This window comes from Rosa rugosa, chromosome 1 (genome assembly GCF_958449725.1).
Source record: "Rosa rugosa chromosome 1, drRosRugo1.1, whole genome shotgun sequence".
Classification (NCBI taxonomy): Eukaryota; Viridiplantae; Streptophyta; class Magnoliopsida; order Rosales; family Rosaceae; genus Rosa; species Rosa rugosa.
In genome coordinates this window covers 44,126,488-44,251,395 of record NC_084820.1, presented here as the reverse complement: position 1 = coordinate 44,251,395, position 124,908 = coordinate 44,126,488, and the positions used below count along the sequence as shown (strand labels likewise).

Genomic DNA, 124,908 nt, shown 5'->3' with positions numbered 1-124,908 from the left:
AAGTTTTCTCTCTGTGCGCAAAGAGGTTGGTTATCTATCATCTCTCTTTCTCTTATCTTTTCTATAATCTTTCATGATATCAATATTTTTTTTATACCCAACATGTTCATTGTAGAATGTGATTTTGTTTTTTTTGTTCAATTGTGATACTTGGAACCCTAATAGCAATAAAAAATGATTTATGAAACCCTAAGACCCAAATATTGTGGTCTACCCCTAAAACCTTGAATAGTGTTGCTATGAAATACTGGCTGGGTTTTATCTTATTAATTATTCTCATCGATTTGAATTTATATCATGGTTCAAGGAAAGCTTGAACAATTGAATTTCGATTGATTGATTATAGATCAAGACATTGATCAATATTTTTATGATATATATTAATAGGTGAAAACAAAATTGATGAGAATAATTAACTATAAACATCAAGCGATCTATATTGTATCTTTAAGTTGATTGGAAGATTAGAAATGAGAACAAACTAGCTAGACAAAGTAATAATCATTCATTTGAGTCAAGTTCTACTAGAAGATACTTGACCATTGAAGAGGCAACAAGTTATTATCTTACTTTGCATTTGGACTGCATTGGTTGTGTTTTTTATTTTTTAATTTATTAGAAAATCTATAGAAGTCATTCATAATAAAGTATATAAATTTTCAAGAATCAATAAAAAGTCTGTTGCTAAAATCAATGGTTTTAAAAAATCAATAGTCGTCTATCAACTTTTTAAAGAGTCTGTGGATTTTTCAGAAAGTCTATCATTTAAAAAAAAGTCTGCACAAATTCAAATACAATACACCCCCCTTAAAGCCTTTTTTGTTCGCGGAAAGGAAATTTGTTTCTTAGTCTCTCCCATGAGTATGGAAAAGTAAATTTTCCACTAGTTTCTCTATCTGTAAGACCTCGGAAATTTGTTATTAATTCCTAACTGTTTCCTGGGATTAATAAGGTGTTCGTTTGTAAGATTTCGTGGTTCGAGGGTGGAGTGGAATTATTTTCGGACGAATAATTATTCGAAATGCACGTTTAGGGGGGTTACGAAGTTTGACTTTTTATACGTTAGGATTCTGTGGAAACTTCCTTCACGGAAATCGTAGAGCGCGTCGATACGAGTTCGTGGACATGTGAAACGCAGAAATCGGAGTTCGTATGAAGAAGTTATCATTTTCAGAAAAAGTTTCCATTTTGGTATATATGGGATTTTTCCGAAAAATATCAGAAAATCTGAAGTTTCCAAAACGGGAAACTTTTTCTCTCTCTTCAGCCCGAGCCCAGTTTCGCCCAGCCACCTTCGCCGGCTTCGTTCTCCGTCGTCCGGCCACCATAGGCCGCGATTCTTCTCATGATCTCTTCGCCTCAATCCCCTCTTGAGGACTGTGGAAGAATTGGAGCATGAAACGAGCTTTGGAGGGCGGTGAAAGGCCGGGAAGTTTGGCGGCGGCGATGCTTCGAACCCAGATCAGAGATCACGTTTCCGGCCACCATAGCCGGTGATTCTTGGGGGCTTTTGAATCCCAGAGGACGTAGATGCTTCCCTCCAAGCGGCTTGCAACGATTCAAAGTGTGGAGGTCAAATTTTGAAGATTGTGATTCTAGAGTTCTTCGAATTTCTGAACTTGCGAGGTAAATTCCGGCCAAATGGCTTTGATTCTGACTTTGTGCTAGTTATGAATGTTTCAATTGGAGTTGAGATGAAGAACTTTGATGTTGGAAGTTTTGTCAAATTTTGACTTTGGTTTGGTGGCGGTGCAGCCACTGTGGTGGTGGTTTCCAGCGGCTTCCAGCCACCTCTGGGGCAATTTCTGCTCCTCAATGCGATCTACTCGTCGATACGAGCATTTCGATATATAGTTTGTAATTTTTGGAAATCGTATGAGCATGTTATGAATTTTCCAAGTTTTAGGGTTTTCGGTTCGATCGGTTTTCTATCCGTGAGGATTCGGCTGTCCGATTGACTTGTAGTTTTGTTATATTGATCGTATAAGTATTCCGGAGGCCTCGGGTGGTCTCGGATGAAGTTTCGCCTCGATTGGCATTACTTTTGGGGATTTTAGTTCAACGGGGGTTTGAACTTTAATCGTTTTCGATCCGTATACTAAGTTGTGATGCATTTTACGTAGGTGATTGATGGAGTGTGTTCTGTACTTTATCTCGGTTGTAAGAGAAGATGCAGCAGGATTTAGAGGTGAGTAAATCTCACGGTGTTCGGTTGATAAATTAGTTATGTTTAATTTAGTAGATTTAATTGTTAGTACGCAAAATCATATTTATCAAAATAAATTATTTGTTTTAAAATATATGAACTTGTTCGACAACGGTTCATGGGTAAGTTAAAACAAGGTTTTGATATAAAATGATTTTCGAGAGGAATAATTTATAAAACTATAGTTGGTATTAGTGGTCATTCCTGCATGAATGACTACGTATATATATATTTACGTGGAATATATATATTAGATGGTGTGACATTGGTGAAGTTGTGTTTGAGAGTGTCATTAAATATATTGTAGTACCAAAGTGGTGACCAAAGTGGCGATAATTGATGTGTTGATTTTTATGAAGAGGATAGGAATTAATGTTGAGTGATTGAGGTTTGAGATTGTTGATGGGTGATCATTGACTTTAGTGTCAGTTACAGCAATCATGAGTACGTAGTCTGTTGTATGCGTGTGGTCATGGTGGTAACTGGGTTACGGCAATCATGAGTACGTAGCCTGTTGTATGCGTGCGGTCATGGTGGTAACTGGGTTACGGCAATCATGAGTACGTAGTCTGTTGTATGCGTGCAGTCATGGTGGTAACTGGATTACGGCAATCATGAGTACGTAGTCTGTGGTATGTGTGCGGTCATGGTGGTAACTGTGTTACGGCAATCATGAGTACGTAGTTTTCGAGGAATATTGTTGATGTTCTTTCTTTAGTGTTTACGTGAGATTTGGATTTCTATGAATTCTATTGTTTGTTTTTAATGTAATCTCCTGAACTAAGTTATATGCAGGAATTACCGCTTTTTGAATTGTTTGTTTTAATGTAAATTCCTGAACTAAACTCTATGTAGGGATTTATATGATTTCTATTGTTTGTTTTCAATGTGATCTCCTGAACTAAGTTTCTATGCAGAGATTACTGATTTTAATTAATTCAATTGTAAGTGTGGTTGTGGTTTGAGACTTGTAGTGAGTTGTGAATGAGTTGTGAGGTCATCGTTTTGACAAATGCTTTATGTTGAGGGGAAGTGAATGTGATTTGTCGTTGAGATGATATGATATGATATGAACTTGATGTTTGGTTGTGTTTTGTGAAATTAAATATTGTTGCTTTAATTCATCTCACGAGTTGAGAAATTATAAGCATGTGTGACGTGAGTCACTTTAATTGAGTTTACTCATACGGGCTGAAAAGCTTACAGGGTTTGTTTTATTCAATCCCGGTGCACTATTCTATGGTGTAGGGGTTTTTGTGTTAGTTAGAATATTGATTTATCATTATCGAAACTGAGGTGGACTTTCCGTCACGTGGGTGTAGAAGGGCGCTCATACTTGTAGTCTTCCGCTGTGTAGTGAGTTGGTGAGAGTGGTTACAGGTTGAATTGATATTCAGTTTAATTTATAAACTTTCTGTAATGTAATATGTGACTCTAAAGAACGAGTCGGTATTGACATTGTGAGCTCAGTTTGTTTTGTTGCTTAATTTAAATGAAAAATTTTCTTTGTTTTTTTTTTTAGCATTTGGTTAAGTTTTCGCGTTTCGGATTTGAATTTCTTTATTCAAAATTCGGGGCGTGACACTATCAATGTTTGGGAACGCCAAAAAAGTAATCAGAAAAGGTATTTTACTTTTTTTTTTATGATGTTTGGTTTGTACATGAATAGAAAAGTATGTAACATCAATTTTTCAATAGTATCCTTATTATCAAAACACAAACAATTCAAGATTCAAAGTTTTTTTTTTTTTTGGATAAAATTGGCTATAATAACCTTTAAAATGTTCTATAGAGTAATAAATGCAATAGCTCATAGGCTAGCTAGTATAGCTTTTGAAGATAACTATACATCAGTTTGGATTGAAAAGGCTCCATAATGCATTCTGGACATTCTACAATCAAATTGTAATTAGTTTGTTTAAGGCCTCATTCAATAAAGATAATTATTCGATTAAAAAAAAATGTAGGGAAAGTATGTGGGAAAATGAATTCCATGGAGTGTGGGAGGAACCACTTTTCCCTATATTTTCCCTTCATGCAGGAACTTGTTCATTTCCTTGGACGTGCCAAACATAGAAAGAATAAATTTCTCTTTCCAAACTTTCTATTCCGCAAACCAAACGAGGCCTAATTGTAAAAAGAATATTGTAATACTACAAAATTCAAGATACAAACAAATACTGAAGAACACAAAAAAAAAAAGGAGCGGTTAATTGCCACCCTACCATTTTTTTAATTCATCATATATATGAACATTTGATTGGTGAAAAACTATATTATCCAAGTGCAAAATGACTAGTAAGTACACTAATTTTCTAAACTCCAAATTTGTAAGGAAAACCTAAATACATAACCAATTAACAAAATTCATTTAGTAATTGATATAAGAAATGAAAATACCTAGAGGGCTAGCTATGCTAGTAATTAACAAAATAGCCGTCCTCTGCCTCTCCATATCTTTCTCCATTCTCAATGGAGAAGTATTCCGGTATCGTCTTCGGGGTCGGCTATTTTGCGTACGACTTCTATCGTGCCCTGTATCAAGTCGGGGTTTGCATCTTGCCCTGTGATAAATTCTTCTTCTCCAATCCACTCTGACCCTACCTCTATTCAATGGGGACACGCAAAGGCTACGTTGCTTTCCCGAATCGGGTTGGCACCAAGAGTCCGGCGTCTTCGGCTAATCTGGGCGCGTCTGAAATCGGCGTTGTGCGGTTTTAGTTTGGTGGCGGGGTGGATGAGTGAGTTCTATTTCAACCCAGTTCCCCGATGCGCTGGAGCGGCAGCTGTCACTTGTTTTTGCTGCATCCTAGGTCAAGGCGGTGATCCGACAACAGACGGTGAACGAAGTAGTGCCAGGGGTCTAGGCGGGCTCCTCGTTCTAGCTAGTGACATTGGCGATGGTGGGTGGCGTCGTCTTGGGGGGACCGAGATGATCTTTCTTCAACCAAGGGAGGCGGAGCAGCAGATGGGATCGATGTCAGAAATGGTCGGGGTGCCTAAAGAGATTTTGGGTGCCCAAAGGAGAATTATGTGGGTATGGGCCTCTCCTTTGTTGGATTGCTCAAGTAGGGTTTTTGGTTGGGCCTTCCTTCTTGGGGATTCGCAATTGATGTATGAGCCCGATGCTATTAGGGTTTGCATCTGGGATCCCGGAGATTGTTTATGGGTCCAATATTTTTTGGCATTTTGGAATGGGTTTTTTGGCTACTCAGGTAGAAGATTGCTCTCTATTCGACGTATTATTTTGTGTGGAGTAGGCAAGGTAGGTCACACTACCGCCGGTTACCTTGATAGAAGGTTACCCTCTATTCGACGCATATCTTTGCGTGGAAGTATGGTCGACCATACTATTGGTAGCATTATACATAGTCCGGATTCTATCTGGTGCTTCATCAAATGATTAAATGCATCACTTAATCTTCTTACTAGGTTTTATTTCCGATGCTTTGTTGCATCTAATATTGTTATTGTTATTTCATATTTCGATGTAGTTTCTACATCTATAAGTTGTAATATTTCTTATTATTATTTTCAATAAAGTGGTTGACTATTACTCTAAAAAAAAAATACATAACTAATTAATTAAATACAATGGCTACTTAAATTCTAATTGGATGACATTAATATTCATCTTCTCCACCCAAATCTGAATTTATTTATTTTATTTTTTTGTACCCTACTCATTGTTAATTCGTTATTAACTTCTTGCAGTGTTTGAAAAAGAAATATCATTTTTTAAGAGCTAGAAAACCTAGCGCTCTGCTAGGGTAGAGAGCGGCTGCCAAGGCAGTCTGCTCTGAACTATTTCTCCATGATCATGGAGAATCTGGGTAACTCGTACGGTGAGGAGGGGTACAAGCACAGCGGCGGATCGGGTTTTTTCTTGATCCGGTTCTCTTCTTTGCGGCGGGGTTACTTCTTTGAAGATCAGCGCCATAGGATTTTCGGGTGGTGGATTTCTCATCCGAGTCAGGTGGTGGAAAGGTGTGGTACGGTGGACGCGGGGGTGTGGTGTGGCAGCAGGTTGGACGGGGTTCCGGTACACGCTGCAGGTACGCCAGGCGGCCGCGAGCTACAATTGAAGATCTCAAGTCCTAGTTGTCGTTGGGTGCGATGGAAGTGGACGGGGGAGATAGGAGGGAGGACGCGGTGGGGCGTCTGGAGGTGGGTTCCGGCTTCGATCCAGGTTTGTTGCTGGGTTTGGATCCTTAGCTGGGCTGGGGAATGGCAGCCTCGATCTGGGAGCAGGGGTCGGATCCGGATTTGGGATTCGGGACGGAACCGGGTTTGGATCCGGGTTCGTGGTTGGGATCCGAGCCTGGCTTGTTTTTGGGCTAGGGTTTCTACGTTGGGTTGGGCCTACAGTTTGCTTTGGGCTCTAGAGTTGTGCATAGGTGGAAGATTGACCTCTGTTTGGCGTATTTTTTACGTTAAAGATGCATGGCTGGTCATATCATCAGTTACATTGCTAGAAGATTGCCTTCTCTTGGTCGGTCATACTAGTGGTAACATAGGTGGAAGATTAGTCTATTTTTGGCATATGAGGTACGAGGAATATGCTTGGTCGATCATATCACCGGTTACTTTGATGGAAGATTGCCCTTTTATGGTCGGTCATACCATTAGTAATTGTTTATGTAGCCCGGTTTATCTCCGGTGCGTCTTCAGATGCATTACTGCATCCAGTTATAGTTCTACTAAGTTTTATTTCCAATGTTTTATTGTCGTATTTTTTATTTATGATGGAGTTTCTACATCTTTCTTTTGTAATCTTTCTTATTATTAATGGAGTTGACTTTTTCTCTCAAAAAAAAAAAATTGTTAATTCGTTATTCAGTTCACAAAACCATAGTGTTAACTTCATCTAAATCTTTGCAATACCCTTTGTGAACACCAAAATTAAATATTTAAAGCACAAAAAAAAAAATCATTCTCTTCTTCATTGCTCACAGTTATTAACTTACTAATCTTTTGACATGTATTGAAATAGACGAACAATGAAACTAAAAGAGAAAATTAAAAAACAAAGTAAATCAGATTATGATTTTGTTAGGAAAATATAATATATTTTAGTCTTTTTATTGGTATAAATTAAATAGAGATTTTCGTTAATTTTTTTTGTAAATTAGATATGTCACATAAGAATATTTCTAGAAAAAGAAAATGGCTTAGATGAGTAAATTTAATATTGACATCAAAATGTATGGTGTAATAAATAAGTAGGGTAAATAAAGAAAATGATAGAGTGACAATAGCCGCACCCAAAAGAAAATTTTTATTGTTTTATTTTTGAAGCCACACATACGAAAGTTTTGCATGATACTATCACAACAAATAGATTGTGTGACAGCCCAATAGAAAACTTCCACGTGAATATTATTAACAACTAAGCCAACATTTTTTATTTTATTTTATTTATTTTTTTATCCCCACCCCACACTGCTAATTCTTGGTACCAATGAGATTTGAACTCGCGATCTTCACTTTATTAGTCAGGTCAACTAACCAACAACTATAATTCACCGATAAAACCAAGCCAATACATAAATCCATTAACTACATTTCCGGAAAACTCAAAATCATAAAAAGTGACTACTACTATCCTGAGCAGGAAATGCATATGGATAGTTTACAACCCAAACAAAATAACATTGAACTCACTAGTTCATTATGTATTTAGATAGGGAAACTCTTATCGAATTCCTACAATCATAGTGATAATATTGAAAAATGGGAATGAAAACAATTAGAAATAGAGATAATAAATTAGAATTACTAGGGATATTGCATCGCTGCTATATATAGCATGACCTTTCACTCATGTTGGTTGGGCTATTCGCATGGAGGCGGAGGCTTGACGAATAGGTTTTCACCTTGATATTCATCAAAGATGGCCTGATGAGATTGTGAATAATTGTGCTTTAATTTATTAAATTCTGCCCAAGCTAGGGATGATGCTGATTAATCTAAGATTACTCGCATCATGGAAGTTTGCAAGAGGTACATGCATGGTTTGAGCCAAGCATGACACATCTATTATCAAGCAACAAGTATGACACATCTATTATCAAGGAAATGGTGTTGTCAATAATAAGCTGGCTTAGCTTGTTAGATTTTCTTAAGATTCCAACTTTTTTTCTTGGGTTAATTTGAGATTTCTTTTGACACCAAAATCTAATTGGGTCCCACAAACTAGATCACGACTTAGGTCCCTCAACTTTTGTAGTAAAAGCTAAGAGTCAATATATTGGAGTACTAGTGAGCGGTCAGTTAATGTTGTAACTGTTAATTAACATTTATTGTGTAGTGATGCCTAGGGTTTGGATATGTTACTTTCTGTTTTCTAGGTATCATTTGGTCTAGTGGCATTAGTATCAGTTTCACTCACAAAATAGATATTTTCAGTTGTAATATATTATACTGTTAAAGGAAAAGCATATTATGTGTCTTTGTCAAAATGACTGACGAAGAGAGAATTAAGGAATTAGCGATTACCAACAATCAGCATCGATTACAAATTAATCAGCATTTAATGTCATCATTGTAATTGATATTTCCGTTGTAATTCCCTCTCTATATAAAGGGACTATGAAATGAAATGAGTAAACCAATTCTGATTCCATTTTACTTTTACACGTTATTAGCACACTCAGAGCCAATAACCAAAAGAAAAAAAACCCTCTCATGAGATTGTCTTTTATTATAGTTATGTCCATGAATCAATACTGGAGGACGCTCCGATGTTTGAAATAATTCCAGAGAACAAAGAAATCTCAATGGATAATGAGAGTACGTATGAGTTGATGGAGAGATCTTCCATACACATTGATGATGTATTTGCATACACTGTTGCTCAAGAAATCATAGAGCACGATAATATTGAACAACGCTCTATTGCAAAATGTCAACAAAGAGCATATTGGCCTAAATGGAAAGAAGCAATCCAGGCAGAACTAGATTTTCTCTGGCAAAGAGACAGGTATTTGTTCATGTAGTGTTAACCTCACCAAGTGTAAAGCCTGTAGGACATAAATGGGTCTTTGTCAGAAAGCGTTATGAGAAGAATGAAGTCCTGAGGTACAAGGCTTGCCTTGTGGCCCAAGGTTTCTCACAACGCCTTGGGATTGACTACGAGGAGACATACTCTCCCGTAATTGACGTTATAATGTTCCGCTACTTAGTTAGCTTGGTAGTTTTTGAAGGACTGGAAATGCAGCTCATGGATGTGGTTACTGCATATCTCTATGGGGATCTTGATTCAGAGATATGTATGAAAGTGCCTGATGGCCTTACATTACCCAAGTCAAGTGACTCTAAACCATGGAGTGCGTTTGCAATTAGGTTGAAATACTCACTTTACGGATTGAAACAATCTGGGCGGATGTGGTATACCCGTCTAAGTGACTACTTGATTGGGAAGGGATATAAGAACGATGAATTGTGCCCCTACGTATTCATAAAGAGAACAAGTTCCGGATTTGCAATTGTAGCTGCATATGTTGATGATATGAACATAATAGGTACTCTTATTGAAATAAGAGAAACCGCGAGCTACTTGAAATCCGAGTTTGAGATGAATGATCTTGAGAAAACTCGATTCTGTCTAGGCCTTGAACTAGAACACCGAGTTTGTGAAATACTAATCCACCAGTCTGCATATGTCCAAAAGATGCTCAGGAGATTTAACATGGACAAAGCGCATCCTGCTATCACTCCCATGATCGGTTGAAGTTTAGATGCAAAGAAAGATCCATTTCGTCCAAAGGAAGATGATGAAGAGGTGTTGGGAGCTGAAATTCCCTAGCTAAGTGCAATAGGCGTATTATTGTACTTAGCCCAATGTTCTCGACCATACATTGCATTCTCAGTGAACTTGTTAGTTAGATTTAGCTGAGCACCAACGCATCGTCACTGGAATAGTATCAAGAACATTTTTCGATACCTAAAAGGAACCATTGACTTGGGACTGTTCTTTCCCTATAGAGAGACAAGAGGGACCGCAAATGGAACTGCAATCCCTAAAAGAAATGTTGATGGCGAAAGCATCACTCACTACACCGAAATGCCAAATGACGTTTTGGTTGGTTTTGCTGATGTTGGGTACCTCTCTGACCCACATAAAAGTCGTTCCCAAACTGGTTATGTATTTACAATTGGAAACACGGTGATATCTTGGAGATCAACCAAGCAAACTCTTGTGACTACCTCCTCGAACCACTCAGAGATCATTGCTCTACATGAGGCGGTTCATGAGTGTGTATGGTTAAGAGCTATCATTACACATATTCGAGGGACTAGTGGTTTGAGTTCTACCACTGAAGAGTCTACTTGCATTTATGAAGATAATGCAGCTTGCATCGAACAGATGAAGTTAGGATATATCAAGGGTGATAATTCAAAACACATATCGCCAAAGTTTTTCTACAATCAGCAACAACAGGCCCTCCTTAAGATTCAAGTGAATCAAGTAAGGTCTGAGGAGAATGTGGCAGATTTGTTCACCAAATCATTGCCTAAGGCCATATTTGAGAAACATGTGAAAAACATAGGAATGCAAAGACTTTCCAAGCTCCCTTGATTAATGTAAGTATCAGGGGGAGGTGTAGACGTCAGGGGGAGTCTAACACACACATGTCATTCTCAAGGTTCTAAAAATCGGCGCCTAGCATTTTTTAGAACCTTGGTCATTCTCAAATGTAATGGGTGCGTTGTGCTCTTTTCCTTCGACCAAGGTATATTTTTTGTCCTACAGGGTTTTTATTGTTACTTGGCAAGGTTTTTAGTGAGGCAACAACTCATGCACCATTTCGTCTTTGACTTAGCACAAGGGGGAGTGTTAAAGGAAAAACATATTATGTGCCTTCGTCAAAGTGACTGATGAAGAGGGAATCAAGGAATTAGCGATTACCAATCAATCAGCCTTGATTACAGATTAATCAGCATTTAATGTCATCATTATAATTGATATTTCCGTTGTAATTCCCTCCCTATATAAAGGGATTATGAAATGAAATGAGTAGACCAATTCTGATTCCATTTTACTTTTACAAATAATAGTCTTCTTCATACATGATTCCATTTTACTTTTACAAATAATAGTCTTCTTCATACATGCTCTGCATGTGTAATAGTTTTTTTTTTTTTTTTTTTTAAGAAAATAAAAAAAATGAAATGAAACAGTTATTGCAGAAAGAAAATAGTGGGAGAGAAAAATGAGGGTTGTGGAATCATTTCTTTTTAATTTTCTTAATATAAATATATTTTTTAATTATCGTATATACTCTTGTGATTTAATTTATTCACAAAGTCTTTTAATTTTTCAGGTTAAATTTGTCAAAATTTTTAGTTTTGGCTAATAAAACCTCTTCTCTTATTAATAGTATACATTAGTTCTTAATTTATTGACATTTTTACTAAAAAAATATTATTTACTCACTACGCAAACTTTTCGTGTAAGTAGGGTTAGGTTGGGTTAAGATGCATACAATGATTGGTTTCCTAGAGAAGAAGAAATGATGGATTTGGATTTGAATCTACAGGAGTTCAGTTGTTCATTTTTGAAGGAGAAGTGTTGCGGAAATATATGCATTTTGACTCTATTTTTTATCTGAAAAATAAATAGAGAACAAATTATAACTAAAAATCTCTTGCACATTCTAAGTTAAAGCGATCAAAATTAAAGGACGAACGCGCACTAAAGCCCCGTTTGGTTGGTAAGAATGTCAAAATAGGAAAATGATTTATTTTCCTTTTTAGATCGATATGGAATGGAATAGGTTTTGGTATTTCCATGTAGGTGTTTGGAACATTACTGGAAATTAAATTCTTGAATTAATTTTCCATTCCTATTATACGTAGTGTTTGGTAAGTCATAAGAATAAAATATAAAATTATAATTTTCATTAATGCCCTTTTACTAATTAAAGTACAAATATGACATCAACTTATAAGAAATATTGGTGGGGGAATATAAATTTTTTAGAGGAATAATTTATGTAATTTTGCCTTTGATAGTGGAAAATGGAATTAAAATGTCACCTCTGACTATGTAATTCTATTCAGGCTTTAAGTGGGAGTCAATTTCCAGTCAAATCTTATTTTTTATTTCCTTTCCAATATCTAATTACAACCAAACACCACATCTAAATGGAAAATGGAATTAATTCCAATTTCATACCATGATTTCCTGCTATCTAAACAAGGCCTAAGTGGAAGACCTCATTTTTTAGTTCTAAGATCTACTTTCTATTATGGTACTACAAACAGTTCCTTTTTTCATTTATTTTTTATTTTTTATTTTATTATTTTTATTTTTTTTTTATGTTTCCTTATCTAATGGTTTTGTATGTGAAAGCACGACTAAGGCAATGACTTTGGTGGTCTAAAGGTTTTGTTTGTGTAACCTTGTTTTAATTAATAATTAAAACTCAACTTTCCGTCATTGGTATAATATGCAAAACGATTTTGGATTCATCGAAAACGGGCAATTTCAGTTGTGTCATTGATAACCACTGCAAGTGGCCTTGTGGTTCTTGCCTAGTTGGGTGTGCTCCCCAAGCTAGGTTCGAACCCCGAAGCTGTCAAAGTGGTCAGACACTGTGCTGCAATGCACAGTTGGAGCATTTCACATGCACCGGGTTTATCTTGGGTCTAGGAAGCATTTGGGTTCCCCTTGACAAAGTCAAAAAAAAAGTTGTGTCATTGATCACTTTTTATACCCAATTACATATACCCTTGCCCATCAAGACAGTAACAAATGCTTTTCAAACTTGACCAATTCAAAAACCTCCACTTGACAGAGAAAGTGACATTTATTAATATTGAAAATTAATATTCTCAAGCTACTTGCTTCCCAAGATAATATTTCCAAGTTATGTACCAAAAACACATATACAGGTTGATAATTGTTTTTCTTGAGTGGAATTGATAAAGTATCATTGAAACATTTCTAAACGTCCTTAGGATTAGGACGTGAAGAAATAAAGGCTGATGAATTTGGTCCGTTGGCCTTGAGTTTTGGAGAAAAGCTAAACATACAAACTTACAAAGGTCTAGAGTTCAAACTTTCAAATAATATTACTATCAAAATCATGTTACATTTTTAAGATATAGTTTACTCGGTTTCCCACTCATATTTAGCGAAATTGCTAATTCTCAATTTGTATTTGTTCGATCAAGAATAAAATGCAAATAACCTATGAACCAATCTCATCCTATCACCTCCACTGATTAGTTTTACATTGGATACCCGCATGATTTCGATGGCCATAGTTAGTACCTCTTTTCATGCCGTTTAATATGTGTATTGCAAGACCTATATTGATTGGCTTTGTGAGAATTTGTTGGAGAAGTGAATCTCAATTTCAATTTCATAAAATCTAAGCCTTTAACAATATAATTCTTCCTTTCAAAAAAAAAAAAAACAATATAATTCTAAACTTCTCCATCGCCCTATTACTAATTGGATTGGTATTGAAAGCCTAGATAATCACCTTATAAATAATTTCTTGTTTTTTATAACCGGTAAACTGTGACCTGTTGGTAAGTTATAATTCCAATATTGTAAAGGTCACGATTCATGTGTTCGATTCTCACTAACATATATAAGGGTGGGATGGGTTAAAAGTTAAAAAAAAAAAAAATTCTTATTTTTTGTAAGTTTCTTTATCTAAAGGTTTTGTATGTGAAAGCACGACCAAGGCAATGGCTTTCGTGGTCTAAAGGTTTTGTTTGTGTAACTTTGTTAGTTAATTATTATTCAACTCAACTTTCCGTCATTGTATACCAAAACGATTTTGGATTCATCGAAAACGGGCAATTTCAGTTGCGTCTTTCAAGGCTAATTACTTTTAATACCCAACCCTTGCCCATCAAGACAGTACTTTAACCTTTATTCAAAAAAAAAAGACACTTTAACAAATTCTTTTGAAACTTGACCAATTCAAAAACTCCACTTGACAGAGAAAGTGACATTTATTAATATTGAAAATATTGTACCAGCTACTTACTTCCCAAGATAATATTTCACGAGTTCCGTGTTGATAATTGTTTTTCTTGAAAGTATCATTGAAACATTTCTAAACGTCCTTAGGATTAGAATTAGGATTAAGATTAGGACGTATAGAAATATATGCTGATGACTTTGGTCCGTTGGCTTTTGAGAAAATCTAAAAATGCAGAGGTCTACAGTTCAAACTTTCAAATAATATTACTATAAAATCATATTACATTTTTAAGATTTAGTTTACTCGGTTTCACATTCATATTTTGCAAAATTACTAATTCTCAATTTTTATTTGTTCAATCAAGAATAAAATGCAAATAACCTATAAACCAATTGGCTCATCCTATTACCTCTACTGATTAGTTTTACGTTGGATACCTAGCTACATGATTTCAACGCCTATAATTAGTAACTCTTTTCATGCCGTTTAACATGTGTATTGCTTGCCTTTGTGAGAATCTCAATTTCAATTTCATAAAATTTAAGCCTTAACAGAATCCTCCATTTCACCCCATGTTGATAATCGTCCTATTACTAATTGGATTGGTATTGAAGGTCTGGATTTCTTCAATAATTAATTTCAAACAATGGAGAGTTCTGGGATACGCAGGCTGTAACCTACAGCCGGTCAAACCAGTGTACGTGGAGCAAAGATATCCACATCTTTTTCAAACCTTGGGGCATGGTGTAATTTCACAGTAACGGAACGTTAATTGTAAAATTTTGAGCCGTTACGGTAAAAGAGGGGGAGCTCCAGGCAGGTTACACCTGATCTGTTCTTTGACTAGTCAAACCGTTAAATCAACAGTAATTTCTCAAGGTCAAAATCAGCTTTACCTAGCTTACACACAGCTGATTTTTTTTTTCCCCTACATTCAAATGCTTATCTAACTGTAACAGATCATCTCCCCCTTCTCCAGTTCTCCTCAATCTCTGTAAAGAAATCACCTGCCACTTCACCAGAAAATAGACTACTGACATTAAAGAAATCTAAAACTAGTTGTTTAATTTCCAGTGAATCTGGGTAAATTATATTTTGGGTTGCCTAATTTATTAATCATGGTGGCTATAATTATGCATTTATCTCATTCCTCTCTTTGTGGGCTTTGCAGAAAATCACTACCTTTTCTAATTGGATTTTGCAAATATAAGAACAAATATTTGATTTGTGTTCAACGAGTATGTTCCCTTGATGGTTTACCCATATCATTTAAGGTACTCAGATCTTGTTCTTTAACAGAACAGAAGAACGATCTGATATTGTGATTGTAGAACGACAATCAGTGAGACACCGACCAAGACCAAGTCGAACGAGACCCAGCAACGTCAGCTATTTGAACTTATCGCTGACAACCCAGAAGGCCAGACCCGACGCTCAAGAGCCATCTCCAACCAGAGCTCCCCGCTTGACTCATCGAGCATCGAACCAGATTTCAATTCCAGCGTTGAACACGTAGTCGACAGCGCCAGAGTACTTTTTGATTTCTCGTCGCAAATATTCAATCACTCATCGATCAATGATACAGCGAAAGAAAATGATCTTGAAGTTTTGGGCTTGCTTGGAACAGAAAGGTACAAGTGGGTTTGATGGAGGTGGTCGGTTCAGTTGAGTTTTTGGGTGATTAATTGACGCCGGCATTGAAGAGAATTTGGGGTGAGACGAGGGAGAGGAGAAAAGCAAAGGAAGATCTTTGACTTCCCGTATTGGCTGTTGTGTCTAGACTCAATAACGACAGTGATAGCAGCAAACTCAAATATGCCCTCATTTTTTTTACCATGACGGGTTACTTTTTTACTGTTAACGGCTGTTTCTGTGTTTCTTCGGTATATCACAACAAATGAGTGGACCAGAATGCACCGCCTCAACAAAGGGGTAAAAGCTTGGGACAATTCCGTTGTATACTTGTATTCCAGCCTCCTCCTCAATCAAGTATTTGGCAGACATATATGTGATATTCCCGACCAAAAAGATTGCAGACAATAACATATATTCTTGATCATATTACTGATCGACTACTGAGTATTGAGATTTTCATAATTCATTGTATGATTTTACTGCGGTGTAGGACTTAAAGCCTACAAGCTTTCGTTTTGCCATAAAATATGCGAATTAAACAACAAAACAAAAACAAAAACTGCTGCAAAGAGGTACTAGCTAGTTTTTCAACTTTGAGGTGCCGCCCACAGATGCCAGAAAACAAATATATCACAGTGGTTTTATTAGTTACAAAGAACTTTCGACAAACAAGGGGAAACTCAGACCAGTATTGGCCTCTGCGGAAATCGAAGTAATTGAGCAAAACTGCATTCAGAATTAAATTTACGACAGCTAAAGCACTTGACAATCCACAAGGTTAATACCGTGGTCGATTCGACGAGTATGGCAAGACTTTATAGAAATTGCCAATGAACCCTTGCAAAGGGGATCCATGACTTTTAGGGTATCCACCTCAAACTTCAAGCAATGAAGATGAGACTGTTGAGATTGAGCGGTGGCCCCAACACTGATTTCAGTATCAGCCCAGATCAAGCAAAATAGATTCGATTCGACATGTACCAAACCAGGTGTGAAGCGATATGTTCCCAGAATTTCACCATCCCAACTCCCGTCCACAATTCCTTGGTACCACATCTTCTTATTTAGATCGTAGGCCTTAAGATAGCCAAGCGTAGTGAACCAGTAAAGAGTCCGATCAACAACCACAGCTTGACCAGAACAAGAAGGATCTAGATCATGACCTCTCAATATACTCCATGAATTACCTGTATTTGGGCTATAGCTGTAGAGAACATTGTCTTTGGCTGAACCGACGAGGATCACCTTGTCAACCTCTAGAACTGCACATATAAAACCAGAACCATAACCTTCAGAAAGAGTGTTTGGAGGCTCCGGCAAGCCTTCCCAGGTCTGCCTCTGAAGGTTAAAGACCTCGGCCCACGGTCGTGCCTTTGTTACTACTCCTTCTCCGTTCATATAATTTTCGTCCAGATGAATCCTATTCTCCTTGATAATCATCCACGATTCTTGCAGTAGTCCATCATCGCCGATAGCAGACATAGCTGAAGCATCCCATGGAAGTGAATCTGTTACCTCCATTGGTCCTACGCCGGGAACCTTACCCCTTGCTTGCGGCTCATTATCGTCATCAACACAATGTTCATGGCTGGAAGAAAACGACGAAAGCGGCCCTGATGCTAGTATCGCCTTTTGTTGTTCATCATCATCATCAGCTCTAGCTTCCTCTAGATCTATTGATAAATGGAGCTTGGAAACCTCATGACTTGCTTCTAATGTCTGCCGCTCATCCTCATCAACAACGCCGTCATCAATAGCAATACTAGCTTCATCTCCATCATAATTGTCATTGTCATCATCAGCATGATAAACTCCGCCGACCACATATAGAAGTCCGCCAAGAACCAGCGTATGAGGTGCCTTCCTACAAGTCAACGTGTCCGGAAGAGCCTCCGAGCAAGGGAGACCACCCGGCGACGTGGCATTCAAGTTGAAGAAGAAAACTTTATTTTTAGCCTTGCCTGCATCGTCATCGATGTGCAATTCACGACCTTTATCGATAGAAGGACTAGAAGGACGCTCATAACAGCCCACACAGTACAAATGGAAATCCGGGAGCACCGCCCAGCTTGCGAATCTGGTCACTTGACAAGACACCTCAGGCATGAGCTTCACTTGATCATCGCTACTTCCGTGGTGGCAATACTGATCACCGTGTAAGCAACTACCACAATAATCTCCTCTTCCTCTACTTTTTCCTCCATCTTTTTTTTGTTTGCTGTAGATCCTGTCATATTTGGGGTCCTTTGCATCAAAGATGAACCACTCTGTGGCGTCTCCCTCATTGGTAAACACCCGAACGCATATGATCTTGGGATTAACCTTTATCTTCTTTATCGTTCTCAATGATTTGAATGAATAATCCATGGCTTGGATCATGTAAAACTCACAAGCAATCCAAGATTTGAAGTTACCTAGGATGGGTCAATGGTGTAAGTGAACAATCCATACATAATATATATGGAAATATATGAAAGAATGCTTAGATCGGAGATTACAATATGGAAATATATGAAAGAATGCTTGGATCGGAGATTGCAATATTACAAGGGGCCGGGAGCTATGACTTTAAAATGAAATTATAAATTGAAAAAAAAAATTGAAAAACATGGTGCAGTATACAACTGGCGACCATTTCAGGTCTAGAAGAAAATAAATAAATGCTGGAAATTTTTTTATCAAGCAATGGCAAAAGTAGTTTGGTGTGGGATTGCGACTCTGAAAACCAACGTCCAATTTTGAATTTGTGTTGTTTGGCTTCAAATCTTCTGTCCCCAAAATCTTGTCTCTCTCCCTGTCTCCCTATAAAAACGTGACATTTGGCAATTAAACTTAACACCTGGCCACTTCATTGACAGCACTTTGACATCGTTAGTTCCATTTCGTTTACTCTTCAAGTCTCTAACTCTCTATTGCTTTACAGCCTTTACTCTTGCAAGTTTCCAAACCAAATAAAATACTGATGCAATTTTGTTCTGTTTTAAACAGAATCAAAATATGGCGCTCAAGTGCTCAACGGCTAGGTTCGAAGATCCCTTGCTTGAAGATACCTTTTTTTTTTTTTTTTCTTGAGAAACATTCAATTAATTCTTCTGGTACTTGGGTTTCATTTGATTCATTTGGTTGTAAACTAAAAATAGATCATTGAATTATGTCCTTGGGTTCTTCCATTTTCCCTATCTGGGTATTGATTATAATTGGATTTTGAAGGGAATCTATTCTAGATTGTAAGTATTTTTACGTACTTCAAGGATTTGGAATCTGCAATTGGAAATCTGGAATCAGATAGAAATTTTCAAGAAAGCTAATCATGATTCCAGTCTCCACAAAATGAAAGCTCTGTTAAAGACCAAATTATGGACTAATTTCACGATTTTTCTTGTTAATGATGATGATTTGAAGAATCAAAATTAGAAAGGATGAATGGTGGGTTTTTGAACAGAAATGGATGAAGAGTGGGAGACGGCAGGAGATGTTCTTTTTATTTTTCAGGCTCGATAGGTGTATATACGGCGTTAATTGTTGCCAGGTTAGTATCCAGATGTCCAATTTCTATAGGAGGACAGAGAAGCAGACAGAGTTTTAGGGACAGAAGATTTGGACCCCTGTTGTTTAATAGCCATTGTAAATTAATCGTGTTTTGAATCCAGTACTTCCTAGGTGGGAGGCTGCTAGGTGAATTTTATTTTATTTCTATTTTTGCTCTGGTAAAGTGGTCAGCCAACAGCACACAACGTGCTTTTTCTTCTTTTCTACTTTCCTTTTCGTTTCTTCTAACGTGCTTTTTCTTCTTCTTCATTTGCTGACATCACTAGCACATGGGCTTTTCTTTCTCTCTCTTGCAAAACGACCAGCCGCCCATTGTAAACCTAGGGCTGGGCGTCTGGACCTGAGAACTCGAGAACCCGGCCCGAACCGATCAAAAAAGCCTGATTCGGTTCGGTTTTGTATTGGAAAATACCGGTTCGGTGCAAAGCCCGACCTGAATTATAATTTATCAGGTCGGTGTCGGGCTTGATATTTTTTGGGACTGAAAGACCGATACGGACCGAATCATCCTTCTGCTCTGCTCTTTCTTCACTCCCCTTCTTCCTCTGCTCTCTCTTCTGCTATCCTAGGTTGGATCACCTGCAAAAACTCCTTAAGCTTAGGATCATCAATCTCATCCTCATCCTCATCCTCAGCCTCACTCCTCTTCTCTCCCATGCCGCCCCGGCTTTTCCTGATGGCCTCCTGAGCTTGAGATTGAAGTAGATCGAAGTAGATTGATGCAAAATGAACTGGAAGAAAGAGGAGAGTATTCTGCAGTTGATGAAAGACGAGGAAGAGGAAGGAACTAAAGAAAGAATATGGGATTATGGGTTTTCGGTGAGGATGATCTAATGGTGTTGATTTGATCAATATATGGTAAATAGAAACTGCATAATGGGAATTGCTGCAGCTAAGAAAAGAAAGGACCGGGTGGAAGTGGAGGAGAAGAAAAGTTGTCTCCCACCACCAAGAAAAGCTGCCTCCCAAGTATTAAACAAAAGAAAAGTTGCTGCAGCTACCAAGGAGAAGAAGTAAAGAAAGGACAGGTGGAAGGGAGGAGAAGAAAAGAAAAGAAAGTTGTCTCCACTTTCTTTGTCTCTGCAAGACTGCAACCAAGAAAAGCTGCCTAGGAGGAAATAAATATAAACTTTGCAGGAAAAATGTCAAGAGAGTCTTGTGCTCCAGTGGTTGGGAGTAAGGCTTTCGTGTTAGAGGTCGGCGGTTCAAACCTCGCCTCTTACCGAATTTTGTGTGTATATTTTGCATATTATTGAACTTGCAGACAAAGCTGGGAATTTGGGCCCGAAAAGCCCGAAGACCGAACCGGCCCGTTTGGGATCGTTTCCATCGGGTTTTACTTTGAAAAAGCCCGATCAGACCTAGACTGATTGTTGCGGGCTCGGTCTCGGTTTTACCAAATTTCGGGACCGGCCCGACCCGAGCCCAGGCCTATGTAAACCCATCTCATCTTCTTTTTCGAACAACGCCGCATCACCCGCCGAGACACCACATTCATTTTCTACTTTTTTTTTTTTTTTTTTTTTTCTAACGTGCTTTTTTCTTCTTTCTTTTGCTGATGTCATTAGCACATGATCTTATCTGAACACCTATTTGAACTCTTATTTGAATTATTTAACCTCTGGTTTTTGTGTATAATATGGTCATGGTTTGGACTAAAACCAAGGTATAATATATTGATGTTTATTGAGAACCAATTCAACTAATCAGATCAACGAACCACACTCACTTCAGTTATTCTATATGAATAAAGTTATATAGTTATAAGCATGAATGAAGCTCTAGTCTGAAGTGTTAATTAAATACCTCAAGGTTGATAGTATTAGTTAATATAGAAAGGCTAGCTTGAATTTAGTAGTAATGACAGTTACTTTGGTTCTCTCTCTCTCTCTCTCTCCCCCAAATGTACTGTTTTACCTTTATTAAAAGTGCTTATGTTGTTTATGTGGACTCCACTTGTGCAGGTAGCCACAGATAGCGGATAATAAGTTGGATTGATGGCACATGACAGCTATCAACTACATTTGACTTCACAACCAAGGGAATTCTTCAGGTATCATCCATTTTCAATCGGACTGAGATGTTCAACTCCTAGCTGACTACTACACCCACATATGCACACATAAAATCTTTCTCTTGAGTGGACATCTGCATTTGTTCTTGTTTTGACCATTGGATATGAGTCCTGGCCATTATAACCATTAGTATCTAGTTAGTCAGGTTTGGCCTGCTGTTGGGGCCCAACATAGCCTAAATGTGTGCATTTGCTATGCATGAATGTGTCACATTTGTGATACTTGGTGCCTATCTTTTCAGATGTTGGGCTTTGGTCCCAGAATGAAAGTTAATCCACTCACTTCATAATCATTTTATCTGCAGGCTCACTGGCGATTCCCTTCAAATCGTATTACGGAGGTAAGAAAATGTTGTTTTGGTTGGCTTGTTGTAGTGATATTATTGTGTTATTGTCCTGGCTGCTTTTATAATCCACTGGTCTAGTTCGTCATAAAATTATGTTAAATAAGCCTTGCAATTTCAAGCAATGTGATAGTTATCTAGACGTAAATGTACTAAAAGCACTAGCAAATATAACTTCATTCTACGTGCATATTATCTGCAAGGTTATGCATATATACTCACGCACTCCGGAATACCTTCCATTTTCTATGACCACTTCTATGATTCAGGTGATTTCATTCATGATCAGATTTGAAACTAGTACAGCAGTGCAGCTAGCTAGTTCCTTTATTAACTTGTGTCTAGTAGAAATTCTTCCTTCATTAAGCATTTGGACTTGTCTGCAGATTCAGATTAGTAGATATGGGCCATTTTGAACTGATGCTCATGATTAGGTTTGTGTACATAAGACAATGGTAGATTAATGGAAATTGCAATGAATGATTTGGGATGTGAATTTCATACATTCATGAATGGGCAATTTTAATTTTCAGAATGCATGCATACCAATTGTAATAGAGGACTACTAATATGTGTTATCTCAAATTGCAAGCTACCACAAAAGCACACCAAAATGTGTGGTTGCAGCTACACAAAAACAACACAAAAACCAATTAGAAGTCTATTGTCCTTTTGGCGTTGATATAACAGAAAATTGTAGTCTAAATGGTAAAACAACAACAGAAGTTAGATGAAAATGTTGGCTAAAACGCATAACAACAACAAATAAGTGTGGTTGGACTTAACCAAAGATAATATAAAAGACCTACAATTTGTGGTCTCTTTTATATTCAGACCACAAATATTTGTCGTGTTAATAACCTCAAACGACAGAAATCTGTCTGGCAGATATGCTTCACATAATAGAATTTATATTAGAATGTAGTTGTTTTGTTTCTCATACAACACAAAACTGTAGTATTATTGTTTTTAAAGATACAGATCACATTGGTCTCGAAATGCAAAACTCATTAGACGACACAAGACTTTTATTTGTTTTTGTCGTCTGAAAAATCAGACGATAGAAGTGTTCTGCAGTCTGATACCCCCAAGACACGACACCGTACTAGATGACAGATTTCGGTTTCTTCAGACAACAAATTAGTTATGTCGTCTGATGAACTTTTTGGCATAGTGTAGGAAAGCAAAAGAAGATTCCAGAAGGTTCAAGAACATTTCACATGAAGATTCCAGTCTCTAGAAACCCAGAACCGGCGGCAGAACCACCTGAACCGGCCGAAATCCACCTGAACCGGCCATTGGAATTTCTGAACCAGCTTCTGCCCTGTTCCTGCCCTCCGCAGATCTACCGAGCATCTGCCGAGAAGCTGCTGAGAGCCCCTACCGCATCTGCAGAGACCTGTCGACAGCCCCGCACAGGCCCCTGCCGAGACCTGCGCTTGCCCCTGCCGACCCGTGCGTACACCTGCCGAGCATCTGTTGACACCTGCCGATAGATCCCCTGCACGCCCTTGATAGCTGCTGACAGCCCCGCCTAGCACCTGCAAGAGCCGCGCAATAGCCCTGCAACAGCTCCGCACAAGCCCGGCAAGGCCCTATCATCTCCGGTCACCGGCAACCACTGTCCGACGACCTCCGGCGAAGTTTTCCGACCATCTTCAACAACTTTTTCCGGTCAAGATTTCCGGCCACTTTTCAAGGTAAATTTTTCTAAAAGTTCCCGATTTTGAAGTTTTTATTCTTCTCTTCTTTTTCTCGGGGACTTGCAACCTCCCTTCTTCTACCCCCCTTTCTTCTTCATATGGGAGACCAAAAGCCAAATTGTGGGGGTTCGTGCTCGCTCCAAGTTTGGAGCTTGTAGAGTCCTCCAAACTTAGAGTTTGTTGAGAAGAAAACGATCGAGCATATACATCGCTGTTTCGATCTAATCCAAACCCCTCTTGGAATCAGATTTCTTGAAAGCGACTATGCTCAGAAATCCCTAATTTCTTGGAAGCGATTACGCTCAGAAATTTTATTGTTTTCGTGGTAGCCTTTTTCCGCTCCGAAACTAACCCTAATCTTTTGTTGTTTTTAGGATGAGTAACCTGAACAAGTTGAACTTTGTTCCACTGGAGACAACAGGCACAGGATACCACAGGTGGGTCCGTGATGTGCGTCAACATCTTAAGGCTGATGGACTTCTGGAAACCATCCAAGAGCCAAGTCAGAACATGCTCACTGTTGAGCAAGCTACCGCTTTTGAAGCGAACCAAGCTAAGGCCATAATTCTCATGATAAGGCACATGAATGACTCGCTCCATAGTGAATACCTCAATGAGGAAGACCCCAGAAAACTATGGGTGGAACTTGAGCAGCGATTTGGCAACGTTCGTGACTCCCTGCTTCCTGATTTAGAAGTGAGATGACATAGCCTCCGCTTCTGTGATTTTAAGTCTGTACTTGACTATAACTCGGAAGCTCTTCGTATCAAATCTCTAATGGAGTTCTGTGGAAAGACCATTACTGATACGATGTTGATCGAGAAGACTCTCTCTACCTTCCCCGTCTCTGTACTGATGATTTCTAAGAATTATCGGAATGATGTGAATGCAGGACGTATCACAAGGTTTCATGAGCTTATTGGTGCCATGAACGTAGCTGAGGAGCACGACAATATCCTTGTGAAAAACTATAATGCTAGACCCGTGGGAACCAAGTCTATTCCGAAGTCTAACTATAGTCACGCCCCCAAGGGAGGACGCAAGGAGCGAAACCCTAAAAGTAGGGACAATTCTGGACGTTCTGGTCCATATACTCTCCCTAAAGAGGAAGGAAACCGCTAAGAGAGGCGTGCACGGAACCGTGGAGGTCAACGTGTGAAGAGAGAGAGAGATGGAGCCTCTGGCCATGGTGGTGACGCCGCCAAGAGTAATGGTCGTCCAAATCGTGCCCAAAAGGCGCCTCGATCAAGGGAGCCTGACCATAATGATGTTTGTCTTCGATGTGGATCAACTGGACATTGGGCCAAAGCATGTAGAGTATCCCAGAATGTTGCAAATGCATACAAGACGTATCATGAAGCAAGGGAGGCACACTACATGGAGCAGGAGGATCAAGAGGACGATCTCGCTCTTAGGGTGGACGACTTCAAGGGCCAAGAAACTTGCGATTTTGATTATGTCCTTTTATTTTCCAAGAGATGTAGGCAATTGCCATATTATTTTTATAGTAGATGCCAATGGTTTAGTCTTTCTTCAAAGTAGGCGTACTCAATGTAAATGTGATGTCTAGGAAGGTCTTGAGATTAGTGGTACTTAGTGAGCCTCGCTCCACCGACATCTCTCTACTCACCTGGTCACATTTGCGTTGGAATTACCGAAAGAAGTTAGATGACTGCCATTGTTTTGCATTAGCTAGTTTATTGGATTAGATTTTCTTTGGTTAAAGAAACAATGATGTAATTCTGTTTGGCTTATTAATAAAAGTTGAGTTCTTTTCTTTATGACTCCTTTTTTTAATTACGAGCTTTTCTTTTAGGAATGGATTCTGGAGAACTACTATGTCTTGCGGATAGTGCGACTATGCACACCATTCTACGCCATAGGCAATTATTCTTAGAGATGTTGCCTACATATTCCTCCGTGACTACGATGGCTGGGCCATCAGGTTTAGTTCAAGGACATGGAATGACCCAATTCCTATTGCCAAATGGCACCTTGATTAAAGTCACAGAAGCTCTCTACGCTTCTAAGGCAAATCGAACCTTATTGAGTTTTAAAGATATAAGAGCCAACGGATTCCATGCGAAAACGCATACTGAGAACGGAAAAGAGTTTATTTGCATTACCTCTAATGATTGCGGACGGAAGAGCATCTTAGAAAAGCTTATGTGTCAACCTAGTGGACTTTATGTCACTACAATTCGACCAATTGAATCCAATAATGTGATAAGAGAAGATCTCTTGGATTCCGACACATACTGGCTTTGGCATGATCGACTAGGACATTTTGGTCATGATATGATGATCCGTATACTAAAGACTTCACACAGACATCCATTCTTTAGAGTGAGACGAAGCAAGAATCAAAAATTGATTCCCGGACTTAGTGTGACCGTCGCTGCCGCTGCATCTGGCGTTGCCGCAGTCCTTAGCCACTGTAAGGCCGCAAACGTCCCTTGTGACGCCGCCATAAATGGCGCCAACCATGGCCATGACGCTATGAATGTTCCTCCCCATGGCCATAACTCCATGGATGCCACTTTCCATGGCCCCAACGTCATGATGGGTGATGTAGTCACACATTTTGCTTCTAATAGCGCTACGAACGCTCAGGCCCAACCAAAATCCTTATTGGTTGCTTCTAAGGCGCCTCGCTCATTTTACAAAGTCTGTTTCTTAGGGAAATTAGGAACGAGACCGTCCTACACAAAGGATCCCAAAATACTCATTCCGTTCTTATAGAGAATCTAAGGGGATATCTGTGGACCGATTCAACCATCATGCGGACCTCTTAAATACTTTATGGTATTGGTTGATGCGTTGACACGCTGGTCACATGTCGCGCTGTTGTCCACTCGAAATGCTGCTGTTGCTAAACTCCTCGCCCAGATTATCCGTCTACGGGCTCACTACCCTGACCATCTAATTAAGTCAATTCGATTTGATAATGCTGGGGACTTTACATCGAAAACATTCGATGACTATTGCATGTCACTGGGGATTAATGTAAAGCATCCAGTTCCTCATGTTCATACCCAAAATAGTCTCGCAGAAGTTGCTATCAAACGACTACAGATGATAGCACGGACATTGGTTATACGCACCAGTCTCCCGGTTTCCGCTTGGGAATATGCAATACTGCATGCAGCGACGCTAATTCGCCAACGACCTACTGCCACGCAATCTTATTCTGTGTTATAGCTAGTGATTGGGTACGAGCCCGATATCTTGCACTTACGCATTTTTGGGTGTGCCATTTATGTGCCTATTACGCCGCCACAGCGTACTAAGATGGGTTCACAACGACGAATGGGCATCTATGTTGGATATGAATCTCCAACTATTGTCCACTATCTTGAACCCTTGACAGGCGATCTCTTTACCACTAGATTTGCGGATTGTCACTTTAATGAGACATTCTTCCCATCGTTAGGGGGAGATAAGAACACAAATGTTCAACAGGAACGACAGGAATTGCCGTGGTCTATCCCCACTATGTCTCATCTCGATCCCCGTACAGCACAGTCCGAACTTGAAGTGCGACGAATTATCGAGCTCTAGAACGTAGCAGACGCTCTACCTGATGCATTTTCTGATGTTGCCAAAGTGACGAGATCACACATACCTGCTGCAAACGTGCCTGCAAGGATTGACGTCCCAAATACTGGACGTAATGCCGCTCCTGAGGTACCAGGAAATGGCGTTACTGCCCATATTGGCAGTGATATGGCGTCTATGGCAGCGGGTCCTACAAGGAAGCACGGTAGACCAATTGGTTCGAAGGATACTCGCCCTAGAAAGAGGGCGAATGAGGCACAAACAAATCCTTTGATCATCGATACTCAAAATCCGTCCCATGAGAATGTTCCGGATTATGGTTATGTCCAAGAGACATCATTGGGGGACGCCTCAATGTCAGAACCTATCCCTGAGAACGTAGAGATCTCTGTAAATTACACTAGTGTACATGAGACATGGGAAAGAAGCTCCATCATCATTGATGATGTATTCACGTATTCTGTAGCGCGTGAGATTATTGAAACCGATGACATCGAACCACGCTCCGATGATGAATGCCAACGTAGAGCTGATTGGCCAAAATGGAAAGATGTGATCCAGGCAGTACTTGATTCTCTAGCGAAAAGAAAGGTATTTGGAAAGGTTGTGCCAATATCGCCCAACACTAAACCAGTTGGTCATAAATGGGTATTCGTTAGAAAGCGTAATGAGAGAAACGAGATTGTAAGGTACAAAGCTCGCCTTGTAGTGCAAGGCTTCTCACAACGCCCTGAAATCGACTACGAGGAGACCTATTCTCCCGTAATGGACGTCATCACGTTCCGCTACCTTGTCAGTTTGGTAGTTTCCGAAAAACTGAACATGCAGCTCATGGATGTGGTTACTGCGTATCTATATGGGGATCTAGATACTAAGATATACATGAAGGTTCCAAATGGACTTCAGTTACCCAAATCAAGTGGCTCTAAACCACAGAGCGCGTTTGCTATAGGGTTGAAATGCTCACTATATGGATTGAAACAATCTGGATGGATGTGGTATAACCGTCTAAGTGACTACTTGATTGGTAAGGGATATGTCAACAATGAACTATGCCCATGTGTGTTCATAAAAAGGACAAGTTTTGGATTTGCAATAGTAGCGGTTTATGTCAATGACATGAACATAATTGGCACCCTTAAAGAGTTAAGGGAAACCGCTGAACACTTGAAATCCGAGTTTGAGATGAAAGATCTTGGGAAAACACGGTTCTGCCTCGGTTTGGAACTTGAGCACCGTGAAGATGGTATCCTGATTCATCAATCAGCTTATACCCAAAAGATACTTAGCGCTTCAATACTGACAAAATTAAGCCTTCAAGCACCCAAATGGTCGTCCGTAGTCTTGATCCAAAGAAGGATCCATTCCGTCCAAAAGAAGACGACGAAGAAGTGCTAGAGGCAGAAGTGCCCTACCTAAGTGCAATAGGCGCATTATTGTACTTAGCAAAATGCACAAGACCGGACATCTCATTCGCTATGAACTTGTTAGCTAGATATAGTTCTGCGCCAACACGACGCCATTGGACTGGTGTTAAAGATATCTTTTGATACCTAATCGGTATGATTGATATGGGCTTGTTCTATCCCTACAGAGAGACGATGGATTCGGACCCATCAAATGCCAGGGACGCCATACATAGTGGTTCACGTCCCCTATCCCCCTTCCAAAATGATATAAGTGTTTTGGAAGGTTTTGCTAATGCTGGGTACCTCTCTGTCCCGCACAAAAGTCATTCTCAAACTGGTTATGTATTCACCATGGGAAAGACCGCGATATCTTGGAGGTCTACGAAGCAGACCTTAGTTGCTACCTCTTCGAATCATGCAGAGATTATTGCTCTTCACGAAGCAGTTCGTGAATGTATATGGCTTCTATCCATAGTTACGCATGTTCGAAGTAATTGTGGTCTAAAGTCTACCATAGATGAGCCCACGAGCATTTATGAGGATAATGCTGCTTGCATTGAACAAATGAAGCAAGGCTACATCAAAGGCGACAACACCAAGCACATATCGACCAAATTCTTCTACAATCAGCAACAACAGAAGCTCCTCAAGATCAAAGTGAACCAAGTTCGATCTAAGGACAATGTGGCAGACTTGTTCACTAAGTCATTGCCCAAATCCACGTTTGAGAAACATGTGGCAAGTATTGGCTTGCAAAAGTTATCTGAACTCCCAAGATCATAGTCATCAGGGGGAGACACAGACATCAAGGGGAGATGTCTACATGTTCATATCGAAACGTGAAGGGTGTGTTGTACTCTTTTTCTCCTTCAACCGAGGTTATTTTTGTCTCATAGGGTTTTTGTTATTCGGCAAGGTTTTTGACGAGGCAACGAGAGGAGCACCACGTTTGGGCGACACAAGGGGGAGTGTTCAAGTAAATCTCTATTTTGTGTCTGGCCCAAACTCTAGGTTATTTGACCTAGTGATAATAGGGTTTAAGTGGATAATCTCGGAGAATCTTAGATATTCCTATTCAATGTATGATTACCTTTCCTTGTATAATTCAGATTTTATGCCTTGTAATCCTCTATATAAAGAGGCCCCTATTATCAATGAGAATACACAATAATTTTCTCTCAATTCCCATTTCTATAAAACAAAAACTGATAATTTATTTTCACTTATTCAACCTTGGAGATATATGGGCCTGCAATGGATTCTTCATCACCTAGGTCGCCTCTTGCTTCTCAGTCACATCAACACCAACTTCATCGACAGCTTCCCACTCGTACTTCCAAATTAAATTTGCCACCGAATACTCCAAAAGAAGCATGGACAAACCCCACCCCGGACATATCCTCCTCCCCGCCCCAAAAGGTATCATCTTAATCTCTTTACTCCCTGTTATATCACACTGTACATTATCTCCATCACTCAGAAACCTCTCAGGCTTAAACTCCATGGGCTCGTCCCAAACACTCGGGTCCTGACCCATTTCGGCAACCATGAAATTCACAGTACAGTTCTTTGGCAGCATATAACGTCCACCTAGAACAATGTCCTCTATAAGCGAGTGTGGAACCACAAAGTGGCCTGGTGGGTGAAGCCTTAGAGCCTCCATCACCACTGCTTTCAAATAGTGCATCTTCTGAAGATCCTCCTGTTTCACCTCTTCGTTTCCAACCCCCACAACCTCTGTAAGCTCTTCAACAAGCCTCTTCTGAACACGTGGATATTTCACTACATTCCCCATCGTCCACTGCAATGTGACTGACATGGTGTCCGTGCCGGAGTTCACGACCTCCGAGCATTGATCCACTAGTTCTCCTTCATTGAATGCTCTGTTCTCGAGGGGATCTTCTAAATCCATTAATGTATCAACATATGCTATTATGAAGTCATCGTTGTTCTGATCTACTCTTTCTTGTTTAATCTGTTTAACAAGAATTGATAGTCGACTTAGTGAAATGGATGTCGTTGCTTTAGACCATAGTACTGTACCTATCATATACAAAATTTTCCAAGTACACAAAACTTGTAAACTTCGGTGAATAAAACTTGTAAACTTCGCCAGGCACACTATTATGCGTATAATCACTACGATATATGCACTTCAAATCATAATTTCTATTGATAGATGTTTTATAAACAATTGACACAAGTGATAGAGACAATCTGTAAAACAAAGGATATGTACTAGTTTTTTTTGTTTTTTGTTTTTTGGATATGTAGCAGCTTTGAAGTAGAGAGATTATGTGCAAAATTTAAAAAACTAATATTCACTGTTTTACAGTGTGAATCTTTCTTGCATAAATCACTTGTTAAATAACATTTCTACAAAAAAACTAATCAATTGAATACTGTAGCCATTAAATGAAAGTGAGCTAGAGTTATGGTCAATCTACAAATTCATAGTTAGGACTTAGAGTATGATAGGAGCATAAAATGCGACATTTATAATATTAAAACCCTATATTTTGCTAAGTTATTTCCTTTAACTTGATCAATTTAACTTATTAGGTGTTTAATAGGTACATTGTGTTCGTGATGATACTTTAAGAGCTAAATGGAGTCTCAAAGTTCAGAAATGACTAAGGAAATAATGGAGAAGAGAAAGTGAGCTGGACATTTTCCTACTCCGGCTAGGAGAAACCAAGCCAAGCAAGGAAGAAGGAGCGGCCGCTTGACCAAATGAACTCCAAATGAGCTGAAACTCTCTAGATCCATTCTAGACATCTTAAGAAACATTTCTTATGAAGAGTACAAGATCCAGATAGAAGTGGAAGGCCTTCAAAAGATCGGTCCAATTTTCTGCAGAAGCAAAACTGGAAAACTGGACCTGTAAGGAGTCTAGCAGCGTTTCCGGCCCAACCACTATACCAAAAGCTCTGAAAATTCTACCAGGATGATCTACACTCATAGAGGAACATTTGTTATGAAGAAGTCCTAGGCAAAATCTGAAGTCTTGGTGGAGAATTAATTGAAGGTTAAAGGGGAGAAATTGACGTAAAACCAGCTCAACACCACATGTTCATGTTTCTTACCCACATGAAGAAAGCTAGATGCTTTTCTCTTTTTCCTTGGATATATTTTTCTACTCCAATCTCTTTAATAGATCATCATCACTTCCATATTTCTGCACCTTTATGCTTTGCTTTCATTTCATAATTACTTCATCTTTTTCATATTTTACAAACCACTTTCATTATTTTTCTTCTTCTCATCATTTCTGTCACACCCCTGATTTTTACACAAATAAAAATCGATATATAATCCCATAATTATACATGCGTGATCGTTCAGTCATCAATACAAAATACCTGGAACATCTTTCCCTTAAATCAAGTACATACTGATACCCTGAAACCTCCAAGTTAATATACACTCGCTCCACAGAGTTATATATTACACAACTTACGAATTAAATTGCCATCACAAAATAAAACGTAAATGCTCCTCAGAGCTTACTACATAGCGGAAGTCATACACTGGCAAAGCCAACAAAATTTGCTTCCTACCCGTTCTGCTGTCAACAAGCTACCTCAGCTTCAGCCACGATTTGCCTGACCTGTAGGATTAACTCCTACACTGTTTGAATGGTGCACCGGGTTGCCACACAACAAACCCGGTAAGCTTTTGCAAGCCCGTATGAGTAACTTATGAACAAAAATCAACAACTCACACAAATCAGCTTAAGGAAAACATGCAACCATGATTCCTTCTAACATTGCACATCCTTTCCACCGAAAGGACAACATAAATCACCACTGTGACAATGTTCTATTTGCTAACTTAACCATCAAGAAGCAATTCAAGTCTCATCTAGACAATAAAAGAAGAATACTCTCGGAACTCTCCTTTAAACTACATACTTATGAGTCTCCAGCAACCTCGACTGTTACCCCCATAAGCCATAATGGCAGACAGCCTAGCGCTCTAGCTGATCGTACCACTTGCCTGGCCAACTGCGTGATTCCCTATTTCTTGCCTTGGTCACTATCTGCGACCTGTCACCATCTGTGACCTATGATCATTCAGACCCCGTCTGGTCTCGGAATCAATCGTTGGTCACCATCTGTGACCTGTCACCGTCTGTGACTCTTGATCTTCAGACCCCATCTGGTCTCACATCAACCATTGGTCACCATCTGCAACCTATCACCATCTGTGACTCTTGGTTTTCAGGCCCCGTCTGGTCTTAGAACCAACCGTTGGTCACCATCTGCGACCTATGCTTTTCAGACCCCATCTGGTCTCAAAATCAACCATCAATACTTTTCAAACAATAGAAGACATCTTTTTCCACAATATTGTTTCTATGAAAAGTCGCATTCAACAATATTATGAACACCATCATGCATATTATTCATCACACATCATCCACAAGAATATATATATTTCACGTAAATATATATATACGTAGTCATTCGCTCAGGAATGCCTACTAATACCAACTATAGTTTGCAGTTAATTAATTAATGCGAAAACAATAATGGTAATTCCTTTCATAATGAACCTTGTGAGATTACTCACTTCGAAACTCCCGCTGCGTCTTCAACAAAGAACAAAGCAGCCAATCCGCCAAATAACCGTCCAAAATACTTCGTCAAGTACCTAATCACATACGGTTTCCACTTAGTAACTATTCATATTTGATTTAAGTTTGAAACCCATGTTTTGAACTAAAATCCCCAAAGTGGCGCCAATCGAGGCAAAACCACATCCGAGACCTCCCAAAGTCTCCTGAATACATCCACGATCGATATGACCAAACCTCAAGTCGATCGGACGCTCGAATCCTCACGGATCGAATAAATCGATCGGTATGAAACGGTAAAAATCATAACAAATCCATTCGAACTCCAAAATCTGCATTTTATATATCGAAACGCTCGTATCAACGAGTAGAACATATATAATACCAAAAACAGTTCCTTACATGGCTGGAACACCGCCGGAACGCCGCCACAGGCGGTGGCGCACCGCCGCTGGCCAAAACTCAATATTTCACAAAACTCCCAACATCAAAGCTGATCATCTAAGCATGCTTGTGAATTTTCATAACTAGCTCGAAGTCAGAAAACAAGCATAAAGGGTCGAAAACTACCTCACAAGCTTTGGATTTTTGCTCAATCTGAGTTGAACCGATTTCCACGTAAATCGATCCAAACAAACACCATAGATCGACTCAGACGGCCCCCACGAAGCCAAGGAAGGAAACTTGAAGCCGTACCGTCGCCGGAGCTACGTTTTCCGGTCGGGTCCGAAAACGTCAAACTGCATCGCCTTGCTGCGCCGCACATGGTGGATATCGCCGCTAGAGAACACCACAGGGACGACCAGACGGAGGAGGCGAACCAGCTGACCAAGTTTCACGGCCAGAGACCTCCTGAAACTGCCGGAAAAGTTGGGTCGGGTCAGACGAAAAACTTAGATATCGAAGGTATCAGTCGAGAGAGAAGAGAGAGAGGGGAGATGGTTTCCGGAAAAGGAAATGGAAATTATGAAAAAAATATTTGATTTTCTCTATTTATACTAAAATGGAAACTTCTTCCAATAGCCATAACTTTCTCATACGAACTCCGATTGACGCGTTCCACATGTCCACGAACTCGTATGGACGTGCTCTACAACTTTAGTGAAGGAAGTTTTCCGATAATCCCAACGTATAAAAAGTCAAACTTCACACGACCCCCTAAACTGTGAAATTCGAATAATTACACGTACGAAAACCATTACACTTCACATACAACCTACGAATAAAGCACAATAACAATTATTCGTACAACTGGTCCATTAATAATTACCAAAATTAATTAACAGAAATCCAGGTCATCACAATTTCACTCTTCTTTTTCTTCCCTATATAAACACCTTCTCCTCTCACTCTCAATCAGAATTCCTTCATCCATCTCATCTTCTTTGTCTCTCCATCTCCTCTCCATTCTCTAGTTCTTAGTTTCATTCCTTTTCATTCTCTAGTCTTCTAGTTCTGCATTTTTAAGTAAAGAGAAAGAGAAGCCATGCAATACATCAATTTCCTAGCCGCCATCCACCCTTGTGTCGTCCCTAGAAGATTGTTTGCTTTCAAGGATCTTCAAGTTCTTCGTCTCAAGGCTTTATCATTCATCTTTCAAGGTGTATTATATCCTTTCTCTTGTTTTCTTTGTTTGATTTTGTAAGACTATGAATTCTAGTTAACAAATAATGTTAAAGGCAAAGTTTAAAGCCTGTTTATATGTTTTGAAATAAAGTTGTGATTTCTATATGTTGATTTATATGTTGCTTATGTGAGATTGCTTGATTGATTTTGGATTACAGAAAACTTTTGCATGTTTATGTTCTTTGGTAATCAACTTAGGATATATGCATGTAATTGGAGCTAGATTTAAGTGGTGAAGGCTTTGGACAAAAGTCGAAATCAATTAAGGAGGATTGCAAATAGATGAACTTTTTCATACTAGGTTGTGCACTTTGGTTGACATCCTTTCTTTGTTCTTCATGCGTTGAATGTGTTCTTGATTAGCTAGCTTTCTAGACTATGATTGCATGTTCAATAGGTTTAATTTAGGTGCTTTCACTTAGATTAAATATTGAAGGAAATTAAAATATGGGAAGTCGTTTGCTTATTAACGTTTCACATGGTCAACTTATTTCTCATGACATAAATAATCAACTATAGGAGTTGTAATTGGATTTCATTCATATGGTTGTGGTTTTAATCTTTGTTCCTTACGTTTCACCATTGTAAATGTGTTTTTACATTCTCTTTATTTTATTTAGTTTAATTTTCGAAACCATAATTCTTAAACCCCCCCTTTTGTTTCGTTATTTGTATATATTTCTATTCTTTATATTATTTTTTTAAATAATACTTTTTTTATTTTAATTCTTTATTTGTTTACACAATTACAGGTGTACCCTCAATTCCCGGTTTGAACGATCCCTATTTACCATATACTAACGATGACATTTTACAGGGTTAAATTGTAGGGCTGGGATCGGCTCGGTACGGCTCGGTAAACAAGGCATACCGAAGCCGAGACCGATTGTTTGAGTCGGTTCGGTACGGCTCGGTACTTCTCAAACTGCATATCAAAACCGAACCGTCCCGAAACCGATCGGTTTGGTACTAGTTCGGTATTGTTCGGCATACCAGTTCCGTTTTCAAAAATCTGTGTTGTTTGGAGGCAATCCAAGCCTTGCTGCTGATTTTTCCTGCATAACTAGTTCAAGCACAACTGACCAAAGCATAAAGTCATAAACTGAATCAAACAAGGGCTGCTAAACTCATCACAGAGCACACAAAGGCATAAAGACATAACCCATAAACTGAAAAGTGAAAACAAAGGTTGCTAAACGACTAAACTCATCACAAAGCACACAAAATTTCCTAAAGTCATAAACTGAAAACAAACCTGCTAAACTGACAAACATAAACTGATAAATTCATAAATATCGCAGCAAAGGCTTACTATTACAATGAAGGCAATCAACTAATCAAGGCATGACAGTAAGTAAGTATTGCAGCAAACTAGCAAAGGCTTACTATCATAATCATAATGCCAAAGAACTAAAGTAAAAAAATTAAAAAATGAAATGAACTGATAATCATATATTCATATTCAATCGAAATGTAAAATTGACAATCTGATAAACTGAATCAAAAGTCAAAACCCATTGATAGACAGTCAGACTTACTCCCAACTTTCCCATTGACAATCAAAATTCAAAACCTAGTGAAAACTGCAGAGTGCAGACCGCAGCAGACCGGAGCCAAGGAATGGAATCAACTTCTTACTTCTTCAGTTCATCGATTTGAATGGAATCAAATATGGATTCGTGTTGCTGTAAAGGAGATTTGACTCACTTGACTGATTTGAGAGCGAAGGAGGCCGCGTTTTTCATGTTGAAATGTCAAATGACTCCAGCTGCAGTTGCATCGATTTGGAGCAGATTAACGGGTCGGGTCGGTAACCCAACGGTATTAAAAAGGCCCAATCCGATCCTGACCCGAGCCCAATAACATCGGTACGGTTTCGGTTCGGTATTCCAAAAAACAGAAATGAAACCGAGCCGATCGGTACCGGTACCGGTTCGGTTGGTTTCGGCATCGGTTTATCGGTCACAGATTCCCAGCCCTATTAAATTGCGCGCTTACTTTGAGAGTGTCAGAGTAGACCCGTGAATGGACCGGTTTTGGAGCGAATCGATCTAAATCCGAATTCATTTAGTAACAACAAAATTTAACATGACCCAATCCGATAACTCGGCGAATCGTTAATACCTAAATCAAAATCCGTATCCAGGGATTAACGGAAATCTGGTCCTCTAGTCTGATCTGTTTATTATAATGAATATTCTTAAATTTCAAATAATAATATTAATTTCCTTTATCATGATAAAATTTCAATAAAACATCGAAACAAAATGAAGAGTATCACTGAATGTTGACTTAAACAACTAAAATACTTCTTAGAATAATACACAGAGCATCTTTAGCAATGCTAGCTATTTTTGAGTCAAATTTTAGTCAAAGTAGCTAAAAAGTCATTTTAGCTAGCCATTTTAGAAATATGTCTGCATCAATGCTCTCTATTTTAGCTAGTTTTGAATTTATATTATTTTTTAAATGAAGATTAAATAGTTTAAATGTATTTATAAATTACATAAAATAACTCAAAATGAATATTTTAAATAATAGAGAGGCTCATCTCGTTCTCTATATTTAGGAGCGAGATAGCTAAAAGTTATAATGGAGAGCCACTTAGGAGTCTGGTGCAGCTGCTAAAATAGATAAAAAGCTAAACATGCTCTCCAAAATAGTTAAGGAGCCAAAGTAGAGAGTTTGCTAAAGATGCTCTAAGTTAAGCAATTGCGTTTAAAAAATTAAAAAATAAAAAGGACCGGATCATTAACGGATCAGATTAATTTAAATCTGTTTTTAATCCGTTAAATAAAATGATTAATGGATCCAGACCATTCCAAGATCAACGGATCAAATTTTCAATCGAAACTCATCCAATAACTAGAGATCTAGACCGGATCCAAATTAAAATCCGATTCATTGACAAATCAACTCAGGGTCCTTACATACACACGGATAATTTCTGTCTTCTGGTTGATATATTACTTATTACAGACAATTGACTGATAATTTATTTTCACTTGTTCAACCTTGGAGATATATGGGCCTGCAATGGATTCTTCATCACCCAGGTGGCCTCTTGCTTCTCAGTCAAATCAACACCAACTTCATCCACAGCTTTCCACTCGTACTTCCAAATCAAATTTGCCACCAAATACTCCAGAAGAAGCATGGACAAACCCCACCCCGGACATATTCTCCTCCCAGCCCCAAAAGGTATCATCTTAATCTCTTTACTCCCTGTTATATCACACTGTACATTATCTCCATCACTCAGAAACCTCTCAGGCTTAAACTCTATGGGCTCGTCCCAAACACTCGGGTCCCGACCCATTTCGGCAACCATGAAATTCACAGTACAGTTCTTTGGCAGCGTATAACGTCCATCCAGAACAATGTCCTCTGTAAGCGAGTGTGGAACCACAAAGTGGCCTGGTGGGTGAAGCCTTAGAGCCTCCATCACCACTGCTTTCAAATAGTGCATCTTCTGAAGATCCTCCTGTTTCATTTCTTCGTTTCCAACCCCCACAACCTCTGTAATCTCTTCAACAAGCCTATTCTGAACACGTGGATATTTCACTACATTCGCCATCGTCCACTGCAATGTTACTGACATGGTGTCCGTGCCGGAGTTCAAGACCTCGGAGCATTGATCCACTAGTTCTCCTTCATTGAATGCTCTGTTCTCGAGAGGGTCTTCTAAATCCATTAATGTATCAACATAAGCTATCATGAAGTCATCGTTGTTCTCATCTACTCTTTCTTGTTTAACCTGTTTAAGAAGAATTGATAGTCGACTTAGTGAAATGGACGTCTTTAGACAAAATTTTCCAAGTACACAAAACTTGTAAACTTTGGTCAATAAAACTTGTAAACTTCGCCGGGTACCTAGTCAAATAGTTATTTTATGCACTCTATTATGCTTATTATCACTATAACATATGCACTTCAAATCATAATTTCTATTGATAAATGTTTTATAAACAATTGACACAAGTGAAAGAGACAATCTGTAAAACAAAGGATATGTACTAGCTTTGAAGTAGAGAGATTATGTGCAAAATTTTACAAATTCATATTCACTGTTTTAAAGTTTGAACCTTTCATGCATATATCACTCGTTAAATAACATTTCTACAAAAAAAAAATTCAATTGAATATTGTATCCATTAAATGAAAGTGAGTTAGAGTTATGGTTAATGTACGACTTCACAATTAGGTTTTAGAATAGACCTACAAATGTGGTTTTAAATCTGAATCCATTTAGTAACAACAAAATTTAACCTGATCTGATCCTATAATCCTGCAAATCATTAATACCTCAATCAGAATCTGTATCCGGGGATTAGCAGATATCCGGTCCACTAGCCTGATCCGTTTATTATAATGAATATTCTTAAAATTCAAATAATAATATTAATTTTTTTTAGGGTGATTCTAGTTGGACCTCCATCTTTTTCATTTATTAATAGATTTTGTCAAGTCATATGAAAAGACAAATAAGGACTAAGAGAGAAAACTGAAAAAAAAAAAAAAAAAAAAAAAAAAACTACTCTTCTTACCTCCCTTTTTTTTTTGAGACAAGGGTACTTCATTCAAAGGGATAAATCATCCCAAATGTTTACAATCATCAGTAAGTAGCTCCAGAATGAAATCGGGAGGTTGTGTGAGCCAAACCAAAGCATGATTCTCTTCATATGCTGAGTTTGCTAGACAGTGAGCAACTCGATTACAAACTCTAGGAGTGTGTTGTACTACAACATCAGTTCTTTGCTGGAGGACTTGTCGAATATCATCTAGAATGGCTTCATCAAGAACCTGAGTATATTGCTGTTCGCCAATACTCAAGACAGCTTCCAAACAATCTGTTTCCACCACAACATTACTGATCTGAAGTGTTGACATCCACTTCAGTCCTTCTTTTATCGCATAGAGTTCCACTTGTTTCGCAGCAGCCACATTTGGTATAGGGGTGGCAAAGGCAGCTTTAAAGTTTCCTGCCTCGTCTCGCAACACACCTCCCACACTCCCATGCAGACTGTTAGGAAGAAAACTACCATCCACGTTCAACTTCCATTGCCCTGCAGCAGCCGGTGTCCAAGTCTTCTTCTGCTTTGGGTGACTAAGCTTGTCAGTCTTGTGAGCCTTAGTAAAGTCTTCTAACCAAGCAAAAGAGCTGAGGACTAACGCATTTGCAGGTTTCTGAACATTGTTCCACAGCATAGTATTTCTGTTTTGCCATAAGGCCCACAGAATCATTAACAGTTTAGCAAAGCTCTCCTTTGTGAGATGCAGTGCTTGTTCAAGCATCCACTCCTTAAACTCAATATTAGGCAGCAGGCTTCTTCTCAAGTTGAAAGGAGGCGCATTTAGTATAGCAGAAGCAGTAGGGCAAAGGCAGAAAATATGGGAAGTATCTTCATAAACAGAGGAACATAACAGACAATGGAGGTCCCCATCATATCCCTTCGTGCAAAGTTTGGCTCTTGTAGGAAGGAGGTTTGAACAGGCTCTCCACCCACAGATTTGGACCTTACCTGGCACTTTGGCATTCCAAATTGTTTTCCATAATGCCTTATACGGATCACCATGAGAAGTAGAGGCGAGAACATGCTCTAGTACCTTGGCTCTAGCAATCCAATAAGCAGTTTTAACTGAGTAAAAGCCTTTTTTTTCTGGACACCAACATGGTTTATCACAAAGATTCCTACGACTCAGAGGAATGCAAAGTACCTTTTGAGCAACTTCAGGTGAGAAGGCCGTGTGAACTGCAGCAGGGATCTACTGCCTTGAAGTGGGATCAATCAAATCCGAGACAAGTTCAAAAATACAACCTGGAGGTTTCTGAATCAAAAACTGATGGTAGTTCGGAATCCACTTGTCCTTCCAAATATTAACGTTAGTTCCATTGCCAATGCACCATTGTACCCCAGCCTTTAGCACCGGTCTCCCACTGAGAATGCTTCGCCAAGAGAATGATGGAGAGTCTCCCAATTCAGCTTCCCAAAAAGAACATGTTGGATGATACCTGGCTTTATACAACTGTGCAATCAGAGAGTGAGGATTAGAAAACAATCGCCATCCTTGCTTACCAAGCATGGCAAGATTATAGGCATATATGTTTTTGAACCCCATGCCCCCCTCAAGCTTAGTGAGGCATAATTTCTCCCAACTTCTCCAATGGATTTTTTTCTTGTCATCCGTGTCCCCCCAAAAGAAGGAAGCACATAATTGATGAATTTCATCACAAAGAGTTTTCGGTAAAAGGTAGCAATTCATTGCGTACAGAGGCATTGTCTGAGCCACTGCTTTGATGAGAACCTCTTTTCCTGCAGCACTCAGGATCTTTGCTTTCCAATTCACCAACTTCTGTGTCAATTTTTCCTTAATGTAAGCAAAAATAGCAGATTTCGATCTTCCCACTTTCATAGGCAAACCCAGGTACTTGTCATGCTCTTTCACACATTGAACTCCAAGAATAGTAGCCAACTCTTGCTGCCTGTCTTCCTTGACATTATTGCTAAACACCACACTACTTTTCTGAAAATTAACTTTCTGTCCGGAGGCCTGTTCATAAGTATCCTCTTCTTACCTCCCTAAATATAACATTCAATTAAATTATTTTTTATTTCTTTAGAAATTTCCTTATATTACCATATAGGTTTATAATTTACCTAAAATAATTAAATAAAAATAATAATTTCTATATATGGCCCATCATTTAATACAAAAATAAATTCAAAACAATCTGATTTGGAATTTCCTTAAACTAAATTCATTGAATATTATGATATAATTATTACTTGATCTTCCAACCCAAAACCCTTGAAATCCTTCTTTTAGCAAATTCAAAAGGATTCCAGTAACATATCAAGATCGAGAATCTCTGATTAATTTTGGTGGAGGAGAGACCTACTCATTAGAGAGCAATATCATGTGATTTTGATTCATTCTTCTTCTCATGGTTGAAGATAGAGATAAAAAGTAGAGTAACAGATTGTTGTATCTCATGTTCAAGGGTATTTTGGTAAAAATAAGGAGGTCTACTTCGCTTTTCAAGTATTCTAAAAAATAAATTAGAGGTATACTAAGTATGGAAGGTCCAAATAGCAAATTTGGAGGTCAAACTAGAACCACCATTTTTTATTATCATGATAAACTTCAATAAAACATCGAAACAAAATGAAGAGTATCACCGAATGTTAAATTAAATAACTAAAATACTCCTTAGAATAATACACTAAAGTAAGTAAGATATTGTGCTTATAAAAAAAAATTTAATAATTATAAAAACGGACCGGATCATTAAATGATCAAATCAACCTAAATCTGTGTTTGATCTGTTAGATAGACGGATTAGCTGATCCTGACCATTCTCGGATCAATGGATTAAATTTTCAATCCAAACTCATCCAATAACTACATATCTAGATCGGGTCCAGATCAAAATCCAGTTTATTAATAGGTCTACTTAAGGTGCTAGAGAGAAGAGACCAAAGTGGTCAACTTCATGTATTGTAGCGCAGTAACTAAACAAGTAAAACAAAAGCAAAATGATCTATTTTGACCATCACCTTCTTCCGTGCCTGTATGAAAGGGAGCAGGACGTCCTTTTGTTGCTTTCGAATTTCGTAGAACTGATTCCAACCCTTACGGAACAAAATCTTGTTCAACCACCTGGGTCCCAAGTTTAGGGTCTGAAAGCCTCTTACCAAACCAAAGATAAAGCGACGCTGAACATCGATGATTTCTTTCATCTTCGCCTCATCCTCCACCTTCACACCAAAAGTCATATACACGAACAAAGAAGTTATGGAGATCCGGAAGTGTTCTAAAACTTCGACGACAGGTCCGTTTGATGATACGGACTGATCGAGCCGGTTGGTGAGGATATCTAAAGCCCATTTTCGGGAAGAAGCGTAGGACTTGAGCCGAGAAGGGTTTAGAACCTCGGACATGAGGTTTCGGCGGAGGAGACGCCATGTTGGGCCGTAGCGGCTGCTGAAGATGACACGGTTGTTGTTAGTGATGAGCTTGGTGATGGGCTGGGGAGGAGGGCGGTCCGCACACACGGCGCCGTTTTGAACCAAGGTTTGGTGGGCGAGTGAGTGGTCGTTGATGAAAATGGCGGGGTGAGGGCTGAAGGGAAGGGGGAGGGAGACGACAGGGCCATACTTGGCGTGGAGGTCAACAAGTATGGGTTCGATTCCGGAAGCTAGTTTGTAGAGCCATATGAAGTTTCCGATTATGGGAATTGAGGTGGGTCCCGGCGGTAGAATAGTGCCGTCGATTTTGGTGGAGGGTTTAGAGGAAAATAGAAGGGATTTGAACAGCAAAGTGAATAAGAGGGAGAGGATGAAGAGGAGGAACCACATCATTTCCATGTTTCTGTAAAAGAAGTGCTTGGGGTTGGTGTATATATAAAAAAGAAGAAACTATAATGAGAACAAAGGGACCAGATGCCATTTCCATTCGGCAAATCATGTAATATGTTATCATTAGCTAGCATTTTCTCTAGCTCAGACAGAAAAAAAAAATGGAATTAATGACGTCTGATACCAAGGTTGAAGTTTACAAGTACCCTTATATCATATATTTTCTGTTCAAAATAATTGAGCAATAATACCAAAAAGAAGTATTAACAAAAACAAACAGAAGTTGAAAAAAGCAAAAAGACATTGCAACTTACATCGATCACGACATTGATGCTGATGGATGCTATATCTATACTATTATTAAGAGAAGAGAGTTTGTTAGCCAAAATCAAAAATTTTGACGGAAATGACCCTAGAAGATTAAAAAACTTTGAGAATTAATTAAATCACGAGGACAATTATGACATTTACAAAATATATTTTTATTAAAAAATTAAACAAAAAAAAAACCACATCCACTTTTCTCTCCCATGATCTTATGTCTGCAATAACCGTTTTCTTTATTATTTTCTGCAAAAAAAAATAAAATAAAATAAAAAATACTTGCACATGCAGAGCATGTGTGGAGAAATGCTAGTCTTTTTAAGTTTCTTATAAAAACCTGATTTTATCTTAAAATTAATTACATTTTACCTCTGAGTTATAGGATGGTTTTCAATTTCATACTTTACATTTTTAAATTTAGCATTTCCTGGAGACATTTTTATACCCATAATTAAATTATCTGTTACAAAAAGGGGTCTTGACCCAAAGCACCAAAATTTGATAAAAGTAGCTCATTTACCCCAGCAACAGATTTTAATTCTCACTAACCCAATTTAAAATAAAATGTCAATTTTACCCTTAACCTAATTAATAAATTACACCCATACCTCTCTCCTCTCTCTCCCCAGCACGCGCATCTCTGTCTCTGTCTCTCTCTCTCTCCTCCCCACTCTCTCTCTCTGTGACTCTCTCGCAGACCATAAATCAAGTCCACCTCGATCAGTGGCCGTCGAACTCGAGGAGCCGGAATGGATCAGTGACCGTCGATCTCGAGGAGCCGGAATGGAGCAGTGGCCGTCGAACTCGAGGAGCCAGAATGTATCAGTGACCGTCAAACTCGAGGAGCCGGAATGGATCAGTGGCCGTCGAACTCAAGGAGCCGGAATGGATCAGTGGCCGTCAAACTCGAGGAGCCGGAATGGAGGATGCAAGGGCAGCAAGCGGCTCGGCAGTAGGCTGGCTCAGTGGCCGTCGCCATTGTCGTCGACCTCGAGGAGCCGGAGTATGTGGAGGAGCCAGAGGCAGCAAACGAAGAGCTTCTGGAGGGAGGACCAGTCGCCGCAAGCTACTGAACCTGCGGACCAGATTGGTGTTTGTTTTCGACGGCGGAACTCTGGCGCTCAAGCGCCGCACTGTGATCGCTCGCCGGAGACAGCGTGAGAATTCTCAGGCTAAGCTCCACAAGACCGCCGAGAAATTGCTTCTCAATCATGTAAGCAAATTTTGGTAGAGTTCAATCAAGTCTAGTCTAATTGTTGAAGATAGTGATTGTTGATGATAAGGGCAGATCCTTCTGAGGTGTTGGGAATCAATTCAGAAAAATTTGATGTGGTATTGAGGACTGTTGGTCATCGAGAAAAGCTAGACGAAATGTAATTGCATACAAGATTATTTACTTCTTTAAGTATGTAATTGGATGAATATTGATATTGGGGGGCAATAGACGTCTATTGAGGGGCAATACATGGCCAATAGTCGTCTATTTGGGAGCAATAGACGTCTATTAGGGGGGCAATAGACGTTTTGAATTGATGTAATCTCCTCGTTTTTTTTCTTTAATCAAAGTTTTATTTGTGTAGTTTTAGGAGGATTAATTACCATTTTGGTAATCTAAACGTCTATTGGGGGGCAATAGACGTCTACTCGGGGGCAATACATGGCTGATAGTCATCTATTGGGGGGCAATACATGGCTGATAGTCGTCTATTGGGGGCCAATAGACGTCTATTAGGGGGCAATAGACGTCTATTGGGGGCAAAAAAAACTTTCCGGTGAGATTTTCAGCAATTTCCGGTAGGCGGCAGCCGGTGACCGGAATCCGGCGACCGGTGACCGGATTCCGGCAGCCGGTGACGAGCTCCGGCGAAGTCTCCTATAGTTTCTCTCTCTTCCATTTTCTCTCTCTCTCTCTAAGTAACAAAGGGGTGAGGGGTAAAATGGTATTAAAAAAAAATTAAAAACAAAAAAAAAATCTTAATGGGGTATTAGGGAAGACTCCTTTAGAGTGTATTGGGTAAGAGAGAATTAAAAAAACTTAATGGGGTAAGGGAGAAAAAAATCCCTAGAAATGGGGTAAATGGATAAAACCCCTTACAAAAATCTGTTAACTGATGATGTTGCAGTTTAACTGATGATATCAATAAACAAAATTCTAAATATTTAAGCCACATGGACGTACATATAATTAGACAATCCCTCATAGAAATATTTTGTTAGAAGTAGGAGAGACAAGGAGTCCAGCGTAATTAATTGTGCTTGGCTATGACTGATTTTCATTTCAATTTGGGAGATCCAAACATAAATGAAAGGAAACTGCATATGATTCACCTTGAGCACCAAAACCAGCATGATCCCACACCCAAACCCCAACGCAGAACTAGACTTGAACACAAACCACTGCTCCTTCGAATTCATATCCTTAGAACACCAAAGCGAAAACCAGTTTCTCAATCCCAAAAATACAACCGAAGCTCAAATTGATCGCAAAGCATGGCGATTCTGGTCTGATTCCACATCGTCGAGTCTGGGTCGCCAACACGAGGTCTCCTTTGAGTCTAAGTCCTCGATGAGCACGAGGTCTCTTCGCTGTTTAATGTACTAATCAACGGTTCACGATCCGATACTGTAAGATCGGAGGACATTCAAGTGCGATCTGGAATCAGATTTGGGTCAGGCATCTGTTTTACGCCTGTGAGGGCGGCATCTATTATACGTCATCTTCGAAGAGGGCATCCTTTAAAGATTTCATCAATTGTTTTGAAATGCTAAAAGAAGAAAAAGAAAAATCCATGAAATATCTAATACATATATGAAAATAAGAAACGTGAAAAAAAAAAAAAAAAAACTAAACGATCGAGGACAGAATCCCTACCTGCCACAAACAGCGATATTGTCTCTTATTCAAAGATGAATGCAATACTAAAAATTGAGAATATCTTAAATTTGATAGAGTTAGGATTTGCGACGGGCTAGTTGTGAATTAGGTCTGCGTGCTTTGAAATCCTCTCCTATTCTAGATATGTTTCCGTCGCCAATTCTGGTTCCCCTACCTGTCCTATTCTGCTCGGGCCCAGGTCGGCTCTTCTTGCTTTCGTGACGTGATCACCGATTCACCGCTGTAATTCTCGCCATATACGCTACTTAAATTTCCTCAAGCCTGATTTCGCCTTCGGTCTGGGTTTGGACCTCGCCCATGTCATTAGCTGGCCTTCTGAGATCTTTATATATTTATGTACCGGGGAGCAATCCTTCGCGGAATGTTACTGCTGCATACTCAGATGTGCATCATTCTATCTGCGTTTAGTCCGCCCGAAAATGGTCAAAGAATGTCTTAAGTCTCTCTCCCACTCTATGTTTCACCATAAATAGCGCCGCCATGTCTATCTTGCTCTTCCTATTACAAAAATTCTGAGAGATGAAAGATTCCCTCAGCTGTACGAAGTTGGACATTGATCCAGATTTCAAATCGCGGAACCACATTCTTGCCTCGCTGGTCAGGCTCAAGGGGAAAATTTCGCAGAAGAAACTCTCGTCATCCATCTTTGTAGTCATATGGTACCATCCGATACGTCATCTGGTTGGCAATACCCTCTAAATAGCATGAGATGGTTAGTCAGCAGTACCCTCTAATCATTACCGCCTAGTATTCCTGTCAGCATTACCCTATAATGCGCCATCTGGTCAGCAGTACCCTCTAGATGGCATGAATGACTAGTCGACAGTACCGTCTAGTCATTATACATAATGTATCACTACAAGAAAAAGCTTTATTCATAGCACATCACTATAGCGTTTTGTTTGGAAGTGCTATTAATTGTGAATTCGTAATATTTCAATAGCGTTTAAAACCTACAAACAAACGCTCTTAAATGAGTGTAAACGTTATTAAACGAAATCCATATACCGAAAATGCGAGCGGGAAACAAAAAAAAGTGCCCGCTTGTTTAATTTTGCGAGTTCAAAGCGTGACCCAATTCCCAATATATCAAAACTTTTATTCTAGCCAGCCAAAGAAAACTCTTCGCTCTCTCTCTCAACGGAAGATCCCAGTCCCTTTCTTCATCTCTTCCACAGGTAATCTCTTCCCCGTCCTCTTTTTTCTCTATCTCTCTCTTTCTTTCTCTGTCGTCCTATATATATAGTCAGGTGATTCAATTGTAAAGTTAAGTGGATAAATCTTAAACATCAGATTTGGGGCTTTTTGTGTAACCTCATATCTCCTTTTGGTGACAAGAGGTGTAACGAATAGTCTGGGCAAAGGCGTCACGCCAGCAGCAGAAGCGTCGCTCTCAAATCCAATGACTTTCATGTTACCTGCATCAAAATCGGTTTTTTTCTCTCTACCCCTTTTCTTTCTTTTTCAATCTTTGATAACTCAAAAAACAAAAGAATGTATTTATTCTTCAGTAAAAGTTTATTCAATTTCGTTCAAATAGATAAAATTGAAGAATTGACTCTTGCATGTACTTGGGTATGTGTTTTTCATTCGTAATGGTTTTCTAGATGACTGCCTTAAGTAAGTTACTTTGCTTTATTTGACAAAAATATGCAAATCCATATTTGTTACAGATGCTGGTGTCATATCTCCTTCTGAACGTGGATTTGCTTTTGTTCTTGATGATGGTGGAGAGGTACTTTTAACTCTCTTTTTTTTTATACACCTACTTGTCTTCATAGTTTACCGACATTAATAATTGACAGTGGGGAACATTGATTTTGTTTTGTTGTATTTTACATTGTATAGCTATTTTCTGTGTTTGCTATTGTCTCTCTGAATTTTTTATATTGGCTCCTTGTAATTGAAGTTCAGTCCATGTTATTGTTATTTTCTTTGTGTATATGTACATAAAACAGGTGCCTCGCTGTAATCGGTAAACCCCAAGTTGTCTTATTTGATTGATTGTGTTGTATTGATCCTGAACATGTAATACAAAACATGTATTACAGAGCAGGTATTAGTACTCTTTTGGCAAATTGTCATGATCTCAAAACAACTCAAGACCCAAGTACAACTTAAGTGGTCAAGCAACTAGATCAAGGTTCTAAATCGGTTCTTTTATTCTATATGTCATGAAAGAATTCATATTTCTATCCTAAAGTTTTGAATTAAATGTTTACGATTGACCAGAGAGGCAATGATATTCCTGACCCTTTGTTGAATGACTCTTATGGTCTGCTGCTTATAACATCTTTGATTTTGGTTCCTTTTTCTTTGTTGTAATTAAAAAAGGGAAAGCGCACAAAATAAGAGCGATAGTGAGAGATGAGACGTTGGGCATTAATTACATTGTTGTCATATTTATACTTTCGGCAGAATGCATGGAGATAATGAATTGGGAATAGAAATGCCAAAGGTTATTTTCAGTTACTTTCTTAATAGCTCACGTCTATTGAATGTAGTAAACTTCTGACTAAGGGTGCCTATTGTTTATTGCAGACTTTAGCTTCTTATATGTCTATTCAGTGAACCAGAATTACTTCAAAGTTAGAGAAGGCGTAATTATTCATGTAATGTAAGGTTGGAACTCAAGGGCAAGCTCAAGATTGAGTTGGAATGGTTCAGGAGTTGAAAAGTGAATAGTTCTTTCAAGGTAAACAAATTTTTTTGTTCATATATATTTTCTCTTTGCTTAGATGCCACTTTCTTTATTTGACATTGAAACTTTGAAGCTTTAATGAAGCATGTTTAATTTTGGATTGTCAATTCAATTCAGTTGTGGGTTGTGTTTTCATTCAGCAATGTAGTGGGCAATAACTTGAGTGTTGTTTAATTATTCATTATGTGCAACCTGTTCAAGTATCTATATCCAGCAATTATTCTTTCAGAGTTTCTTATTAGTTGCAATTGCTTGAAGAACTCAATTAGCAGTTTCAATGGCTGTGAGAAGTATAACAAACAATGTGGACAACCATTGTATTAGAAAACCATTATGTGGTTAGTCACTTTGTCATTATAGCTTCTTAATTAAAATTATTGTTCCTTTTCTCTTTAGTCAGTTAACCAATGTTACTTGTTTTGTTTGACAGTGTTCAAGAAATTATCAACTTGTGTGCTAACTTGGTCCTCAAGTGATCCAGATCAGCTTGTTCATTTTGTTCCCTTGGGCCCTAATGCTATGAGAGTTTGGGTAGATACACCGAAAGTCCCAACTGCATCCCTTTGGAGGCCATCGTCTGAGCTGGAAATTATTGAAGATGCTATTGGTACTATAGTAGCATGGCCAGCAGACAAAGTAGTTATGTTTTAGGGCTCCGGTATGCATTTAAACTCCTATGTTTATATTTCTTCCCAAATAATTTGTTAACATTGACAAAATTTCTCTAGCTAGTTGGTTCTCAGGAAGTTGTTGTAGGAAACTAAGTTAATGAAGAATGATTACTTGTTTGATTGCCTTTGCTTTTTATTTCTTATTTTGTGACAGTTCAGAGATGCTAAGAGAGCTATATATGAAGGTTAGAAGCTAGTAATGGACTGATGTGGTCATGAATGCTAGGAGCTGCGCACAAGTACTTTTTGATTGAGACATTGTAGTACTTGTTTATCTTTTCCTTGGATTCTTGTTTATCTTTTCCTTGGATTAATTATGCAAACTGATCGACTGCTAGCTTTTGAGACAATTTTATTGAATTGTATTTGAAATTCATATATGAAGTTTGAGTATTGATGAGACGATTGGCATTTATTTTTCTATCATCTTTCATGCTTTATATGAAATTTTGTACTAGCTAGTGATAAAATTAATGTCTAGACAATGACAACGTTTCTTAAATACTATGAAACATGATATGTAAATGTGTTATGAATTTTCATTTGATAGCACTAGATAAGTGCTACAGAAAACTGAACAATAGCGTTTACTAGCACCAGAAGAGGTCAATTTATAGCACTTGAGAAATGCTGTGGAAACCAAGACAATAGCATTTATTAAATGTTATGATAGGCCAAACAATAGCGCTTAGAAAATGCTATTATTAACTCGACTGTAGCATTTTTCAAACGCTACTAGTGGTCAAGCAATAGCGCTTCAAAAACGCTATCAATATAAGACGTATTATAGCGTTTCCGGAAACGCTATGATTGACCTTGTACCTATTATAGCTCGGGCAGACATAGCGTTTACTAAAACGCTATTGAATCCTACCATAGCGTTTTTCAAACGCTATAGATGAAAATCTATGGTGTAGTGTATGTGTTATTCAGATACTTCAAATACAGTGAGAAGAGTATTCCGGTCAGCGATACCCTCTAATGCATCATATGATCGGCAGTACACTCCAGATTGCACGAGATGTCAGTCAGTACTATAGATATTCCAGCTAAAGTGAATAGTGGTATAGTGTAATCTGTCATTCCGGCATCTTCCATTTAGTGACCACCTAGTGAGTATTACTCGTGAACTAATCTTAGTAGTCACCTGGTGAGTGCTACTGGTGATATGATCCTAGTGACCATCTGATGAGTGCTATTAGTGACATGATCCTAGTGACCGTCGGATGAGTGCTACTGGTGACATGATCCTAGTGACCGTCAGATGAGTGCTGCTGGTGACATGATCCTAGTGGCCATCTGATGAGTACAACTGGTGACATGATCCTAGTGATTGTCTGATGAGTGCTACAAGTGAGTTAACTCAGCTAGTAACCACTTGGTAAGAGCTACGGATGAAGTGCTACATTAATGAGTGCTACAAGTGCTACGGGTGAAGTGCTACAATAATGAGTGCTAAAAGTGCTACATTATTCATGAGTTCTAACATTTGGATCCTCAACCCCCTTGGGGAAAATGTACACACCCTTGTCTCTCTTGTTGGAACTGTCGTCTATTTTTAGGACTTCAATGAAATTCTTTTTTTCATAATTTTGTCTTAGAAAAAAACCACTTCAATAAACCACCAAAATTTCACCGAGAAGAATGGCAGCTAGGTTCTCAACTACTCATATCGCTAGCTTATAGATATCATGAGCCAACAAGACCCAAACTCTAACCATAATGAGCTACTGATAGCCAACAAATCCTGAGTGTCACGATATGACTTCGCAACCACGTCAAGACAAACCACTTCATGCACTTTCTTAAATACGTATTCGTAATCGGGCTTTCAAACAAATTCCATTTATTTACTAATTGTCTCTTAAAAGATACGTCTTGAACCATGACAGAAAGTTCAATCGAGAGACAATAAATAGCTCTGCCTGGATCAGCATGATCAATATTTATTGTTGAAGATGTTATCTGGTAATAATCTTCTAGGCTATATATGTATATAATTTCTCTTTTTAGTTTCTCCAGTTGCATATATGCATTAATACTCAAACGTAAGTAGCAAATTTGTGATGGATGTTTCTTTTCCAGTGGTCCTTAAAGCCTTTCTTAAGATTAGCCAAAAAAACAAAAAATCAAGTAGATTGTTTGATAGGATATACGAATGAACAAAATTAGCTAGAGTTAGAATTATTTCCTCTTATTTTTGTGTTACAGAAAACTCAAATTAAATGTCAATCATTTGTAATCCAGATTTTGGATTTTTGGAGGATCTCTACACTCTGATATTGCTGAGTATCAACTGATGACTAATTTTTCCTGCTGTTATCATAGCAATCTTCCACAAATTTATCCTTGTCAACCCCTGCATAAATATTAATCAAGATTTATATATCCTCTGTGTTAAGAACTTTGAACACAAGAAGAATGTGAGCAAGAACACAACACAACTGGACTTGAATGACTTGATTCATTGACAATCAACTTCGGCTATTTAACAGCCATTACAAAACAGAAACGAGAAAAACTTGCAGCCCACGTAGATAGCTACCAACGTGATAATCTAACTGAGAAGAATTCAAATACTAACAGCACTACTCTAAAGAATAGGACTATCCTAGAGAATAGGCAACTTATTAACAGAAAAACAAAAACCCCTAAGTTTAAGGACTTCCAACTCTATCATACCCTCCCTTAAACTAAGCTGCATAACTTAGTTTACTTTTGGTGACTCACACACTCCCAAGAGACCTCGAAGCTTTAGAAACTGCTCCAGCTTTAATGGCTTCGTCAGAACATCAGCAATTTGCTCCTGTGAACCACAATGAACTAGCTGCACCACTCCTTCCTTGGACAAATCTCTTAAGAAATGAAAACGTACTCCAATATGCTTGCTTCTTCCATGCATCACTGGATTTTTGGACAATTTGATTGTTGAGCTATTGTCACAGAAAATAGTTGTACATTTATCACCTTCACAGCCAAGCATTTTAAGTACCCTTTTCATCCATATTGCTTGACAAGCACACGCTGCAGCAGCCACAAACTCAGCCTCCGTTGTAGATAAAGTTACAATAGGTTGCTTCCTAGATGACCAAGCCACCGCCCCCGAGCTCATCATGAATGCATACCCCGAAGTACTCTTCCTGTCCTCCAAACACCCTGCATAATCACTATCGGTGTACGCTGTCAAAACACCACTTGCCTCTTTCTTATACAGAATACCAAAGCCAACAGTCCCTTTCACATATCTTAACACCCTTTTTGCAGCCATAAGATGAAGTTCAGTAGGTTGAGACATGTATCTAGCAATCAAACTTACTGCATACATCAAGTCTGGACGAGTGGAAGTTAAGTACATTAGACTCCCAACAAGCTGCTTATAGAAGGTGCCATCAACTTCAATCCCGCTCTCATCTTTCGAAATCTTGAACCCTGGAACTATAGGATTCAGTACTGCATTGCTCTTTTCCATCCCAAACCTCCTAAGCACATCCATTGCATATTTCTTTTGGCTGATAAAGATCCCATCCTGCAATTGTTGCACTTCTAATCCGAGAAAGTATCTCATTTTCCCTAAGTCTGACATGTCAAACTCCTTCATCATTGAATCCTTGAACTCCCTCATCATTGCATCATCATTCCCAGTGTAAATTAAATCATCAACATACAAACTTACAATCAACAATTTACCTCGGATGTTTGTCTTGACAAAAAGTGTCTGCTCACTAGGACATTTCTCAAATCCCTCCCTTAAGAAATAGGCCTCAATGCGACTAAACCAAGCTCGAGGGGCTTGTTTTAGTCCATATAAGGCTTTCCTTAGCTTATAAACTTTGTTGAGCTCCTCCTTCTTCTCAAAACCTTTCGGCTGCTCGACATACACATCCTCCATCAATTCACCGTGCAAGAATGCTGATTTGACATCAAGTTGATACACCTTCCAACTCTTGTGAGCAGCGAGAGCAAGAATGATTCTCACTGTGTCCATCCGAGCCACTGGTGCAAAGACTTCAGAATAATCGATCCCATACTCTTGCACATAACCTTTGGCAACCAACCGAGCTTTAAACTTCTCTACCTCACCATGTTCATTCAGCTTTGTTTTGTAGACCCATTTGACTCCAATCCGCTTCGCTCCTTCAGGTAAATCAGTGAGAACCCATGTTTCATTCTTCTCTATGGATTTGATCTCGGTCTCCATTGCTTTCCTCCAATCTTCACTTCCCACGGCCTCTTCAAAACTCACAGGATCTGCATTCGTAAATAAAGCAAAGTTTAACAGATTCACATCAGCTTCACCTTCTGAAAGTCCCTCTCCACTCACATAGTCATCCATCCAAATCGGTAGCCTCCTATTTCGTGCTTCTTCTGAACTCGAGCTTAAGGGAGATACCACTGCATCTTCATCATCAACTACCATATCTTCATCTTCATTGTCACTCGGATTCTCAATCTCCTCGTCCTCACTTGTTCCCCATTCTAAGTCAACTAGTACCTGCTGTTCATAACTCTTGTCCCAATTCCACTTTCTCTTTTCTTCAAAAACAACGTCTCTGCTAGTCATTATCTTCTTTGTCATGGGATCATATATCCTATAACCTTTCGACTCATCACTTATCCCCAAAAAAACACCGCTGGTACTCTTATTCTCCAATTTTGTTCTCTTCACATCAGGTACATGTACGTGACACACGCATCCAAAGACTCTCAGATGTTCAACTGACGGCTTCACACCACTCCAGACCTCTTCTGGTGTTGTATCTTTCAAAGCCACAGTGGGACACCGATTTAGCACATAGACAGTCCACTTTACTGCTTCAGGCCAGAAAGGCTTTGGAATCCCCTTCTCAGATAGCATGCATCTCACCGAATTCATCACCGTACGGTTCTTTCTTTCTGCAACTCCGTTCTGCTGAGGAGTGTATGCAGTTGTTAGTTGCCTTCTAATTTCATTTTCTTTGCAAAAACTGTTGAACTCGGCTGATGTAAACTCTCCTCCTCGGTCTGTTCGTAGACATTTGATGGCAAGACTAGTTTCTTTCTCAACAAGTATCTTAAAAAACTTGAAAACAGCAAATGTCTCTGACTTCTCATTTAGAAAATAAGACCAAGTTTTTCGACTATAATCATCAATCAAGCACAACACATACTTCTTTGCACTATTCGAAATTGGAGAAATTGGACCACATAAGTCAGCATGAATGAGTTCTAACCTTTGAGTTGCTCTCCAGGTGCTCCTTTTTGGAATAGGTTCACGATGTTGCTTGCCTTTCAAGCAGTCAACACACACAACATCTGAGGCTGGAAGCTGAGGTAACCCAAGAACCATTTTCTTTCGTTGCAAGGCTTGTAATCCTGTGTTACTAATGTGACCAAGTTTGCAATGCCAGAGGTGAGTAAGGTCCTGTGTTGTAGTGTTGAAGCATATTTCTTGGTTTGAGTCGGACAAAGTTGGTTGAATCCTTGCTACCAAAACAAACATCCGATTGGCTGTCATCTCGGATTGAATGATAAGGCCTTTCTGTGGGTGATATATCTTGCATTTCCCGGAGTGAATGAGAATTGCAAGACCTCTCTCCTGTAATTGTCCTATGCTCAAGAGATTGTTCTTCAATTCCGGTACATAAAATACATCACCAATAACACAATTAACTCCATTTACCTCCAACTTGACATTCCCTTTCCCTGAAACCTTCATTCTTGTGTTGTTGCCTAATTTCACAGTATGTTGAAAGGATTCATTTAGCTCAGCGAATAGTACCTTGTTACCACACATGTGGTTGCTGCACCCCGAGTCCAAGAACCAAATTTCTTCTCTGCTTGCTCCAATATCTTCAACATAGGCCATCAACAACATCTCTTCTTGCTCGTCTAGTTCGGCATAGTTTGCTTGTTTATCCCAGGTGGGACATTCATACTGAAAGTGACCGAGTTTGTGACAACGGTAACACTCCACAGTAGCCTTGCTAAATCCTTGCTGCCCTCTTCCTCTACCTCTGAAACTGCCTCTCCCTCGACCTCCTTTGTTTCTCTCATCAATGGTCACCTTTAGAGCATGCTCCTCTCCACTACTTCCACTGCTATTTCTGTTGAACTTTTGCTCATGCACAACCAATGAACTTTGTAATTCATCGATTGTGAGTAAGTCGATATCCTTGGACTCTTCAATTGAAACAACCACGTAATTGTATTTCTCAGTGAGAGTCCTGAGAATCTTTTCCACAACAGTGACGTCCTTCATATCCTCTCCATTGCTTCTCATCTTGTTTGACAGATTCATAACTCGAGCAAAATACTCAGTGATGGTCTCACCCACCTTCATCTCCATGATCTCCCAATCTCTTCTCAATGACTGAAGGGATGCACGCTTCACTCTATCGTTGCCTGCATACTTCTTTTTCATTGAGTCCCATATATCCTTCGAGGTGCGTTTCTCCAGAATCTGCTCCAGAATTGTCCTGTCAATAGCTTGAAACAGGTAATTCTTTATTTTCTGGTCTTTCTGCTCCACCTCTTCCAATTGTCTTTGTTGTGCCTCTGTCAGCTCTGCTCCTGCTTGTGGCTCAACATAACCCATCTGAACCAGCTTCCAAAATCCCTTAGACCTCAGCAGATTTTCCATGAGCATTGCCCAATGGTCATAGTGCCCATTGAAGTGTGGTATGGCAGGCTGCGTGAAATCTTTCTCTTCACTCATCTCTCTCCTTTTTTTCAAGTCACTAAAGAAGACTACAACTCTCCTTTCTCTCAGGCCCCAGTGGAAGGGGGCTCTGATACCAGAATGTTAAGAACTTTGAACACAAGAAGAATGTGAGCAAGAACACAACACAACTGGACTTGAATGACTTGATTCATTGACAATCAACTTCGGCTATTTAACAGCCATTACAAAACAGAAACGAGAAAAACTTGCAGCCCACGTAGATAGCTACCAATGTGATAATCTAACTGAGAAGAATTCAAATACTAACAGCACTACTCTAAAGAATAGGACTATCCTAGAGAATAGGCAACTTATTAACAGAAAAACAAAAACCCCTAAGTTTAAGGACTTCCAACTCTATCACTCTGTACGGTTTTATTATTCGACCACATCACATGCTTGCTTGCACAAATTATAAATGACTAAATGCAAGAGACTGAAGGGGGTTATACCATATCTGGACTTGTTCCTCAGACCCTTACTGTGACTCTACAACATAACTGCAAATCAGATCACATACTTCAACACACTGTGAAAAAGATGAAGGGCTCACATATATATCTCTCCTTGCAATCTGCTTTGCATTCATCAAAGCAGGATGTATTCAACTGTGTCTTTTTATAGGAAAAGAAAAGGAATTGGGAAGACGAAGAAGATGGAGAAAGAGGGCAGTTTTCTTGTGAAGCAACTGAAACTAGTATAATCAGCAATTCAGCATCAGCATACCAATCACAATCATATTCTATTTTCATCCATCCTGTCTCCTTTTTTCCTGGCAGATCGAGAGAGCTTAACTACAAAATTCATGAGGTGAGCGGAGCAAAAAGGAGTGTTTTGCAGATGAAAATTCCCAGCGGACTTGCTCTGCTAGGGTTCGGAGAGCGCCGCCTCCGGCCTCTCTGTACCTTTCTCCATCATCGATGGAGTACTATTTTGGCACCGTTTTCAGTGTCGAATCTATCGCGCACGACTCACCTCGTGCCCTGTATCAGGTCGTGGTTAGCACCGTGGCATGTGGCAACCCCTGTTGTTCCGATTCTTTCTGATCGTGGCTTCTCTGTCCAATGGGGAGAAGAAGATGCTGCGCTATCATCTTGGATCGGACTGGATTCGAGAGTCGGGTGGCTTCGCCCAATTCGGGCGCGACTGAAGTTGATGCAGTTGTTGGAGCGGTGGTGGGGGTCGAGCTTTCCTTTTGGTTTCTACTTCCCAGATGGGATCTGTGAGAGTTCACGGCAGGAGCTTCGATCGACGGCGGCGCAGCAGTCTTTAGGTCTTGGTTTCTACTCCCCAGATCGGATCTGTGGGAATTCGCGGCAGGAGATTCGAGCGACGGTGGCGCAGCAGTCCGTAGGTGATGGCGGTGCGACGGACCGGCGCAGGTTTGGGACGGCGGTGACGCAGTCAGGTGCCGGCGTGGGGCTCCAAGGTTGGGGCTATATGACTGGTGGTGTGGGTGGTGGCAATTGGAATATAGTGGACGGAACCGGGATTGGCTATTTCCGACGTGGGAAGGCGGAGCTCTGGCTGGGGTCAAGGTCAGGGGACGGCTGGGTGCCCAGAGAGTTTTTGGGTGCCCAGTTGTGGACCTGGGCCATTTTTTGTTTGGACTGCTCAAGATGGGTTTTGTCTTGGGCCTTAGTTTCTATTTGGATTCATATTTGGGATCCAGGGGACTTTTCATGGACTTCTTCTTCAACTACATTTTGGATTTGGATTATCAGCTACTTAGGTAGAAGATTGCTCTCTATTCGACGTATTATCTTACGTGGAGTAGGCAAGGTCGGTCACACTACCGCCAGTTACCTTAATAGAAGGTTACCCTCTGTTCAACGTATTTCTTTACGTAGAAGTATGGTTGACCATACCATTGGTACTGTTTTACAGAGCCCGGGGTCTTCCTGGTGCTTCATCAAATGCTTTATTGCATACCTTAATATCCTTGTTAGGTTTTATTTCCAATGCCTTGTGGCATCTAGTATTGCTTTTGTTATCCTTTATTTGTATCTATAAGTTGTAATCGTTCTTATTTTTATTAATAAAATGGTTGACTATTTCTCTAAAAAAAAAAAACTACAAAATTCATATTAATGCATATTTTTCTTTTTACTTTTGTTCGTAATTGAATAAGATCAAACCAAAATTTAGTATAAGATAATTTAATTTGCAGTGATGGCCTTTTGCACAGATTAGGGAGTCATTTAATTTAATAATGCTTCCCACATAGTCAGGTATAGGATCATAATCGAACTATACATGAAAATCATCAGGAGACACTACCTAGCCAAGAATATTGCTGCCTTGATTACACTTGGAAAGAGCAAATTAGCAAACAACAGTATTGAGGAACCAAAATGTCAGACACAAATTTAAGGCCTTAGATATTTCAAGGACTAGGATATATATATATATATATATATATATATATATAAATGCCTGCTCACCTAAGGGACAGTTTTTAAGGGACTGTGAGGGACAAGTGAATCTGACGGCTGAAAATAAATGCACAGTTTTAAATTGTTATAATTTCTGGTTTTATATTTAATACATATGGTTGAGATGCATTTCTCCCTCACAGTCTCTTAAAACTGTCCCTTAGGTGAGCAAGCCTGTATATTTATAAATGAAAAGTTTTCAATAATAAGGATCATATTTTGAAGATAAGGAGGGCGGAATCTATGATAATCATAAATAGCTCCCTTCCTTATCAATTGTAATACGAAGAGAAAAAAAAAATTATATGCAGAGAACAGGTAAAGCGAACGTTTTATATATATACATGTTAAACATGTTGCTCAACAAATATCCAGTAAAAGGAATTCAACAAGTACGTCATTGTGAACTAATGGTCACTAGCCAGTAGCCACACCCTATCTAATACTATTGTAAACACATCCGTACAAACTTAACTACATAGAAAAGAAAAAAGAGGACGAATATACAGAAAAGTATATGTCATTTGTGAAGGGATCGACAAAATACTCCGACAAGGAGAAAGGAAGAAGAGTACTATCGACTGCTGTTAATGCCACTCTCTTCCAGGAAGCAGCAGGTGAAGCCTTGGATACAGAATGCAACAGAGCGAGCAACTAAGCTTCAAATCGAAACCCTCCATCCAGTAAATCATACTCGTCATTCTTCTTTTGTTCCTGTATTGCATCAAATCCAAACTCTCCGTCCAGTAAATCAAACTCATTCTCCAATTCAACCTGTATGATGAGGAAGAGAAAAAAGAATTACAAAACATAGATAGAAACAAGATCGTAGATATAACTCAGATATATACCAAGATCATACGTTGCTAACTAATTCAGAAGTACTTTGACAGTGCATTGAAGATAAGATTTCAAATGCCATTTGAATAATATGACTTATCATAAGAGAACAAAACCACATCAAACAATAATCATACCTGGTTATCCAGTGATCCAAGACTATTTTGAACCAAGCCATCATTGGACTTTGCTTGCTCTAATAATATGTAATCCTCATTAGGATCAATCTTTGTATGCATGGTCGAATTCTCAACCTCAAGGCGCTGTACGATAGTTCTATTTCCCCCATTAAACTGGTCAAACAAAGATGAATTTATGCTTCTACTGCAAACTGCATCATTTTGGTCCAAGGTCCGGCTTAGTGGATCTACAACACCATTGCTAGAAACGATGGAAGAAAGGTTCCAGTTGTGGTTGTAATCTTGCTTATGATCTTCCCACCATTGATTTGGCGTGCAATACATGGTTGGTACAACATGGCCTTGGTTTTTTATATGTATGTTTTCTCTTGGTTCCTCCACAGAAGTTGACAGTGCACTTACAGAAGAGAAGTCATTTGGAGTGTTCCCGATCTGAGGTGTACTTGAAGAAACACCCAAGTTATTAGCAGGAAATTGACCAAAATTGGAAGCCTCACTCCTCAGCAAAGCAGTTGATGGAAATTGGTATAATTGACCACAACCCTGCATACCACCCTGCCAACTTTCACCATATCCATCGTTATCCAGAAAATCCAGAAAATTGGACGATCTACAAAGGGCATTGTCAAATGATTTGGGATTCAATGAATTCACTCTAAGAGAAGACTGATTTCCAAACTCTAGCGTCCCATGTTTTTGCTGTGGATTGCCTTGTAACATTGAAGTATTACAATCATAACCGACTGAGCTGCCAGGCAATCCTTTATATGGAAAAGTACTTGTGGAACCATTATTATTGGGAGTGGACTGTCGGATGTCAATGGTAGAATTTTTCTGCTGCAATTGATTTTGCTCTACTGGTGCCTGAGATACTTGAAAAAGGTTTCGGCTTTGGTTTGTAAGCACACTTGGCTGGAGGTTTGCTACATTATTGATAGAGTTGCACAAATTTTGGGACTGACCAAGTCGCAGCAGATGAGAAGAAGGATTAATTCTTGGCATGTTAAAATCAGTGGGGGAGTTTGATCTCGAAAGCATCTGCGGAGGTATGTATGAGGATAAGGGAGCAGGATTTGAGAGCCTCCCTCCAGATTCATCAACTGGACCCGTGTGCAGCATGTAAGAAGAATCTTTTCTCCCCAGATCAACAACCATGCTAGCTCTCTGCTTTTCCTTCTTACTGCCGCCTTTTTTAAGTTGTTCCCTAAACTTCTGCAAATACAAAGTGAGAGAGTAAGAATGGAGGCCGCAGTGGCCATTGTTACCGAAAAGAAGTCAAACTTGTTTTCATGAAGAAAAAATTTAAGATAATCTTGCTGAAAATATACATGATTGTTCAGAAAAGTAAGGGAGGGGAAAGATACCTGCAGATGGCTGGCCACATTACCCCTTGAGAGATCTTCAACATTCATCAGCTCAAGAATTTTCTTTGGTACAGCCTCTGCATATGAGTTAAAAGAGGAAGACATCAGTCAACATAATCTCAATCTAAAATTTAAAAGCATGACATTATTAGTTTGAAGCAGAATACTCACTTTCCGGTCCCAGATAATAGAAAACGTCAAGAAACTTTTTATGCAGCTCTTCGGACCAAACTATCCGACGCTTCTTCTGGGTTGATGGTTCCTCATTCTCATCTTCATCATCTTCGCCTTCTTCATCATCTTCATTTTGGTGCTTCCTTTTTCTTTTGTGTTTTCCATTCTTATCTGAACTACTTGCTGCTGACATCCCTTCTTCACCTTCTCCTGTTCCTTTGCAGACCTTGTCTTGATCACAAGACTTACATTGATCCTTAGAGTTCAACTTTTTTCTCCGGAAGACATGTTGCCAAATAGTCTTGAACACTTCAATGTTAACAGGTTTCACCAAATAGCAACAAGCACCATGGGAGATTCCCTTCTTCATAAGCTCAGTATCACCATTGCCTGACACCACTGAAACCAGCCATTTTAATACATAAAAGTGATTAGAGTTGGTAATTAATTTATCGCCTGACAACATTGGAATCAAAGGAAACTTGATAGTATTTTCTTCTCTTTTTTCAATCAAGTCCCAATCAAACAAGATTAGGAAGCTATATACTAGGTTTTTTAAAAAAAATATTAGAGTATAAGTTGATGCTTACTGATTACAGGTAGGTCCATTTCGTGCCCTAAGAGCTTTAGGAGCTGAAAGCCATCCATATCTGGCATCTGTACATCACTGATTACCAGGTCAAACTTGTTTCTGTTTTCCCTCAAAATTTGGAGTGCCTCGTATGCATGATTAGCGGTAGTTACTGCAATGTCAAACCCAACAGACTAAAATCAAACAAGGTCCATATGTACCACCCTAAGATAAATGCAAAGTTCATCACAATTACAATTCGAGCGTCTAATAGTTTTGTAAAAGGCAAATCATACTCGAGCATATACCTCAAGCTCAAATAGTGTTTAAGAACATACTTTGGAAAAGCCGTTTAGTAAAAGGGAACAGCCAATAAGGGCCGGGTTAGGATTTAAGGAGTTGGCACTCCAAAGAGCTTCAATGCCTAAATCCTAAACCCTAATAACAAATTTTGTTAAATAAATCACAGTAACAACTCAAGAAAACTATGTGCAAATTGAGGGAAACAGAAGGAGAAGAGAAGAAACAAACCCTCATAATTGCATTTACGCAGCGTAGCCTCCAAGAATTTGAGATAAGTTAGGTCGTCATCAACCGCCAGGACACGCATACCATCCGGAAACCGATCCATATCCCCATTCTGATCACCAACAGAACCTCCCAGTTGGTCCTTCGCATCCATGATGACTAACCAACTATAATCACGATCACACAGTGATGTTTATGAATTGTAGAGCAAAGTTGCGATGTTAGTCTATAACATCAGCCTTTTATGCACGATCAAAGAAAAGAAAGCACTTAAGCCTATAGGGTTTAGGAAGAACCAAAACCTAACAGTTTTAGGCCTTCATTAGTGACGAAGGAATCGAGAGGGACCAACTAAGGTAAGTAAATTAGAGATAACAGAATAGGAAAGAATAAATTAATCCAAAAATTAACTGAAAGAGAAGAATTAGGGATACCTCGATCTATGTAGAAATCTTCCATTTACATCTTTCCTTCCATGAATAAGAACTGGTCTTTTCTCTGTGAACTCTCTCGTTCAATTATCATCTTAAGTTCATAGCTTTACAGGCGTTGGTGTATAATTATCGGCCGACAAGATTTAGTTTTGATATTGGTTTAATTATCTGTTTATAAATTTTCTCTGTTTGAAAGGCTATTGCATTATCCAATATTTGAAAAAGAAAAATCATTCAGTACGTATAAGTGTCTAACAGAATGAAGTTAAGTACAGATAACTGGATAAGAAAGAACTCCTATCCGAAATCTGTTGCTTAATTCAATAAATATTTTTTAATCCTTTAGAGTTTTGATTTTGAATTATGACAGGCCTGGTGAAAGTTTGTGAGTGGTACACAGTACATACACTGATGCATTAAGAGCACTACCACTACAACAAAAATAGCATCTAACACTACGGATTATCACCTTCATTGGAAATAGGAAAAAGATTTACAAGTGCATCATCATGTGATTGCCTTAATAATCTCATGAGGACGGCAAATAATTGTTGTTTGGTAAAGGGAAGAATGGTTCCTTCATAATGTTCTCTCAGTTGGAATTAATGCTTTCCTGGTCCAACCAGAAAACTCCAGCAGAGTTCGCTGAAGTGAGTCCGCTCAAGTCAGTTCGCTGAAGAATCATTCAGCTGAGCAATAGTTCGCTCATGAAGATCTTTGCTACTGAAGAGTTCGTTGATTCTGATATTTTGCAGCGTTTTGCGTTACTGTTTGCTCCACTCAAATTAGCTAGATATTTTTGTATCTAAAGTACTTTTAATCTAGTTAATTCAGCTTTCATTCTGGATATTTTGTAGGTTAATCTTGTACCCTATATAAGGGATAAGTTGCACAGTTCACAAATCAAAAGTGAGAACAAAAATATTTTGAGTAAAGCTAAGGAATTTATCGATAATGGTGTTGTTCTAATCTACCCAGATATTGATTCAAAAGAATGAGGCTCAAGTGATTTAATCGCTACTCTAAAATGCATATTGACATGGATGATCAAACACATACTTATAGCAATATAACCTAGTATGATTACTAATGATGGCCACCACTAACAAGTACACTAGATTAATTAATGATAAATCAATGAACCAATAAACATCATAAATTCAAGAAACATATTAATAAACGTCAATATCATAAATTACATCATGTCTAGGGCTGAAAGCAGCCCCTAACTACGGAAAATTTAGCTACTCATAATGTTATTAAACAAAAAATAAAAAGTCATGTTTTAAAGAGAAAAATCACAAATGGGATGAAGAACAGGATGAACGATAGATCGCCTACAACCAAAGATCGATCGTTTCTAGTGCTCCGGAATTATGCTTTAAAAGTTTCTTGCTTCTCTTGTGCGTCGTAGGTTTTTGATTCTGACGTCCAAAAGTCTTTTATTTTGTTCCAATACATTTCTTCTTTGTTTCCTTGTTAATCACTAACTAATTTGCTTCAAATGGAAGTCTCAATCCAATATTCTGATTGGTCCATCATTGATTGACATCACTCATCCAATGAATGCTAGCCAAACCATTGAATTTGCTGAATAAATTTCATTTTTTTTTTAAATAGGGCCAGTACGGCTGCCTTCAAGCCTCGATCGACCATTAATCAAACATCAGAATATATACATAGGGGGGACATGATACCTGAACCCCAAGTTACAATAACCATAAAGAGAACATTCCGAGATAATAACGGGAGTCTCTACCAAAAATATGTATTCTAACATGCAACAATTAGCGAAGAGTGCATTTCTGGCTACTCTATTCATTTTACAAAGGTGGTGACATACTGGAAAGATATTGCTCATTCGGAGCCGTAATTTACTAATACTATCAACTTTTCCACTATGTTGTCACCGGAAAATGAATCATGTGACACTTAGTTTCATCTTGCCACTGGGAGGTTGTAATACCCCGAAAAATCTAAATTAAATTCCGTGGATTTTTAGAAATGATTTCACGATAGTGGGAGCGAGTACGAGGCTTGGAGAAGTTGTGGAATTAGTTCGAACGATTAATTTTCGAAAACGAACGTTATTTAGGGGCTCGCGAAAGTTGACTTTTTATACGTTCAAAATTTGGGAAAACTTCCTTCATGAAAGTCGTAGAGCTCGTCGATACGATCGCGGGCATATGCGGAACGCAAAAATCGGAGTTCGTATGAATTAGTTATGATTTTTTGAAAAAGTTTCCAATTTAGTATAAAGCTTCCATTTTCGGAAATTTCCGAAAATATTTTCAGAATTTCCAAAAATGGAAACCGGCTGCAGATTTCCTCCCGAAGCCGGAAATCGCCTCCAAACTTCCACCGGCCATATCTTCCTCCACCGGCCACCAATCTTCACCAAACTTCTTCCCTTGGCTTCGCCTGGTCCTTGCGCACCCGTATGTGGCAGCCTTGCATGGCGGCGCGGTCTGTAGCGGCGGCGGGGAGCTTGAGCCGATTTGAGTTCGATTGTAGTCAACGCCGGTTTTCTCCTAGCTCCGGCCACCAAAACTCACGATCCTTAGCTCCCTGAACTCGCCTCAACCTTCTGATCATCATTCTAGAAGGATCGCACCTGGAGTGATCGGATTCACGTTCGTCGGAGCTCGCCGGATTCTGGAAATTTTCCACCACCACCGAAGCTTTTGATAGGTATATCTCGAGCTGCAGTGCATCGTTTTGATTGATTCTTGAACCAGTGAGTTCTCCTTGATGTTCTTAACAACTCTCTAGAAGGGATCGAAGCCTGAAATTGAAGTTTTGACGTCGAAATCAAGCCTTGCCGGATTCTGCAAATTTCGCCGGATTCTGGAAATTTTCCGGCCACCTCGACTGTTTTAGGTAATTTCAACCACTTCCGGTCATTTTCAGCTTACATGATAGTTATGAAAGTTGTTAAGCATGATGAGAGGAAGAGGAGCAGCCCGGCCCCGACACCATTGGCGGTGGTCGGCGGCGGCTCTGCCCTAACTCCGGCCACCTCCGGGGGTCAAAAATATAGTTTCTGTGCATTTTTAGATTCTATATTTCAATACGATCATTTCGATATATTATACGCAATTTTTGGATATCGTATGATTAAGTTATGAATTTTTAAGTTTCGATCGATTTCGATCGTTAGATTTGTGATCTGTGAAGTTAGGACCGTCAGATGGACTTGTAGTTTTGATATGATGATCTTATGACTGTTCCAGTGGCTTTTTGTGGTCATGGGCGAAGATCCGACCGTTGGATCTTCGTATAAATGCAAAACAGTGATTAGGGAGGCGATTCGTGAGAATCCGTCCGTCGGATTTTCGTATAAATTTGTGAAGATGTTAGTAAGGACGATTCAGGAAGATCCGACCGTTGGATCTTCGTGATGATTTTTGGAGGGTGATCCTAAGGGCGATCCGTGAGGATCCGACCGTTGGATCATCATTTAATTTCGATCCGACCGTTGGATTGTCGTTTGAATATGTTTTTGAGTTATTGGCTAAGTTAAGGTCATGTGTGATTAGGTGATTGACGGTCTCCCTTGGGTGAGCGGTTTTGGTGTGTATTGTGTTGAATTGAAGACGCAGCGGGAATATCAAGGTGAGTAAATCGCACATGGTTCATTCACGAACCGAAATTCGGTGATTTTATTTAATTGGGAAATTGTGGAAATTGTTTTATGAAAATAAATATTTGTTTTAAATTATATGGACTTGCTCAACTACGGTCCATAGGTAAGTAAAATGTATTTAAACTATAAAAATGAATTTCCTGATTTTAATGCATGTGAACTATAGTTGGTATTAGTGGTCATTCTTGTGTGGGTGACTACGTATATATATATAGTTACGTGGAATATATATTGGATGTGTGGTATTTGGTGAAGTGTGGAATTGATGCGATTGATTTACAATTCGAGCATTACTCTCTAGAAGATATAATTTATCTTATAGGTTGAGTTGAGTGTGATAAAGAGTAATTGAGTAAAGTGCTATAGTTGAGTCGTTGAGATGAGTTAAATGAGGAGTCAAGTGATTTGAGGCAAATATTTTCGTAAGGGTGAACCTTGGCCAAGGTGACACTCTACGATTCAGTTAGAGCTCTAGTCTGTCTGCCTTTGTACTGCTTGGGGGATAACCTTGAGTTATCGTATGCCCTTGAGTACACTATACTGCTAGGGGGATAACCTTGAGTTATCGTATGCCCTTGAGTACATCATACTGCTTGGGGGATAAACGAGTTATCATATGCCCTTGGGTATGACATACTGAATGGGGTGATTAATATAATTAATCATAAGCCTGTAAGTATGATATACTGAATGGGGTGATTAATATAATTAATCATAAGCCTGTAAGTATAATATACTGCATGGGATGATTTATATAAATAAATCATAAGCCTGTGAGTATATATTGAGTAAGAAGTTGTTTGTTTTTGAGTAGTCATTGTGAGATGTGAGTTTATTGATGCTTGAAGTGACGTTGTACACTTCAATTATGATGCAAAGAAAATACTTGAGTTGAATTTATGCTTGAGTTGATTTGGTTACTTTAAATCGTGCAATCCTTTCATTTACTCATACGAGCTTTGCAAAAAGCTTACCGGGTTTGTATTGTTGCAATCCCGGTACACTATTCAAACGATGTAGCGGGTAATCCTACAGGTCAGGAAAATCAGGAAGGTGATCGAGCTGCGTAGAGTAGCTGCATTTGTGTGAATCTGACTTTCTTTTGTGAGGTGTGTTATGCTCATTGAGCTACATTTATATTTGGAGAGAGTGTGCTGTAATCAATAAACTCCTTGAGGATTTGGTTATGTAATATTGGGTGGTGTGAGGTGTGTTTGTTCTGAGAAAAAAAAAATTTCAGAACGTTATTGTAATAATTATTATTCATGTTTCGGATTTGAATTTGTTATTCAAAATTCGGGGCGTGACAGAGGTTGCTACTATTTGATGAAGTGAGGAACTCGTTGTCTAGCCAGAGCAGACAAGCACAGAAGGTGCGCAGTCCGGGACAGAGCCCATGTCGCCCTACCACAAAACGGTAGGGACTTATTACTGGCATAAAGCCACTAGTAACTAAAAAATAAAAATAACAATAGAATAATACCAGAAAATAAACTATAGACCAACAAGGGCCTAAGGTCTGGGTCCAAGCCCAAAAGTTCAACAAGGAAGCAAGGAGACATCTCCAGCCCACAAACAAGGCCCAATCCAAAACCAGCACCAAGCCACCATCGTTCCCATCATGCCACTCTAGCCGGACCACCACCACCACCATCGAACGATCCCCATAGCCACCCCACCACTGTTGTACCTTTATCAAAGGCAGACGCCATCTGTCATAACCACCGTCCCCCAGCCCATATCCCTTAAAAACAGAAACAAGGCACCCATTACTGGCAGACGTTATCCAACCATCACCATTGTCAGCCCTTGATGAATTGCCACAAGCTGGCTTGACCGACTCAGGGAGAGACCGATCAGGCAAACCCAGATCCGGTGTGAAACCGAATAGATCCGACCTGAAAGCAATCTGATCAGCCAATCCATCCATCCAAATAGGGGTGTAAACGGGCCAAGTCGGAGTGAATACCAAGGTGATCATGTTCGGCTCATTTGCTTGTTATCGAGATCGAGTCGGGCTAAAGTTTGAATTTTTTTTTCCGTGCTCAAGCTCGACTCGACTCTGCTCGGCTCGGCTTGAATATTTTTCTTAAGCCCAAGCTAGGCTCAGCTCAGCTCGATTTATTGGACGAGCTCGAGCTTGAATAAGCTCAACTTGACTCATTTGACTTTAAATTTAAAAAATAAAAAAGAAAGAAAGAAAGAAATTTTAAAATAAAAAGAATTGAAAAAGAATAAAAATTAAATTTATTGTATTGTTCTTTATTGTAATATATTTTAGTTAAATTCTCAAAATCTCTTCCAATTGAAAAGGAAGGTAATAAAAAGAATTAAAGATTTGAGATTAAAAAAATTATATTTTTATTTATACTATAAATTTTCATGAGTCGAACTTCAACAAACCAGCCGAGCTTCAACAAGCTCAAGCTGCTCAGGAAAAATACGAGCTACTCACGAGATAGACAAGCCGAATATATCCTTGTTCAAGTTCGGCTCCTTTTTTTGTCGAGCTTAATATTGAGCTCAAGCTCGGCTTATTTATCTTATGAACACGAGCCGAACGAGCTAAAATCGAGCAAATACGAGTCAAACATGATCTGTATCGAGCCTATTTACTGCCTTATATCCAAACACCCCCTCCCCCTCCTCCACCCCTTGCCAGTACGTCACTAGGAAAACTCTTTCCTTTACCAATGTTGAGATCTTTGTACCTGGAACCGTTGCCCATCACTGACTTGCCGATAACGACATCAAATACTGGCCCTTCCGACGACTACATCACAAGGACGCGCCGTTGGACAGAGAGAGCAAGGAATAAATTTTGGTCGATAGCACGTTCTAGGGTTTTTCTCTTTATTCTTTTGAGATAATTTTAAGGAGCTATTTGTGTCAATTAAATTCCATCTTTATATAGCTTCATGGATTGAGCAATCATTGGTCATCAGAAATCCTTGATGCATTAAAATTCCACGCAATTTCCATTGATCAGGTAATGGTCCGAATATGTTAATCTGTTTATTTAATGGATCAAACACAGATTTAAGGTGATCCGATCCGTTAATGATTCTGTTTACTTTTATAATGATTTAATATTATCTTTTTTATAATACAATATTTTCCTTACCTTAGTGTAGTGTTCTAAGAAGTATTTTGGTTATTTAATTCAACATTCTGTGATACTTTTAAATTTTTAATTTTGTTTTAATGTTTTCTTGAAGTTTTATGAAATATCACGATAAAATATTTAATAATATAATTTAAAAATTAAGAATATTCATTATAATAAACGGATCGGACTAGTGAACCAGTTATCCATTAATCCGCCGGATAAGGATTTGGATTGAGCTATTATCGATGTGCCCGGTTAATGGATCTAATCAGAAAAATCGCATTCCACCAAGAGTTTCTAGAACAGTTTTATCTATACTATTATTAAGAGAAGAGGGTTTGTTAGTCAAAATCTAAAATTTTGACAGAAATGACCCTAGAAAATTAATAAACTTTGAGAATTAATTAAATTACAAGGACAATTATGGCATTTACAAAATATATTTTTTTATTAAAAGAATAACAAAAAAATTGCTACTCTTAATGAAGTTACAACAGGTTTAGCCCATTTGCGTTCGATATTGTGTAACTTAAAAACATAACAAAAAAGAGTAAAGCGGAAATTGTAGAAATGTAATGAACTTAAAAGTTTCAACATCTAACAGATTCTCAGCAAACTGAAACTATCGGAATTATGACAAAGTTAAACAGCAAAGTTCAACATCAATCTCGAAAACTATTGCAAAAGCTATTCTAAATATTGAAAGATGCCAATATAGTAAAAGTTATTACATCATCAGTAAAAGGAACTCCCCAATCTATAAAAGCTACTACAAATGTTATCAAAAACTACTCTTAATTAATGCTGTGAAAAGATACTCCATTTGTTCATGTATAGTTGCCACTATAAGTGAAAGCTATACTCAATGTAAAAAAAATGATGATATAGTAAAAGATACTCCAAATGTTTTCAAAAGCTACTCTTAATGTTGTAAAAAGCTAATCTTAATGTTGTAAAAAAAATATTCCATTTGTTCATGTACTATTGCCAGCTTTCAGATTGGTGCAATACACGTTATCTTGTTGTGGCGCCCCAACTCACCACACCGACCACACTTGATAGGCCTCATCATGGCACCGCAATATACTTCATTCGAACAGATTTGGGTCGGCCAAATGACCTCTTAACCAATGGAGGCTTCACCACAGAAGTTGATCAACTCGCCGCATCTTCATAAAACCTCCCTCACAATATCATCGAATGTATGCTTCATATCAAGAAAGAACATGATTATCTCGGACGTATACGTGAACCTCGCATAAGGTTTTCCATCCATGGCTAAGTTACTGCAATTTCACATTAGAGGAAGAACAATCAGCTTCTATTTTCAATATCAATGAAAACACAAAACCTACTGGAATCAAATTGAAAAAGTACTAGCGGAAGAGAAGAAAGCTATTATCACAGTAAGGTAAAGTCACTATAATAGTTATACAAAGCTACTAAATGTAATCAAAAAGGAAAAAATAACAGGAAGGCTCTCTCACTGTGTGAAGGCTCTCTCCATCGTCTCTCTCGATCTGTTCTCTCCACGGCCTTCATCGTCTCTCTCACTGTATTGAGGTAAGAACCCTAATTTTCAGATTGGGAATTGGATTACTTTATGTGGTTTATTAGTCAGAATATTGGTTGATATTTGTTTGAAGTAGATTATGATTAAGAGATAGGGGCATGCCGCTAATTAAACAAGTATGGACCAAGAGTGTCAAGCATTTTCTGGATTGCCTCTTTAAGATGTTCCTTCTTTGTCACACGGGCAGCTGGTATCCCACAAGCTTCTGCAAACTTGAGCATATTAGTATGAAATAAAAGCAAAAGAAAACCCGGAAATGTTTATACTTGATATCTGGATTACTGCCCTCTCACCATAGTACGGAAAGAGTAAAAATAAACCCAGAACTTATACTTGGTATCTGGACTGCTGAAACAGCTTACTCAAGTTCAATTGCAGAAGTCAACATGGTAGAAGAAAATTAGTTTTGTGCCTGTCTATCCTCTAGACATGTTATTCTTTTATATCTTTGTCTAATGAGATACTTTATATATAGAGGGTTAAGAAGTTACTGTACATGTCATCTTATAAACCAATCTGCTGAAGGTTATACCTTTGTTTCCTAATTTATAAACAAGCTAGACATATTCTGCTGTAAATTTCATTAATTTTGATTGGAAACTAATGTTGTTCATAGTAGACTTGTAAAGTATGGTAATCAGACTTGTCGATTTCCCTTGATCTTATGTGAATACTTACTTATACTTGATCTTATGATTAGACTGAAGATTTGACCAAACTTGTGTATATTATTTTTTTTTTGTATTGATATACACAAGCTTGTTTGAGAACATACATGTGGTCTTCGAATTGTATCAACTACTACTGTTTTCAATGTATTAGAGTTTTTGGAACAATTGTGGCTCTTTCCGACTTATCATTATATTTGTCATTGCTAGATTTGTACGTCTGGAAGATAGGAAACGGGCACTTGTGAGCTGGTTGCTTCAGTATGCTCTTGTACACCAAGTCTTGGCAATTCCATATGATTAGATTGTCATTAACTGCACCTTGGAAGGCAAACCATATCTGGTATGCTTAAACTTACCTTGCAAATTTTGTGATTTCGAATGCTTCTTTGCTTTCCAAGTACAGAATTTTAGTTTAAGCTTTGAAAATTTTATGTGGTTCACTGCAAGAATGCGGTATGAGTGTATGAAAAGGTTACTTACCTGAATATGCTATGCTAAAAACCAGTGAAGGAGCAAGAACATATAACATGATATAAAGAAGGATTGCATACCGTAAACTGTTTGTTGGTTATGCAATATGACCATTTGAAATCATGAATCCATTCCATGACATTTCAAAACTCCCAAAATGGTCAGGAAGGGTTAAGTGTACAATATATAGAGGCCTTTTGGAAAATCGAGCACCTCTTGAGGTCATTTGATTTGGTTATGCATGGGCATTATATAATGTCAACTTATTTGTACCTTCCTTGCACACAAACATAAGTAACCTGTTCAATATGCCATGTATAAAGTGTTCTTTTTCGAGAATGTGATGAAGTTTGCGTGGAGTTTCCCAATTTTAACTTCAATATTCTATTATATTTATATATTCTCCTAGCTAGCTTCTCTCCGTAAAATCTGAGATAAAGGCCCACATTTTGAGGATTCACAGCTGCAACTATATCTTGTCTTTTATCAACTAGATATATATGTATGGGGTTTGCTGGAATCCTTACTTACACTTCTCATTATCTTCATTTTTTCCATTGCCTTTAGTTCAGTTTCTTTTTGACTTTATGGTGATCATGGTTTATTTAGTTGACAAGTTCAAATCTGCACTGCCCCATATCTATATATACATATTTATATACATATATTTGTGATCGGTTCATATCTTGATCAGATCATACGTGTCTTTTCTTTTTTTTTGGGTTGGTTGGAGATAATAACTCAGGTTTTTTTTTTTATTTCCAGCTGTAGCTGCTTGTTATTATAGTCCCTCCTAATTATGGTTTTGCAATCACAGGATATAGAAAACACAAACTCTCTGGATTCTCTCCCCTCTCGCTCTATTTCGTAATTCGATTCCTTCATTGGTTGATTAAGTACTGCATATCTACATTATCCTCTGTCGGCGAAAGGCTTAAAAAAACTGTAAGTTTTCATTAATTTGTATTGGACGATGTATTTATTATCTACCTATTGTCTGTCCAGATTGAGTTTGAGTTATGCATATTACTTTTCTCCTCATTTCTTTTCCATATTGGTTTGAATTACTTTCTTTGGCTGTGAAGATTGAGTTTTGTGTTAGCAATAGAATTCAGTTTTTGATGAGATGTGGTGAAATTTAAACTGATCATAACTCTTGATATAGTTATTCTTTAGTTAATTAGTTTATAATTTGTTTGGATTTACAAATTTGTTTAGGTGTAATGTCTTTCTAGTTTAGCATGGATAAGAGCTGGATAAAATGGTCACCAAATAGTTCTGAGTACAAAGCAAAAGTTAAGGAATTTATCTTAAACTCTAAGAAGTATGCAAGGAATCCTGACATGGTCATATGTCCTTGTGCTGTTTGTGGAAACTGTAGCCCACAAACTGATGATGACTTGTTCTTACATTTGATCAAATACGGCTTTGATCCTAAATATAAAGTTTGGGTCGCCCACGGTGAGCCTAGCACATCTGTACAAGTTAATGATTATGTAATGTCACCTCACCTTGATGAGGATTATGAAATGCCAGAAGCGCATCAGATGTATAAAGATGCCTGCTTTCAGTTTCCTGATGGCGTTGCAAGTGCATCTTGTACAAATATAGAAGATAAGTACAAAAAGAAGATTATGGAGGCTGAAGTTCCTCTATACCCAGGTTGTACAAAATACACAAAGCTATCAGCCACCTTAAACTTGTACAAATTGAAAGCCGCATCTGGTCTTTCCAATTCTGGCTTTGATGACTTCCTGAAGGAATTCAAAAATATGCTGCCAGATGAAAACAACTTCCCTGAGTCTTTATACATGGTAAAAAAACCCTTAAAGATTTTGATTTGGGGTACGAGAAGATTCATGCATGCATCAATGATTGTTGCTTGTTCAGGAAAGAGTATGAGCACTTAGAAACATGTCCTAAATGTACGTGATTCTTCGAGGTGGAAAGTAAACCCACGCACTAAGAAGATAAAAAAGGGAGTGCCTGCAAAAGTCTTGCGCTACTTTCCTATACTTCCAAGAATTCAAAGGATGTTTCTTTCACCAGAATTAGGAGAGCAATTAACATGGCACTCCACTCATCACAGTCAAGATGGCAAGATGCGTCATCCAGTCGACTCAATTAGTTGGAGTACCATAGATAAAAAATGGCCTAGTTTTGCTTCTGATCCAAGAAATTTGAGATTTGGACTTGCAACTGATGGGTTCAATCCATTTAGTAACCTTAGCTCCACATATATATAGTACTTGGCCGGTGATCCTAGTCATATACAATCTTCCACCAAATGTGTGTATGTCATCCGAAAACTTAATGCTAAGTTTACTCATTCCAGGCCCTAGACAACCAGGAAACGACATTGACATATATTTGCAGCCACTTTTAGATGACTTGAAAGAGCTATGGAATAATGGCGTGGAGATGTATGATGCCTATAATAAAGCCACGTTTAACCTCAGAGCTATCTTGTTGTGGACAATCAATGATTTTCCAGCTTATGGAAATTTAGCCGGGTTAACTACAAAAGGAGAATTTGCTTGTCCTATATGTGGTCCTAATACATGCTCTCAATGGTTACCACTTGCAAAAAAGACGGTATACATGGATCATAGACGATTTCTTCCATCAAACCATGTCTTACGTTCTAAACACAAGTGGTTCAATGGAAGAAAAGAAAAACGGCTGCGGCCTAAAATATTTACAGGGAGAGCTATAGTTCATGCTTTATCTGGGTTCATAAACAAGTGGGGGAAGAAAAAAAAATCAGAGAAGAAATTAAAGAAAGGTGACCCATCTAAATTGTTGAAAAAGAAGTCAATATTTTTTTATTTGCCATATTGGGAGGTTAGTATTAATTTTCACCATTGAATTTCTAAATAATTACTTCATTTATTTCTCAATAGAATATTGAATTTTATTATGATATGTTTTTTGTTTGATACTATATAGGAATTGCCTCTGTGTCATAATTTGGATGTAATGCATATTGAAAAGAATGTGTGTGAGAGTGTATTAGAAACTATCTTAGATGTGGAGGGGAAATCTAAAATTGGGTTAGAGTCACGTAGAGATCTAGAGTTGCTGGAACTTATGGATGAAGTTCCATTAGAAGAACGAAAGGATAAGCTGGAACCATCAGAACCTTACACTTTAACAAAAGATGAGAAGCCGAAATTCTGTTGGAGGCTATTTATGTAGAGGTTTCCTGATGGATATTGCTCAAATATTGGGAATTGTATCAAGTTGAAAGAATGTAAAATACTTGGTCTCAAGTCCCATGACCAACACATGATGATGCAGCAGCTATTGTCTGTTGCTGTGAAAGGACTTTTACCTGTAGGTATTAGAAAAGCAATATTTCGTCTCTCATCATTTTTTCATGAGTTGTGTCAAAGAGTACTTGATAAAAAAAGATTAGAAGAGTTGGAAGATGAGATTATCGAGACTCTCTGTTTGTTGGAAAGGTACTTCCCTCCATCGTTTTTTTGACATAATGATTCACCTTACAATTCACATAGGAAGAGAAGCAAAATTATGTGGTCCAGTGCATTATAGGTGGATATACCCTTTTGAGAGGTATTGTGCTGTTAATATTCTGTTTTCTAGTGATGTCTCTTTCTTCTTCTGTTAATTGTTTATTTTGTTTACATTTTTAGATACATGAAGGTTCTTAAAGATTATGTTAAGAATCGTGCATTTCCTGAAGGAAGTATTGCAGAAAAATATTTAGCAGATGAGTGTGTTAGGTTTTGTGGTCGATACATGAAACAAGTTGCTGTGTTTAGTAGTAAACGAAAACGCAATGCTCACTACTAGATTTCTGTTCATTTACATCAGTCTAGAACCGATGTAAAACTAAATTCTGACCGATCTCTTAGTGGCTGATGTAAAAGATGCAGACATCAGTATAAGCGCGTTTTTAACCGATGTCCCAGACAACGACCAACATCGATTCTAAAACACAAATCGATGTATAATCGTTATAATCATCATAATCTTATATGTTAACTATATTTAATTCTTCATATTTTCACATTTTATGCTTAATAAAGTATATCTCGAACAATACCTAAGAGAACATTTAAATCGATTACAATTTCAGAAATGATGTCTAATACTCTCGTAGACATCAGTCTCCAAAAAATTTTGTTTGTTCGTGTCCATTTTTACGTGAATCTTGCCGCCTTATTCTCTTGAGAACGATGTATATGCCTTTAGGCAACATCGGTTAGTCTATTAAGAATGATGTGTTATTTTCCTAGGAACATCGCTTTTTGTTGGTTGAAACGATGTTTAGTGGTTTTGTGTACATCACTTTTTTTTATGTGAAACGATGTTTACTGGTTTGTCGTACATCATTTCTTTTCAAATAAACTGATGTGTTGCTTGTTTGTAGACATCACTTCTATTTTTCAAATCGATGTGCATTGGTTTAGGGTACATCGATTTTGTGGGCGCATTTCGATATGTTGGTAATCATGAGACATCGATTTTTAATTTGGTACTGATTTCTAATCTCTCAATTGACTTCGTTTTCCTTGGCATTGCTGTTTTGTTATTCTTTTATATACATCACTTCATTTTGACAAGCATGATGTGCAAAGTTTGCATCTAGCTACTGCTGAGAAAAGAAATACATTTCTTATCATCCAAAAATTTGGGCATTCCATTAATTTTCTATCCAAAATTATAATCCAACATAATTCACAAAATAAAACCTCAAACCTACAAAGGCTGGCCCAGAAACATATGAACAAGAAGCTACAATCAGCACCTGAATTATCCAATATCTTGATGTACCCGACACGATTATGATATAAAAGAGCATTCCCACTAAAAACTGGTACGCAAACATCCAATGCAGCATTCAGCACCTGAAAGGAAAGAATGTAATGTTTATTTAGGCTGACCGAGACCTATTTTCTTGTCAAGAATACATCTAGAAAAACAGCAAACTAGAAGTCAAGTGCCCTACAAATAAGAACCCTCACAGCTTGTGGGCAGTGCCAATAATTGAACACAATGGAAAGAAAGATCTTCACAATTAACTACATTGCAAAACCAGAATAATCAGATCTGGCAAAGAGATTGTAAGCTCAAACCCACTTTTTTTCTTACCCTTCATTCAAAAAGGAATCCTTGAGTTATCCCCCAGGTTTCTTTATAATTTGGATAGACTCTAAGTTGGTGCTTCCCTGCCATTTGCAATAGCCTTATTAAACAACATGAAAATACAAAAAAAAAAAAAAACTCATCAATACAGATTTCTGCTAAAAGGGAGGACGCGCACACTAATAATACTCTAGCAATAGCATATCAACCCAATGTCAGCAGGGAGGGGACTTCACCACCCAACTAGAGCAAACATTTGCAACATTAAGATTGAACCTCTTTAAGGTATTAAATGCCACCCCATGTCAACATCATAATAATCTACATATAGTCATATCACAGCATCCACGTACTGCTAGTTGTGCAAAAAGGATAATGAAGGCAAGACCAATCCACCCATAAGTGTCCATCTTAGAGTCTATGCAAACCCATCAAATTCAATATATAAATTAACGTACAGAGACATAATTGGTGAAGGCAAAGGAGAAGTTACTAAAGCCAAAATGACAGCAATTACATATAGAAAAGTAAACAGCAGTACATACCAAAATCTTATGTTTGTCGTACCACAACCTGAACTCTTTCCAAGGCTTCAGAAAGAGAAGTTGACCCCAAGTACCAATGAGTTGGTATAAAAAGAGCCGTGTTGCATGTGTCATACAATTTTAGTTTGTTCCCGTGTCTACCTATAAGCCAACAAAAAATAAAAAAAACAATCAGTTCTTGAACTTTTAATGAAAAGGTAAAATTGAACTAAATCTCTAGAAGTGAAAGTTTCAATTAATTAGTTCACCATCAAAGCCAGTAACAAGAAGTTGTCCAAAAGAAAAACATTAGCATGGGTAGATTCTTTAATACTTAACAAGGTATTAATATGGATAATGTAAAGCCCTTAAGATAAGCTCAAATGATGATGGACGGTGCACAAAGTGGATTAGGATGATGAAGGGTTTCATCCCATCCAGTGTAAGGGAGGAACTTTGTCAGGTTATGATGAAGGACGGTGCACAACCGGACCAACTCATTGTCCTATATAATGCACACAAGCAGTATGTTAACATCTAGAATAAACATAAAGGGCAAATCAAAAAAGCAGCTAGAGTGAAAATTAATATAATAAACCAAACAAGATGTACCTTCTCCGCGTACACCTTGGTGTACTGTTTGGATTTGTTGTAAATAAGCTTCCTATTCTCAGCATTCTTTTTCTTGGTGGCTTCAAGCCCCTGCGTCTTTGCCAAGGCCCGTTCCTCCTCTCTCTTCCTCTTCTTTAGAACAGACTCCAGAACCACTACCTTGACTACTTCACCCATCTCTACAAATGTGGATCGCAGATAAATGAACATACTTTCAAGACAAGCCTAATTCAATGTAAACTCACCACCCAAAACAATATCTCTGAGAACAGTGTTTCACACACATCAAACACTACAAAAAAGAATTACATTAGCTTCGGAAGTTTGTGTCGGCACACTTTTGCCGTCGCCAAAGACTGGCATTTTGCTTCAGCAAAGCTACACCGTCGCACGTCTTACGACCGAGTAGATATGCCGTCGCATGGGGGTAGCTAAAGATTAGAAGTTGGCTTCGGCAAAGATCAGCTGTCGCAAGGTATGAAAAGTTTGCCACTGCAACATACATGCCGTCGCATAAGAACTTAAGAAGGCTACGATGCTACGGGATTCTTTTAAGAAAATCTGATTTCGAATCAAAAAAGCCTCATTTTCTTCAACCCTCCTCCTCTCCCACAACCCTCTATATCCTTTTCTCCGTTCTTGTTCCAACTCACCAAATTGAGGTTCGAAGAACTTGGTTGCCATTGGGTTGATCTGGATCCAGATCCAGGGCTTATTCTTGTTTGTGTATTTCAATTAATTTTCTCGATCCATTATTGTTGAACTCTAGTCAACTAACATGCTTCAATTTCGTTGGCTGGGTTTCACTGCGAATTCCCCTTTCACTCTGGTTTGCTAAAGCCTCCAATCTCCCCCCCCCCCCCCATCCTTTATCACGACTATTCTCTGTGCATCCAATTTCACAACGAAAAAAGAAAACCCTTGATTTTTGGGGAAAATCAGAATGAATGTCAAGGACATCTTGGGTTTGCTCAAAACCATGCATCCCTTGTAGCGGGAGAAGAAATCGCGGCTGAGTTCCATTCGGATTTTGGCGTAGTTCCGTGGACGCACGATCTCTTTGGCTCTCTCCTTGACTGACTCACTCCCTCATGGATTTCTGGGTTGAAGATATTGGAATTTGGTAAGTTGAATTTCTGGGTTTATTATTTTTTTCAATCGATCTATCTGGGTTCTCACTCTATCATGGATTTCTGGGTTTTCAATTGAAGTCTCGAGCTTTTGGTCAACTGGTCTTGCTCTTGGACTCTTGGTTCGATTCAAAAATCTTCAAGCTTGGTAAGTTGTTCGCTGCCTTTCTCAGTTTCTCTGGTTTTGATTTCAATATGGGTCTATTTGATTGCTGGGTAACTGAACAATTTTGAGAGTTGTTATACAATTTCTGTGTGGTGTTCAACCATAAGCATAGAATTGATTAAAAGATTTGAGCTTCACTTGAATCGTTTTCCCTTATGATTTTCTCATGTTATAGAACCTCTGTTTCAGAGAGAATAGGTAGGATCAGAGTATAAACTGAAAATGATTGAATAGGAATTGAGCTTAAGACGAGTATTTGATTTTCTAATTCTGGGTATTGATTGCAGAGATTAGTTCAGCACTAACCAACTCAGTATCTGACATTTGAGAAGTTGAGCATTGGGAAAATCAAGTTCAAGGCTTTTGATTTGGGTGGGCATCAGATTGCTTGCAGATTTTGGACAGATTACTATGCTAAGGTATTATAGACGATATAATGTAAGATGATGTAGTGATTGGCAATTGGTTATTTGCGTATATGAACTGTTTGAGCTTTTGTTATGACAGAATTATGCAAAAACGGAGGAGATGCTCATGCTTTACCTTCATTGTTTAAGATTCCTCATCCTTTTTGATACCTCGATTTATATATGCTTGATTTGTAATTCAAGAGAAAGCCTTTTCAACTCAAGAGGAATTGTAATTCTATGTTTTATGATTTGTGATGGTACTACCTACACTCTGCCAGTAAGTAAACAAAGTTTGATCGAAAAGTTATGCATATATTATCTTATTCTTTAAGAAATCTAAAGTAACAAAATTGGAGAAGTTGCATGTTGCATGATTTGAAAATATAGTTTTCTGATATCAGCTAGGTTTTGAATACAAATATGATGGATCAGTGTTTCAACAGAATTGTTGGTGCTATTGGTCCTTTGTTTCCTGGGGAGAAATTTATTGCACTTCATGGATGCAGTTCAGTATTTCTGGAAATTTGGGAATTTGAGGATGAGTGCAGTCATTCTGTATTTTCTTCTGTGTGTAGTAAACAAATGAGCAAATGTCATCAGACTTGCATTGTTATATAATATACTTATAATACAAGTTAATATTTCTAGATAACTAGACTTCCATTTTGTACAGATTAACTAAACTGAACTAACATAGTATATCACTATGTATCGATCTGTTTAGCTTATCAAATCGTACACATAGGGTTTGTATTCTGTGAATTTTAACATTTGCTCCCAATGTTTTGCTATCAAATCCAATTATTTACGTTTTTGATGTGTTATGTGAGGATTTGATTTGCGTGAAGTTGTAGAAAAATACTGCATATATAATGATTCCGTCTGTTCTCTTTTCATCAATTTGAAGTCAAATTGTTGTTCAATATCTAGGAATAGTACAAGCAAAAATTGAAATTTTTGGGCTGCAATGTTTGATGTTGCTGAAGTTGGCATTTTACTCGATTGAAGTGTCCTTGCAGGGGATAATTTTAGCATTATTGTTTACGTTTGTTCTTTGAAGGTAAAAATACTTGTTTTTCTGGTATATACATATGCTTATATTTTGTGGCTTGTTATTGCGTCTTATTTCCCTTGAATGGAGCTTTCTTTTATTAGGGAAATTGGCCAAACCCCCGCAGTTGCACAATTCACAGTGAAGAATGATGTGTCTCGCTGAGACACTTGAAGGGCAGCAAAGTATTGTACTTTAAAACTTCTGAATGTGAAAGGATCTGTTTTCGTAGGTGACACTTAAATTCTTATCTGTTACACCAGGCATTGATGGTCTACATAACTGTGGGATCAGCTGCATATCCAATCTTAGAATTTTTAGAAGAACGAGGTACATAAAATTTTGAGGTATGCACTACTATATTGTCGATGCTGGCTTTCTCTGTGCCCTCCATTCTTTCTGTTGACACTTATATTTGTATCTTTATTGTAGGATTTTTTTCCCTACTGTTATTCCCCAAGCCACACAGATTTTTGTTAATGGCTGCTGGGTAATTGGCATACATCGTGATCCTGAAATGTTGGTGAGAACATTAAGGAAGCTAAGGCGGGTGAGTGACCCTTTTGTTTTTGTTTCTTGAACATATAATTTAGGTAGGTATGGTGCCAAAACAACACTTAAACTTCAATAGTTAAGACTCAAAACATTAGCTGTATTGTTATCTTAGCTTCGACAGGTTGCACCATTTCCTCATCTCTTTTCTATCTTCATATTCTTGTGCATTGTTCTTAACTGTCCCAATCTTCCTAATTGCATGCATGACGAATTTAGACCATTCTCGACTTGTGAAATTCTCATGTAAATGTCATGCATGTGTAGGTGGATGTCAATACTAAAGTTGGGGTTGTAAAAGATATCCATCTGAAAGAATTGCGGATATATACTGATTATAGTCGTTGTAGTCGTCCATTATTCATTGTGGACAAGCAAAGGCTGCTTATAAAGAAGAAAGATATTCATGCATTGCAGCAGAGGATGAGCTAGCTGCAATCTTCAACATCTTTTTCTTCAGTGATTACATCCCTCCAATCTTACATTCTTCTTCTTGGCTTTTTTTTTCAGGAACACCATGAAGACGGTGGTTGGCATGATCTTGTAGCAAAAGGATTTATAGAATATATTGATACTGAAGAAGAGGAGACCACTATGATTTAGATGACAATTAATGTAAGTAGTACTCTTTGGTGGAACAAAAATAAGGCTTGTATTTTTTAAATAGAGAGTATTTACAAGTTCAATTGTGAAACTTGTACCAGGATCTTGTACAAGCAAGGCTCAATCCTGAGGAGGCAAATTCTGACACTTATGCTCATTGCAAAATTCACTCGTCACTTATATTGAGTGTTTGTGCTTCAATTATACCATTTCCTGATCATAATCAGGTATGTTTTTCTTATACTGGTTTACATGTTATACTAATTTGTACCATCTGTTATTTTGTTTGGTTGCTCTTAATGAAAGACTTTATTTATTATTATTATTATATTTTTTTTTGTAAACAGTCCACGTAGTACATTCAATCTGCCATGAGAAAGCAAGCTATGGGAATTTATGTCACTAACTACCAGTTCTGAATGGTATGATTTGGTTCTTGTCATTGTAAGTTATGTATTGCTGCTGTATGTTATAGTTGACTAGAAAAAAAAAAAACTCACCTTCTTGATCCACTTAGGATACACTGGCTTTTGTTCTGTACTACCCTCAGAAGCTGCTTGTCACTACATGAGCCATCGAGCATCTTCACTTCAGGCAACTTCCAACTAGAATTGTAAATATATCTCTTTCTTTTAGTTTCTCATTTCTTTTCTTTGTTTTTTTTTTCTCTTTCCTAACTTCACTCCGTAATGATTCCTGTCTACGTATTGTTGCCATTTCCTGCTACTCTAGTTGGAGTAAATAACTGATTTTTAATCATGTTGTTCAGAGATTGACTCTGTTAACTTCTGATCTGCAGATGAGATAACATATGTGAACCTTCTACTGAACCCTGAACGTTACACTGGCTATGCTGGTCTGTCCATCAGCAAGAAGGATATGGGATGCTGTTTATTCTGAAAATTGCCCAAAATGTGAGTCGAAACTTTTGGTAGATCTACTTGGTTGATCTAAATTTACACTCAAATGTACACTTTTCCAAATTTCACTCTAAATTTGACTTAAATGTACACTTCTCCACACTAGGATCTATGCTTTCATAAAGTAATTAATCAGAGGATTTCAATATCAATTTGCCTGAACTTTCATATCAGTAAGTGTAGTCCCAAGTCTCATGCTCATCCTCCCTCTCTTCACTTGATTTATGTTTCTCTATCTGAAAACTTTTCACTTATCTATGTAGATAGAAAACGGACACATATCTTGAGGAAGATGGAGGAAGATCCCTGCAAAGCTTTTCTTGAAGTAGAGGAAGAAAAGTACCTTGTATTATCTTGTAAACTCTTGTATAAGAGCTTCATTTCTTTTGTAACATTCATGAGAAAAATCAAAATGTAACATTCCCTTTTCAATATATGTTTAATTCCTTTTTGTACATCTTTTATTAAAAAAAAAAAAAAAAAATCTGGCAATGCAATTTGCATGCCAGAATTTTTTTTATTCATAAATAAAATTTTGCGACGGCAATTTCACCGTCGCAAAGCTTTGGTAGCCGTCGGTGGCGTCGCTATAGATATTTGCGACGGCATTTTTTAGTCGCAAAATGCTTGCGACGGCAACGTTTTGCCGTCGCTAATAAGCTTGCGACGGTGCATTAGCCGTCGCTAATATCAATGGCGACGCCCCCAACGACATCGGCGCAATTGCCGTCGCCTAGCCGTCGCCATTGGTCTTTCACGACGGCAATTTCACTTTCCGCGACGGCACAGCGCCGTGGCAATTTGAATTTTTTTTTGTAGTGAAAAGTCTGGTTAAAAATATTGAAACAAAAACTAAAAATGAATGTAGATAAGAATATATACGATTCAATCACCGAAACCTCATCCATATCTTAAACTAAAACACAGCATACATACATAAATAATAAAAGAGACCAGATTAAAATAGGTACTTCTAATCTACTTCACTGAAGAACCCTGGAAACCAACTTTCTGCTCAAAAATTTCAAATACACGAATCAAAAACAAGCTCTAATCGACCAAAACGAAAGCTTTCCCAGTGTTATGCTAATAGAACTGTAGTGAACTTCTATATATACATCAAATTCCAACTAATCCGAACACAACCATACATTCAAAACCCAGACCCAAATCAAAATAAGCTTCGGAAAATATAGGCACTCACCAGAGTTGGAGTATCAGTCTTGCAAATGGGCATCGTGGCCTCCATGTCTCCAAACCAAAGAGACCTAAGTAAACCCAGTCAATTCAAATCAAACAAAGAACAATATCAGTGTCACTAACAATCACAAACAAGTGAATTCTTAGATCTTGAACAAAATCTTTCAGAGATCTAAAAAGAAATAAAAATCAAAAGAGACTGAGAGAGAGCAGGAAGAACCCGGAATCTACAAACCCAGAAACAAAGAGATGGTGGAGAGTCTGAATCGATCTATGAGAACCTCGCTCACTGAGTCGTCTTCTTCTCTCTCCATTTTCCTCTCTTTCTTCTGATTCTCTTCTTCCCGGACCTCGACCTTGTTTCGCTGTCGGATTCGGATTCCCGTCGTTTCCTACCTCCGGCGCATTTCCTCTCCCGCCACTCCGCCTTCTATTTCTTCCTCACGTCCTCGCCCTCCAGAAGTCGGTACATGATCTCCGGCAGGTCCTTGAAGTAACCGAACTCGGAGAAGGACGCGAGGTTGCAGGCGAGTTTTGGGGTGGTGCTTGTGGAGCCAAAACGCCCCCATATGGAAGCCTTCCTTGTCGGACTTTCCAGTTCCAGGCCTTGGGGTTTGGATTCGGGTTCGGGTGGCGGCTGAGCGGTGGTGGTGGGTGAGGGTTTGTGGATCTCGGGAGGACCGAGAAGACTGGGAGGAGCCATGGCTCGATTTGTGTGACCTAGCTAGCTGTGAAACTAGAGAGGGAGAAAGGACGTAGATGAAGGAAGAAATGAGGGTAATAATGGCGGCGAGTTTGAGTGAGCTTAAGGTCCAGAATGGAGGTCGAGTTTGGGAGGAGTTCCAGTTTGGGGTGAGTTCAGAATGAAGGAGTCGAGCGAGACTAACATTAGGGTTTTCTGTTTCAGTTTTGGGGTTGGGTGCAATTTTATTTCAAAGTGTGAAAGTTTTGAGTTTTAGTACCCGCTTCTTCATTTCACTTAAAAGACTTGGTGCTTTTTGCAAAAATAGGTTCCCGCAAATTTTCGAACAAAACTTTTAACACCGGTCATTTTAAGAACCGATGTTAATGGTATACATTTAAATCGGTATTTTTCTAAAACGATGTTAACTTACTTTTTTACATCATGTGCAAGTCTGACCGATTTAAATGATGTGATGTAAATGAACAGATTTCTAGTAGTGGCTGTAGTTGAAGATGAGACAATCATAGAAGGATCCACACTTCTAAAGGGGTGATCTGTACAATTGACTGATGTTATGCATAAAGCTGTTCATCTATGTGTACTTCTTAACTGTGAAGAAGTTGTACCCTATATTGAGTAAGTAACTCATCTTAAGGTCAAAAACTTTTCATATAATATAATGATTAGTTGTCTTGATGTTTTCATTAGGGTTCATAAGGAAGAGTTAAAGTGCTCTGATCAACATTGATAAAAGATACAAAACTGCTAGAGAAAAGGCATTCGGAGACATTTGTTGAATGGTTACAAGCTAAGGTTTGAAACATTGATACCTGGTTCTTGTGTTCTAGGGTATTGATTGTCTTTCTTGCTTTTAAATGTAAACTTTTGTTATTAATTTTTTTTTTCCATATTAAACTTGAAGCTGGTAGTACTAGTTTCAAGTCTGAAACATTCCCATTGCTTGTAAAAGGGCCTCGGCGTTCTGCAATGTCCCACACTGGTTTTCTTATTAATGGAAAACGCTTTCATACTATGGAAGGTAATGTTTTGACGCAAGATTATGGTGCACATATAGAAGCAGATACCTTATGCAATTATTATGGTATTATTAAAGACATTTTGATCTTGGACTTCTACAAATTTCGGTTGGCTGTATTTCTTTGTGATTGGGCCAACATTGTTTCTGGTGTAAAGAAAGTGGATGGATTCACCTTAGTTAATCTTCATGAAGGTTTAAGTAAAAAGGATCCATTCATTTTAGCATCACATGCTCAACAAGTGTTTTACTCTAGAGATAACGAAACTTCAAGTTGGTATGTGGTATTAAAGGCACCACCAAGAGGTTTTCATGATCTGGATATTTTTGATGAGAGTGTGTTTACATCTTATGTTCCTGAAGACGCCTCTGCACTTCACATAGACAATGAGGATAGTGATGAAAGCTGATCGCTTATGTATCTAGGGGTGGTACATGTAAATGATAATTTTTTGTAATTAATGTCTCTGTGATGTACTGTGAATCAGAGATATTTTGTACTAATATATCATATTTGCCATTTTTGTTTCAATTACAATGTTCTGGGCTTACTTCTTCATATTGTCTTTGTGTTGTACTGTGGATGTAATATATTTTGTAATATTAAGTTCTAACTTTCTTTTCATGTTAAATAGACTATGGAAACAGTGAAAAAAAGAGGTAGAACAGGATATACAGAAGATGCACGTGCTAGACAGTCAGATGATTGTTCAGAATCAAATCCTGAACTTGAGCTTACTCTTGATCCTGCTAACAATGGAAAAAAGGCTGTAAGAGGTAAAACTACATTGCAGGTCATTCCAACGGGAGAATCTAATCGACAATCTGTTGAGTGGAATGAAAGAGGACAACCTGTTGGGGATTTTTCAAAAAGGTTTAGCTCAACTGTTGGGGTTTTAGTAAGAGAGAGTGTGCCGATCAACATACAAACTTGGCATGCTGTGGATGATAAAACGAAGAACAGCGTCTGGGGTCTTTTGATGGTAATGTGTTTTCTCATTTTTTTTTTCTGCTTTACTATATATTTTATTCTAGATTAACTAATAATAGTTTGATATTTTGAAATGTAGCAAAAATATGTGGTGGATCTTACTCATAAGACATTTATCTTACAAATGGGAAGGCTATAGAGAGCTTGGAAATCTGATCTCTCAACTAACATCAGGATAATTGTAGATACTAGACGCACTAAGTTAGAAACTACAAGGCTACTTAGCATTCTTAAGCCATCTGATGTGCCACAAAAAGAGTGGGATGAGTTCGTGGCAGAACGTAGTTCAGAGTCATGGCAAGTAAGTTATTTTTCTTGATAACATGTAGGGAACAAATAAAATGAACCAAAGATTTATGTGTAACTTGAGCATATGCATGGTGTGATGATTTGCAGGAAAAGAGTGAGAAAATGAAAAAAATAAGAGCAAAACAGACTTTAACACACACAATGAGCCGAAAAGGTTATGCAAGGTTGGAAGATGAATATGTAAGTCAAATTAGACAAGTTTAGAGACATTTCTTTTTCCCTATTCTATAAATGAATAATAATCTTTGAAATAGTAATAACCATAAATTGGAGCATGAATTTATTAACATATATCTCTATTTATATTACAGAAAAAGGAAAATTCTGGAAAATTATTGAGTAGGGCAGAATTATGGATTAAAGGACACGAGCAGAAGAAGTCAAAAAATGAACATGTGGCTGCCAAAATTGTAAGTATTCTCCATGAAAAAATTTTCCTAAAGTTGTGAATGCATATGGTATTATTAATGTTTTCTTCATTCATTTGTTTAGATTGAGATACAAGCTAAACTTGATGTGCAACCGCCTAGTGAAGGTCATATTCCTGTAAAATATGATATATTGAGTCAGGTTCTTGGTAAGGAGCGTCCTGGTCGTGTTAGAGGTCTGGGATCAGGGGTTACACCTTCAAAGGTAGATGCTCAACTAGAAAGTAGCTCATGGAAACAAACATTAGAGAATAAAATTGATGCAATGAGTGAGCGTACAAAGATTCTGGAGGATATAATTTTAAAGATGGTAAGTTTTATGCTAATGCATAGTGTGGTTTAGAATACTGTAATTATACGAACTAAAATTGTTTGTGATTGTTTTGAAAGAGCCAAAATGGGCATGGTGGTGGTGGTGATGGTGGAAATATGCATGCTGATCCTATTGGTACTCCACAAGTAAGAATTTGGTGCATTCCACTTTGTTACTTAGAATCAGATTTACACTTATATATATATAATGTTCTCATTGTTTATATATAAATTAGAATGGACATGGACATGGTGAACCTGGTATTGGAAATTCTAAGGTACATTTACATTTGGGTAGTTAAATATTTACTGGAATTTGTATTTTTCTTTGGTGAGGTTTTGTGTTCTGTTGCTTTGGTGAAATGTGTTGCTTTGGTGAAATGTGATCTGTTGCTTTGGCTATTCTGAGATTGTTGTTGCTTTACTTTGGTGAGGTTTTGTGTTATGTTGCTTTGGTCTATTATGAGATTGTTTAAACTTTCTCCTCATAGTATCCAGCCCCGAAACATGTTTAATTGTTTATGAGATTGTGTAACATTTCTGCATTTTGGAACATGTTTTGAAACTGTTGTTAACTTTGGATTGTGTATATTCCATTTTGGATTTTGTAGTCAGGACAAGATAGCACCCAACTTTCTATCAATGATAAATGCAAGTTGCTAAACTGGGAGGGTACAAGTGAAGTAGTGGCTAGAGGACACATTTCTGATATTCACCCAGAATCAAAAGTGCATGGCTACAAACTTGGACCTGATTGTTATAGAATTGCTATTGAGGAAGTTGTCATGCCTGATGTTGTATTCTATCGAAGTCAGCCCGAATTTGTGACTATGGAAGATGCACTTGGAAGTACTGTTGCTTGGCCGATTAAGTACATTCTTTGTGACAATTGACATAGTATAGGCAACTAGCTCTTGTTTGGACAAGGCATTATAAGCAGCTAGCTATATATATATATATATATATATATATATATATATATATATATATATATATATATATATATATATATATATATATAAGTATCTTGTACTTTGAATTCAATAACAATGTCTGATATATTTGATGATGGATTTATATAATATTTGTTTTTAATTAAATATTAAATAAATTGAATAATTTTTTTTTCAAAATTTTATTTATTTTATGACACTTTGTCAATGTCATTGAACATATGAGCATAGCATTCATTAAACGTCATGAAAACACAGAATGACATTCACAAAACGTCATGAAAACATTTCTATGGCAACTAAAAAACATCATGGAAATTATTCCATGGCGACTCCTAACCGCCACTAAAGCTATTTTTATGGCACTCTATAAACGTCATCTTTGACACTTTAGATGACAATTGAAAACAGTCATGGAAATAGTTTTTATGGCTATTCATAAACGTCATGGAAATAGTTTTGATGGCATTTATGAAACTTCATGGAAATACTTTTCATGGCGTTTATCCAACGTCATAGAAAGTTTTTCTATGACGTTTTCTAAATGTCATGGAAATACTTTCTATGACATTTTTCAATTGTCATTGATTCATGCCACATAAGACGTCATTGATTCAAACGTCATTAAATGTTTTTGTGTAGTAGTGCTTAGACGTAGAATTATTTCAATGTGTTAGTTGCATTCCTTAACTGTATCAGTAACAATTACATACTGCATTAGTAACTTTCTCTGTACATTTTTCTATAGCACAATCAGCTTCTTTAACTATAAGCTACGCATGATTTAGGTTTAGCAAAACAAAAATGAAATCACAGTAATGAAAATTGAACTACAAATCAAGCTAAACAGAGTGCAGAGAGAGAAAGCTGAGATCGAATAAAAATAAAAATGAAATCATAGTGATGAAAATCAAAGTATAAATCAAGCTAAACAGAGTGCAGAGAGATGGAATCAAACCTCAATGATTAATTAGAGAGTGTGCAATTTACGGACTACAGAGTGTAGAGAGAGAGAACGCTGAGATCGATTCGATGAGAGAGAGAATGCTAAGATCGATTCGATGAGAGAGAACATTGAGATTGATTCGACGAGAGAGAGAGAGCTTCGTCTGCGATTTAGAGAGAGAGCTTCTGCAGCGATCTAGAGAGAGGTTTGTCTTCGTCTGCGTGCAAGAGAGAGAGAGAGATTGTGGTTCTTGTTGCACAATCCCTTGAAATTCTCCCTTGATTTTCTCAACGTAATCTCCTTGATTTCCCATGCAAAAATCAGATTTAATCTCCCATAATATCTCCCACGTCATGTGGTCTCCTAGTGCCTTCAGGTTTCCTAGCCTCATCAGGATTCCTGCGTTGACTGGGATTCCTAGTCGGACCAGGAAAACTCCATTTCTTCATTTCAGCTCATTTCCTTGTCATTTATTCCAATGTACCTAGAAAATAGAAACTAAATTAAAAATGATAAAGTAAAGGAAATAACTAAGCAAAATATGGGGAAATAACTATTAAAACATCGCATTAAAATTCTCCTATCAGTGGTTAATTGAAACAGAAACAGAAATGATAAATGGTAGAGAAAGAAAGAGACAGCTGAGGGTAAAATAGATATAACATAAAAATGAGTTAATGGTTTTGGGCCCTAAAGTGGCCTTATATGTACAAAAAAATTTAGGTGGCCTTATGACTAATATAAGTCTCAAATTGACACTTATATGTAATTTTCTAAAAAAAATACTTGCACATCTGTATGGAGAAAGAGAGAGGATCCTCTTCTAAGCAAGCTAATCACCTGAGCTTCCTAAGCTTTCTACCAAATGACGACACGTGTTCATTTTTAGATCTAGTGGTCTACAATTTCTCCTTCTATTTCCCTTCTCTCACTACAAAAAAAAATTGCAATCGCCACAGCACCTTGCCGTAGCAAAATGCTCTTTTACCTTCGCAAAAGAGCATTGACGACGACAATGCTTCAGTCGCGGATGGTGGTGTCACCAATGCTATTGACGACGGCAATTGAGCCATCACAAGAGCATTAGCGACGACAAACGTTTGCCATCGCAATATTATTGCGACGGCGCAATTACCGTCGCCAATAGCATTGGCAACGCCACCAACTGCTACCAAAGCTTTTTGCCGTTGCCAAAAATCATTTGTGACAGCAAAAATGGCGTCGCAAAAGTGTTTTTAGTGTAAAAAAAAAAATCTATATGCATGCCTTTTTTTTTTTTTTTTTTATAAAAGTTGTACAAGAAGTCAGAGAGGAATAAATCTTATATAAAAGAAATGTTACACTAATTTCATACATCTCAACAATGTTCAAAATTAAAATACAAAAAGCTCATCTTTGATAGGCAAAGTATATATACTGAGGTGCAAACTCTGAATACTTGGTGATTGGAAAGCTTTTTTTCTTCCATCTTCACTAGATTCTGGATTTAAGGCAACGAACTTCGTCAGATTCTTTACCTCCATTGAGCTATTGGAATGATTGAAGAGCTTCTTTACCTCCATGTTCGATAGATTCTAGAAGCATCAAACTATGAATTAGTATAACCACACTAAATTTAACTAGATAAACTTTCACACTTGTGTAGTTTCAGTAAGAGAAAAATAACTTAGGTGATGCTACAGCCAAAACACCAGCAAAACAAAATCAAACATAAAACTCTACTAATTGCAGCAAGCAACAAATAGAACCCTAACCAAAAACAATTTCAAACAAGTATAGCCAACTGGTAAAAATAAACTCAGACAAATCACGGACCTGACTAGGAGATAACTTCCTGCTCAATATAAGACAGAGACTCTTTTAATCCACCCAAAGGAGTTCTTGGTCTTGGACAAATCATCATCATCCTCTATTGAAAATAGAGCCTCTTATATCATCTGTCATGCTTGCACAAATGAACTGTACAAACATTAGTAAGAAAAGGTAACACAAAGCAATAAATAGCAAGTAGAATATGTTAACATATTGAAATTATCATTTAACAAAGACTCAAAAATCTAAGCAGATATGAAGACTTATTAAACTAGGATTCGACTAATTAATATCCATGCACTCAACCCTTAAAACCAAAAGGAGGACACAAATACAAAAACAACACTCTGAAATTTCAAGAAGTTGAGGATCTTCCTTCCATTTCTCTCTCCTGTTTTTATTTTCCTTCTGTCCTTCACTCTCACGACCCAAGTTTGGCGAAGCTGCAGAGTTGATGGCTAGCCGAGTTTGGCGACTAGGATTGGAGTAGGATAAAGGGTTATTGGTGGTTGGGATTAGGCAGACCTAGATGGAAGAATTTTCACTGGATTAAAGGAGAGATGAACAATGATTTCCTCTTCCATTGAAGTTTCAGTCGAATGGGTCGATTGGGAATGACCCCTAATGTTTGATTTTGCTGCTCCTCAGAAAGAAAGCAACAGAGGAGAGAGAGAAAGAGAGAGCATGATAGAAAGAGACTTTCAGAGGAAAACGATTAGAAAGATTGAAAGAAACTAGAGTTTTACAAAGGAGAGAGTGAGGTGGAGAATTTGCCCAGTTTGCCTTCTCTCTCTCTGGCTCTCTTAGTGAGATACTGAGATGAGAGTGAGAGCTTTCTCTTTAGCTAGCTATTCCCTTACTCTGAAAATCTCCACCTATTAATTAGCTCGTTGCTTCTCTCTCTTATCATTCCTTTCTTCGCCTCTTAATTAATCACCATGAACCCATCTTGGGAGAGACAGGATCTGGGAAATTGGCGAAGAAGAAACAGAAAGGGGAGAGAGAGAGGGTACCCTGGGGGGGGGGGGACCCTGACTTGTTTTTTCCATCAGCAGGGATTAAAAAAAAAGATAAATAAGTAAAAATTTAAGAAAATAAATTTAGGCCGTTGGATGTAGGTTTATACACGTGTTGCTAAGTCATTAAAAGTTTAGGCAGGTTAAGCAAAATTGGAGAAAGGCTAGTTTGATAGAATAGGTTCTAGGTGCCCTAGACGTACGTACCTGCTTGTAAATTACGTTTCTTATAAAAAAAAAAAAAAAAGGGATTTGATCAGGTTAAATTTTATTGTTACTAAACGTATTTGAAATTAGGTTGATCCGCAGGTCTAACTACTATGAGGAAGAGTAGTACAAGAAACATCCCAACACACCAGATCCATCACACTTCAGATCTTCCAGGCCATGGCTCAATTTTTTATTTTTTTTTTTTCCCTGGGTTCAACTTTGTTATTTTTTCTTGGGCAAATTACCAAAAACTAACTATTTATGGGAGTAGTTCCCATGCGGCCAAACATTTCTAAAAAGGACGAAAAGGGTATCTTGATTGACTTTCAGGTTTTGGACTTAATATTCAACCTTTGAAACCTTATTTCAAACTTTTGAAAAAAAACAAAACTAGCCTTCAACATGCCTAAGTTTTTCACCTAACGGCTTCCTGCCTAACGGTTACTTTAACAGACGGAATCACTGCTGCTTGTCTTAATCCTTGGTTTAAAACTGGTTTTTTCTGGTGGATAGAAAATCTAAAAACTTCAAGTCTCTACAGGATACTTGTGTACCGGATGCATGCATGAAACAGATAGGTTTATCAAGACGTATATAGACATAACTAACAAATTGATAAAACAGATGGGCATCTGATTTTATTTATTTAAATATAAATACATGCTAGAGATCCAGAGCCTCATTCTTAGGTAAACAGCAAAAGCTTCTTAGCTATCCATAGGAATGAGCGGATACTTACTTGAAAACAGAAAGCACACTACTTCACACTTAGGAAGGAAAGAGCACACTACTACTTGGCTTTCTTACTTCTTGAGAGAAGACTCTTCTGCTCAATTTTCTGATGCCTTACAAATGAAAACTAAAGCTCCTTATATTGAGAGCGGAACTCAAACTAGAATTCAAATTTATTAAATGTACAGAACAATTCCGTGATTTCTGCTTTCCTGAGTGCTCCTGTTGGTGGAGGTCGGACGGGGAAAAGCAGATTCCTTTAGGTGAAATGTTTTTCACCTTCTTCTTTTTGAAAAGCAAAAACGACCTTTGGGAAAAGTCCAAAAGTGCTTTCGGTGTTTTCTACACCTGCTGCTTCACATGTTCTCGTCTGTTTCTGAATTATGGCCAAAGACAAAGGAGTTGTTATCTGTATTGGCCATTCTGACTGTTGTTGCATTATCCTCGACGTCTGTATCAACATACATTTTGTAGTGGTTGTTAGTTTCGAGTCTTTCTATCCATTGCATGCATGCCATTGTCGAGTCTATCTCTTTTCTGGTGAGAGATAGGAACAGGTCACTGCTGACTACGTCAGGATGATCGTAAGCAGTGATAATTGTTTTTTCTCCTGCTGCCAGGAATGTATTGTTGATGTCTTCAGAGATGATCTTCTTAATGTATTCTAGGGCCATGGCCTTCATCCATGAGATGCTTGAGTTTGGCTGGCCATTGTACCCAACACAGGCGGGCTGAAGATATTGTCTTTGAATAATTCTCACATAATGATACGGAGAAATATATTCAACCTCACCATTTGCCTTTTTGACCCATTCCGGAGGGGTGGATCTGAACTTCAGGCGAAGTGTACAGTCATTTTTTCTTATGTTTTTGACTGTGTTGACAAGGATTGGAGGCAATCTCCTGAGATCATCATTAGTTTTAGTCCACAGATTATGGACAAAACCATTTTCAATAAGCCAGAGCTTGTGTTCTTGCGGATGTTCACTCTGAACATTTACCAGGTATCTTCCAACATAAGGTCCTGCAATGATGAAGAGGGTTGAAGGAACTCGGTCTTCAGAATTATGGCTTCCTATCAGACAATGGAATTCATGCCAGTCTGATTCTTTGAGTGCTATGATAGGGACCCTAGCACTTTCAGGATCTTCTAGGAAGTGAATTTTTTCTTTCTTGACAGCACTTTGCTGTGATTCTTCGAACTGTGGTCTTGCATTCTCGTAAAGTTCTTCAGCTAATGCAAAGAGAGCTGGAAACATTAGACCACTGCTTCTTTCCTGAAAGGCAAATAAAAGATTATCCAGAATTGCCTTCTGGTGGTAAGCTAATCTCCTGCCAGTTCTGAACACAGGAGTATCGAAAGTTCAAAGTTCATAATTGAAAACATTTATTACTCCAGTTGGAGTAGGTTTGCTTTTTGGCAAAGCAACAGCCGTCAACGGTCTTGATGAGCCTTTACCATCTGCCGTTTGAGACGGGCTAGCCAATCCTTTACCCTGGGATTGATCAGTTGTGGCTAAGCCTTTTGGGCTTAGCAGGAATCTCTTGAGGATTTTTTCTTTGGGATCCTCATTGGTTTCATGTTCTTTCCCAGCTGCTCTTCTACTTCTGGGATTGCGACCTTCATCGTTGTCATCATCTCTTCTACTGAACATGGCTAATTCCCTTGTTAAGGCGTCTGGAAGATAGTTCTTGTTTCCTGCAATTAATTCAACAACATAATCATATTGGTTAAGGAATAATTGCCAGTTAGCTAGTCTTCCTCTATCAGCAGCTTTATCGAGTTTGAAATTTTTGAAATTCTTTACTCTGGCACAATCGGTGCGGACAGTAAAGGGTTTTCCAAGGAAAGCTGGAGAGTTTAAAATTGTTTTCTTAACAGCCAAAATTTCTTTTTCCCCTGTGGGATAATTCAGTTCTGCAGGGCTGAACTTGCCACTACAAAATTTACAGATCTTTTCAATGTTAGTTCCAGGCGTTTTTGCCAGAACCACACCAGACCAATAATTATCGCTCGCATCTGTTTGGAGGATAATTTCATCATTCTCTTCTGGTTGTTGAAGAGGAGGGAGGTTTTTGCAGAGATTTTTTATCTGCTTCACAATTTTTTCATCGTCTTCAGTGAAGTTCCATTTTCTTTTGGAACTTGTTTTAGGAGATAACATTGCTGTTAATCCTGATATTTTTGGGATAAAATCTCTCCCATAATTAATGACACCAAGGAATCTCTCTAGACTCTTAGCATCAGGAATTCTATCTGGGAATTTCCAGATCTTCTCAAGGATATGAGGTTGGAGTTTTATCACTCTATTTTTGATATTTATTCCTAGGAAATCAACTTCATCAAGAATAAAGAAGATTTTCTTTTCACCTAGGATGATTCCATGCTGAACTATCAGCTTTACAACCTCGTGGAGGTGTTTCATGTGTTCTTCTCTGTTTTTGGAGAAGACAAGAATGTCATCTATGTAGACGACGCAAAACTCCGCAACATGCTTGAAGATATTATCCATTTTTCGCTGGAAGATTGAGGGAGCTTGCTTTAAACCAAAAGGCATTACTAACCATTCGTAATGTCCTTGTGGTGTTCCAAATGCAGTGAGAGGTATACTCTCAGGATGCATTTTGACCTGCCAGAAACCCGACTTTACATCGAATTTTGAAAAGACTTTAGCTCCTCTGAGCTGGTTGATCAGTACTCTTACTTGAGCAATTTGATAACCGTCTTTGACAGTCTTTTTGTTGACATCTCTGTAGTCAATTACCATTCTAGCTTTTCCTCTTAGATTTTCTGCATGATTTCTCACGTAGAAAGCTGGAGCATGATGAGGGCTAGTGGACGGTTGAATTAATCTCTTGTTAAAGAGATCTTCAATGTCTTTTCTGAATTCTTTTTGGTCTTCCTCTTTGTACTGAGGAATGGCTTTGACATGACAGATAGCATTCATGTCATGTAATCTCAATTCACAGACCATTGGGTCTTTTCCCCAAAACTTCTGAGGGTCTACATCGATGTTTTGTTCGAGTAGTTTCTTGATTTTCTCAAGAGTGGGGATTTTCTGAGACTCAAGCTTATTCTGAAAGTGCTTGAGGTTATGCTCATGAATGAAACTAGCTTCTTCTTCTTCACTAGTTTCTTCTTCTTCTTCTTCAGAAGATTCTTCAACAAGTAATTCTTCTTGTTGTTTGATTTGGAGTATGGGTTCAAATTTGGGTTTGTAGGGGGTAAGATCACCACTATTCTGTTGCGATCTCTGGTATTATGTAGTAAAGTTTGGACCGACAATAGTTTTGGCCTGAGTAAGCCTATCTGCCCAGAACACCCGTTCTCCTTTCCTGAAGCCTATTGCTTCTTCATCTTGAATAAATCTCTGTTGGAGAATAAAATCATTTCCCAACAAGAAATCTGCGCCTTGGCCTTCAGATTGCCAGACGTTGTGGATGATAAATGTTCCTCCACCAATGGTGATCTGAACATTTTTTGCTACTTTATTCATGGTGAGATGGCTTCCATCAAAAGTAACACCAGTAGCTGTTTTCTTTTCTTCTTTCCAGAGTTTTTCTGGAATTGCAAATCTTTTTGCAACTGTAAATCCTGATCCATTATCTACAAAGGCATGTAGATGATATTTTTTGTGATCAGGGAATTTTAGTCCGATCTCTATGTAGTTGCTGTATCTACTCGTAGAGACGACTTTTGATTGTTGAAGCTCATTTTCTTGAGCTTGTTCTTTGGGAATGAATGGTTTACATTCTTCTGGAACAATTTCTGGTGGTTCGACCAGTTCAAAATTTAGAGTTTCACCAGTTTTTTCTTCATCGATGCTTTCTTCCTTTTTTGAGGAAGATGGTTCCATAATTTTTTGGAACAAAATTTCTACTTCTTTCTCTTTTTGTTCAGAGAAGTATTCTTCATATTCTTGTTCAACCAATTGGCTGACAAGGCCATTCTTGGTTTTTCTTCTTGCTTCAGCTATGAAGCATTCTTTGTGATAAGTCTTTTTTGACTCTTCACAAAACATAGGGAGACCATTCTTTTCATGACATAAGCAGAAGTCACAAACGAATGTACCAGGGTTCACCTGATAAGAAGACATTAATGATTCTGTCTTGCTTTCTTCCCAGTTTTTGATTTTCAAAACATTCATTTGTCTGGATTCGAAGTACTCTACTTCAGAATCTGTCTCAGACTCAGAAGAATCCGTTTCTTCAGACCAGGCAGAGTAAACTGACCTGTCGTCTTCTTCATCATCAGAATAGGCTATTTCGTAGCCCTTCATATTAGCTGATTCTACTACCTGCTCATATTCTTCAAAGAAGGCTTTAGTAGATCTTTTACCCTTTTCCGGGCATTCATTGGCATAGTGCCCTTCAGCTTTACATAACCAACATCTGCAGGCTTTCTTGCTTGATTGTTTAGGTTGATGAATATTCTTCTTTTTCTTGAAGAATTTCTTTTTTGGATCTTCATCCTGTTGTTTCTTGTAATTGGAACTTTTCTTGAATTTCCAGTGTTTTCTTTGATTATTACTCTTTTTGAATTTTTTAGAGTAATATTTTCCTTTCTTCTTTGTGTAAAACTTGGATTCATGACATCCCCAGTTGGTTGGCATATCCAATATTCCGTAACAGAAATTTTCAACTCCTTTGAGTTGTTTTTTGGCCATCTTTGCTCTAAGATTGGCTTTGCATTGTTCTTTCAGTAATTGCCGGATTCTGTCGGCAATTCCTCCAACTGAAAATCTTTCAATTGGTTTTTCTGCTATGCTTTCTCGCACAGCTGTTCTCCAAGGTTCAGGGAGTTTCCTGTGCAACAAGTTGACTAGATCAGTATTTTCTAGTTCACCAATTGTACAGTAATATTCTTGAAATTCATTCAAGTATTCCTCAAAATATCTCATGTCACAGATCTTGAGAGCATAGATTTTTGATTTGGCCGTTTCTTTAGCATTTTCACTCAAATTTGAAAGATCTCCACAGAACTGATCGTACAGGGGTACTGCAAAATCATACGGAGATTTCGAAGCTTTGATGTCTTCCAGCCATTCTTTTCCTCTGGCTGTCTCTTTGAAAGAGAAATAATACTTTTTAGCTACTCCTGTGAGAGTAGTTTCAAAGTACATCTGATGATCAGGGGCTTCAAATTTTCCAAGAGTAAGAGCAGATGCCATCATTAGACTATCTACCCATTGGTCAAGAGTTTTTCTCTTGTCTAGAGCTTTATCTAAATCTAGCCAGATACCATAGTTAGAAATTGGTACCCTGGGTATCTTGTCTTCTGGGACAAACCTTTGAGAATTTCTTTCTCCATTTCTGCCCGTAGGGGCTTTCTGTATAGGGAGTTTCACCTTTCCCTTTTCTCTAGTGATCACAGTTTTGGAGCTTTCTCCTTCTTCCATTTCAACATCTTGGTAGGGAAGGAGTTTTCTTTCCTTTCCTGGATTGAAGTTTTTCATTTCCTCGATTAGTTTTTCTAATCGTTCAGGGTTGTTTTCGCAAAATTTTGCTTCTTTATAAAGATCATAGAGCTTTTGTGCTCTAAGCATATTAACTGGTCTGTTTAGATCAGCTTCTAGGTCTTCTTCAGTAATTGGCTCTTCAATAGTGGGTTTCGAGCCACTAGTACTAGCTTCTCTAGTGCTATAGCTTCTTCTGAGAAGATTTTTGTTTATCCTGATATTCTCAGGACATGCATCACTTTTTCTGTGATTTTCAAAATTTAGACTGATTTCTCCAGTCTTTCTACTTTCATAAATTTTAGCTTTTGCACTTTCTGCTGGTAGCTTCGGACCAGATAATTTCCATTCAATATGAAAAGTTACCTCATTCCAAGTAACCTTGTGGATCTGTTATGAATGGTTCTTCTGGCTGGTGAGGAATCCAGTAGTTAGACCAGGGATATTTGATATCCTTGTCTTTGGCTCTACGGTGGTGCTCATCAATTTATAGTATATTCTGTATACTATCGCCAATTCTTGCATATCATTTTTCATAGATATGCCATCTGTCTTGACTCTCAGTCGGAGACAATGGGCTGCATCTTTCAAGCTTGTAGAGAAATTTGGGAAGCAATTAAAATATGCTACTTGGTTGCACAAAGATGCTTCTAGTGTTCCCAACAGACTAGCTTGAAAATCTGTTAGTCTATTGTCTTGTAAGACACATAGGACTGAACAGTTTATGCCTTCTCGACCAAGAAGTTTTATGCCTACTTGGACTGCTCCAATATGCATAAATTGATAATTTTTTGCTTTTGCTCTGGCAACTTCAGCAGGAGTGATTAGTAATAGATCTGTTTCTCCTGTTGTAGAGGGGGTTGTAAATTCCAGTAATTTGAAATGATGGCTGTCCATCAGGTCAAATGTTCCCCTTTTGTATATTTGTTTGAAATCTAGCTTTGGAATTGAGGCGTTTTTTACCTCATGCTCGATTTCATTGTATTCAAATTCTTCAGAATTTAGGAGTTGTACTCCTTTCTTTTTCCCGAAGATGCTCATCATATTAACATCTCGAGTTTCTTTCGGATTTTCATACCGAATACTAGTAGAACTAGTTGATGGATCTAGAAAAATCATATTTGGAACAGGATTCTTTTCTGGTCTTTCTAATGGTTTGAATCCATTAGCTTTCTTTTTTACTGTACGCACCTTCTTGTCCTTCAGTATATTTTTCATTGAATCCAGCGTTTTTTGCTGTTCATTGATTTTTCTACTAATACTTGTTAGTTTTTCTTCTTCCGTTTTTGGAAGATCTTTGATATAATCCAGTTTGTTTTCCAATTTTTCTAATTGGTGGAGTATATCAGGTAATTTTTCTAGATGGTTTTGACATCTACCTAATTCTTTCTGCAGGTTCTGATATTTTTCATCAGATGATTTTAATAGAGAATTCAGTTTCTCTATTATTAAATCAGAAATTGTCCCCATAGGGGATTCCCTTGCTGAGCTCTTTGTAAGCTCTGATACCAGTGATGTGCGGATCTAACCAATGCTCAAATAATCAAGAGGTTTTTGTTCCTCCTTGAGAGTATATAAGAGATTTTCAATCTCTTCTTCGATTTTATAAATTCTTTCTTGGATTCTGAAAATAATATCCCAATAATCTGGAGTTTCTCTTTTCAGATTTTCTCTGAAATTTTTCAATTTTCTTAGCTTTTCTCTTTCTTTTCTTAATTCTTTGCTAGTGTTATTACAGATAGCAACTAACTCAAGCCTATCAGCAATTGAAATGATGAATAGTAAAACGTACTGTTTACCTTCGAAATAGAGGATGAATTCTAACAACTGCAGTTATAGTTAAACAAATAAATTCAAGATGGGCCCACCACGTTTCATCAAAGAAACAGAATAATATATAAGAGTGCAATGATAGTAGGTAGGAACAAAACAAACAAAACTTAATAGTACCTAGATCAAAAGGGGAAATTTGAAAAAGAGTGGGGGTAGAAAGGTCTCTTCATGCCAAAGAGTGAGTTATTGGTAAATAGTTTTCTGAAATTGTATCTAGTGGTAATTATCTATTTTTTCTTTTGTTCAACCTTGTTAAAAGGGTAAAAAGGTATTTAACTCCCAAAACTGGTTAAAAACCAACAAACCTCGTCAGGGAAAATTTCGCAAACAGTACACCAAGTAAATGCCACTAATAATTCTTATACATAAAGTTCCAAACCAAACATTTTGGTACACAAAATCTGAAACTCGACCCACTATCAGTACACGACGTCAATTTTTGACACCAAAATGTCCATTATGCCCTCAGTTTTTTTTTTTAATATTTTTTTTTCTGTTATTTTTTTCTATTATTTTTTTTTCCTTCTTTTTTTCTGTTAATTTTTTTTTCTGTTATTTTTTTTCCTTCGTTTTTTCTGTTATTTTTTTCCCTTCGTTTTTATCACTTTCTTCTTCCTTCTTCCGGGCTCATTCCCTCGCTTCTAAAGCCGCCTTCCTCACCTCCACGCTCACTCCCTCGCTTCCAACGCCGCCCTTGCCCTCCAATTGGTGAGATTTATGGTCCTACAGCTTATATTTGTAACTCAGCTAATATTTAGTCATGTGAAAAGAAAAAAAGAGATAAAAACGAAGGAAAAAAAAAACGATGGAAGAAAAAAAAATAACAGAAAAAATGAAGGAAAAAAAATAATAGAAAAAAATAACAGAAAAAACGAAGGAAAAAAAAATAACAGAAAAAAAAGAAGGAAAAAAAATAATAGAAAAAATGAAGGAAAAAAAATAACAGAAAAAACAAAGGAAAAAAAATAATAGAAAAAAATAACAGAAAAAACGAAGAAAAAAAAAATAACAGAAAAAAAAATTTATTAAAAAAAAAAAAGAACTGTGGGCATAATGGACATTTTGGTGTCAAAAATTGACGTCGTGTACTGATTGTGGGTCGAGTTTCAGATTTCGTGTACCTAAATGTTTGGTTTGGCACTTTATGTATAAGAATTATTAGTGGTCTTTACTTGGTGTACTGTTTGCGAAATTTTCCCTTTTTTCTTTTGTTCAACCTTGTTAAAAGGGTAAAAAGGTATTTAACTCCCAAAACTGGTTAAAAACCAACAAACCTCGTCAGCGAAAACAACTGAATTTGACGCGTTGGTCTCGCCCTGCAAACTCAAGCGCAGTCACAGCTTAGACAACAATGGCTGCTTGTCTGCAACTCAACGCTAAGCCCTTCACCCCTCTTGTCTCTCCGAACCCCCTCTCCAAACACACCTCCAAGCTTGGCAGGGTCCGGTGCTCCGCCGCCCCACCCTCCAAACGCTACACCATCACTCTGCTTCCCGGCGATGGCATTGGCCCCGAAGTCATTTCAGTCGCCAAAAAGGTCCTCAACCTCGCTGCCACCATCGAAGGTTTCTTCTGTTCCGCTTTTCTGGTCAATTTATGTTTGTTTTGCACTGCTTGGTTGGTTTCCCATAAAAGAAAAATGAAGGCCATTTTTGCCTCTTTATTTTCTAATACTTTTAATGGGTAGTGTTTGGCAATAAGTTTATAGTGTGTATAATGAAGTGATCTTTTTGTAGGAGTGAAAATTCGGTCTTTTTCGCAAGGTTTCTAATCATGTAACCAACTATGTATTTCCATGAATTAGGGATTGAGTTTAAATATCAAGAAATGCCTGTGGGTGGAAATGCCTTGGATTTGACTGGAGTGCCGTTACCAGAAGAGACCCTTTTGGCAGCTAAGCAATCCGATGCAGTTCTGCTGGGAGCAATTGGGGGGTAGATACTATTCTCCTTCACTTTGCCTTGTGTTTTTTTAGCCTTGTTCATTCTTTTGTAAATAGTGTAGTTTACTTCAGGTGAATTATTGGTCTTTTAAAGGTACAAATGGGATAAAAACGAAAAGCATTTAAAACCAGAAACTGGGTTGCTTAAGCTTCGGGAAGGTCTTAAAGTGTTTGCAAATTTGAGGCCAGCAGTTGTTTTACCGCAGGTATGGTCTGTTATAATGGAAATTTATTGACAATTTGGTAAAATATATTACTTTATACCCGGACGTTATGAGTTCATGAGTTTGTGGTGCACCTAGATAGATTAAGACCAACATTTATGACCTCAGATATGTAAATGTTATCATTATGTATTTGCATATGTTATCTAAATTTTAATCGAGTTACTGAGGAGTGTGCATTATTCAGCTGATTTCTTGAAGCCAGTCTACCTTTATTTCAAAATTGTCCATGAAAAAATGTTATGTACTCTTTCAGTTGGTCGATGCCTCTACTTTGAAGAGAGAGGTCGCCGAAGGGGTTGACCTTATGGTTATAAGAGAGCTCACTGGTGGTTAGTATTCTAGATTTAAACTAGTAATCTAACTATTGAACTTTTGCTACTCGAACTAATGATGCCATTATTTTTCTTGGAAATAGGTATATACTTTGGACAGCCAAGGGGTTTTGGCACTAATGAAAACGGTGAGGAGATTGGTTTCAATACTGAGGTGTATGCTGCCTATGAGGTAGTTTTCAGATTATTGTTAAACTTGCTAAGTATATTTCTAATGCTAGCAATCCATGATTTTGAACGGGACATCGTATTTAGGGTGATTTTGCATAAATCTAATTTTTCTCTTCATGTTCACTCAATGAAGTCAACAAACTACCATCTTATCCTATTCATACAAATCCCAACTACTATACCTGAGCCTTCTTTGTAAAATGGCTCAAATTCAGATTGCAGCTTTGGGATAACTTTGTTAAAGTTTCTCCAAAATTGACCTCTGGAGAAAGAAAGATGGGAGGATCATGAGTTTGGTTTCCTGTTGGGCCTTTCTTTGACTTGTAGTAGGGGTAAGAGGTTCTGTGGGTTAGCTTTGGGTTTATAACTTGATACACAGTAGTTTTTTTGCTATACTACTGTGTAACCAGATTAGTCATTCTTGCTTTGATGCTTTCTCGGCTGAAGAAATCACAAGAAGTGGTACACTGAGATCAATATGCTTCATTTAGTTGAATGGGGAACCCTTTAATTCCAAGTTTTTATTTTTTATTTTTTAAATGAATATATGTAGAATTTGTTTAGCGACTTTTGCAAGTTTTTTTTAGTAGTTTTATACTTGATTGTTGAAAAAAAATATTCATAAACTCAGCTTTTTCTAGAAAGAATCTATGATTAACTTATCTTCTTGACAGATTGATCGTATTGCTCGAGTTGCATTTGAGACTGCTAGGAAGCGGCAGGGAAAGCTCTGTAGTGTTGACAAAGCAAATGTATTGGAGGTACTTTTTTGTTGGAAGAACCCTTTCTTTCTTTGCCTCATTACTTGAATATAAGGTACATAACTAACTTGTCAGGCCTTGGTTTTAATTTCTTTCAAACCAAAGCTGTGAAAGTTTTCTTTTGTTTTTAATGCCATTTTATGCTATGAGACTAGAGAGTCTTATTCTTCAGATTGATGATGGCATAATGAATTGATCGTGCCTAACTGCTCTGCTGCATAAAACTATAAGTTTTGCTTGTTAAATACCAGTGGTTTCAAACTTTCAACAGATGTGTGATTTATGTGGCTTGACTTGTTTAGTTGTTTTGCCTCAGCTTTTGTCCTGATTAAGAAAAAAAACATATAATCTTACTGGTTCTTCTCATCTAGTACATTTTTATTTTTGTTTTTCTAATAGTAATCATTTTCCTTGTAGAAGAAGATTAATTATGGTGTTTAATAGTAATATGGGTTTTTAGCTAGGAAGGCCAGCCTGTGGTTCGAACCCCCTCACGGTATCTACCCAGCTGTTTGCTAGAGTTTCCTGTCTCCTAAAGATTGTAGGGTTCGGTAGGAGGCTTCAGTTTTGAGACCGGGTCAGCAAAGTGGGTTTGGGGATGCATAGGTTCAAAAAAGAAAAACAATTATATACAGATGATACATGTTCTCTATAAGCTAACACCTGCTGGTTAAAATGTGAACCTTCATAATGATCTACCTTAGATTTCCACATCTGTGATAGGTGTCTCTCTTTATATTGTGCATGTGATGCTGAAGGAGGCAATAGTTTGACATGTCATGCATAAAAGTGTTAAATAGCAACAGATTTTAAAAAAATTATGTTATAATGTGCTAAAAATGATCTGGTTTATCTCATGACAGATTTTCAATCTGATCGGTGCCTTTCAAGATCTATTAGCCAATCTATTGCACTGAAGTATGTCTGTTTTTAGGTCTAACGATCTGTAGATACTGTCAAGTATAAGTTTGAATTACTGGATTACAGACAAGTGTCCTATGATTGTTTCAGAAAAGGAAATGTCAGAAATATGTAGAGACTAAAAAAAATTGTTTTACTTGCATATATATCTCTGGCCTTTCTTTGTTTTCAGAAATGCTTAAGTTGCATAATGGGTTTATTACATGTCTTGTAGTATTGATATATAGCATTCAATGGATATCCAGGCATCAATGTTTTGGAGAAAAAGAATCCTGGAAATAGCCTTGGATTATCCTGATGTTGAACTCTCACACATGTATGTTGATAATGCTGCAATGCAGCTTGTTCGTAATCCAAAACAGGTTCGTCTTTAGTTCCATCTGAGTTATCTATCTTTCATTTATTCTAGGACCAAAATATGGATGAGTAGAGCAAAATTCTAAAGTGTCCTAAGTGAAAATTGCTAGTCTCACTATGTCTTCCCATTAACAATTGCAGTTTGATACAATTGTAACAAACAACATATTTGGCGATATATTATCTGATGAGGCCTCAATGATTACTGGAAGTATTGGGATGCTTCCATCTGCTAGTCTTGGAGAATCAGTAAGGCAACTTTCTTTTTCGATGGTTCAAATTTAGCTTTATATGTTCAACTGTGTGAGGAATCTGTTTTTGGTAGGACCTTCCAGCCTTTGCCTTTTTGTTTTGAGGTATGTTTAGATTTCTTTTGATCTGAAAACATTATAATTCCCATTGGCTCAGGGTCCTGGACTTTTTGAACCTATACATGGTTCTGCTCCTGATATTGCTGGACAGGTTGGTTTTCCTGCACATCAAATTATCTTGTTCTTAGAGTACAATGCGATTTAAATATGAAACGGTCCAACATGCAGGATAAGGCAAACCCATTAGCAACGGTTCTCAGTGCTGCTATGCTTTTGAAGTACGGTCTTGGAGAAGAAAATGCTGCCAAGAGAATTGAGGCAGCAGTCCTAGATACTTTGAACCGGGGGTTTCGAACAGTTGATATCTATTCGTCTGGAACGGTATGTACATTTTCAGTTTCTCGTGTTTTCTTTTATTTGTTCTTTTTCATTGGTACCAACATATTATAATGCTCATGTGTGAAACACAGACATATGACACTGATGACTTGTTGGAAATCCTGTTGCTCATTCCTCTAGTTACCTACAAGTAGCTTCTTTTAAAAAAAAAAAAAAAAATAATAATAATAATAATAATAATAATAATAATAATAAAAAATAATAAATAATAAAATAGAATCTTTGTTTGCAGTCTTTAATAAGTGGCTTCTCATGTAGGAACATTTTTATTAGCTGTTTAGCTCTTCTTTATGTTTGATGTTATCTTTTTTAATTTGAATATGATCGACCAGCATTCCTTGGGTAGGTGTGGATAGTTACTTGCAAAGAGAGTCAGTGATAGTCTTACTGTCTCTATAGGCAGATGCAGATTAAGATAGATGTTCATGAGAAAATGACTTTCTTCTGGTTTATAGCTTAAATCATGATTATTACCAACAAATTTTGAGTTATGGAAAGGGAATCTGTTAAAATCATTGTTAATTATTTCAACAGCAGTAATTCCCTAGAGTCCAGTGTCAAGTTCTCTAGTTTTGATTTGACTGACCATCATGGCTAACATTTGCTTTATACAGAAGTTGGTAGGATGCAAAGAAATGGGTGAAGAGGTATTGAAGTCAGTTGATTCTCTAGTTCCTTCTCCGGTATGAAGATAGTCATGCCAACGTAACATGATCTTGGGGGTAGGGAGCCATTGTGAAATAAGCTGAAAAAGCAACTTGTATATCTTCTCCAATGACAGTTTCCTTTTTTCTGTTTCTTCAATTTGAAGGGCCTGTTTTATTGCTTCTCAATTTGCAGGTTCATTTTCTTTAGGTGAAACAAAACCATTTTCATGTGTGCCAGAATTTTTATTTATGCTCGCTTTTTACCTTTTGGCTTGGATGGTTATGAAGGATTGTTGTAGCATGGGAATATTGTAGCATGGGAATATTGCTCCTGTAATTATCTTCCATGTAGTTATCTTACAAATAACGGGGAGCAATAGAGAGAGTTTCTAATGAGGACCTTTATTATGTGAGGACTTTCAAATTAACGGTAAGATGACAGACATGTTAAAAATTTTAAAATATTGACTAAAGTTTAAGACACTCATCCAACTACTCATTAGAAGCTCTCTCTCTATTGCTCCCCATTATTCTACAAATATTACATGGAAGAGAAAACGTGCTGTATTTTGTTTATGAACTTGTTTGATCCCTAGGCTGATAAGCTTGTCTATCAAGAGGGTTGAAATCCTTAACGACTTGGAAATTGAATGTCAATTTATGGTCAGTGGCAAGTGTTCAATGCATTCCACCCTCCTAGTTCAGGACAACGGGAGGAAATCACCCGTCCCCAAAACTCCTATCCCTATTTGGTCTCACTGATAATATTTCCCGTTGTGTTTTTCCATTAATAAAACCTTAACACTGTTAACTTGTATTATTTTTAAACAAAGAAAGTACACAAACAATTAAACCATCTGAGATAAACGATTTATGTACTGAAATCTTGTAGTACCCACTACCCAGAGGCTGCTCGGTCTCTATATGCATAGAGTTGTGGTTTTTCTCTGTTCTCATCGTGTTCAACGTAGAAAAGAAATTGATGGCTTTCCAAGAAATCCAAACCGAGATTTTCCCTCTTATCAAGCTCATGCTAGGCCTCATCAAAAAGCCCGCGGATCAAGTGGGCCGATGGAGGCCCGCTGGCCCGCAGGGCTTTTGGCCCGGCCCGGCCCGTCAAAAAACCCGCAAAAGCCCGCCTTGGTGGGCCGATGGAGGCCCGCAAAAAAGCCCGCAAAAACCCGGCCCGGCCCATAGGCCCGGCCCGCCAAAAGCCCGCTAGGCCCGGCCCGTAAAAGCCCTCTAGGCCCGGCCCGTAAAAGCCCGCAAAATATTATATATATAGACACATATAGATATATATTTGTGTGTGTGTTTATATAGATATATATACATAGTCATATAGATATATATATATATATATATATATATATCAATATATCATATATGTGTGTGTGTTTATATATATATATACTAGCATTTTATTAAATTTTTTTTTTTCAGAAAATAAAAAAGAAAAATGTTGGTTAATGCAGAGAAAAGAAAATGGGAGAGAGAAAAGTGGGTTGTGGATATTTTTTTTTCAAATTTTTTTAATAAAAATATATTTTGTAAATGTCTTAATTATCTTTATGATTTAATTAATTTTCAAAGTTTATTAATCTTCTAGGGTTAATTCTGTCAAAATTTTAGATTTTGGCTAACAAAGCCTCTTCTCTTAATAATAGTATAGATATATAGACACATATAGATATATATTTGTGTGTGTGTTTATATAGATATATATATATAGTCATATAGATATATATATATATATATATATATATATATATATATCAATATATCATATATGTGTGTGTGTTTATATATATATATATAGAGATATATATATATATATATGTGTGTGTGTGTGTGTGTTTATATATATATATATATATATAGAGAGAGAGAGAGATATAGATATATATATATATATATATATATTAATATATGTGTGTGTGTTTATATATATATATATTTTTTACCACACTCATAATTTATTGTAATAAACTCATCCAACGGTCGGTTTTTCCATTTTCTTTGAATTGATAGGGGTTGCTCTTTGGAGTGTATGATATATAAATATAGGTTTATAAGAGTAACTACGTTTGACCTAGTTGATCGAATTCGAAACGAGAACCAAATTGGCTGAATTTTCTACAACCACCATAAAACATTACAATCTCTCCATCGAGCGGTTGGTTTCTCCGAATTCATTTTCTACTTCATGGTTGCTTTAGAATGAACCTAAACAATTTAAATGCAATGTGTAAGTCATACAACTATAGGAATAAAATTGGTATAGACTAATGTGTTTGTAATTAAAATTAATTTTTTTTATCTTATATCCACGCACATCCATTGATGAAATATATACAAACGTGATGTGAAAAAATAAGCACGTTTCGCAGTTGTCACGCCATCGGTCAACCAATAAAACATATAAGTGACTACGGTTGACCAATCCGATCGGATTCGAAAATATGGTGAAATTGGCTAAATTTTTTACCACACTCATAATTTATTGTAATAAACTCATCCAACGGTCGGTTTTTCCATTTTCTTTGAATTGATAGGGGTTGCTCTTTGGAGTGTATGATATATAAATATAGATTTATATGAGTAACTACGTTTGATCTAGTTGATCGAATTCGAAACGATAACCAAATTGGCTGGATTTTCTACAACCACCATAAAACATTACAATCTCTCCATCGAGCGGTTGGTTTCTCCGAATTCATTTTCTACTTCATGGTTGCTTTAGAATGAACCTAAACAATTTAAATGCAATGTATAAGTCATACAACTTTAGGAATAAAATTGGTATAGACCAATGTGTTTGTAATTAAAATTAATTTTTTTTATCTTATGTCCACGCACATCCATTGATGGAATATATACAAACGTGATGTGAAAAAATAAGCACGTTTCGCGGTTGTCACGGCATCGGTCAACCAATAAAACATATAAGTGACTACGGTTGACCAATCCGATCGGATTCGAAAATATGGTGAAATTGGCTAAATTTTTTACCACACTCATAATTTATTGTAATAAACTCATCCAACGGTCGGTTTTTCCATTTTCTTTGAATTGATAGGGGTTGCTCTTTGGAGTGTATGATATATAAATATAGGTTTATAAGAGTAACTACGTTTGACCTAGTTGATCGAATTCGAAACGTGAACCAAATTGGCTGGATTTTCTACAACCACCATAAAACATTACAATCTCTCCATCAAGCGGTTGGTTTCTCCGAATTCATTTTCCACTTCATGGTTGCTTTAGAATGAACTTAAACAATTTAAATGCAATGTATAAGTCATATAACTTCAGGAATAAAATTGGTATAGTCCAATGTGTTTGTAATTAAAATTAATTTTTTTTTATCTTATGTCCACACACATCCATCGATGAAATATATACAAACGTGATGTGAAAAAATAAGCACGTTTCGCGGTTGCCACGCTATCGGTCAACCAATAAAACATATAAGTGACTACGGTTGACCAATCCGATCGGATTCAAAAATATGGTTAAATTGGCTAAATTTTTTACCACACTCATAATTTATTGTAATAAACTCATCCAACGGTCGGTTTCTCATTTTCTTTGAATTGCTATATGTAGCTCTTTGGAGTGTATGATGTATAAATATAGATTTATAAAAAATTAGTGTCTTTAAAAATTTATTTATCAACAAATTAGTATCTATATATAAATATAGATTTTTTTTGGTACAATATAGTTATATAGATTGTTATCTTTGGTTGTATTTGATCATTATCCATTGAATTTCCAAAGCTTGATTAAAAAAAAAATATACTTGTGTCTTTAAATATTTATTTATAAATAAAGCCCGCAAGGCCCGGCCCAAAAAAGCCTGCAAGGCTAAGCCCGGCCCGGCCCGAAAAAGCCCGCAAGGCCCGCTTTATATGGACGGGCTTGGATCCTTTGATTTTTAATAAAGCCCGGCCCGGCCCGGCCCGCAATTATTTAAAAATATAGCAAGGCCCGGCCCAAGCCCGCTATGAATGGGCCGGGCCGGGCCCGGCCCGGCCCGTTGACGACCCCTAGCTCATGCCATGCAGCTTTTCCATACTCCTAAGTCTTTCACCATCAATCTCTCCTATAACCACACCACACACGCTCGACTCCTCTCTCCAACATTTTTTCATTTTCGTTTTTCTAGTCCTCCGCAGTCCGCAAATTGAAATTCAAGCTCAAAATTCCCAAGCAGCGCCAATTGACCGCGTCGTATCCCTCCTCCTCCTCTCTCCAGACACTAGTGTACCTTGTCCGAAGCCGAGGGCATAAAACGCCTTCTGGATGAAGATGCTGCAGATATACTCCAATGAGGTCGGCAAGCGCATCGGTGGAGATCAACTCCAACAACGCCGCTGCTTCTGCTGCTGAAAACGGCGCGTCGGAGACCGCCGAGACTCCCAGTGAGGATGGCAAGACTGACTGAGTCAACCTGATCTGCAGCAGTGTTAGGCATTTCTAGCTTTAAATATTAGTATTAAGATCTATTTCCTACTGATTATGGTGTTCTTCTATTAATTATAACAACCTTAAATATTTAGGTATTTAACGCAATGTGATTCCATTTTGGGTACTAAAAGATTTCAGTACAGAAATGTTCTTCTCTGTTTAAATATTTAGGTATTATTGCAATGTGCTTCCATTTTCTCTGTTTTATATCATGTGGTGGTTTGGTGTTGGCTTTGTTAATAGATGCTTGTGCTAAAACAATGTAATGAAAGGGATATGAGTTCTATCTCGAAAGAGAAGGAGCTATCTATTGTTTAATTGTTCTGCGTAGGGTTATAAGCTGACATGAGGGTGATTCAGTTTCTATGAGTCTTCTATGACATTTCTGGTTTCTTACTGTACCACAATTGCGTGATTGGCAAGTGAGGACTAGTTGAATGATTTCTTTCCATAGGAGGCGAAGCTTTGTTACTGTTGGATAGGCTTGCTTAAATGTGAGCTTCCTAATGTTTTTAATTAGTTTGCTTTAGCTTGGATAGGTTTTACCAGATTTTCTTACCGGGATTCTTATGTAAGATTGCAATTAGCTGTTGATTATTGAATAACAATCAACTTATATTTAAAAAAAAAAATGTAATGAAAGGGATGCATTCTCAATTTTGGAAATTTTGGAAATTTTGAAAAAATTTCGTCTACTGCTAGTGTGTTGCTGTTGTAGTGCTTAGCCTAAATTACAATGCTGCATCAAATAATCTATTAGTATTGTGGTTATATTATAAGAATATCAGGGGAGGACCAAGAAGAAAGTTACCTGGACCTTATGTTCTTTGGATAGCGACCCTATTGAATGTGTGAGTTAGGGGTGTTTTGAGTGGCTACTTCACTGGTAATCAATTTGAGTTTTGCATGATGATGATCCTATGAGGTTAGTTTCTTGTCAGTATAGTAGGATTGCAATGGTATAAGAGTTTCTTAATTGAGCTTGTCAAGTTAAGCTATTTGGTGAAGGGATATTAGCCAATGTTCCTCGAAGCATTCTTATACAGTTTATTTCTTGTTCATGCATGTTAAAACTGGTCTGTGCACACTACAGGAAAACAAGCCATTTACGATGTGCAAAGCACGCTGTAAATGACAATTTACGACGTGCAAACTCGGGCAAAAATGCGCCCTTATAGACCACGTCGTAAAAAATGAAATTTTTTTGCACGCCGTAAATAACCCAAAAGCACGCCGTAAAATTTGGTATGCACGCCATAAATGACCTAAAAACACGCCGTCAAACTTGATATGCACGCCGTAAATTTTGGTACGCACGCCATAAATGACCTTAAAGTATGCCGTAAATTTTGGTTTAAGGCATGCTTTGCACGCCGTAAATTCAATTTTTTTTAAAAAAAAAAAAATTCTTTGTTGTTCCAATGTCACCCATAAACTTTACAAATAAAAACAAATAACAAATATGTCTAATTCTTTGCTTGTTTCAATTTCATAAGAGAAACTTCACTTGTATAAAAAGTTAAGCAGTATACAAACAAATGATGTGGAAGCAATAGCTTATAGCAAAACCAATACAAATAAAATGAACCTAAAGTGGTAGTGTAAAGCCACTGGGGTGGATTGCCTCAAAACATTCACTGCACATTGCCACATTCCACTTCAAATACATCTTGTTTCTTAAAAGAACAGCTTTACTTGGATCTTCATGATAAATTCAACACTTACGGATGCCTCTTGTTTCCCCATTGAAGTTGGAACTGGACAATATTGAATGACATTAATAAACAGCTACAAAATTTACTATTTCAGTTTAACCCTGAAGTTATTTCATAGAATTTTTAGATAATGCAAAGCTCCCAATTCTCAAAAAAAATAAAAAATAAATAAAAAATAAGATCAGGAGGAAACTTGTGTTCAATCTCCACACACTTTAACAAACTTGTTTGAATGAGGGCTTCAAACAAATTAAAACCTCACTGTCTGCCAATATTTCAATCCCCAATTGAAGCAGAATGCCAAAATGCCACTCTCATTCCCATATAGTTTGCTTAATTAATTTATATCCATGGTGCAAAGTCACACCCTTTTTATCAATTTGGTGATCATAAAAGAAACATGTATGCAGAAAAAGCAAACTGGAATTGAGAATCAAAAGGCAACAAAACAAGAATTCATAAAGAACTCACCAATCCATGCTGTGGCAACTGAAGCTATAGAAGTTCCAACTGTGAACACCACCTTATGACTTTCAAACACATCCTGAAAATCATTCACAAACAGAGAACATGAAAATCAATCGATACCCAATTCCTCAAACTCAAAGAAAACCCTGGAAATTCAAAAAAGCAATTACCTTGGTTGAAAAAAAAGTGTCCTGAACAGCAGTCCATGATCTCAGAGCTCTATGCCTCATATTAGTCCTTAATTGGGGCAGCGACTGGGAAAATAGCTTCCCTGAGCCTCTAAGTCGGTTCATGGCGCATTCTAATTGAGATCGGTGAGTTGGGGAAACGATTCAGAGGAACCCAGAACCTAATTTGTAGGAGGGAGAAAGGAAAAGAATATGGAGATTGCAATAGAGTTTACCAAGTTTATATTCAACCTTGTTGTAGCTGTAGCAATCTGTGGTGCTAAGAACACGTCAGTCTGCAATTAGAAACATCTAATTGATCAGATTTGCTTTAAAGAGCTCAAATAGTTTGGGAAAAAAATAAAAAAAACAACAACAATCAAGTCTCTTCTATTGCTTCAGAATAAGCAATTTCAAAAAGGTTCATTCACATAGATATCGAACTATTGCATTATTGCAACTAACTGATGTCATCTCACAATGTCTTAGAAACCAGTTTTATCAATTCATATTGGTTAAACCAAAGACTTAGGTAGGAGTGAAGCTAAAGGGATGTAAATACGAGAGACCATATACACGTACTTCATTTCCAGTAGCAAATCCTTCAACAACTTCTCAAGAGCTACAAATAAGATAAATGTATAATAAATAAATGGGCTAAATACTGGTTACTACCTCATATTTTAGGTTCAAAATCAATTCAGTCCCTGTACTTCTGATTTCATCAAAAACACCCCTGAACTATTATTTATCATCAAATAGATCATTCCGTCAGAGGTCTGTGAATTGGTGGGGTTAACTCGCTGACGTGGCATGCAAACTCAGCTACAATGGGGCCCACATGCAAGGAAAATCCCCAATTTAGCCATGACTCACTCTCTCTCTCTTCTCTCTCTCTCCCCCGTGATTTCAGCCAAAACACCATTACGGTGGTTTCCCCATAAACGCAATCCCAGATCAAAAAAAATTGGGAAAGCTAAATCTCTGAGTCTCTTCATTCGAGATCGTTGCCAGGTATGGCTGGGTTTGGTTTTGTGGGTTGTTCAGTATTACTTACATGTAATGAAGGCAAGTGTTTTCGGCCTAAACACACAGTTCCACCCTATTTCGCAAACCCACAATCACACCAAAACAACCGCTTGATAATGATTACAATTCAATCAATTGCAAATTTGCAATACTTACATTATTATTAGACTTGGACGAAGACAAGCCGCCTTGCTGCTGGTCGAAGAAACAGAGGAAAAATCGCACCCTCCACTCATTCCAAGCGGCAAATTATATTAAAAATAAAAACCCAACTTCGTGGTCATCACTCATCCCTGTCCGTCGTCATATATTACTTCTACTCAGTTCTATCACAGCTACTCCGATCAGCAATCTGAAAAAAAAAAAAAATTAAACCCCTTTCAGATTTTTCTTTATTTTAATCAATACCCTTTGATCATCCTCAAAAAAAAAAATCAATACCCTTTGATCTTTACTGTTTATTATCTTTTTCAATAGTGGTATGCTCCATAAAATTGCAGATGATTAAGATCAATTTCACGTATACTAATTTAATCAAATGTGATCTCAAAAAATAGTGCAAAATAATTGATCCCAGCTTTATGGTTGTCATCCATTTAATTGTCGAACAGAATAATTGAGGGAGGACTTGGTTGATCTTTACTATATATTCAGGATTTTAAGTTCTTTTCAGGTCAAAGCCAATTTATACTCTCTCTCTTTCTCATCCATTTATATTGTTCCATCTTTCCTTTTGCACCATGATCTGCTCTGTGAAACAACCCCGGCCATCACAAATGGCTGTGATATTTTTTTCCGGTCAAAAACTCGGCCGTCGGTGCATGTATCTTTGCATTTGCCCTCTCTGTCTCTGCCTTTAAAGAACTTTCAAAAGTCAGTGCTTTCGGTACAAAAGTCTCTGCATGTCTCTAGCATTGAGAGCTTTGGATCACTCAAGGCGCGAACAAGTTTGATCAAAGTCCAAATCAGCTTCATAATTCAAACCCAGCAACGACCTCGAAGAGAGTTAAATTTTTTTGGGACTCCCCCTAAACAGAAACCACCGTAATGGGTTTTGGGATTTTGGGTGAAATAGGTTGAAGAGAGAGTCAAGGCTAATTTGGGGATTTTATTTGTATGTGGGTCCCACAGGAGCTGAGTTGGCATGCCACATCAGCGAGTTAACTCCTCCAATTCACGGACCACTGACAGAATGATCTATTTGATGATAAATAATAGTTCAGGGGTGTTTTTGATGAAATCAGAAGTACAGGGACTGAATTGATTTTGAACATAAAGTATGAGGTAGTAACCAGTATTTAGCCCTAAATAAATTATGTAATCATGAACGAGCAACAATCTGTAATGATTCACATGATGGAAAACTAATGTATGTGATACGAATAAAAGCATTAGCACAACGAAAAAGTGGTAATTCACACATGAGATTAGAAACATACTACTAGAATAGCTGTCAATCTGCAAAGTGGTAATTCATACCAGCTGCTATTATAATAGTCCTAGAAATTACAGAATTTTAGAGATGCATAAAGACACAACTTTCTACGACACTCATTTCCTAAAACTTCTTATCCATCTACCTTTATAAACTGCACGGTCTGATATATAAGATGTACACTGGTATCTTTGCCAAATATACCTACCTTATTTTAATCATCAGCGAATCATTATCAAGAAATCATTAAGGTAACTATCATTGACAGGTGACTTTACCTCAAAGCATGTATGGTATAGAAGACATAAAAAGGAGAACTAGATTTTCTTTTGTCTCACTTCCGTATCATTTCTCATTTTTATTAAGCTTATGTTAGAGAACATTAAATAGAACATTAAATATATAACATTACATGCCTTCTGATGCAAAAGCTAGTAGAGAACAACCATTTAAGAGAATACTACAATATAATGGCTAAGGGATTGCAATTGATAATTCCAATAGCAGCTAAGCACGAGTCTTTCAATTGACAATTCTATTCTGAAACCCCAAACAGAGCTTAAGGGGAAATTAATCGAACACCTGGAGTGCGATAAACACCCACTTCCACAAAAACATATTGAAAAAGAAAACGATTCTAGAGTGGAGAGTAACAATAATTCAGACAAACTTTAACACAGACTCTAGCTAAGCAACCAACAAAGATATCAATAGCAACATCAATGGCCTCACAGAAATTCCAAATAAGCAAATTCCGATCATGATCAAATAAGATAGAGGCGTACCTTTGAATTTGTATGTTGCTTCCGATCCTGCAAGAGCTGAATTGTCAATGATAAGATCTCACTTCTTCAGGCGCAGATGAAGCTCTCAGTTCATCAGTTCATGCTTTTCTACTTTTGTATCCCATTATGCTGTATCAGTTGTAGCTGATCGGGAAAGGAAAGGTGATTGGTGTTTCATGGTTCACTCGAATTCCACCTTCATTTCGTGTTAGCAAATTTTGTCTCTTTGTCATCATATTAGTGCAAATTCTTTAGTTTCTAAGCAAATGCATGTAATTTCCAGTCTTGTTTTTCGATTGCTTCTATATTATGATGAGGAGGTAATGAAAACAGTTAAGAGCCACTTTAGCAAGAAGTTCCAACTTCAGGGCATATTCAGCTGCTCTTATCTGGTTCTCTTCATTTGCAGATGCTCCAATATCCATCTTCTCGTTAACCCATGAAAGAAGCAACTTTTTCTGTGTCTCCCATCCACCTTCTAATAAAGAGTTAACACTTTCTTTAGCATCTTCCCTGTGAGCATTTCCAGGAGAACAATCCTATAGCTGTAAACATCCACTTTTGAAGTGATGGGCATGTTATGAACCCGGCCACTCCGGAGCCATATAACCTCTAGTCTCTATTAATTAAGCTAACTCCGTGCATGAATGGTTAAAATTTTAAACTTCTGATAATACCCAAGGTTAATTAAAACCCTACATATATACTTAATTAATGTATAAAGATATGTTGCAGCATATACTCAATTATAATTTCTCCCCTTTATTCAAGTGGTGATTAAGTCTCTCATGCTTGAAGTGTTTTTCCTTGAATTTTCTTCAAATTGATGAGGATTAGAATAGATGGGTGAGTGAAAAGTGTTAGGAAGTAAATCAGTTCACATCTTCTATAATAGGATAGTAGTGATCTGTTAGTATTGGTAATCAATTGTGAATATTCTGTACTCCTTAATTATACCTTAATTGTAGGGATAGTTACCTTGTAAAGTAAAACGCTGCTTGTATATCAATACCAACGTGAATGAATGAATTCTATTCCAACCAAATCTTCTTCTTTTCATGGTATCAGAGTAGGAATAAAATCCTGACTCTCTCCTTGCCGCTGTGCTTTACCTTCTCGTGCAGCAAGCTTCATTCTTCAATCTTCTAAATCATGGGAGAAGGATCAGATGCCCCAAAGGCTGATATCTCAAATCCCTTCTTCATCCATCATTCAGATCATCCCGGTCTGGTCTTGGTATCCAAACCGCTCAATGGAGATAATTACTCCACATAGCTGAGCCATGACCATAGCCCTAAATGCCAAGAATAAGCTTGGCTTTGTCAACGGTGTCATCAAACCGCCCTCAGCAGAAAAGTATCCTGAAGATTATGCGACTTGGTCTCGGTGCAATGATATGATCCATTCTTGGATTATCAATTCTATAGCCCCGGAAATCTCCGATAGTGTAATCTATTACACTACTGCTCGTGAAGTTTGGGAAGACCTTCGTGAGCGTTTCTCTCAAATCAATGCTCCTCACATCTTTGAAATCCAGCGAGAGATTGCTTACCATCGACAAGATTAGCTTTCTGTTTCAGCCTACTACACCAAATTGAAGAGTCTCTGGGATGAATTGACTTCATATATTGATGCATCCTCATGTACTTGTGGTGCACAACAAGACCGGTAGAAATTGATGCAATTTTTGATGGGTTTGGATGAATCCTACAGTGCTGCTAGAGGTCAGATACTTTTGATGAATCCCCTTCCCTCCGTTCGACAAGCTTACGCAGCAATTTGTCAGAATGAAAAGCAGAGACAACTTGGGACAACACATGCATCAGATTCACATGGTGGAGCAGCTATGGCCGTGAGAAATAACAGGCAAAATTCTGGCTGACAAGGAAGGATGGAACACAGTCCTGATCAATCCTTCAACAGCTCACAAAGTGGACAACAATCTGATCAAGACAAGCGACGTATAGGCTCTTCCAGAGGACGTCCTGAATGCACCTATTGTGGTGATATGGGGCACTTTGTGGAAACTTGTTACAAGTTAATTGGCTATCCACCAGGTCACCCAAAGAATAAATCCAACCGTCCCAAGAATGATAGAAACCGTGGCCGTTCTACAAATCAAGTATCTGATAGACAAACCAAAGATGAAGAGAGGTTTGATATACGCATTTATATGCGTGTAATTATATCTAAAACACTAGAAATAAGCAAATCCCCATGTCAATTAATATGTAATTAATCCATTTTTATTTATTTTGTAGAAAATAAGCGGAATTGCAGAAACGAGAGAAAATGGTGCGAAATTAGAGCAAATTGGAGTTTCCGACGAAAAGGACGAAATTGTCAATGCGGGTCAACCGTGATCAACACCATCAAGGGAGCGGAATCCAATTATCTTTGATAGTATTTGTGAAAGGCATTCGGAAAAGAAGAAGAAAGGAAAAAATGGAGACAAGGGAAGAGAAAGAAACAGAAAAAAAAAAAAGTATTTTGATTTTTTGACATCATGATGACGTCACCCCTCAATTAAGCATAATTGTGGCACACGGCCTGTTTCTTTCTTTTTGCTTATCTCTTCCTCTCACACGGTGACACATGTCCTTATCTCCTCTTCCCTTCCTCTAGGACCAGCCACTCACCCGTAATAAAAATCCTTCCCATTCTTCCTTTTGGAGGGGAACAGCCGCACCACCAAACCAGAGGCAGCCCTTTGGGCTGCTCTCTTTCCCTTCCTTCTCCATTTTTTCCTTCTTGCCAAGAATCACCTCACCTCACCAAAATTCCTCCTTCTCATCTTTTATTCTCCTCACCAAGATCTACCTCACCAAAATTCATTCTCCTCACCAAGATCTACCTCACCAAAATTCACCTCACCAATATCCATCTTACTAAAATTCCATATTCTCATCAATTTCACAAGATTCAAAGAGGGAAGCTCAAGCATCAAAAGCTTCATCATTATCAAGTTTGGGTAAAAGTGGGGTGCCATAAATCAAGGCTAGCCATAATTGCTCTATAGCAATTTGTGGCTTGTTCTTGTTACTCCCTACTTCTCTTCACTTTTTCCTCTTTAAATTATGTATTTTGATGTTAGTTTGGTGATGGGTAGTGAGTAATTTCTTTGTTGGGGGTTAGGGTTGTGTGCCCTAGCCCAAATTTGATGTAATGGATGCTTAATTTAATTTATATATGAAATTTGTTAATTATTGGATGCTTGTGTTTTGTGATAATTGATTAGAATGCATGCTTAGGAATTGTCAACTCTTGGGTATGTGTTTTAATAAGTCTAGATTAAAATTTAGGAGATGACATCCTTAGATTTTAGAGCTAGAACCCCGCTTTAATATTTGTGGGAAGTACAAGCATGGTTCACTACATGATTAGCTTGATCGCAATTATGGTGAGCTTGGTTGCCTAATTCCTCGAACTCTAGGCCTCTTGATGTGAATTAGTGACCCTTGAACCGGCTATAATTCATGTCAAGTGAGTTCCTACGGCCCTTGAACCGGAGTAGGAATACCATGAAATGGAATTTCGGCCCTTGAGCCTTGAAAAGCCTTGGGTACGGCTTCTACCATCTTTAATAAATTGCAGATTAATCAAATTAGCATCTTAAGCATTGAATTAGGGTTAGGATTCATCCCTAACTACCAATCCTATATCTATATCATTTCTTACTTTTCTTTGCTATATTTAATTTAGTTGTTAATTAAAGTCTTCATTTAAATTCTTGCACTTTAGTTGTTAGAAATGCAAATTACATTTTCGGTGACATTTCCTACTTCATTGTAAATAGTCATCACTAGGTCTTAGTTTTGATTAGGCTTCGGTGCAAACCAAAGCCGAGCATTGCTAAGGCTTGGTGCCTTAGAGTAGCATTTTTATTTATTTTCCTTTTCTTTTTCTTTGTGTGCTAAGTGTCTTTATTTCCGATTACCCAAGGATTGTGGGTTAGCCACTAATCTCCGTGGTACGATAACTTTGGGCATAATACTTCCCTATCTTGACAATGATACGTACGCTTGCGTAAATGTGTATCCAAGTCAAGGTTCATGAATTCTACTTTCACAGAAGTACAACTACAACATCTTCTTAGCATCTTGAGTACCAAAGAAAAAGAAGGTGCTAAACCACAAGCTAATTCAGCAGTTGCCAAGCCAGGTTTGTCTAAAATCACATCTCGCAGCTGGATCATTGATAGCGGCGCTACAGATCATATTGTTTCCTCTTCCAATTTACTATGTGGAAAGAAAAGTTCTTCGTTACCGCCGATATTGTTACCAAGTGGACAAAAAGCACCAATAGTTGCCACAATATCTTTCCCTCTAAATTCAATTTATTATCTCCGAGATGTGCTTTTTGTTCCTACATTCAAAGTTGATTTAATGTCTGTGAGTCGCTTAACAAGAGGCCTCAATTGTTCAGTGACATTTTTCCCTTATTGGTGTATTTTGCAGGATCTGGCTTCGAGGAGGACGATTGGTTTGGGTAAGCAGCGTGATGGCCTCTATTATTTGGTGGCTTTGGCGACGGAAAAAGGATTAATCAATCCATCAACCATCTCAAAAACCAACGCCCTCACCAAACCATCTTCCTGCAACCTCACCATTTCCTCCACCGATCTCTGGCACCGGCGTCTAGGCCATGTTTCATCCTCTCGTTTGAGTTTTATTGCCAAACAGTTTCTCAATGTTTCAGTTAGTCCAAATAACGCTTGTCAAGTTTGTCCTTTGGCAAAGCAGAGTCGTTTACCCTTTTGTACTAGTTCAATTTCATCTGTAAGACATTTTGACATTATTCATTGTGATATTTGGGGTCATTATAAACACCCTTCTCTTTCTGGTGCTCACTACTTTCTCACTATTGTTGATGATTACACTAGGTTTACATGGGTATTTTTAATGCGTCACAAAGACGAAACACAATCTCTCTTGAAACATTTTTCTGCCTTTGTCACTACTCAATTTTCTTCACATATCAAAACTTTTTGTAGTGACAATGGTGCTGAATTTCTTTCCCTCCAACCCTTCTTCAAAGAAAACGGGATTGTCTTTCAGCATTCTTGCGTTTACACGCCTCAACAAAATGGGGTTGTGGAACGCAAGCATCGTCATATTTTACAAGTTGCACGAGCACTCAAGTTCCACGCACATCTTCCTTCTCAATTTTGGGGAGAATGTGTCCTCACTGCTGTGCACCTTATTAACCACCTTCCTACTCCTGTCGTCTATTTCCAAACTCCTTTTGAGTGTCTGTATCAACAATCTCCTTCCTTCTCCCACCTTCGTGTCTTCGGATGTCTAGCGTATGCCACAAACACTCATGTCCAAAACAAGTTTTCTCCTCGTACTATTCGGTGCATCTTCATTGGTTACCCATTAGGTCAGAAGGCTTACAAGTTGTATGACCTTTCCTCTCGTAAGGTGTTCACAAGTCGTGATGTTGTCTTCCATGAGTCTGTCTTCCCTTATGAGCCTGGTTGTCAAGTTCCTAACCCTTCCACACCAGTCGGACCCATCCCCTCTCTAATTTCCCAGCCATCTGGTTCAAATGAAGATTTTCCGTTCAGCAGGGAACGATAGCTCCAACCCGACGATCGATCGTCTTCCATTCCAGAACCTGTCGCTCCCAACGATCGATTGTCCCCTACCTGCGATCGATCGTTTCCCCCCCAGACCCTCCTGCCTTTTCAAACGATCGATCTCCGTCTCCTAACAATCGATCGTTAGGCACTGTCCCTCTTTCCGTTCCCGACCCAGCCAGCCATGATTGCTCGTCTCCATCCGACGATCGATTGTCCCTCCCTATTAGCGATTCTCCTCTTCCCGATCCTCCATCACCTTCTCCATTACCTAATCCACCACCTCTACCACCAGCATCCCCTCCTCCACCACCGCCTCCACTGGCTCCTCTCCGTCGTTCTAGTCGCTCCACTGCTCCACCGATCAAACTGCGGGATTATGTGTGCTCTCACCTCATGCTGTCTTCTCCGGATCAATCTTCTTCCTTGTTTCCTGGTCCAACTAAAGGTACACGGTATCCCTTATCCAATTATGTTTCCTATGATCATTATACACCTGCATATCGCTCCTTTGTTTCCTATATCAGTCACGTTATTGAGCCTCGTACATATGCCGAAGCAGCACCTTATCTTGAATGGCAAGCAGCTATGCGTTCTGAGCTTCAGGCTCTGCATGATAATGTTAAGTGGTCACTCACACCTCTTCTTGTTGGCAAACAACCCATTGGTTGCCGTTGGGTATACAAGATTAAGCATCGTTCTGATGGTTCTATTGAGCGTTATAAAGCTCGTTTGGTGGCTAAGGGCTTTACTCAGCTAGAAGGTGTTGATTACTGAGACACTTTTTCTCCCACCGCCAAAATTATCACAGTACGTTGTCTCATTGCTCTGGCTACTACCCAACGTTGGTCCCTTTCTCAGCTCGATGTCAACAATGCTTTTCTCCATGGCGATCTTCATGAGGAGATTTATATGACACCTCCTCCTGGTCTTCGGTGACAGGGGGAGGAACATCTTGTTTGTCGCCTTCACAAATCTCTATATGGTTTGAAATAGGCGTCTTGGCAATGGTTTGCTAAGTTTTCAGATGCTATACAGTCAACTGGTTATATTCAATCAAGAGCTGATTATTCGTTATTCACAAGACGACAAGGCAAGTCCTTTACCGCTCTTTTGATATATGTTGATGACATCCTAATTACTGGTAATGATTCTGATAGTATTGCTGCACTCAAGAAATTCCTGCATAGTCAATTTCATATTAAAGATCTTGGTGATTTGAAATATTTTCTTGGCATCGAAGTCTCTTCTTCAGCCCATGGGACTTTTATTTCCCAACGAAAGTATGCCTTGGAGATTATTAAAGAGGCAGGATTGTTAGGTACAGCTCCAGTTGATACTCCCATGGAGCGTGGCCTAAAGTTGTCAAATGAGAGTGATGTTCTTAAAGATCCATCTCGATATAGGAGGCTAGTTGGAAGGTTAATTTACCTTACTATCTCAAGACCTGATATTACTTATCCAGTTCATATTTTGAGCAGATTTATGCATGAGCCACGCAAATGTCATATGGAGAGTGCACTTCGGGTTGTGAGGTATCTTAAAGGTGCTCCAGGTCAAGGGTTGTTTTTTTTCATCTAGTAGTGACCTCAGGCTGCGTGCTTTTTGTGATTCAGATTGGGCAAGATGTCTGCTGACACGAAGATCCCCCACAGGTTATTGTGTTTTTCTTGGATCTTCATTAATCTCATGGAGGTCAAAGCGACAGAAAACTGTGTCGCTTTCTTCAGCTGAAGCGGAGTATCGAGCAATGATAGGTGCGTGTTGTGAATTAATATGGCTTCGATATCTCCCTAAAAATTTGGGGGTATTGCATCAACAGCCCGCCTTGTTGTATTGTGGCAATAAGGCAGCACTTCACATTGCAGCCAATCCTGTTTTTCATGAACGAACTCGACACATAGAAATGGACTGCCACTACATCAGAGATAAAATTCAAGATGGCTCTG

General features: G+C 38.0%; 3 protein-coding genes, 3 long non-coding RNA genes and 1 pseudogene across 14 annotated transcripts; 3 read left to right on the top strand and 4 right to left on the bottom strand.

The window, feature by feature from the left end:
• Nucleotides 1-29,645: 29,645 nt before the first annotated feature.
• Nucleotides 29,646-30,476, bottom strand: LOC133728828 (cytochrome P450 89A2-like; annotated as a pseudogene).
• A 7,086-nt stretch (nucleotides 30,477-37,562) lies between these two features.
• On the bottom strand, nucleotides 37,563-43,045 carry LOC133738347 (cytochrome P450 89A2-like). The gene is made up of 2 exons (XM_062165875.1): nucleotides 42,191-43,045; nucleotides 37,563-38,388 (listed from the first exon to the last, which is right to left on the bottom strand). Exons 1-2 carry the CDS (start codon nucleotides 42,998-43,000, stop codon nucleotides 37,633-37,635), a joined length of 1,566 nt encoding a protein of 521 aa, XP_062021859.1. The 5' UTR covers nucleotides 43,001-43,045; the 3' UTR covers nucleotides 37,563-37,632.
• A 4,201-nt stretch (nucleotides 43,046-47,246) lies between these two features.
• LOC133738335 (uncharacterized) lies at nucleotides 47,247-49,987 on the top strand. 4 transcript variants are annotated; one of them, XR_009860067.1, is made up of 7 exons: nucleotides 47,247-47,389; nucleotides 47,552-47,643; nucleotides 47,885-47,946; nucleotides 48,753-48,906; nucleotides 49,171-49,250; nucleotides 49,343-49,570; nucleotides 49,738-49,987. It is a non-coding gene; the product is annotated as an uncharacterized LOC133738335 (long non-coding RNA). The 4 variants fall into 4 exon arrangements; XR_009860062.1 differs by having other exon boundaries at nucleotides 47,505-47,643; XR_009860070.1 differs by having other exon boundaries at nucleotides 47,505-47,643; nucleotides 49,142-49,250.
• A 9,385-nt stretch (nucleotides 49,988-59,372) lies between these two features.
• Nucleotides 59,373-62,489, bottom strand: LOC133728812 (two-component response regulator ARR12-like). The gene is made up of 6 exons (XM_062156250.1): nucleotides 62,339-62,489; nucleotides 61,827-61,979; nucleotides 61,234-61,635; nucleotides 61,063-61,139; nucleotides 59,696-60,910; nucleotides 59,373-59,492 (listed from the first exon to the last, which is right to left on the bottom strand). The coding sequence occupies exons 1-6, from the start codon at nucleotides 62,487-62,489 to the stop codon at nucleotides 59,373-59,375; spliced, it is 2,118 nt and encodes a 705-aa protein (XP_062012234.1).
• An 11,117-nt stretch (nucleotides 62,490-73,606) lies between these two features.
• On the bottom strand, nucleotides 73,607-93,005 carry LOC133738324 (uncharacterized). 3 transcript variants are annotated; one of them, XR_009860060.1, is made up of 4 exons: nucleotides 91,995-93,005; nucleotides 91,597-91,753; nucleotides 90,192-90,396; nucleotides 73,607-74,014 (listed from the first exon to the last, which is right to left on the bottom strand). It is a non-coding gene; the product is annotated as an uncharacterized LOC133738324 (long non-coding RNA). The 3 variants fall into 3 exon arrangements; XR_009860061.1 differs by lacking the exon at nucleotides 73,607-74,014 and having other exon boundaries at nucleotides 90,144-90,396; XR_009860059.1 differs by lacking the exons at nucleotides 73,607-74,014; nucleotides 90,192-90,396 and having other exon boundaries at nucleotides 91,484-91,753.
• Nucleotides 78,943-83,774, top strand: LOC133738309 (uncharacterized). Of its 4 annotated transcripts, XR_009860056.1 has the most exons (14): nucleotides 78,943-79,610; nucleotides 79,699-79,765; nucleotides 80,071-80,202; nucleotides 81,124-81,253; nucleotides 81,349-81,429; nucleotides 81,508-81,591; nucleotides 81,677-81,794; nucleotides 82,307-82,411; nucleotides 82,501-82,626; nucleotides 82,747-82,821; nucleotides 82,917-83,012; nucleotides 83,199-83,313; nucleotides 83,426-83,492; nucleotides 83,583-83,774. It is a non-coding gene; the product is annotated as an uncharacterized LOC133738309 (long non-coding RNA). The 4 variants fall into 4 exon arrangements; XR_009860055.1 differs by having other exon boundaries at nucleotides 81,124-81,429; XR_009860058.1 differs by lacking the exon at nucleotides 83,426-83,492 and having other exon boundaries at nucleotides 81,124-81,429; nucleotides 83,587-83,774.
• Nucleotides 93,006-102,500: 9,495 nt separating the features above from the next.
• LOC133725035 (3-isopropylmalate dehydrogenase, chloroplastic-like) lies at nucleotides 102,501-107,569 on the top strand. Its single transcript, XM_062152053.1, has 11 exons — nucleotides 102,501-102,803; nucleotides 103,043-103,172; nucleotides 103,275-103,386; nucleotides 103,661-103,736; nucleotides 103,823-103,911; nucleotides 104,585-104,671; nucleotides 105,838-105,954; nucleotides 106,091-106,198; nucleotides 106,358-106,411; nucleotides 106,489-106,641; nucleotides 107,274-107,569. Exons 1-11 carry the CDS (start codon nucleotides 102,590-102,592, stop codon nucleotides 107,346-107,348), a joined length of 1,215 nt encoding a protein of 404 aa, XP_062008037.1. The 5' UTR covers nucleotides 102,501-102,589; the 3' UTR covers nucleotides 107,349-107,569.
• The last annotated feature ends 17,339 nt before the right edge of the window (nucleotides 107,570-124,908 follow it).

Bases quoted from the DNA above. Each gene is read 5' to 3' on its own strand.
- LOC133738347 (XM_062165875.1), bottom strand. From the start codon at position 43,000: ATGGAAATGATGTGGTTCCTCCTCTTCATCCTCTCCCTCTTATTCACT. The intron at 38,389-42,190 runs GTGATGGTCAAA...CTTCTTAAACAG, and splicing joins TCATACAGGCACGGAAGAAG to GTTAAACAAGAAAGAGTAGA.
- LOC133728812 (XM_062156250.1), bottom strand. From the start codon at position 62,489: ATGGATGCGAAGGACCAACTGGGAGGTTCTGTTGGTGATCAGAATGGG. The intron at 61,140-61,233 runs GTGAGTATTCTG...ACTCATATGCAG, and splicing joins CTATTATCTGGGACCGGAAA to AGGCTGTACCAAAGAAAATT. The intron at 60,911-61,062 runs GTATCTTTCCCC...TTGTATTTGCAG, and splicing joins ATGTGGCCAGCCATCTGCAG to AAGTTTAGGGAACAACTTAA.
- LOC133725035 (XM_062152053.1), top strand. From the start codon at position 102,590: ATGGCTGCTTGTCTGCAACTCAACGCTAAGCCCTTCACCCCTCTTGTC. The intron at 103,173-103,274 runs GTAGATACTATT...GGTCTTTTAAAG, and splicing joins CTGCTGGGAGCAATTGGGGG to GTACAAATGGGATAAAAACG. The intron at 105,955-106,090 runs GTTCGTCTTTAG...TAACAATTGCAG, and splicing joins TTGTTCGTAATCCAAAACAG to TTTGATACAATTGTAACAAA.